Consider the following 121,896-nt stretch of genomic DNA (forward strand, 5'->3'; position numbering starts at 1 on the left):
TGCAGATGCTGGAACTTGGAGCAGCAAACACTCTGCTTGTGGAACATAGTGGGTCGAGCAGCACTGTGGAGGGGGAAATAACTATTTGTGCTTTGTGGCAAAACCTTTGCTTCTATTTTGGCATAAATGTCCACTCTCAGGAAAATTCACCAACCAACCCACACATCAGAGTACATAGAACATAGACAGGAACAGGCCCTTCAGTCTACTATGTCTGTGCCAACGATGATACCAAATTAAACTAAACCTATTCAAACTCCCTCTTTGGAATGTGGGAGAAAGCCAGAAGTGGAGAGCATGTGTACCCATATCATATGAACAACATATTACTTGATTAAAGATTCCTTCTCCTTTACAGATTCCACCTTGTGAAAACTAAATAAATGATGGGAGAACAATATGGTACAGGTAAAAAGAAAACTCATTATTTTAAATGGTTTTGATTCATATGAAAGACATATTGTGCTTTATCTCATCTTGATCAAGGTCAATAAGGCAAACCAGAAAATTAAACTGTAATAAGAAAAACATTTGACATATTAAACTCTCTGCTGGAGGAACATCATGGGTCAAGCAGCATCTGCGGGAGGAACAAACTTTTTAATGCTTTGAGTCAAAACCCGCATCAAGCATCCTGATGATGACCCTTAATGTCAACAACTTCTTTCATCCCACAGATACTGCTTGACCTGCTAAGTTCCTCTAACATATTTCTGATTGCTCTAGGTTCCAGCATTTGGAGTCTCTTATAACTCTAACCATTTAGACAGATACAAGGGACCTTGACTGATGTATGCTTGAGGAATAAATGGAATTTTAGTATAAAAGACTTACAAGAATTAGCAATTTTCACAACACAGAATGAGCACAAGATAATAGGTAGAAAGCCAATATGCTTTAAAAAAACACTCAATGAAATGTAATATTTATAATACTGCAACTAAAAAAAATTTATTCAGTGTTGACAAATCACAGAAAAGGAGACATTGTTTAAAGAATTATGGCCATAGCTACCGTGGATTCATCTCTTCATAAAGTGGAATATGTAGTAAAGGAGGAGGGCTGTTATACTTGTGTTCAAATGATTTAATCCTGGTAACAGTTAATTGATTGTTAAGAATACAGTCATTTGCAGGTCACCATGATGTGCCAGTTTAGTTAGATCATCATGATTTCAATAAGCTTTGCAAGAATGAGGAATGATCATATTTGTATATGCAAATGTTATTGTAAATTACTTACCACTGCAATAGAATAGGCCACAGCATTCTGTAAATAAGGTAAAACTCCAGCATCCAAAGCACAACAGGGTTATATCAGGCTTCAATCCCATCTTTCCTATTCCAACAGCATTTCCAATAAATGGTGAGCTATACAAAATCAGAGAAGATCGATGTTAAACAAGACTCCAACACTTCTCAAACTTTTTTAAAATAATCTTTTCACTCTATTGATAAGGATCACAAAGCTCTTCCCATGGGTGTGCAGCTAATCTTTAGAACTAAAGGGAAATTGTTCAATATAAAACAACTGTAGCCCAGAACCAAATTCACCTGAGCTTTCTATGGTACAGGGAAGACACTGTGCTTGCTTGGAGGCAAGCCACAAGCAATTGTCAACACTTCCACTGATGCATACAAGAGAAAGAGCCTTACATATGGTCACAACACCAAGCCTCTCTAGTGACCTGTTCCCACTTCACCATATTACTTACTAACAATAAAGGCTATCCGGAAGACGCTGGAAAAAACAGTTTCCGGGGTACTTAGAGGGACATGACAATATAGACCATAGTCAGGGTGGTTTCCTTAAGGGGAAATCTTGTCTGACAAATCTGTTAGAATTCTTTGAGTAAATATCAGGCAGGATAGACAAAGGAGAGTCAGTGGATGTTGCTTATTTGGATTTTCAGAAGACCTTTGACAAAGTGCTGCACATGAGGCTGCTTAACAAGATAAAAGCCCATAGTGTGATCAGAAAGATAGTAACATAGATAGAATATTGGCTGACTGGAAGGAGGCAAAGGATGGGAATAATGGGGCCATTATTTGCCATTATTAACCATTATCTGGTTGTTTGCCGGTGATTAGCGATGTTCCACGGGGGTTGGTATTGGGTCCACTTCTTTTCACCTTATACAGTATGTCAATGACGTGGATGGAGGAATTAATTATGCTGTAGCCAAGTTTGCAGAAGATACGAAGAAAGGTGGAGGGGTAGATAGTGTTGAGGAAGCAGGGTATCGGCAGAAGATCTTAGCCAGAATGGCAGAATGGGTGAAGTGATAGATGGAATATAAAGTAGGGAGGTGCATGGTCATGCACTTTGGTAGAAAGAATAATGTCACTGTCTATTTTCTAAATGGGGAGAAAATTCAAAAATAAAAGGTGCAAAGGAACTTGGGAATCCTCATGCAGGAATCCCTAAAGGTTGGTTTCAGGTTGAGTCGGTGGTGAGGAAGGCAAATGCAATAGATAGATAGATAGATACTTTATTCATCCCCATGGGGAAATTCAACTTTTTTCCAATGTCCCATACACTTGTAGCAAAACTAATTACATACAATACTTAACTCAGTAAAAAATATGATATGCATCTAAATCACTATCTCAAAAAGCATTAATAATAGCTTTTAAAAAGTTCTTAAGTCCTGGCGGTAGAATTGTAAAGCCTAATGGCATTGGGGAGTATTGACCTCTTCATCCTGTCTGAGGAGCATTGCATCGATAGTAACCTGTCGCTGAAACTGCTTCTCTGTCTCTGGATGGTGCTATGTAGAGGATGTTCAGAGTTATCCATAATTGACCATAGCCTACTCAGCGCCCTTCGCTCAGCTACCGATGTTAAACTCTCCAGTACTTTGCCCACGACAGAGCCCGCCTTCCTTACCAGCTTATTAAGACGTGAGGCGTCCCTCACGAAAATATTAGCATTCTTTTCGAGAGGACTAGAATACAAAAGAAAGTTGTTATGCTGAAGCTTTATAAGGCATTGGTTAGACCGTACTTGGAATAACATGAGCTGTTTTGGACCCTTATCAAAGAAAAGATGTGCTGGTATTGAAGAGAGTCCGGAGGAGGTTAATGAGCATTATCCCAGGAAAGAAAGGGTTAACATATGAGGAGCATTTGATGGGTCTGGGTCTGAACTCGCTGGAATTTATATGAATGAGGGGGGACCTCATAGAAACCTATCAAATATTGGAAGGCCTAGGGACAGTGGACATGGAGAGGCTGACGCCTATAGTGAGGGACACACACAAAATGCTGGTGGAACACAGCAGGCCAGGCAGCATCTATAGGGAGAAGCACTGTCGACGTTTTGGGCTGAGACCCTTCATCAGGACTAACTGAAAGGAAAGATAGTAAGAGATTTGAAAGTAGGAGTGGGAGGGGGAAATGCGAAATGATAGGAGAAGACCGGAGGGGGTGGGGTGAAGCTGAGAGCTGGAAACGTGATTGGCAAAAGGGGTACAGAGCTGGAGAAGGGAAAGGATCATGGGACGGGAGGCCTAGGGAGAAAGAAAGGGGGAGGGGAGCACCAGAGGGAGATGAAGAACAGGCAGAGTGATGGGCAGAGAGTGAGAAAAAAAGAGGAGGGGGGAAAAAACTAAATATATCAGGGATGGGGTAAGAAGGGGAGGAGGGGCATTAATGGAAGTTAGAAAAGTCAATGTACATGCCATCAGGTTGGAGGCTACCCAGCCGGTATATAAAGAATACCCTTATATTCCTTATATAACTCTGCGGAAAGCAGAAAGGGGGGATTCGCTCGCTAGGCAACTCCCTTGTCCATTTGTTCCCCCCCCCCCCCCCCCCCCCCCCGCATCCCTTCCCACCAATCTCCCTCCTGGCACTTATCCTCGTAAGTGGAACAAGTGCTAAACCTGCCCTTACACTTCCTCCCTCACCACCATTCAGGGCCCCAGACGGTCCTTCCAGGTGAGGCGACACTTCACCTGTGAGTCGGCTGGTGTGGTATACTGCGTCCGGTGCTCCCGGTGTGGCCTTTTATATATTGGTGAGACCCAATGCAGACTGGGAGACCGTTTCACTGAACACCTATGCTCTGTCCACCAGAGAAAGCAGGATCTCCCAGTGGGCACACATTTTAATTTCACGTCCTATTCCCATTCTGATATGTCTATCCACGGTCTCCTCTACTGTCAACATGAAGCCACACTGAGGTTGGAGGAGCAACACCTTATATACTGGCTGGGTAGCCTCCAACCTGATGGCATGAACATTGACTTCTCTAACTTCCGTTAATGCCCCTCCTCCCCTTCTTACCCCATCCCTCATATATTTAGTTCTTTTCTCCCTCCTCTTTTCTTCTCTCTCTCTCTCTGCCCATCCCTGCCTGTTCTCAATCTCCCTCTGGTGCTCCCCTCCCTCTTTCTTTCTCCCAAGACCTCCCGTCCCATGATCCTTTCCCTTCTCCAGCTCTGTATCCCCTTTGCCAATCACCTTTCCGGCTCTCAGCTTCACCCCACTCCCTCCGGTCTTCTCCTATCATTTTGCATTTCCCCCTCCCCCTCCTACTTTTCAATCTCTTACTATCTTTCCTTTCAGTTAGTTCTGACAAAGGGTCATGGCCCGAAACGTTGACAGTGCTTCTCCCTATAGATGCTGCCTGCCCTGCTGTGTTCCACCAGCATTTTGTGTGCGTTGTTCGAATTTCCAGCATCTGCAGATTTCTTCATGTTTGCCTATAGTGAGGGAGTCTAGTATCAGAGGGCTTGGTCTCAGAATAGAAGGACATCCATTTAGAACAGAGATAAGGAAAAATTTCTTTAGCCAGAAGTTGGTGAATTTGTGGAATTTTTTGCCACAGACAACTGTGCAGGCCAATCATTGGGAATATTTATGGTGAAGGTTGTTAGGTTCTTGATTATTCAGAGCATCAAACGTTACGAGGAGAAGGTAGGGGAATGGGATTGAGAAGGAGAGTAAATCAGTCATGATGGAATTGCGGAGCAGATTTAATGGGCCAAATTGCCTAATTCTGCTCCTATGTCTTGTCTCTTAAAATTATTTTATTTCATCAGGATAAGAAAATCAATGAAAAAGTTCTCTCTTAAGCTGAGCTTCCTTACATTGAAGCTTGAGATATACTACCCTAGTTATGTTGGCTAGGCCTGACTCCACTATCAGAACTACTTCTCCATTCCAAGCTTTGTAATGAAAGGCATTACAAAGGGACCAAAGAACAGATTATAAAATGTGCTCAAAGGCTCCATGATTAATGGAACATCCTTAGATTCCTGAGAATTTCTGCACCTAGACCACTTAGGTTTTGTATGCTCTTTCACTACTAAGGTCCATGCATTAACAATGCTCAGAAACCCTGTGTAAGTGATGGAAGGAGAACATCACCTCACAAACTACCCACCCACCAGTCTGATCTGTGAAAGAGTCCTTGGCTTTCATATTGGCCTCATCAGCTGTCCAAGAGCCAACAAAATTAAAGTTATAGCAAGTCCCACTCTATGCCAAGAGACTACCTTAGAAGAAAATCCTCTTAATTTATCTCTGCATGAACTCACTTAGTATTTACTTTACAGGCGCAACTCTTTGTTGATCCTTGTGTGAACACATATAGCATTCACAAAGAATGATTACACCACACGATAAACACACTACAATACTTTGGCAGAACATTTTTACATTGTTAATTAAGATTTACAGTGTTACTCATCTGACTACAGGTTGCCAATATCTAATATTTCTTGATTATGCAATATTAAAATTGATTACAGGAACATATGTTGGGGAACTTCCGAGTTTTATTTAGAATAAGGATCTAAAGCCCATCATATGGCACAAGGTTTACTTTCCCAATATTTCTGCCATTGTAGAGTAGGTAATGCTTTAAAAAAGTGACCTATGATTCTGAGCCAGTTGCTGAAGTTAACCAAATTGCACAGGGTGACATAGTAGCATAGCAGGTAGTACCAACTCCTTATGACTCCAGACACCAAGGTTCATTCAGACTCCAGTGCTATCCCTGTGAGCATGTGAATTGCTAAAAGGTTTCCAATTGATTGATAGAACATAGAACAGCACAGAACAGTACGAGCCCATAATGCTGTGCCAACCTGTATAATTCTAATCCATGATCAATCTAACTGCCCATAACCCTCCATTGTTTGTCATCCAAGTGCCTACTTAAGAGTCTCCCAAATCCCCCCCCCCCCCCCCCCTATTGTACCATCCTATGGTACCAACCCTGGCAGTGCATTTCAGGCACCTACCACTCTCTGACATCTCCTCTAAACTTTCCTTCACTCACCTTAAAATGGATATCCTCTGTTATTGACCATTGCTTCCCTGGGGGAGAAAGTGCTGGCTATCCACTCTATCTATGTCTCTCATAATCTTATATACCTATCAAGTCACCTTTCATTGTCCTTCGCCCCAAAGGGAAAAGCTCTAGCTCACTCAACCTTAACGCAATCCTGGCAGCATCCTAGTAGATCTTCTTTGCACTCTCTCTAAAGCTTCCACATCCTTCATTTAATGACTTAACCAGAAATGAACACAATTGTCCAAGTGTGGACTAGCCAGAGTTTTATAGAACTGCAACATTACCTTGTGGCTCTTGAACTCAGTCCCTTCTGTAATGAAGGCAACACACCATAGGCTTTCTTAACCATTCTATCAACTTGTTTGGCAACTTTGAGGGATCCATGGACTTGGACACCAAGATTCCTCTGTTCCTCTATGCTCCTGCCATTAACTTTGTTCTCCACCTTTAAGTTTGATATTCCAAGGTGTATCACATTACACTTTTACAGATTGAACTCAATTTGCCATTTCTCCACTCAGCTCTGCATCCTGTCTAGATCCCATTGTAACCTACAACAACTTTCTACACTATCCACAATATCAACTTTCATGTCATCTGCAAATTTAGTGACCCGCTGTTCCAATTCCTCATTCAAGTCATTTATAAAAGACACAAAAAGCAGGGGGCCCTGTGGAACATCATTAGTCACAGACCTCCAGGTGGAACATGCTTATCTACTATCAGCCTCTGCCTTCTGTAGGGAAGCCAATTCTGAACGCAAACAGCCAAGTTTCCCCGGATCCCATGCCTGACTTTCTGACTGAGCCTGCCATAGGAAACCTTGTCAAGCACCTTATTAAAATCTACATACACCACATCCACCACTCCACCTTCATCAATTTGCTTTTGCACCTCCTCGATAAACTCAATCAGGCTCATGAAGTATGACCTGCCACTTACAAAGCCATGCCAACTATCCCTAATAAGACTATGCCTCTGTAAATGCTCATAAATCCTGTATCTAAAAAATCTCTCCATGTGTTTACTCACCACCGATTTAAGACTCCCTGGTCTATCATTCCCAGGATTGTTCCTGTTATCTTTTTTTGAACAATGAAACAATATTTGCCATCCTTCAGTCCTCTGGTACTTCTCTTCTGGCCAGGTAGGATGCAAAGATCAATGGCAACACACCAACCATCTGTTCTTTTGCTTCCCATAAGTTTCCTGTGTTATATCTCATTCAGCTCCGGGTCTTATCTAGTCAAGTCAAGTCGCTTTTATTGTCATTTCAACCATAACTGCTGGTACAGTACACAGTAAAAATGAGACGACGTTTTTTCAGGACCATGGTGTTACATGACACAGTACAAAAACTAGACTGAACTACGTAAAAAACAACACAGAAAAAAACTACACTAGACCACAGACCTACCCAGGACTGCATAAAATGCACAAAACAGTGCAGGTATTACAATAAATAATAAACAAGACAATAGGGCAGGAAAGTGTCAGTCCAGGCTCTGGGTATTGAGGAGTCTGGTAACTTGGGGGTAGAAACTGTTACATAGTCTGGTCGTGAGAGCCCGAATGCTTTGGCGCCTTTTCCCAGATGGCAGGAAAGAGAAGAGTTTGTACGAGGGGTGCGAGGGGTCCTTCATAATGCTGTTTGCTTTGCGGATGCAGCGTGCAGTGTAAATGTCTGTAATGGCGGGAAGACAGACCACGATGATCCTCTCAGCTGACCTCACTATCCGCTGCAGGGTCATGCGATCCGAGATGGTGCAATTTCCGAATCAGGCAGTGATGCAGCTGCTCAGGATGCTCTCAATACAACCCCTGTAGAATGTGATGAGGATGGGTGGGGGGGGGGGGGGAGATGGACTTTGCTCAGCCTTCACAGAAAGTAGAGACACTGCTGAGCTTTCTTTGCTATGGAGCTGGTGTTCAGGTACCAGGTAAGATTCTCCACCAGGTGAACACCAAGAAATTTGGCACTCTTAACGATCTCTACCGAGGAGCCGTCGATGTTCAGTGGGGAGTGGTCGCTCTGTGCCCTCCTGAAGTCAACATCCATCTCTTTTGTTTTGTTCACATTCAGAAACAGGTTGTTGGCTTTGCACCAGTCCGTTAGCCGCTGCACCTCCTCTCTGTAAGCCGAGCCATCATTCTTGCTGATGAGACCCACCACGGTTGTGTCATCGGCGAACTTGATGTGGTTCGAGCTGTGTGTTGCAGCAGTCATGTGTCAACAGAGTGAACAGCAGTGGACTGAGCACACAGCCCTGGGGTGCTCCCGTGCTCATTGTGATGGTGTTGGAGATGCTGCTCCCAATCCGGACTGACTGAGGTCTCCTAGTCAGGAAGTCTAGGATCCAGTTGCAGAAGGAGGTGTTCAGGCCCTTTAGTCTATCCTAATAGATAGATAGTAGTTATCTATACTAATGTTTATCAAAAGCTCCAACACTATTTTTCTTAATCTCGATATGCTCCGCCACATCAACCTGTTCTAAGTAGGCCTCATATTTGTCAAAATCCCATTATCTGGTGAATATTGAAGCAATGTATTCATTAAGAACCTCCCTGACATCTTTTTCCTCCAGACACATTTCCCCCTTTCCTTTGAACAGTCCAACCCTCACTCTACTCATCCCATGTTCCTCACGTATGCCTTGGGGTTTTCCTTAATACTTACAAAGGCCTTCTTATTGTCTCTTTCTAGTTCTCCTAATTCCCTTCTTAAGCTCCTTCCTAGCTACCTTATTACTCTCAAGAGACCTGTCTGATTTTTGCTTCCTAAACCTTAATTATGTTTGGTTCTTCTTCATGACTAAATGTTCCACCTCTCCTGTCAATCATGGTTTATTCATCCTACAATCATTTCCATGTCTCAATGAGACAAACCTATCCAGAATCCATACTTCTGTTGTGCATTTCTGTGAGAGCATCTGTTCCCAATTTACGCTCCCAAGTTTTAGCACAAGTAGCCGTCTCCAATTAAATACTTTCCTATAATGTCTGTTCATACCCATGTCCATGGTTATGCTAAAGGTCAGGGAGTTGTGGTCACTATCTCCAAATCTCTTCTATGTCTCATTACCTAGTACTTGATTCAATATGGCCTCTCCTCTAATTGGCCTGTCCACATACTGTGACAGAAATTCTTCCTAGACACCTCAAACAAATTCTACCCACTTAAACCTTTTGCTCTAGTGGAAGTGCCAATCAATATTAGGGAAGCTGAAGTCACCCATGACAACAACACTGTTATCTTTGCACTTTCCCCAAATATACTTACTTACCTGCTCCTCTGTGTCCCTGTTGCTATTGACTGTTTGCTCCTTCCTGTTTCTGCTTTCCCCCACACTGACTCAGTTGATGAACCCACCATAATGTTCTCCATTTTTGCAACTATGATACTATCCTTGATTAGCAATGCTATCTCATTATTTGTATTTTGCAATGATTTACTTTTGTAGTTCTTATAATAATTTTTATATCTTACACAGTACTGCTTCTGCAAAACAAATTTCTTAACATATGTCAGTGATAATAAGTATGACTGTGATTCAGAGTACTTTGCTGCTGTTTCATATGAGAAAAAGTCCAAAATTTTTATTAAAGTTTTGATTTATTATCAAAGTACATGTGTCACCATATATAACCCCGAGATTCATTTTCTTGCAGGCATATTCAATAAATCCAACAATGATAATAGCATCAATGAAAGGCCACACCAATAGAGTAGACAACCAGTGTGGAAAAGATATATGTAAGAAATAAATGAAAAAAAAAACTATTCAGAATGAAAATACTACATGAATATTATTCAAATGCCTTCCTCCACATTCTCCGTTCCCCACACTGGTGGCCAATCATGGAGGGAAAATCTACCTAATAAACTGTCATAAGGTAATATATCCTCTGATGTTGCTTTGCATCATTTCAGATATTATGTCCGCTCACTGGGCAGCCAGAGTTTCAGAACTGAACCTTCAGCCAATTAAATCTACACTTAAATTATCATATGTTTAAATACTCCATTGTGTTGTAATAACGAGAACATGAGATAATGAGCTAAAGTGTCTTTGAAAGTGAGATCATTGGTTGTGGGAACATTTCAAAGATGGGGCAAGTGAAGTTGAGTGTAGTTATCCCCTTTTTATTCAAGAGCCTTGTGGTTAAGGGGTAGTAACTGTTCTTGAACCTCTGAGTTCGAGTACTGAGGCTCTTGTGCCTTCTACCTGATGGCAGCAGCGAGAAGAGAGTATGACCTGGATGGTGGAGGTCTCTGATGGTGGATGCTATTTTCATACAACAGCATTTCATGTAGGTGTGGTCAATGGTTGGAAGGGGTTTACTCATAATATACTAGGCTGAATCCACTAATTTTTGTAGGATTTTCCAGTCAAGGGCATTGGTGTTTCCATACCAGACTGTGATACAGCCAATCAATATACTCTCCACCACACATCTATAGAGGTTTGTCAAAATTTTAGATCTTATACTGAATCCCTGCAAACTCCTAAGGAAGTAGAGGTGCTGCTGTGCTTTCTTCACAATTGCACTTGCGTGCTGGGCCCAGGACAGGTCCTCTGACATAGTAACACCCAGGATTTTAAAGTTATTAACACTGTCCACCTCTTATCCTCCAATGAGGACTGTCTCATGGACCCCTGGTTTCCCTCTCCTAAACTCTATAATCACTTCCTTGGTCTTGCGCACATTGACTGAGAGGTTGTTGTTAGGACACCACTCAGCCACATTTTCAGTCTTCCTCCTATATGCTGATTCATCACCAACTTTGTCTTGGCCAATGACAGTGATGTTGTTAGCAAACTTGAATATGGCATTGGAGCTGTGCTTAGCCACACGGTTATAAGCTTAAAGTGAGTAGCAGAGGGGGCTAAGCAAACGGCCTCGTGGTGCACCTGTGCTAATGGAGATAGTGGAAAAGGTGCTGTTGCCAATCTGAACTGACTGGGGTCTACAAGTGAGGAAATCCAGGATCCAAATGCACAAGGAGCCAATGAGGCCAAGGTCCTGAGCACTTATTGAAACATCAAAACATAGAGTGAAATGTGTCATTTGCGTCAATGACCAACATTGTCTGAGGATGTGCTGGGGGAAGACCACTAGTGCTGCCATAATTCTGGCATCAACATAGCATGAGCCATTTTGTGTGTGTTGCTTGAATTTCCAGCACCTGCAGATTTCCTCTTGTTTGTGTTTTTTATAATCCTAACTCATATATTTTTGGAATGCAGAAGGAAACTGGAGCACCCAGAGGAAACCCATACAGTCACAGGGAGTACATACAAACTCCTTCCAGACAACGGCAGGAATTGAACCCAGATCACTGGCTCTGTAAAGAATTACACTCATGCAGTCACTATATTTATAACAGCCTATAGATCTGTTAGGCTAAATGGTATCATCTTGCCTTGCATTTGCTAAGAGGCCAAATAGTCTCACATTCCTGCTCTTCCCCTATGTACTGCATATTCCCTTTCGGTAATTATCTCCTTTAAAAATTATCATTGACTGCCACCATCCATTTTTACAGTGCATTCCAGATAATATCTCACTTTAGTTTCTTTTGTAAATCATCAGCAATGTAAATTTGTAACCTGAATACTGAAAGATTCACTATATTTATGTATTTTCATAATCTCTATTAATTCCCTGATTATGTTTCTTCACTCCAAGAACAACCTTACTTTCTATTCTCTCTCCATTACTCAAAACTGGCATAATTTTTGTAGATCTCTTCTGCATTCTAAGGTCTTTCACACAACTTGGATGCATTAGTAAAGGTTAATAATATTTACCCTACTGTTATTTACTGTGCCTTTATTTTTAATGCTATGAATCTTATATGATTTGAAACCACAATATTAAATTGTCCTCCATGTTCAAAACTTTGTTCATATGAATGCCCTTGTCCCCATATTTCTGCTTCAAAATTGTAAACCTCAAAGTATTTTTGTTTTACCTTTTTTTCTACCGCATTTTATTCAGTTCATTTGTTCTGTTAGAGTTGAACCCACATACTAATTAGCATACTTGTGGCTTCACCTACATCTTTAAAGAAGCTTTTGTAGTATTTCTCTGTAGTTCAGTGTGCAGTAATTTTTAATGGCCTTGGCAAGCATTGAATGTTTAATCGTAGGCCAGTATTCTGCTGCGCAACAGAAGAATTTAATACATTAGATTCATTGATTTTGATTAGACTTGTCAACAGAAGTACCATTGTTCAACACATCTATTTCCATTGAGTTACTAATCTTGTTTTACTATACATGACTTAATTCCATCTTTTGCAGAATTTTGAATATTTGTACACTACATTATTCTTCATGCTCCTCTAACTGACTGTCATCATTCATTGATCACCAGCCTTAGTCTAGAATTAGCAAATAAACATATACTTTTTGTTACAAATATTCTTAATTGGCATGTTTGGTATTAGATGCTAGATCTCTGTAATTATTTAAGGTAGCAATTATTTTGCATGGTTTCCTAATTTTGAATACCTCCAATGTCTGTATAGAGTAAATCTGGATCATTAATTCCCACAAAATAAGACAAGATATAAATGAAAGTTAATAAAAAAGAAAAATATTAATAAACATACTTCCATTTTGAGTGAAGTTTGAAATGATGTATGAAGATTTTACTCCTTCATTTCACTTTCCTCTCTTGAATAAAATAGAAATTGCTGGAAATAATTTGTAGGCCAGGCAGCATCTCTGGAAAAAAATATAATTTCAATCTGATTACCTTTCATCAGAATTATTTAAACATTGAGATAAATTGGTTTTAAGAAGCAAGAAACAGAGAAAGAAAGCAGAAAACAACAACAACAAAAAAATCTGTAATTCTATGGAAAGTGGGAGAAAGTGACAAAAAGAATGCAAATTATGTCAAAGCAGTGATTATGGGACAGGAAAAACGAAATAATTGGATCTAGAGAACAGAATTACATAGAAGAGAAACAGAATCACCATTTGAAAATTTGATAGAAAAACGGAGAGTACTGGAAAACAAAATATTATAAATGCTCTCCATTTAAAATCGTTGAACACAACATTGAGACTGGAAGCTGTATGGTTGCAACATAACAAGTCAGCTGATAAGGTGTGTTTCTTTAAGCAGCATAATACTAAGTGGCAGTGACCTGAATGATCAAAATATAAACTGCAAAACAAGGAGATGCTTGGGATCATACATATTGTTGGTGCAAGGATCCTATATTGGAGTTGAGGGTCAATGTCAAGTAAATATCCTCTCCATTTGCTGAAATGTCATGACCTTCCCTTACTTTCTGCACAGATGACTTTTGAGGTCAGGGGTAGTTTACATTATTTTTGTTTTAAATCATTTATTCATTTCTGCTTGGTCTTCATTGCAAATTATGTTGCCTATATTGAGAAAAGCATAGAAATTTTGAAGGACATCAATCGTTATTCAAAATGGTTTGCTTTGTAATTCCTACAATTATTCTTATAATTTTCTAATATATTTATAATATTCTAAGACAACTGTGCTGCTTCAAAGAGAGCTATATGAGTTCATTCTCACCCTCAGCCATAAGGCTCTATAATGAGTCAACCTATAGCCAGGGAAGTGATGACCTCCTCCTGTTAAGACTGTTTAAGGTAACTTATATTTTAATTATTATTCTTATTTTTCTTCTAATATTGTATATCTGTGCACGTAATTCTACTGTGACACTGTAATTTCCTTTGGGATCAATAAAGTATCTACATATCTATCTTATGGTTATTGGTTTCAAGTCACATCCAGAGTTTTCACATAAGAAACAGAAGAGACTGTTAAGTGTCAGGCATCTTCTCTGATCCCTTGACCCCTCTAGTTTTTCAAAGCACTTCTCTCACTCCTTTGCTTTCCACCCACCAGATTCATCAGCTCTGGCTCAGACTTGCCTAAGTTCTACACCTTTGCTAAAGTAGGGAAAAAAGGGGTGCCGAGATGTGTGGACTGAGGACGGTTATGGGAAAGAGGTGTGGAGAGGATGAACAAGGGTTTGTGAAAGGGAACTGAAGGGGAGAAATAAACATTGAAGAATAATTGGGAAAAGAGGGAGGAAATGTAAAAGTGCAGCAGGTGGATAGGAGAATACTCTCTGACCCATCTCCCCAGACAACCCAAAGCATAACTCTTCCCTCCACTCCCTATTTTTAGCTTCATTCCCACTCTCTCTGCTCCAACTCCTCACTCCATCATTCCTTCACCAGTCTTCATTCTTCTCTCCTTCCTCACACCCAGATAACTTCCCCTCCATCCCCAGACTTAAATTCTCACCTTTCTTCCAAATCCCTACTAACTGCCTCTGACCTACCCCTCACTCTCCCAGCCAATTTCCATCCCTTCCTCTGCCTTAATCCGTCCTTCCATCCCTGCCACAACTCCCTCCAGCCATTAACTATCTCTATCCCTCTGCTCCAATCTTCAGTCCATCCCGTCTGCCCAGTCTCCAGTTCCTCCCCTCTGCCCCATTACCCAGTCCTTCTCCTCCCCTCCGTCCTCTGTCCTATTCTTCAGCTCCACCCTCCACCTCCAACTCCTACGCAATTTCAACCCGTACTCCCATTCCCTCCGTCCGTGTTATTTTCCGGGGGGGAAAAGGTTTGCGGGAGGTTAACGTAGCCGCACCGCCTCCAGGGTGGGCTTTCTCCACTGAGGACGTTGACCAAGTTTGAAACTGACGCGAGCAGCGACCGTGAGCGCGCGCAGGGGAGGGGAACCGTCGGCGGGTTCGAGAAAGAAATCGCTCTCGTGCACACGCGGAGGGTGACCGTCACCGAGCGAGCACGCGCCCGAAGGGTAACCGTCACTGGGCTGGTGGCGAAAGGAACGCGCTGCCGCTATGGACTTGAGCGGCGGCGGCCGTCGCTGAGGGAGTGGGCTGGCAGGCCGATGCGGGCTCTTGCCTTGTTGGGCGTAGAGTGTGTCCTTGCCCAGCCATGATTTCCAATCAGCAAAGCGGTGGGAGCCGGCCGCGGGCCACGAATGTCGGCTCAATTCTCCTTACGCAGCAGGAGAACGAGTGCCTCTTCAACTGCCTGGGCAGGAAGTGTCTGGTGAGTGTGCAATCCGTGCACCGACCTAGGGGGGCAGAAAGGGAGGGGAGCTCGACTTGGGCCGCATTCAGAGTTTGGCGTGGGCCTGGTGATACCTGAAGAAAGCCCAAGCCGGGCCCTTGTTAGGCCTGAGTAAAGCCCGCAGGAGAGTAGGATGCAATCCAGCCTTCGGTGGCTGGTGTTTGGGGTGGGAGAGTGGCTGCGGCTTTGCAAATGCGCTTCTTAGTGTTTTCAGCCGGGCTTCTCCCTGTGATGTCTTCGTGTGCAGTTATCTAGCCGAACCCCTGCATAAGTCTCCCCGGCAGATTTCAACAGAAACTTCCTACCCTTGTTATTTTACTGCGCAATAAAAGGCTTCACTAAAGTAACACCTTTACAACCTAGTTCGTTCATCTTTTATCAGCTGCAGAATTAACTTTGTTGTGAGTTGTTTTGCTTAAAAAAAACAATTACCCTCTCATGAAATTCCCTTTACGGGTTGTGTTTTCTTGAATTCCAAAGATATAAAGTTGCCATCTTCCTGTTGACTTGTGTTGATTGATTATCAAACTTATGAAATGAAATCTTGGATTTTGTTTGAAAACGAAACAAAGTATCTGTCGAGGTTTACTTGTGTACAGTATTGTCTTTTTTTGGAGGATTAACTTTTAATTTGCCTTTGACATACTCCGTGTTTCCATCGACAGGACTAGCCCATTGATTATCTTTCATAAAATGTTGCAAAGCAGGAAGGGAAATTTTTTTCTGTTCCGTATATATGTTTTACATTCGTAGCTAAAAGTAGTCACGGAATCCAGCTCCTTGAATTCTGGAATAAGGTCCTAAATATGTTTTATTTCCTGTATTTTTGCTGAAGATCCTTTGGACCATTGAGTTCTCAAGAGACTCCTATTATCTTACTTCTGTATAACCTTTTATCTGTCAGTTGCTCTGCAGCAATCTCCTGATACTCCTACCACTCACCTCTACAACATTCATCTTCCAGTAGTTAACATATCTTTGGGAAGTGGAAAGAAACTCCTGTGGTCATGGGGAGAAAGAGTAAACATTAAACAACATCTGTACCTCTTAGTTTTCTCATCCTTCTTATCAAGGATCTGGTTAAAGGGGTGTTTTATCTCCTGTTTTTCCACTTATGAGCCTATTTTGATCGGTTTATGTTTCAAGTTTCATTTATGTTTCATGTTTGTGGCTCTAAAATTCAAGAGAGGAGACAAGTGGAGAGATGTTGTTGACAGTTACATTTGAGGGAAAATTGCAGTATGTTCTGGAAATGGAAAACAAAAGGTGAAGAAGAGGCTTTGTCAATTGATGTATATCAATAAGTTTAGCTAGAAGGATGTAAAAAAGATTAGTTTTGAAGGGAAGCATATAGATGTGAAATAATTTTGGGGGGTGGGAGAGCTGCTAAACATGAGCCTCATGTCAGGGAGTTGCTAAGAATGACAGAAACAGATGCTGCCTTCAAATGCTAAAAAATGTTAAAAGTTGAGTAAGGTGAGGTTGTGGAAGAGATTCAAAGTAGAAATGAATTTGCAGTTTATTTGACACTCCAAAGTCAATAAAACAAAATAAAAATCCCTAGCAAAATATCTTTTATGGAGAGTAAATGCAGTGTTAATTAATATGGATATGGCTGCAATCATTATGTATCCTGGTTGTTTGGAAAATGAGAAGGTGGATAGCCCTCTGAAAGCTTGTGGTGATGGTACTGCAGTGTTAATGTTTGGCATATTACAGAATTCATATCCACATTCGAGTGTGGAAAATATACTAACTCGAGTAGAACTTCATGAAGATTTGTGGTTCCACAGTGGAGTCTGAATCATTTAATATCACCATCATAAGTTGTGACATTTGTTGTCTTTGCAGCAGCAGTACAATGTAATACATATTATAAAGAAAAAGTGAATTATAGTAAATTAAGTTAGATTAAATTAGTGCAAAAATAGAAATAAAAAAGTAGTGAGAGAGTGTTACTAAGTTCAATGTTCTTTCAGAAATCGGATGGCCAGAGGAAGAAGCTTCCTGAATCATTGGGTGTGTGCCTTCAGGCTTCTGTACCTCTTTCCCATTTTCACTCTTTGTCACCTTCAGAAAAAAATGTGGGAAATGTTATCAAAGCAACCTCTGATGTTATACAATGTCAAATGCATTGACTTTTTAAAAATTTGAATGTTGTGTAAGTATCACCACAGCTGTCCAGCTGGTGGTGTATGTTTCAACAGACAGGTAACTGCCATGTTTGTGGGAAGGGCAGGGGACTAGTGGGAAAGGTGGTTTACTTCCTAGAAAACACTCTTTCACATTACAAAGTCATGTCAAGAAACACAAGATGGGAAAAAAAACAAACACGAGGAAATCTGCAGATGCTGGAAATTCAAACAACACACAAAAAATGCTGGTGGAACACAGCAGGCCAGGCAGTATCTATAGGGAGAAGCGCTGTCGACGTTTCGGGCCGAGACCCATCGTCAGGACGACAGAATGGTCTCGGCCCGAAACGTCGACTGTGCTTCATCCTATAGATGCTGCCTGGCCTGCTGTGTTCCACCAGCATTTTGTGTGTGTTGTATGGGGAAAAAAAGTTATGTTTTCTGACATTGGTAATTGGTTTATTATTGCCACATGTATTGAGGTACAGTGTGAAACTGTTTTGCATGCCATCTATACAGATCATTTTACTGAATCAAGGTGGTATAGGCAAAAGCAAATACAGGTTTCTCCTGCTATCCCAAAGTAGAGCGTTCCTAGGAAACCATTTGTAAGCCAAAATGTCATAAAGCGAAGAAGCAACTACCATTAATTTATATGGGAAAAATTTTTGAGCGTTCCCAGCCCCAAAAAATAACCTACCAAATCAAACCAAATAACACATAAAACCTAAAATAACACGAACATATAGTAAAAGCAAGAATGATATGATAAATATACAGCCTATATAATTCCTTGACTTCTCTAGTGCCTTTAACACCATCCAGCCCAAGATCTTAAGGCACAAACTAACGGAGATGGGAGTAGACTCTCACATGGTGGATTGGATAGTGGACTACTTGACAGATAGACCTCAGTATGTGCGGTTGGGAGACTGTAGGTCTGACACGGTGGTCAGCAGCACAGGAGCGCCACAGGGAACCGTACTCTCTCCGGTCCTGTTTACCCTGTACACATCAGACTTCCAATATAACTCGGAGTCCTGCCATGTGCAGAAGTTCGCTGATGACACGGCCATAGTGGGGTGTGTCAGGAATGGACAGGAGGAGGAGTATAGGAAACTGATACAGGACTTTGTGATATGGTGCAACTCAAACTACCTGCGTCTCAATATCACCAAGACCAAGGAGATGGTGGTGGACTTTAGGAGATCTAGGCCTCATATGGAGCCAGTGATCATTAATGGAGAATGTGTGGAGCAGGTTAAGACCTACAAGTATCTGGGAGTACAGTTAGACGAGAAGCTAGACTGGACTGCCAACACAGATGCCTTGTGCAGGAAGGCACAGAGTCGACTGTACTTCCTTAGAAGGTTGGCGTCATTCAATGTCTGTAGTGAGATGCTGAAGATGTTCTATAGGTCAGTTGTGGAGAGCGCCCTCTTCTTTGTGGTGGCGTGTTGGGGAGGAAGCATTAAGAAGAGGGACACCTCACGTCTTAATAAGCTGGTAAGGAAGGCGGGCTCTGTCGTGGGCAAAGTACTGGAGAGTTTAACATCGGTAGCTGAGCGAAGGGCGCTGAGTAGGCTACGGTCAATTATGGATAACTCTGAACATCCTCTACATAGCACCATCCAGAGACAGAGAAGCAGTTTCAGCGACAGGTTACTATCGATGCAATGCTCCTCAGACAGGATGAAGAGGTCAATACTTCCCAATGCCATTAGGCTTTACAATTCTACCGCCAGGACTTAAGAACTTTTTAAAAGCTATTATTAATGCTTTTTGAGATAGTGATTTAGATGCATATCATATTTTTTACTGAGTTAAGTATTGTATGTAATTAGTTTTGCTACAGCAAGTGTATGGGACATTGGAAAAAAAAAAGTTGAATTTCCCCATGGGGATGAATAAAGTATCTATCTATCTATCTATCTATCTAGAAATATTGTATGTACAGTGTAGTTTCACTTATCAAAATCAGGAAGACAGCGAGCCAAAATCAATGTGAAGAAAAAAATCGGCATGTACATGCATACGTATATACACGCATGTGTGCACAACTGCCAGCACAAGGCTTCATGGTCATGGAAGTCTTTCTCGGGGTAAACACACGTATAAAGCAGGCGTCTTTTTCATAAAAGTGAAAATCCTCTTTGGTTAGTGAAAACAGGTACTAATGTAGGTCTTCCGTAACAGCGAGCTGTCGTAAAGTGAGCGTTCAAAAAATGGGGGTCACCTGTAATAGCACAGAATATACAGTTGCAAGAAAAAGTTTGTAACCTTTTGCAATTACCTGGATTTCTGATTAATTACTCATAAAATGTAGTCTGATCATCTAAATCACAGTAATAGACACATACAATCTGCCTAAACAAATAACACACAGACCATTGTACTTTTCATGTCTTTATTGACCATTGTTCGATCGTTCACAGTCCAGGCGGGAAAAAGTATGTGAATCCTTGTATTTAATAACTGGTAGAACCTCCTTTAGCAGCAATAACATCCCCTAAACGTTTCCTGTAGCTGGTGATCAGACTTGCACAGTAGTGAGGAGCAACTTTAGACCATGCCTCTATACAAAACAATTTCAATTCATCAATATTTCTGGGATACCTTGTGTGAACAGCCCTCTTCAGGTCATGCCGCAGCATCTCAATTTGATTAAGGTCTGGACTCAGACTTGGCCATTCGAAACTGCAATTTTTCTTTTTAAACCATTCTGAAGTCCATTTACTTTTGTATTTCGGATCATTGTCTTGTTGCATCATCCAACTTCTATTAAGCTTCAGGTGAATACCCTGATAATCTCCTGTAAAATGTCTGGATACAATATTGAATTAATTGTTCCCTCAATGACTGCAAGCTGTCCAGGCCTGGAAGAAACAAAGCAGACCGAAACCATGATGTTCCTTCCACCATGGTTCACAGTTGGGATGAGGTTTAGGTGTTGGTGTGAATTCCCCTATTTCCTCTAAAGAGTTCTGCCAAAAAGTTCAACTTTGTCTCAACTGGCCACAGAAGATTGTACGAGAAACGTTGTTGGAACATCCAGGTGTTTTTTGTTTGCAAAATTGAGGTATGCAGCAGCTTTTTTTTTGGAGAACATTGGTTTCCTCCATGGTGTCCTTCCATGAATATATTCTTGTTCAGTGTTTTCCTTATAATGGACTCATGAAAAGATACTTTATCAAGTTCTAGAGATCTTTGCAGGTCATTTGCTGTTACCCTTGGTTTCTTTCTCGCCTCCTCCGGCATTGCACATCATGCTGTTTGTGTTATCTTTGCAGGACGTCCACTTTAGAGAGAGTAGCAATTGTACTGCATTTCCTTGTAGACATTTGTAGACAATTTCTCTTAGTGTGGACTGATGAACACTCAGTTCTTTAGAAATGCTTTTGTAGCCTTTTCAACTTAATGCATCTGTACCATTCTTCTAAGGTCCTCTGAAAGTTGTTTTGATCAAGGCCTGATGCACATAAATAGAACTTTCTTGAGAAGAGCAGGCTCTGACAGTAATCTGATTTTGTGTGTCTTTTTTGTTTATATAGAGCAGGACATCTCTACAACCCACACTTCCAATCTCATCTCACTGTTTGGAGCACCTGACTCCAAATGGGTTTTGTAGAAGGCAGTACCCTAGAGGTTTGCATACTTTTTTGAACCTTGACTGATTGTTTAAATGGTATACTCAGTATCAACAAGAAGAACAATTGTTTGTATGTTATTAGTTTAGGCAGATTGTGTTCGTCTATTATTGTGACTTAGATGAAGATCAGACCACATTTTGAGTAATCAATGCAGAAAAACAGATAACTGCAAAGTGTTCGCAACTTTTTGTCACAACTGTAGTGTTACAGAGACTGCGGTACAGGCAGACAATACGATGAAAGGCCACAGTAAGGTAGATTGTGAATTCAGTTGTTCATCCTATCATAAAATAGATCCACTCACTAGTCTTATAACAATGGGGTAGAAGTTAATATTGAATCTAGTAGTATTTTCAGGCTTTTGTATCTTCTGCCTAATGGGAAGGAGGAGAAGAGAGAATGTCTGTGGTAGAAGGAGTCTTTAATGTTGGCTGCTTTTCCAAAGTAATGAGAACTTTAGACAGAGTCCATGGAGGGGAGGCTGGTTTTCATGCTATACTGAACTACGTCGTCAACTCTGCACCTTCTATTGATCTTGGCCAGAGCATTTGCCATACTAAGCTGTGATGCTTCTGTGTAGGATGTTTTCTATAGAGCTTTTACTGTATAAGAATTGGTAAGAGTGAAATTATTCCATAACTCAAAACTTTTGGATAGTAACGTGAATTCTGTGAGGGTGAATATCCAATAACTCTGTGGATTATTGAGTACTGAGGATTAGAGCTTGTGGATAAGACAAGTGGTAAAATGCTGCAACAAGATCTCTGATCAATTGTTTGAGAAGGTTGCTTGATGACAGAAAAAAAGTCATACTATTGACCTGAGTTTAGAAGGTTGTTTTTGCTGTGGTTTGGCACGAACCAGTTCAATGGAATTGCTGAGAAAGTTTTGTGATTGGTTTAGCAGGATTAGTTTCCAGTCAAGAATCTGCGAAGCTGCAATGTCCTTCCAGGTCGTGGCTCAGATTTAGTTTTTTTTTTAAGGTTCATAGGGATGGTTTTTGGGGATAGCAGGGTAAGTTGGGGGTCAGATTACAATTTAGGAACAGGGATGAGGAGAGTTACAGGTTGGTGTTCAAAATGGTAACTCAAAAATGTGGCATCCATCTTGAAGGACCCCCACCACCTAGGACATGTCATTTTCTCATTACTACCATCAGAGAGAAGGTACAGGAGACTAAAGACAGACTCAACATTTTAGGAACAGCTTCTTCCCCTCCACCATGAGGTCTCTGAACGGACAATGAACCAACCCATGAACACCACTTCACTAATTTTGCCCTTTCTGCATTATTTATTTTATTTAATTTGATTTTATATATTGTAATTTTTAATGTATTGCACTGTACTGCCACAAAACAAATTTCATAACATATGTCAGTGATATTAAGCTTGTTTCTGTTACTGCATATTTCAGTGTGCATGTGATAATTAATCTGAATGCAATCTAACAATGTCATCAAAGCAGTTCAGTATGGGTAGGCTGAGGATATCTTGTTCAGGAATTAATTCCCTAAACAATGCAAGATGCTGGATGAATTCAGAGGGACAGGTAGTGTCCTTGGAGAAAAATCCTACTGCTTGTTATGCAACTGGTGTTAAGGGCAGCAGAGAAGGTCCTCCATCTCTGGCAGTGTTCAAGTGAATGTGGGCAAACGGGATTAGGGTAGAAGGGCAGAAAGGTCAGGATGAGTGTGTTGAGCCTATGGGCCCATTTTTATGCTGTACAACTCTGACTCCATAACTCCTGTTGGATTCTTTTCATCCATCCTTTAGGATAGACAAAGGAGAATCAGTGGATGTTGTGTACTTGGATTTTTTGAAGGCCTTTGGAAAGGTGCCAGGCACGAGGCTGCTTAGCAAGAGAAGAGCCCATGATATTACAGGAAAGATACTAGCATGGATAGAGCATTGGCTGATTGGCAGGAGTCAAAGAATGGGAAGAAAAGGAGCCTTTTCTGTTTAGCTGCCAATGACTAGTGGTGTTCCACAGGGGCCTGTGTTGGGACCAATTCTTTTTATGTTATTTGTCAATGATTTGGATGATAAGAATTGATGCCTTTGTGGCCAAGTTTGCAGACAATACAAAGACGGGTACAAGGACAAGTAGTTTTGAGGAAGTAGACAGGCTACAGAAAGATTTGGACATGTTAGAAGAATGGGCAAATAAGTGGCCAATGGAATACAGTATCAGGAAGTGTATGGTCATGCACTTTGGTAGAAGAAATAAAAGCATCGACTGTTTTCTAAATGGAGAGAAAATTCAAAAATCTGCCGTGCAAAGGGACTTGGGAGTCTTCTTGCAGGATTCCATAAAGGTTACTTTTTGGGTTAATTTGGTGGTGAGAGGAATAAAAAATACTGTAAAAGCAAGGATGTAATTTTGAGACTAAAGCCCTGATGAGACCCCACTTGGTGGTTTTAGGCCCCTTACCTAAGAAGGGATGTGCTGACATTGGAGAGGGTTCAAAGAAAGTTCATGAAAATGATTCCAGGATTGAAAAGGCTTGTCATATGAGGAACGCTTAATGGCGCTGGGCCTCTACTCACTGGAATTCAGAAGAATGAAGGGTAACCTCACTGAAACCTGTCAGATGTTGAAAGGCTTTGATAAAGTGGATAGTTTTGGGAGGTGGAGAAAGTTTAAGACCAGAGGACATAGCTTCAGAATAGAGGAGTGTACTTTTATAACAGAGATGAAGTATCCCTTTAGCCAGAGAGCGGTGAATCCGGAATTCATTTAGACGGGTGGCTGTGGAGGCTGTCATTGGGTATGTTTAATGCAGAGGTTGATAGATTCTTTGGCTGGTCAGGGCATGAAGGGATACAGGGACAAGGCAGGAGATTGAGGCTTAAAGGGGAAATGGATCAGCAATGATGAAATGGAGCAGACTCGATGTGCCAAATGGCCTTATTCTTCTCCTGTATCTTATGGTCTAATGATCTTTCGATTTCTCCACCTAATGTTGCTCATTCCACACTCCCATCCACTGTTAAGAAGCTTGGAATGTTATAATAAATTTTAGTATTAAATGTTGTTTTTGCCAGCCAGGCGAGTTTACGCAGAATCTCTTATGATTACAATGAGGGGTTTTATTATTTATTAGAGCTATTGTTTTGCGCTGTCCTCAAACTATTAGTTTCTGATGTACTGATGTACTGTTTACGATATTTTAAAAATACCAAATTTATTGTGATACCAAGACCAAGTGGAATAATACTAGAATTGGTGGAATAACTACATTTGCAGAAATGTGGCAAAGGTGATGAGACGGTCTGATTATGGCTCCTTTGATTCTTCTCTGAATTTTTACCAAATGGGCACAGTGAATATCCTTATCCTTGTCTAGCGTTTGATTTCTATCTAATTTTTTTGAGGTGGAGATGGCCTTCTCCAACTATATCCAAAATTTCCACTGATTCAAGGTCTGGTCAATCAGTTTAGACTTTCTGGAATTTAGATTTGTTCAGGTGTTCATATCTTAAAAGTAGAAATGTTTTGAAATGATACAGATTCTTGAAGGTCAGAATTACAATTTGGAATGTTGGAGAGGAAATTGAGCTTCCAGCAAAGAGAAAGAAATTCATCTTTGCCGTGTCAGGATGTTTGCTGTGTTCAGTCAGCGAGCAGTCACAGTAAAATCTCTTATTAGCTTCTAGTTAATGTAATGTTTAAAAATGGATTGACAATTTCATCTCTACTTAGAGGTGTGACTTTTGTTGCTAATACATGCTGACAGTATTTTACCACACACCAATGATAGAAATCTCATCTTGCTATCATTTTAAACTCACTTTTAGTGCCTTCATTTCTAGCTTCTAAACTGCTTTTTCATTATCTCTTTTGTCAACAGTTAGTTGGCATTTTCTGCAGTATTTTGTTCTAATGCAATGTTTCTATGTGTCTTTTTCAGCTCTATTTCTGGTGACCTATTGTACTAATTCCACTGCCCACACTTGTGTTTTGCTGCTTTCTAGGCCATCATGAATACTGCAGCAGTACTTCTGTTTTGCCTACGTTCAACATGAAAGTTATTTTACCAAAGTCTGCTGCATCTTTCTCAGATGTTATGTCAATACAATGGCTGCATCAGCTGCGAGGAACTTACTTGATGCAGCACGTTGTGATGTTTATTTAGCAGTGCAGCACAGAGTAGGCCCTTCCAGTTCTTTGAGTCACACTGCCCCCACAACCCCCAACAGCCCTGATTAACCTTAACCTAATCACTGGACAATTTGCTGTGACCATTTAATCCACCCAATACATCTTTGGGCTGTGGGAAGAAACTGGGGTCGCCTGGAAAAAACCCACCCTTTTCATGAGGAACACATACAGACTCCTTACAGATGGTACCGGAATTGAACTCCAACCTCTGCCATAAGCTGTAATAGCATTGCGCTAATTGCTGTGCTACCGTTGTGCCAGTCATCTTGTCGGTATGATTTTTAAAAAACTCTGGCTGCCAGAATTAATTGAACATGATTTTGATACTGCAATGTAGAATGTTATTAATATATTTTTGTTTGGAATTATTTTACTGGCATTAGCAAATCATTTACGTAGTTATACCACTTTACGTCTCTGCTGCACTTTTAAGAAAGCACAAGAATATTATTTGTTGCATTTTTCAGCATGCAGTCTATGCTAGCAAATTTAGTATCCATTGTTTATCATCAATTTCCCCTGAGAAAATGATAGAGAACCAGCTTCTTAAGTGCCTGCTGAAGAAGTATCCCCCAAGTACTGTTGGGTTGGGAGTTTCAGGATTTGATAATATTGAACAAATGACCAGCAATGGGTTTTCAATTCAGAATGTGGCAGGTACTGCTGTTCCCTTACTACCCGTAGCAATAGAGATTGTGGATTTGGGAGCTACTGTTTTAAGTAACTTGTATGAATAAGAGTGGAGCACTTTTAGATGATTCGTATTACAGCCACATGCACTGGTTTTGTCTGGATAAGGCTTTTGGATTGTGACTTATCTATTTGGATTGCCAATAAGGCAAGGTGTTTTGATGGGAATGTGATAGGTAATATGAAAGCTCCAGTAGCTCTGGAGAGGGTTGCAGAAGTGAAGTTTATATTAAAAGGGTATTCTCAAAAAGCTAGAGAGGATAAAATCATTGGGAACGGTGCAAGATTTGCTCAGAAACTAGAAATAGCTGCAGCTGGAGACTGAACAGAACAATAGGATATTCCAGTTGAATCTGAAGTTGAATTAGAAGTAGCCAACACTAGAATAACACTTCAGTAATATACTCTTTACAGGAGCTTTATGATTCAACTTAATGGCTTTTAGACCATAAGATATAGGAGTAGAAGTAGGCTATTCGGCCTATCAAGTCTGCTCCGCCATTCAATCTGGGTTGATCCAATGCTTCCAGTCATCCCCACTCCCCTGCCTTCTCCCCATACCCTCTGATGCCCTTGCTAATCAAGAACCTATCTCTGCCTTAAATGCACCCGTTAATTTGGTCTCCACAGCAGCTTGTGACAACAAATTCCACAGATTTACCACCCTCTGACTAAAGTAATTTCTCCGCATCTCTGTTCTAAATGGATGTCCTTCAATCCTGAAGTTGTGCCCTCTTGTCCTAGACTCCCCTACCAATGGAAATAACTTTGCCATATATAATCTGTTCAGGCCTTTTAACATTTAGAATGTTTCTATGAGATCCCCCCCCCCCCCCCGCATTCTCCTGAACTTCAGGGAATACAGCCCAAGAGCTGCCAGACGATCCTCATACAGTAACCCTTTCATTCCTGAAATGATTCTCATGAATCTTCTCTGAACCCTCTCCAATGTCAGTATATCCTTTCTAAAATAAGGAGCCCAAAACTGCACACAATACTCCATGTGGTCTCACGAATGCCTTATAGAGCCTCAACATCACATCCCTGCTCTTATATTCTATACCTCTAGAAATGAATGCCAACATTGCTTCTTCACCACCAATTCAACTTAACTGTTAGGGTATCCTGCACAAGGACTCCCAAGTCCTTTTGACACAATGCATCTCTGCACTTTGAATTCTCTCCCCATCTAAATAATAGTCTGCCCATGTATTTCTTCCACCAAAGTGCATGACCATACACTTTCCAATGTTGTATTTCATTTCCACTTCTTTGCCCATTCCCTTAAGCTATCATAAGTTTATCTATAGGCTCTGTTTCCTCAATACTACCCGCTTCTTAACCTATCTTTGTATCATCGGCAAATTTAGCCACAAATCCATTAATCCCATAGTCCAAATCATTGACATACATCATAAAAAGCAGCGGCCCAACACCGACCCCCGTGGAACTCCACTGGTAACCGGCAGCCAGCCAGAATAGGATCCCTTTATTCCCACTCTGATTTTTGCTGATCAGCCAGTGCTCCACCCATGCTAGTAACGTCCCTGTAATTCCATGGGCTGTTAACTTGCTAAGCAGCCTCATGTACGGCATCTTGTCAAAGGCCTTCTGAAAATCCAAGTACACCACATCTACTGCATCTCCTTTGTCTACCCTGTTTGTAGTTTCCTCAAAAAAATTTCAGTAGGTTAGTCAGGCAGGATTTTCCGTTCAGGAAATCATACTGGCTTTGGCCTATCTTGTCATGTGCCTCCGGGTATTCCATAATCTCATCCCTAACAATTGATTTCAACAACTTCCTAACCACTGATGTCAGGCTAACAGGTATATAGTTTCCTTTCTGCTGCTTCCCACCCTTCTTAAATAGTGGAGTAACACTTGTAATTTTCCAGTCATCCAGTACAATGCCAGAATCTATCAATTCTTGAAAGATCATTGTTAATGCCTCTCTTAATCTCTCCAGCTACTTCCTTCAGAACCGAAGGTGCATTCCATCAGGTCCAGGAAATTTATCCACCCTCAGACCATTAAGCTTCCTGAGCACCTTCTCAGTTGTAATTTTCACTTCACATACTTCACTTCCCTCACACTCTTGAATGTCCAGTATACTGCAGACGTCTTCCACTGTGAAGAATAATGCAAAATAGGCATTCAGTTCCTCTGCCACCTCTGCATCTCTCATTATAATATCTCCAGCGTCATTTTCTATTGGTCCTATATCTACCCTCAACTCTCTTTTACCCTTTATATACTTTCAAAAAAACTTTTTGTATCTTTGATATTGGTCACCAGCTTCCTTTCATAATTCATTTTTTTTCCTTCCTAATGACCTTCTTAGTTTCCTTCTGCAAGTTTTTAAAAGCTTCCCAATCCTCTATCTTCCCATTAGCTTTAGCTTCCTTGTATGTCCTGTCTTTTTCTTTTGCTTTTACTTTGGCGCTGACTTCACTGGTCAGCCACGGTAGTGTCTTTCCATTTGAAAATTTCTTCTTATTTGGAATATATCTGTCTTGCACTTCCCTCATTTTTCACAGAAGCTCCACCCATTGTTGCTCTGCTGTCCTTCCTGCTGGTGTCCCTTTCCAGTCAACCTTGGCCAGTTCCCCCCTCATGCCATTGTAATTTCCTTTATTCCACTGAAATACTGACACATTGGAATTTAGTTTCTCCCTCTCAAATTTCAAAGTGAACTCAATCATATTGTGATCACTGTTCCCTAAGAGTTCCTTAACCTTAAGCTCTCTTATCACCTCCGGATCATTGCACAAAACCCAGTCCAGCACAGCCAATCCCCTAGTGGGCTCAACAACAAGCTGTTCTAAAAAGCCATCCCTTAGACATTTTACAAATTCTCTTGAGGAACAGTACTAGCCTGGTTTTCCCAATCCACTTTCATGTTAAAATCCTCAACGATTACCATGACATTGCCCTTCTGACACGCCTTTTCTATCTCCTGCTGTAATTTGTAATCCATATCCTGGCTGCTGTTTGGAGGCCTGTATACAACTGCCATTAGGGTCCTTTTACCCTTGCCATTTCTTAACTCAACCCGTAGAGACTCTGTCATTCCTTTTTAATTATCTGACATTATTTCTTACACACAGGGCCACACCACCCCCTCTGACTACTAACCTATCTTTCTGATACACCATATATCCTTGGACCTTCAACTCCCAATGGCAGCCATCCTTTAGCCAAGTTTCAGAGATGGCCACAACCTCATTCTTGCCAATCTGTAGCTAAATTTCAATATTGTCCATTCTAGTTCTTACATTGCGTGCATTCAAATGCAACACTTTCGGTGCAATATTTGTACATTCTAATTTCAATGCACAAGTTCAGAAATAGTAAATTCTTGGAACTAAGTTTTGTCTTAGGGTGTTATGATAGCGCTATTATGAGCTCTAATGTAGACTCTTAATGAAACACTGATAGTGAGCCACTTTTAGCTCTGTGGTCTCCACAATGAAGGTAATCCCACAGTACAGTTGAGTTATGTGTTCCAAGATGCCGAGAGGGTGCTTGGTTTAGCATGCTGCTTGGCCTGCAGCTCCCTGCACCCAAATGTCTCCCACCACCACCAATCTAGCATCTGCAGATGTCCCATAAAGGAGAGTTGTCCAAGAGCTGTGAGTATGCCTTATGCATGGTGGGGGTTTGAGAACTTATTACTTGCGTAATAGAAAATAAAAAAACTGTTATAATGAAAAAAATCTTACCCACACTAAACCTTTTAATCGCATACAGGAGTCTTATTCAGCTTGTTGGAATTACACTTTTATATGTCAGCCATGATTGCTTAAAAAAAAAACTGAGGAGCTCCTCAGCTCAATGCATTCGCTATCCCCTTGGAAAGTCCAACTTTAGTGTGAGTTCAGATCTCTCCTTCCCTTCTGGAAGGTTCAGTTGTGCACATGAGCTTATCCATAGCTGAGATTCCCAGCAGCACCACCAGCACAAGCACATTGCAGAGCAGTATTTTGGAGCAGTGATATATATTTTCAGATTAAGATTATTTGGGACTTACTGGTGTTTCTACAGATATTCATGGTTCAAAATTGCTGATGTGGAAGATACTGTCAAAGAAGCTTTATTGATTGCTGCTGTGGATTTTCTAGATGGTTCATAGCACAGCTACAATTTATTGGTGATAGGAGGGACTAAATGTTTAGGGTAAAATATTAGAGGCAATTCAAAGCTAATGTGTCATTCTTTTTGAGGTATTGGAACTGAACTGACAAGGCCAGTGCACAGTACTTCAACATGTCCTGAGTTGTGAATTGCAGGAAGGCGCTTGATAGTCAGCTGTGTTGCTTGCCCCTTCAAATCTAATCTTTGCACTTTCCAGTTTTGACTGCATTACTCAGTGATCATTCTTCATTCAATTAAAGGGATCCTCTGCTTGCATTGTGTACACTGGCTTCAGATCTTTTAAGAAGTCAATAGTCAAAATAGCATCCAATCCAAAACTGAAAAGGATTTGTAGATATAATCAAAGCTAACATTTTTCACTGTTAGTTGCAAATTCCAGTGGATTGTTTTTAGAGAATGTAGTATCATGGATGATGTTTTAAAAAAAAAGTGGTGTTCAGTGCTGTAGGTTGGAGGGAAAAAAGGACAATTTACTGTATAGATCAGAGAAACAGAAAACAAAGGGTACCAATAAAACTTGATTGACCTTGTTATTGCAACCTGTAATAATTGTGTGGAAGTTGGACTGTTATGGTTGTTACTAATTAAATTCAGTAAGAATTTTCAATAATAAATGCATATCTCATTTAGTGTTAAGAATGCTCAGGCTGCATATGTTTCCTTGAATTAAATGTTAAGACAAGTTTCAAAACTTTATATAATTCACTGGATTTGATTTGGTTTTTTGAGGTTGCATCTTGGGCACATTGTTCCTGTTTCCTCTCTTCTACCCCAGTGCTAAATTTGGAAACATCTGCCCTTCAGAAGTATATCACTTGTTTATCTTCAAAACTTAATTTAGGTTTAGTTTGTTATACACATTGTCCATTGGTTTTTGTTTTTAAAGTTAAAATTTGAATTGCTTATTTATTGTGGGCATGGTGGTAGGACGAGAGTCTAGTTTTTTTTTTCTTTCAACTAAGTTAGTTCTTTCTTGAAAGCATTGACTTTTCCTGGCATGCAATGCTGTAACCTTTCCCAGCCCTGAACAAGGATTTTTTTTTTGAATGAGATTTTGCATAAAATGCAACTTGACAATCAAGGACACTATTTTACAATGAAAGATTTTAGAACATAGAATAGTACAGCCCATTACAGGCCCTTCGGCCCACAATGTTGTGCTGACCCTCAAACCCTGCCTCCCATATAACCTCCCACCTTAAATTCCTCCATATACCTGTCTAGTAGTCTCTTAAACTTCACTACTGTATCTGCCTCCACCACTGACTCAGGCAATGCATTCCACATACCAACCACTCTCTGAGAGAAAAACCTTCCTCTAATATCCCCCTTGAACTTCTCTCCCCTTACCTTAAAGCCATGTCTTCTTGTACTGAGCAGTGGTGCCCTGGGGAAGAGGTACTGGCTGTCTACTCTGTCTATTCCTCTTAATATCTTCTACACCTCTATCATGTCTCCTCTCATCTTCCTTCTCTCCAAAGAGTAAAGCCCTAGCTCCCTTAATCTCTGATCATAATCCATACTCTCTAAACCAGGCAGCATCCTGGTAAATCTCCTCTGTACTCTTTCCGATGCTTCCACATCCTTCCTATAGTGAGGCGACCAGAACTGGACACAGTACTCCAAGTGTGGCCTAACTAGAGTTTTATACAGCTGTATCATTACATTGCGTCTCTTAAACTCTATCCCTCGACTTATGAAAGCTAACACCCCATAAGCTTTCTTAACTACCCTATCTACCTGTGAGGCAACTTTCAGGGATCTGTGGACATATACCCCCAGATCCCTCTGCTCCTCCACACTCCCAAGTATCCTGCCATTTACTTTGTACTCTGCCTTCGAGTTTGTCCTTCAAAGGGTACCACCTCATACTTCTCTGGGTTGAACTCCATCTGCCACTTCTCAGCCCACCTGCATCCTTTCAATGTCTCTGCAATTTTCAACAATCTTCTACACTATGTACAACACCACCAATCTTTGTGTCGTCTGCAAACTTGCCAACCCACCATTCTACTCCCACATCCAGGTCATCAATAAAAATCGCAAAAAGTAGAGGTCCCAGAACAGATCCTTGTGGGACACCACTAGTCACAACCCTCCAATCTGAATGTACTCCCTCCACCACGATCCTCTGCCTTCTGCAGGCAAGCCAATTCTGAATCCACCTGGCCAAACTTCCCTGGATCCCATGCCTTCTGACTTACTGAATAAGCCTACCATGTGGAACCTTGTCTAATGCCTTACTAAAATCCATGTAGATCACATCCACTGCACTACCCTCATCTATATGCCTGGTCAAATACCGAAGAGAAGTATTCATTGAGGACCTCGCTCACTTCCACAGCCTCCAGGAACATCTTCCCACTTTTATCTCTATTCGGTCCTACCTTCACTCCTGTCATCCTTTTATTCTTCACATAATTGAAGAATGCCTTGAGGTTTTCCTTTACCCTACTCGTCAAGGCCTTCTCATGCCCCCTTCTTGCTCTTCTCAGCCCCTTCTTAAGCTCCTTTCTTGCTACCCTATATTCCTCAATAGACCCATCTGATCCTTGCTTCCTAAACCTCATATATGCTGCCGCCTTCCACCTGACTAGATTTTCCACCTCACTTGTCACCCATGCTTCCTTCACCCTACCATTCTTTATCTTCCTCACCAGGACAAATTTATCCCTAACATCCTGCAAGATCGACCACATGTTCGTAGTACATTTCCCTGCAAAAACAGCATCTCAATTCACACCCGCAAGTTCTAGTCTTATAGCCTCATAATTTGCCCTTCCCCTATTTAAAAATTTTCCTGTCCACTCTGACTCTATCCTTTTCCAGGATAATGCTAAAGGCCAGGGAGCGGTGATCACTGTCCCCCAGATGCTCACCCATTGACAGATCTGTGACCTGACCCGGTTTGTTACCTAATACTAGATCTAGTATGGCATTCCCCCTAGTCAGCCTGTCAACATACTGTGACAGGAATCCATCCTGGACACACTTAACAAACTCTGCCCCATCTGAACCCTTGGAACTTTCAAGTGCCAATCAATATTAGGTAAGTTAAAGTCCCCCATGATAACAACCCTGTTATTTTTGCACCTTTACAAAATCTGCCTCCCAGTGCAGTTTACTCTTATTGGTTTAAAGGCTTTCTTTAGGAAAATATTTTGAGACAGTCTTGGGAGGAACTGCAGGATATTTGTTCTTCAATTTGAAATAATTTTGTTGAAGCAATTGTATATACAAAATGAATCATTCGTAAGTCAGTTTGATTTTCTAATACTAGATGCATCCGTACGTAAGAATGAATTAACATCAATGTTATAAACTGTATACATTTTAGAAATATCAGGATAGATAGGCAGTTGAATCACCAGGCATTCAAGACTAAGGGATAAATGAGGGTTAATGAGCTAATATGGATAAAGACAGTGACCAGCATGGACATGATTTGCTGAAGAGTCAGTTTTTTTTTTGTATTTTCTCTCGATAAGAATCATACAGTAACAGAAAGCTCAGAAAACAGAGGCGCAAAGGGACTTCGGAGTACTTGTTCAGGGTCCATTAATGTTTCAATTAAACATTAATTTGCAGGTTGAGTCTGTGGTGAGGAAGGCATATGCAATGTTAGCATTAATTTCAAGAGGACTAGAATATAAAAGCAAGGATGTAATGTTAAGAATTTATAAAGCACTGGTGAGTCCTCATTTGGAGTATTGTGAGTAGTTTTGTGCCCCTTCAGAAAGGATGTGCTGAAACTGGAGAGGATTCAAAGAAGCTTCATGAAAATGATTCCAGGATTAAATGGCTTGTCATATGAAGAGCATTTGATGGCTCTGGGCCTGTATTCAGTGGAATTTAGAAGAATGAGGGTGAATTAATTGAAACCTATCGAATGGTGAAAGGACGATAGAGTGGATGCGGAGAGGATGTTTTCTATAATGCGAGTGTCTTAAGACTAGAGGGCACAGCCTCAAAATTGAAGGGTGCCCTTTTAGAATGGAGATGGGGAATTTCTTTAGCCAGAGGGTGGTGAATCTGTGGAGTTCTTTGCCACAGGCAGCTGTGGAGGCCAAGTCTTTATGTATATTCAAGGCAAAGGTTGATAGATTTAATTGGTCAGGACATGAAGAAACAGGGAGAAGGCAAGAGATTGGGATCACTCATGACGAAATTGTGGAGCAGACTCGATGGGCCAAATGGCCTAATTTTTCTATATCTTATGATCTTGTAAGTCTAATTCACACCTTGTCTAGTTAAAAGATTTCACTTATATGTGGCTGCTAATTGATTTATTGTGTGTTTCAGTTCCTGCTTTTCTGACCACAGATACATAACCCTGAAACCATTTAATGTTCTGCTTATTGCTTTCATCTTATAGAAGAGTATAATGCAACCCAGAACATCTAAACATATTGTACTTTGTGGTTATGAAAAAGGAAGTTAATGATTTATCTCGTGACTGTCATTGCAATACAAAAGCTCATTTCTAGTGTGTTTTAAATTGTAAGATTATAATTGAAAACTATCTCCCTTTTATTTCAGTACCACACCTCAATTCAGAAATAACCTAGGAAAGCCTAATGGCAGAAATAAAACTCTAGGTGTGATATTCTGATGAGGCTGCCATCCCTGTCTGAAGCAGACATTGTGTTTGGATTAGTCATTCTGCTTTGTGAGATTGGCCTATTATTTTACGTGGCTGCAAAACTACTTATTGCAGCAATTTAGAAAAGTAATGACAAAAAAAATCTTAATTTATGGAATGCGAACACTTTGTTCTGCATGCCTAAGATATTATTTATAAGAGTTTTACTATAGATTTTGAATGAGCAGTTTAGTAACAACAAGATTTGAACTGAGTTAATATTGTACTAACAATAATGAAAATGGATAACCTTCAAATGCCTTTGATTTTTTTCATAAATACAATTCTTGTAAATTTCAAAGTAATTCGCACAGAGTTTTACATTCCCTTCTGAGTTCATTTACCTCGCCTCACTAATTGAAATGTCGTCAAAACTTAACAGGTTTGCGACATACGATCTGACAGTTGTGCAAAAAGATCGTTGAATTTTCTCCTTATTTGACATTATTACAAGGCATTTGTATGATGTGAATGTTATTTTATACTTCTCTACCTGAACCTGGATGTTATTCAGATTTGGTACAGGCTTGTATGTGTTTCTGCTGTTTAGTGTTTACTATGTTACAGAAGAAAAGTTAACTGAATAGTGCCGAGATGATCAGTCTAATAATTTTTTTTGAGAAACACTTTTGGATTTGTACTGGGGTTGAGGTGTTTGGCTTCTCAAAATGAAAACCAACTCTTTCTGTCATGGTGGATCCATGAAAGCTTGCATATTAGCTCCAAAGGTCAAAAAAGCCCTTCCAAGGAAGTAACCATAGAACAAACAGTACTTGCATATCACAAACCAGAGTACAGTCTTTAAGAAACGAGTAATGAATATAGAGGCCGTAGTGAATCTCAGAAAACAAAGGGAAATGGACCTTTTTTTTTCAGGGGGAAAAATCTGTAATTGTCTGGATTGAACAGTCTACTGAAAGAAAGTGAATTCAAGTAGGGAGAGTGCTGTTGTAAATATTTAGATGACTGGTCTATAGATAAAAGGATAACAAGGGACAAAAATGGTCCTCTTGAAGATCAGCGTGGCCATCTATGCATGGAGCCAATAGAGATGGGCTTGTTTTGCATCTGTATGTACTTGGGAGACAGTTTATAGAAGTGGGGCAAAATAGCTGTGAGGTCACGGGCTGTATATGGATTAGAGAGGAGGTGTTTGCTGTCTTGAGGCAAATTAAGGTGGATAACTCTCCAGGACCTGTCAAGATGGTCCTATGGACCTTGTGGGAGGCTAGTGCAGAAATTATAGGGGCACAAGCAGAGATATTTAAAAGGTCCTGCAGCAGTTAAGGTGCAGGAGGATTGAAGGATAGCTAAAGTTGTTCCGCTGCTTAAGAAAGGCCCTAAAAATAAGCCAGGAACTTACAGACCTATGATCCTGATATTAGTAGTGGGTAATTTATTGAAAGGTGAAGGGAGCAGATATATAAGCATTTGGATAGACAGGGACTGATCAGGGATAGTCAGCATAGATTTGTGCGTAGTAGATCATGTCTAATCAATCTTGTACAGCATTTTGACAAAGTTACCAGGAAAGTTGATGAGGTTAAGGCTGTGGATGTTGCCTGTATGGACTTCAGCAAGGCATTTGACAAGGTCCCACATGGGAGGTTGCCAAGAAGGTTCAGTCCCTTAGCATTCAGGATAAGGTGGTCAATTGGATTGGACATTGGCTTTGTGGGATAAGCCAAAGGTGCTAGTAGATGGTTGCCTCTCTGACTGGAGGGCTGTAACTAGTGGTATGCTGCTGGATCAATTGTTGTTTGTCATCTATATCAGCAATCTGAATGATAAACTGATCAGCAAGGGTAAAATTTTTGTTCCATTTTTTGCCTTGTGGTGCATCAGGAATAACCTTGCTGTTTCTTTAGCCTTTGTTTTTTATGAGGCCAATCTGATACCTCAATGCTCAACCCAGAAGGGATAGAAAACGTGCAAGGAACCAGCCAAATTTGAACCCAGGGACCACTCATCTTGAAGTCCTGCCTGGATACCACAATGCCACTGGCTGGCTATGGAAAGGGTAAAAACAAGCAGGGTTTTTCCATTGAGGTTGGGTGTGTCCAAAACTAGAAGTCATGGGTTAAGCTTGAAAGTTAAAATGTTTAAGGGGAACTAGAATGGAAAGTTCTTCATTCAGGAAGTGGTGAGAATGCGGAATGAGCTATCAGCACAAGTGGAGGTTGCGGGTTCAGTTTCAACATTAAACAGAATTTTGAACTGGTACATGGGTGGGTGGGGCATTGAAGGCTATAATCTGGATGCAGGTCAATGTGACTAGGCAGGTTTGGCACAGAATAGATGGGCTGAAGGGTCTGTTTCTGTACTGTAGTGTTATACGATTCTAAGATTTTGAAATATAATCCAACAGGGCAAGACCATTAGAGTTTGCAGGACTGTGAGAAATAAAATTTGCCTTGAGTTCCAGTATGAAGAGCATCAGATAGGTGATGTATTCTGCACATAAGTTGTGTGTATGAGTGCTACGTATGCATCAGAAGTCTAAATTAATTGCATTATCCTCTCCCATAGGTTATAACCATAAAGTGTTACATTAAAACTTGCGTGACTGCAAACCAGCCATGGTTTATTTTACTTGGAGTGAATAAATGAATAGTTTTCCAGTATTGAAAGTTGGCAGTGAGGAAATCATCTGTCGATGTTCATTTGATTGAGTTTGCAGTGCTCTCTGGAATGAACTGGCTAAACTATTAAAGGTAGCAAGAATCTTGATGTGGATTAGAGAAAAATCAAACAAAACTTTCTATATTATACAAACAGCAAAAGTTAAGGAAACAGAATCTAAACCAGGATTGAATCAAAGTGAAGTGCAATAGCTCTTCTGCTTGGCACTTGTCTTGCTTCTAAATAAAGTACTGTATGCTTTTTCAGGTAATGGAAGGATGACATTGAAACAAAGTTCACAATTACTAATTGAATCTTGCAGCATTGAATCATAAATTGGTCACTCACAAGATCAATTATAGGTGCTGTCTGATCTAAATATTTCTAGTATTTTCTGTTTTTATTTGTAAAGAAAAGCAGTAGTCTAGAGAAGGAAGAATCTACTTTTGGTAAATCATTGTTGTGCATATTGCACATGTCACTTATAACCAGAGGACCTATTAAAACTCTCAGAACCAGCTGACTTCTACATTCCTTTTGTCATAGTTAAGAATATGATTTTAATTTATAAACAACTCAATTACAGAAATATCTTCAGTCTGTTTATCTGAAAATTTGAGAGGCTTTCAAATTTGTCATCCCAGGACATTTTTTGGTATTGACTATTTGCTGGTGCTCCAGATGACTTTTCATATTGTCTCAGAGGAACATATAGGCCAAATTGTGGACTATTACCCTTGAGCACTTGGTTGATTAATTCAAAGTCCTCCATATCTCTGGCAGTAAGTGCTTTGGAAGATTATGTTGAGTTAATAACATAATCTAGTACACGTTAAATCAAAATTCACTTTTAGATATGTCTGTTAATAGAAACTATTTTGCAAGGTTTTCTTCCTTCTGTTATTTCTGTGGGAGCTATTCTAGTCAAGCATAGTAGGCTTTCTGAATTGAAATACAGATTTCAAATTGGTATAGTTCCTTGAATTTCCTGGATTTGAATAAATATCAAGCATGTTTCTTATGACTGAAAATTAAAAAAAAGACTGCAGATGCTAGAAAAAAGAAATATGACAGTTATATTCTCATAATATATTCTCACATAAAATACAGTTATATTCTCACATAAAATATATGTGTTATATTCTCAGCATGTCATGTAGTAACTGTGGTGAGAGAGAAACAAAAATGAATCAGTCAGGTTAATGCTCATTGTTCATTGATGTGAATTGCTAATTCACTCTACAGAATGCTCCCTGACTTGAATATTTTCAAGAATTATTCAGATTGTTTATTGTCATTTAGAAACCACAAATGGAATACAGTTTAAAAAATGAGACAATGTTCCTCCAGAATATCACAAAAGCACATGACAAAACAGACTACACCGGAAAATCCACATAACGCTTGGCAATCCCCAATCCAGAGTCCGGAGAGGCTGCTGCGTATTAATATCGTGCTATCATCTTAGCGCGTTCCCCAGAAAGGAGCTCCAATCCCACCAGACAAAACAAGACCAAGAACTAAAGCTACAAGACTTGCACAAAACCACATAATTACAACATATAGTTACAACAGTGCAAACAATACCATAATTGATTAAAAAAAAACAGACCATGGGCACAGTAAAAATAGTCCAAAGATGTTAAAAGACTGTAAGTTCAAAAGAAACCACCACACAGTTTCCACAGGTCCTCAGCGTCCCGACAGACTCGTCATCCCACGCAGGTGGCAGAAGGGAATACCCCTGCTATGGACTTCCAAGGCGCCGCCCGACTCAGCCTCGCAGACGCTGCACACAATGAAAGCTCCGTCGAACCCAGCCTCGCAGACACAGCACACACTGAAAGCACTCCGACCGTAGCGGGCTCCAAGTCCGTCAAGCCTCCGACCATCCCCTGCGGCACAGCTTCTCCGAGTACCATCCTCTGCCAAGGGTCAACACGACCCTGAGGACTGGGGGCCTGTTCTTCCCAGCAGAGACCCAGACCTCACAGCAGCAGCAATGAAGAAGGTCTTCCTGAAGATTTTCAGATGTTCCTCCGTGCTCCCACGTCCATTTTTCATCCGATTATGATTGCACACGGCGCCCTGCTTCACAAGTAACAGATAATCAGCTCCAGAGTGGCCACTGTAAGCTCTGTCGCGCCACCATCTTGAATTCAGTGAATTGTTGTTTGAAATATTAGTCATTTATAATTGAATATCAATTACAGGTTTCCCCCGCTATCCAAAGGTAGAGCGTTCCTGTGAAATGGTTCGTAAACCAGAATATCGTAAAGTGAAGAAGCAATTACCATTTATTTATATGGGGAAAATTTGTGAGTTCGCAGACCCAATAAATAACCTACCAGATCATGCCAAATAACACACAAAACCTAAAATAATAGTAATATATAATAAAAGCAGGAGTGATATGATAAATACACAGCCTATATAAAGTAGGAATACTTTTCTGCAATCATTGCAGCACTTTCCACCGTAGCGAAAATCTCACACAAGCGCCCTCAGCAAAAGCACTCTCTCCAGTAACCTTCAAGCTATGAAGCAGCCAAATCATACCAAATAATACATAAAAATACACAGCCTATATAAAGTAGAAATAATGTATGTACAGTGTAGTTTCTCTTACCGGAATCAGGAAGATAGTGAGCACACTGATGATGATGCTGTGTTAGGCTGAGTCGTCAGAGGTTGGGATGGTGGGAGACTGGGGTGCCACCTCATCGTCGTCTGTATCCATCAGGGCAGGCAGGTCACCTTCTTTTATGTCTGCCTGCCTCGATGTCGAAGGTCGATGTTCGTCGTCTGCTGTGGCTGGTGTGGAAGGCTTGAAAAACGACAGTATGCTTGACTGCTTAGCCTTGTGCATTTTTCTATCATTCAATTCTTTGTAAGCACTCAAACCATCCTGCAAATATGCCCTAAACCTACGTACCCTTCCAAAATTAAAGTCATTCTTTTCTGCAATCATTGCAGCGTCGTCAGTCGCAGCGAAAATCTCACGCAATTGTTTCACGTTCAGTTCCTGGACGACTTAACTTTAAGGCCGTTCGCTACTGCATTCAATTTTGATTGTTATCCTTTCCTCTTGCAGTTGCATCGCCTCTTCATCTGTCAGTTCTTGGTTATGGGATTCCAAAACTTCTTCAACGTCATCTTGGTCAACTTCCACAAACCCAGCCTCCTTAGCCAAACTCACTATGTCCTTACTTCGTTCACCATGATCAAAACGCTTAATTATGTTTAGTTTTACGCTAAGTGTAACACCCTTACAAGCTCTTTTTGGCTTTTCTGATACCTTAGAACTCATCTTGCTAATAAATGCCCAAAATAAATCGACATAAAGCATAGATGCTCACAGGCACGTGTTTAAGGAATGCTGGCTAGAATGCAGTTCTGGGGGAGGAGCATGGCTGCTCGGCACACGTGCTGCCTTTTTTTGTAACAGTAAAAGCACCTTCTGTTAGCGAAAACAGGTAACTAATGTCATACAGAGAGGAAATTAAGAACCTGGTGGCATGGTGCAAAGACAATAACCTATCCCTGAACGTCAACAAGACAAAGGAATTGGTTGTTGACTTCAGAAGGAGTAGAGAACTGCATGACCCCATCTACATCGGTGGTGCACAGGTGGAACAGGTCAAAAGCTTTAAGTTCTTCGGGGTGAATATCACAAATGACCTGACTTGGCCTAACCAAGCAGAGTCCACTGCCAAGAAGGCCCACCAGCGCCTTTACTTCCTAAGAAAGCATGAAGAAATTTAGCCTGTCCCCTAAAATCCTCACTAATTTTTATAGGTGCACCGTGGAAAGCATTCTTCTAGGGTGCATCACAACCTGGTGTGGAAGGTGTCCTGTCTAAGACTGGAAGAAGCTGCAGAAGATCGTGAACATAGCCCAGCACATCACACAAACCAATCTTCCATCCTTGGACTCACTTTACACCACACGCTGTCGGAGCAGTGCTGCCAGGATAATCAAGGATGTGACCACCCAGCCAACACACTTTTTGTTCCACTTCCCTCCGGGAGAAGGTTCAGGAGCATGAAGATTCGTACGGCGAGATTTGGGAACAGCTTCTTTCCAACTGTGATAAGACTGCTGAACAGATCCTGACCTGGATCTGGGCTGTACCTTCCAAATATCTGGACCTGACTTGCACTACTGTACTTTCCCTTTTCTATTTTCTAATTATGATTTATAATTTAAATTTTTATTATATTTACTTCGATTCATACTTCAGGGAGCGCAAAGCGCAGAAACAAATATCACTGTGATGATTGTATGCTCTAGTATCAGTTGTTTGGTGACAATAAAGTTAAGTAAGTAAGGTCTTTCGTAACAGCGAGGTTTGTAAAGTGAACGTTTGAAAAACGGGGGACACCTGTACTCAAAAGGAACTTTCCTCTTCACAACTTGAACAATGGTGAAGTATTAAATTTCAGTTTAAGGCGGTGCAGGTGAAACACAGTGATGCCTTACTGGCAGCAAACTAAACTACTAACTACAGTATTAATCCTACTTTTTCTGGGCAATGATCACTGCAATCCATCACTCCAAACTTCCCTTTTGGAATTGAGCTTTGAACTAATGGGCATTTTTGCTGTTTGAACTGAAATCTTGAAGGTCCAAGAAGGTTGTGGCGTGGTATGTTCAGGCTGAATTGATGCAATGGGGCCCGGCCCCAAGAGTGAGGAACGAGGCAATGTTTGGCTATTTTTGGAGTGAACTTGAAGCCAATCAAAGTGGCAGATCCAAGATGAGGCAAAGTCGAAGGGTCAGGGACTGGGCCAGAATGTGAGGGTCAATTTGTGTTTGACCAATTTAAGCACCAGGCCAGATTGACCTACAGCCATTGATCTAGATTTGGCAGCACACAGGCACTGAAAACATTGCCTGCCAGGCAACTCCCCCTTCCCTGGTGCTTAATCCAAGAAAAAGGTATAACCATGAAATGCACAAAATTGTGTAATTGAAGGGAAAGTATTTACTCTAGCTAAGGTGATTAGATCTGATCGATTTACTATCTTTCCATCTTTCCATGCCATAAGGTGTGGTCTGTGTTATAGTGAAATGAGAAATTTCTTCATTTAGTTAGTGGTGAACTTTTGGGATTGTGGATTATTATGTCTTGATTCCACTGAAAGCACATTGAATGATTTTCAGGTATTAAAGGAATCATGGGACATGGGAATAGGCAAAGAGAGGTAATTTGAAGTAGAAAAGTAGCCATGGTTTGTTTGAATGGTACATCAGATTCATGGCATGACTTTTTTGTGCTTCTGCTTCATATCTTTTAATTTTCTTTTTTTTATTAAGTGCAATTGTGAACAATAGCCAGATCAGAAATGCTGATCCCAAAGAGAACTTTGATAGGCCAATCAGATGGTTCACTGCTGCTCAGCGATAGAACATAAAAAATCATATGTACAATTAAGAAACATTAAAACATAGTAGAAATACTGGAATCATGATGAAGTCTGCTAGAGAGAGAGACATTTATACATACGCTTCCTCCATAATTCAGACAGATTGAAGGATAAGGTTACAGGGTAACAAAACGTGACAGGAACACTTGGAACTAAAAACTAATCCCTACTGGGAGAAAACAGCACCTGTTCTTTCTGCACTGTTCTCCAACAGTTTAAGGACTAAGTCCAGCTGGAACATAACTCACAAGTGCTCCTGAAAGTCAGGTATTAACCCTACCTGTCAACAACCAAGCGTTGTGATCCTGGTCCCCTTCATGATAGCTTATAAAGAAGCATGTGACTTCCCTCCCAGAGATGATAGGTGTCTGTGCTCTGGACTCTTGAAGGCTTGGACCCCATCGTCACAGATGTTTCCAACCACAGGATCTGGAAGGCTGTTCCAAATTCTGATAGCACAGTGAAGGAAGCTTCTATCCAATGTGTAGGTTCTTGCATCAGGCATAGAAACAGCATGAGCAGGCATATATAAACTTGATCGTGTGGTGCAAGGCAGCATGGCACAAAGGTCTATAGGGCTGTGGCCTGTGAACTGTATAAAAGAGTGGGTCATCTTTTTATCTCATCTACATAGCATGTGAAATTAAAACTCCACTACATTCCTTAAAGAATTCAGAATACAGGTCCCCCCACCCCCAAATCCGAAGGTAGAGCGTTCCTATGAAACTGTTTGTAAACCAAAATGTCGTAAAGCGAAGAAGCAATTACCATTAATTTACATGGGAAAAATTTTTGAGCATTCCTAGACCCAAAAAAATAACCTACCAAATCAAACCAAATAACACATAAAACCTAAAATAACACTAGCATATAGTAAAAGCAGGAATTATATGATAAATATGCACCCTATATAAAGTAGAAATGTTGTGTGCACGGTGTAGTTTCACTTATCAAAATTGGGAAGACAGCGAGCCAAGATCGATTTGGAGGAAAAAAAGGCACGTATACACATGTGCACGTACACGCCTATGCACATACATGCATACATATGCACATGCGCACGTACACGCATGCGCAAACAACTGCCCGCTCAAGGTTTCACGGTCATTGTAGTCTTTCTTGGGGTAAACACATGTATAAAGCGGGCGTCCTTTTTTTGTAAAAGTGAAAATGCTCTTTGGTTAGCGAAAACAGGTACTAATGTAGGTCTTTCATAACAGTGAGTTGTCGTAAAGTGAACTTTCAAAAAACGGGGGACACGTGTACAGAAGTTTCTTTACATGATAGTTGTGAATTTGACTGCATTGTAAAATTAAAAATGCTTGCGCCCTTGCCTGTGCAGATCAAGATATTGACTAGATTTCATAACATATTTTTGAGACCTTTGATCACTAATCTTTCAATCAGTGTGAGCTACAATCAATTAGTATTGTCTATACTTAACAGCCAAACTTTCAAAAAAACCAGTTTGCAGCCTAAATCTGATATCATGAGACTACATTTGAAGTTTTATTGAAGCAAGAGCCATGTTGTACATACCAGTATTAAATAGCTTAGTGGTAGTGGACAAGCTATCCTTATTCACTTCATTCATCATAATTATTACGTGTCCTGTCTTGTGACATGGGTGGTCATGGTCTTATGGCCATGATTGTTCTTGGCAAATTTTTCTATAGAAATGATTTGCCATTGCCGCCTTCTGATCAGAGTCTTTACGAGACGGGTGACCCCGGACATTATCAATACGCTTCAGAGATTGTCTGCCTTGGCATCAGTGGTTCCATAACCAGGACTTGTGATATGCAGCAGCTGCTCATATGACCATCCATCCTTGCTCCCATGACTTCATGTGACCACAATTGGGTGATGGGGGGGAGGAGTTGCCAAGCAGGTGCTGCACCTTGCCCAACGGTGACCTAAAGGCTGGTGGAGAGAAGAGCACCTTGCACCTCCTTTGGTAGAGACACATCTCCACCCTGCCACCATATTCAATTCATTACTAAAATTAAATGTCTGCACTTGACCTCATATAACAGAGAATACTTTTTCCTCATAGGCCATTCCTTGAAGCCTTTCAGTTTTAATAATTGCAATGTTTTTCAAGGTGGACCCAGATCCAGTGTTACAATGCTTAAAAAAAACTTTATGCTGATGCAAGCTTCATTTTATCCACTGGTCTTTGCAAAAAGTAAGAGATTATATTTTTGTTTTTATTTCATGTGCTGCTTCTCTGCGGGAATTTCTTCCCATTTTCATGTTAGAAAAGGAGTGCCATAACACTTCTAGAGTGGCTGCTCTGTAGAAAAAAAATGCCTGTGCAGAATAAGTAGTGAATTAGGTTTGATTAAACCCATAGTTTACTAAAAATTGTCCAATGTCAGGAATTTGATTTTTGTACTATTTCAGGATCTTGTACTGTCTGTGACATTGTGGTCTTTTCTAATGAAATGTTGGCAGTGTTATTTTCCTGCTTTAATAGAAACAGATATACCGTAGATTTCGCACTACAGAGCGCACCTGATTAAAAGCCGCTGGCTCTAATTTTAGAAAGAAAATCAATTTTGTACTTGTACAAGCCGCACCGGATTTTAGACCGCAGGTGCCCCACGTTGTAATATGAGATATTTACACAGAAAGATATTACACGTGAGGATTTTTTAACTTTTAATTAAATCCATATGGTAACATAAACAAATACATATTGCAAATGCTTTTTTTCGAACCGTGCCTGTAACGCGGCTACTTTTAAATATACATACGTATCGGTAACGCACAAATTACGTTGCGTATACTTTTTTACTGAACAACATTCCAATATCTCCTAACGACTGGTAAAAAATATATATACTGCAGCCTACCAGGAAAAGTTATTGATCGCCTTTAACTTAAAAGCAGCGTTCGCTCGGGTCTAATGCCGCTCGCCCCCCACCTTCCCGTTTATCGCAAACTGGTATTTCCCACAAGACACGGCGAAACCGGATGTGACGTCATAGCATCCCGGGATGTAGTACAGAAAACAAATATACCGGGTACTTAAAACACTTCTAACTTTAACTAGAAAATACTAACAAATGACTTACTAAGCGAAAATATTATAAACTAAATAACTGCCATAAAGGCAGCACAATGCTTTTCTTCGAGTGTTTTCCATGTTGATGAGGGTGAGTACAAATGACTGATTTACAATAATTTAATTGTGAAAGTGCGCTTGATTTATCGTACAATTTCATTGGACCTCTGTGAACTACTCATCAATTTTATTGGTCTACTGTTACGAGGCAAAATGTTTTTGGCGGCATGAAAAAAAACCATGCATTAGCCGCACCGTAGTAAAGGCCGCAGTGTTCAAAGCTGTTCAAAATGTGGGAAAAAAGTAGCGGCTTATAATCCGATATCTACGGTAATACCTTTTTTTTGCAGTTTCTTAAAGCTAATGTAGGACATCTTGACTGCCATTCCTTAGTACTAGCACTACTGTAAGTTTATTTTGTCAGATTTTTCTGTACACAAATTGGACATATCACTTTTGTTTTTCATGGGAAATGCTAAATTTCTATGGTATTTTTCATTTATGAAGTACTTCAGCATGCAAGATCAAATTCTTGAAATTGGATTGAAGTTTCAAAAAAATTAATAATTCCTTTTATCTTAAATGCTTCCTGGCAGTAAGATTGTATCAGTAAAAGACCTTTGGAGTTTCTTTAATATCATATTTTCAGCTGTCCAAACTTTGTTTATTCAGGAATTGTATATCAACGCCATCTATGTTGTACTGATAGAAATTGTTGAAAGATTTTGCTCATTTATATTAATACTTAAATTCCAAGAGAGTGTTTGACATCATTTTACTTAAAAAGCATGATTACTTTCAGAAAGAATTTTCACTCACTAAAAGCCATTAAGCCATTAGTCTGTAGTTAATAGTATCAACTTCACAAGATTTCAACAAGGATGTTATTGCATTTTTTTACTGTATGTCTCAGTTACCTTGGGGTTCTTCAAAGTTCTTCCCACAGCACTTTGCAAAAGTTTTTATAGATGCAGTGACTTTCCTGTGGTGATTTGGGTACAAATAACAGGATAAAAGTATTTGGCATTCATTCTTTCTCAGCAATATTAGTTGAATCTGGGCATCAGGCCAGTGCACACAAGACAGACTTCAGTAATGTGCATTCCCATTACTTCACTGATCAGCAGTCTTGTATGCAGGAAGTGCTGAGGGTTGGGTTTTTCTTTAAACAGAAATCAGTACTCTTGCTGGATGCAAAAATAAATTTATTAAGGATGTAACAGTTATATTTATATGATTTTAGAAACCTATTGATTCCATACATTCTTCTAGCTTCAGGTTCAATTTCCAGCGAATGTCAAAAAAAATGGCAACCCTTCTGAGTTTCTTCACAAGAGACAGGTAGAACATTAATATTTTGGGGGAAAATATCTCTACTTTTGGGAATGATTATTGGAGTTCAAAAATGGCATAACTTTTAAAATTAGTGGATAAAAATAATTTTGTCAACCATCCTGTACAATGGTTACATCTCTTCCATGTTCTGGGAAAGATGCTAAGCCTGTTACTATAGCAGATATTGTGTAAAGGGTTTGGCTTCTAAGCTGAAAATACACTATATTGTGCAAATCGTGGAGTATCCTTTATGTAGTTCACTATATTTTGTGAACCCTGTTTTAATTGTGCAAACTTGTAAAGGAAGTACAGAAAAGCACAGATAATCTGACTTGTGATTGTTTAGAAATCCGAATTATCTGGCTCACTCTGGTGTGTGAGCTGAGGTCTGGAGGGCAAGTGGGGTGTGCAGCCAGAGCAAAGGATCAAGACTGCAGCTGGGGTCAGAGTTTAGAATGTGGGCTGAAGGTGGGTGTGAGGTCTGGAACACCAGAAATCAGCAACTCAGGCAGGTTTGTGACTGGAAAAAGTGTCTGGGGTACTTGTGTATTTCCTGCTCTTTTTAACTTCACTGTGTTCACTGGAAATTTTAGACTGGTGCCAAATGTGGTTTTTTTTAATGAAGTACTTATGTATTTGGGTGTAAGCAAGAACAACATGGTAACTTGCTTCATTAACTATCATCCAGTAGCATTATATCCACTGTGATAAAGTGCTTTGAGAGGTTGGGGATGAAGTATATCATTTCCTGCCTGAGAAGCGACTTCGATCCGTTCCAACTGGATCCGCTACTGGTAGGAACTTCCAGTCAAGATTGTGCCTGTGTACAACGCTCCTTCAGTCGACATCTTTTGGATAGATCATGAAACCATATATTTCACTTCTTTTACGTCTTTTACAATTGCTTTTCGTCTGAGATGTGCTTCTGGAACTGTTGGAGTCTTTGATTTGCTGTTTGGAGATCATTTGGGTATTCCAGTGCTCAGCAGTCTTTGAGAGGTTTCTGGGAGGCAGAGACAGTATGTGCAAGCCTCATGGCGGGAAGGCTGTGGGACGACAACAGGGTGCAAGTTGATGTTCAACTCTATTTCACCAATTAAAGCTTACATTGTGCTGTCATTTGATCACTGGGGAATTGTGGTAAACTATGTATACCTGTCTGGACACGCCCCTCTGCTGACTGCTCCTGTGGCTTCTCCCACAGACCCCTGTAGAAAGGCGATTGAAGGCACTGCTCCTCCCTCAGTCTCCAGGATGTAGTGGTCTCGTTTGCTGCTAATAAAAGTCTGTCGTTTGCCTCCTGTCTCCGAGAGTTATTGATGGTACATCAATTTTATTAGCAGCAATTTTAAAACATGGAGAGCATTTTACGACCCGACAGATTGGATATTGACCCTCAATCTCCGGAAGCCAGCATCGCTTTTGAACTCTGGCTTGCATGCTTCCAATCGTACCTGGAAGAGATTCGTGTGACCGAGCCTGCAACGATGCACCAAATTCTCCTCTCCAGGGTCAGTCCACGGGTCTACTCCCTGATCAGGGACCTGCCGACCTACCAAGGGGCACTGTATACCCTCAAAAGACAATACCTGTGGCCGGTGAACACCGTCTACGCAAGACATCACTTAGCGACACGGCAGCAGTGGGCCAGAGAGTCAAGCGCTGAGTTTGTCCGGGCCCTACAGACACTCGTGCGGGCTTGCGACTGCAGGGGACTGATGGCGGAACAGCATGTGGAGCTCCTGGTATGAGACGCCTTTGTTACGGGGTTCAGGTCAGTGAACGTGTGCCAGCGGCTGCTGGAACACGCCGATCTTACCTTACATTCGGCGATCGAGCTGGCCGACACGCTGGAGGCCGCTCTGCACAACGCTGATGCTGTCCAGTCGTGCGATCTCCCGCCAGCCCCATAGACGCTGCAGACCCCACAACCCGCTGGCAAATTGACCTCGGCTGCTGCCAGTCGCAAGTCCGTGCAGTGTTACTTCTGCGGACTCGAAAAGCACCCCCGAAAACGCTGCCCGGCCCGAGAAGCAACCTGCTCCAGCTGCGGGAAGAAGGGCCACTTCGCCAAGGCTTGTAAGTCTAAACTACAAGCGAGGTCGAGCAGTGCCACGTGCGAGGCATGGGGGTGGCCATCTTTGTCAACGCCACCTCACCCCACCCCCGACCCACGGGTGCTAACCGGGCACCTAGACTGCGATTCAACTCTGGCCTCCATAACCCTCAACCAAAGCGCTCCACACCAGCTCGCAAGTTCAATGATGGACATCCTGGTGAAGGGGCACAGGGCTAGCTGCCTGTTTGACACGGGCAGCACTGAGAGTTTTATTCACCCGGACACAGTGCAACGCTGCGGACTCGTGACACAGCCGGTAAGCCAGAAGGTCACCGTGGTTTCCGGATCGCATTCCACAGACATCCGGGGGAGTTGTGTAGCAACATTGGTGCTGCAGGGCACAGAATATCGGAACTTTGTGTTACTGGTCATGCCTCAACTGTGTGCCCCTGTGCTATTGGGGCTGGACTTCCAGAGCCACCTGAAAAGTGTGACAATGGAGTATGACGGGCCCCTCCCACCAATCACTGTCAGAAATCCTCAGTTTTGTGGGACTTCATCATATACCCACACACACACACCGACCCGTACATCCCACCCAACACTATGCCAACGGCTGTGCTACTGACACCACTTGCAGCCTCTCCACCCTCAAGATCCCTCCCCCACCGCTGTTCGCCAACCTGACCCCCGATTGTAAACCTGTGGCAACTAAAAGCAGGAGGTACAGTGCGGGGGACAGGGCCTTCATTAAGTCGGAGGTGCAGCGGCTGCTCAGGGAGGGGATCATTGAGCCAAGCACAAGTCCTTGGAGGGCCCAGGTGGTCGTTGTTCGTACCGGGCAGAAAAATAGGATGGTCGTGGACTATAGCCAGACCATCAATAGGTTCACGCAGCTTGACGCGTACCCCCTACCCCACATCGCGGATATGGTCAATCAGATAGCTCAGTACAAGGTGTACTCGACCATAGACCTGAAATCCGCTTACCATCAGTTCCCCATCCGCCCGGAGGACCGCCCCTACACCGCCTTCGAGGTGGGCGGCAGGCTCTATCACTTCCTGCACGTCCCCTTTGGTGTCACAAATGGTGTCTCTGTCTTCCAGAGGGAAATAGACCGGATGGTGGACCAGTGCCAACTGAAGGCCACGTTCCCATATCTGGATAACATCACCATCTGCGGTCACAACTGGCAGGATCACGACACCAACCTCCAACGATTTTTCCAAGCGGCCAAAGCTCTTAACCTCACCTATAACAGGGACAAGTGTGTGTTCGGAACTACCCGACTTGCTATCCTTGGGTATGTCGTAGAGAACGGAGTCATTGGCCCTGACCCCGACTGTATGCGCCCCCTGTTGGAACTCCCTCTTCCCACCACCCTCAGAGCCCTCAAACAGTGCCTGGGCTTCTTTTCCTATTACTCCCAATGGGTCCCTCACTATGCAGACAAGGCCCGACCCCTGGTCGTCCACCGCATTTCCCCTCTCCACCGAGGCCCGCGTGGCCCTCAGCCACATTAAAGGGGACATTGCCAAAGCAACGATGCATGCGGTGGACGAGACCATTCCCTTCCAAGTAGAGAGTGATGCTTCCGACTTCGCGCAGGCTGCTACCCTCAATCAGGCAGGAAGGCCGGTAACATTCTTCTGTCGTACCCTTCAGGGCCCTGAAATTCGGCACTCCGCGGTGGAGAAAGAAGCCCAGGCCATAGTGGAAGCTATTAGGCACTGGAGGCACTATCTCGCCGGCAAAAGGTTCACCTTGCTGACCGACCAGCGCTCAGTTGCGTTCATGTTCAGCAACTGACAGCAGGGCAAAATCAAAAATGATAAAATTTTGAGGTGGAGAATAGAACTCTCCACCTACAACTATGACATCCTGTACCAGCCTGGAAGGCTCAATGAGCCCCCTGATGCCCTATCACGTGGAGCGTGTGCCAGCACGCAGCTCGACCGGCTATACGCCCTCCATGCAGATCTTTGCCACCCGGGGGTCACCCGACTTTACCATTTCGTGAAAGCCCAGAACCTGCCTTACTCAGTTGAGGACATCAGGACGATGACCAGGGACTGTCAAGTCTGCGCTGAGTGCAAACCGCACTTCTACCGTCCTGAACAGGCACAACTTATCAAGGCCACCCACCCCTTTGAGCAACTGAGTGTCAACTTTAAGGGCCCCCTTCCCTCCACCAACCACAATGTCTACTTTCTCAACATAATTGACGAGTACTCGCGGTTCCCTTTTGCCATCCCCTGCCCCGATACCACTGCCACGTCCGTCGTAAAAGTCCTGCGCCAACTCTTCACTCTGTTCAGATATCCCTGCTATATCCACAGTGATAGAGGGTCCTTGTTTATGAGTGACGAGCTGCGCCAGTACCTGCTGGCTAGGGGTATTGCTACTAGTAGGACCACGAGCTATAATCCCCGGGGAATGGACAGGTGGAGAGGGAGAATGCCACTGTGTGGAAGGCCACACTCTTAGCCCTTAGGTCAAAGGGATTGCCGGTCTCTCGCTGGTAGGAGGTCCTCCCCGAGGCACTCCACTCCATCCACCCTCCGTTATGCACGTCCACCAATGCCACCCCTCATGAGCGACTCTTTTCTTTTCCCAGGAAGTCTGCCACTGGGACCACCCTATCGGTTTGGCTGACGTCCGAAGGGCCAGTGCTGCTCCGGAAACATGCGAGGAACAATAACTACTCCCTAATGGTCGAGAGGGTTCACCTACTTCATGCGAACCCCCAGTATGCCTACGTGGTCTTACCTGATGGGTGGGAGGACATGGTCTCTGTCCGTGGCCTGGCACCCGCAGGAGCACCAGACCCCCTACCCCGTGCACTCCACGGTGACTAAGAACCCTGTACCCACTGTTGTATATACCCACGAGACACCGCGCACACCAAGCCCTACACCGACTCCTCACGACACTCCCATACCGGGCGCCACGCACACGCATGAGGGATTACTGACGCCTAACAGGCTGGCACCTCAAGTCAGGCCGGAGCCAGCACAACCACCGTCACCGGTGCAATCACCACCGGTGCTACGTAGATCGCAGCGACGGACTCGACCGCCTGATAGACTTAACCTGTAAATATACTTGTAAGAAACTTCGCCCCGTGGGGGCTCTCTTTTAAAACATTGGGGGGGGGGGTGAATGTGGTAAACTATGTATACCTGTCTGGACATGCCCCTCTGCTGACTGCTCCTGTGGCTCCTCCCACAGACCCCTGTATAAAGGCGATTGGAGGCACTGCTCCTCCCTCAGTCTCCAGGATGTAGTGGTTTTGTTTGCTGCTAATAAAAGCCTATCATTCGTCTCCTGTCATCGAGAGTTATTGATGGTGCATCAGGAATTGCTCTACAATTGCGGGGGATAGGGATTTGCGGGTTGATGTACCTGATCTGTCTTTCTTCGGGTTGTTTTATGCAGGGAGGAGGGATTTGGAGTTTGATGACTGTGCTGCCTACTTGTCTTTTCTTGGTTTCCTAGCTACCTGGAGAAGAACAATTTCAAAGTTGTATACTTTGATAATAAATGAACCTTTGAACCAATGTGCCTGCTGCCACACAGATCCACAGCAGATGCCATGGCATTGGCTCATCACTCAACCCTGGAACACCTGGACAGCAAAGGTGTATGCAGTTGTAAGAAAAAGTTTGTGACCCCTTTGCAATTACCTGGTTTTCTGCATTAATTACTCATAAAATGTGGTTTGATCTTCATCTAAGTCATAATAATAGACAAACACAATCTGTCTAAACTAATAACATACAATTGTACTACTTCTCATCAATACTGAGTATACCATTTTTTTTAAAAAATGCGGTCTAGATTCGAAAAAAGTAAGTGAGCCTCTGGGAATGCCTTCTACAAAAGCTATTTGGAGTCAGATGTTCAAGTCAGATGTTCAAGTGATGAGATTGGAGGTGTGGGTTGTAGAGGTGCCCTGCCCTGTATATTTAAAAAAAAGAGACAAAGTCAGATTACTGACCGGACCTGCTCTTTTCAGGAAAGATCTGTTTATGTTCACCATGCCTCATTCAAAACAACTTTAAGGCTACATCCACACTAAACCGGATAAATCTGTAACCGAAGCTTTTTCTCTTTGTTTTGACCCTCCGTCCACACTAAAACAGTGTTTTCCTCCCCCAAAAATGGAACTTTTCTAAAATGCCCTCCAGAGTGTGCAATTTTGAAAACGCCGGATTGGCTGGAACAGTGTGGATGGGGTAACCAGAGAAATTTTAAAATGCTGTAATGACATGCCGGAGCAGATGGTGATGGCAGCACGCCATTTCATTGTTTTCTTGAATGCAACCTAACAATTTCAGAACAGATGACGAGACTGAAGCCAGAAAAGTTAGAAATGTACTCACCATATACTTTGACCCATAACTTACTGAATAAATAAGTATACTCACTTTGCCCTGTTTTCTGTCCTTGCTCGTTTGAAGGTGGTTTTACCTATTTATGCAAGTACTTCTCTGACAATAGATGTGTAACAGCTTAATGCAACATTGTATGGAAATACAAGATAACACTGATGCAGACATGTTTTATACATTTAACAAGGTGCTTTATTAATGCAACAGAGTTGGTCAGTTTTTCAATGTTCTTCGTCAGCCGGGTCATACTGTCCGTGAACTCCCTGTCGGTTGCCTCCATACACTCCAGTATTTGTTTTTTTTTTAATTTTAAGTCCTCCTGCGCGAGAGCCAACAGCTGTCCGTTGTTTAAGTTTTTCTAGACTGTAACTGGATAAACGCACACCAAGTCTTTCATGGTGAGATTCGACACCAAACACATCGCTTGTTTTCAGTAGATGTGTCCTGCGCATGCATAGTAGGAGGAGATTTGACAAAATATCCGTTTTAATGTGGACAGGGGTATTTTCAAAAACGCTTAGTGTGGATGCCTATCGTTTTTACACGAAACCGGCTTTTTCAAAATTATCCAGTCTAGTGTGGACGTAGCCTAAGAGAACCTGAGAAGAAGAATTGTAGAGATGCACGAAGCTGGAAAAGGTGACCAATGCATTTCTAATGACCTGAGTTCAACAGTCCACACTAAGAGAAATTGTCTATAAATGGAGGAAATTCAGTATTGTTTCTACTCTCCCTAGGAGTGGGCGTTCTGCAAAGATCACACCAAGAGCACAATGTGCAATGCTACAGTGGGTGGAAAAGAACACAAAGTTAACAGAAAAAGACCTACAGAAATCTCTAGAACTCGCTAAAGTCTCTGTTCATATGTCCACTAGAAGAAAATCTGAACAAGAATGGAAAGACATGACAGAGGGAACTATTGTTCTCCAAAATAAAATATAGTTCCACATCTCAAGTTTGCAAAATACCACCTGGATGTTCCAAAATGCTTCTGGGCCATTGTTCTGTGGGCAGATGAAGATAAATTTTGATAGAAATGCACAGTCTACGTTTGGAGGAAAAGAAGCACTGCACACCAGCACCGTTTAATTTCTTCCAGCAAAGTGCAAGACCATACACTTCCTGACACTGTATTGATTCTATCATTTCTTTACCTGATCTCCTACTCTGTATAAATCCAATTTAAGTTTCTCTTAAAACTACTTTCCCCATCACCTATCTTCATAGAGTCTGCAATCTTTGCAACAAATCCATTAATTTCATCATCCAGATTAATATTTAATGTAAAAAGAATCAGTCCCAACACAGATCTCTGTTGAACACCACTAGTCACCAGCAGCCAGCCAGAAAAGGCCCACTTTATTCCCACTTTTTGCCTCCTGCCAGTCAGCCACTGCTTTATCCATGCTAGAATCCCTGTAATACCATGGGCTCATAGCTTGTTATGCAGCATCATCTTTGGCACCTTGTCAAAGGCTTTCTGAAAATCCAAATACACAATATCAACCAATTCTCCTCTGACTATTCTGCTTTTTACTACTTCAAAGAATTCCAACAAATTTGGCAGGCAAGATTTTCCCTTGAGGAAGCCATGCTGGCTTCGGCCTATTTTTATCATATACCCTGAAACCACATTGTTAACAATTGACTCCCAAATCTTCCCAACCACTGAGGTCAGACTAACTTGGCCATAGTTTCTTCTGCCCCTCTCGTTTTTTGAAGAGTGGATTGTCATTTGTGATTTTCTATTCTTTTAGAACCATTCCAGAATCTCATGATTCTTGAAAGATCATTAGTAATGCCTCCACTATCTCTTCAGCTACCTCTTTCAGAACTCTGGGATGTAGATCATCTGGTATAGGTGACTTACCTACCTTCAGAACTTTCAGTTTCCCAAGAATCTTCTCCCAAGTAATGGCAACTTCTTACACTTCATCTCCCATGACATCTGGAACTTCCACCATACTGCTAGCGTCTTCCACACTGAAGACTGGTGTAAAATACTTAATTCAGTTTGTCTGCTATTTCCTTGTCCTTCATTACTGCCTCTCTAGCATTATTATCCAGTGTTCCAATATCCATTCTCGCCTCTCTTTTACACTTTATATATCTCAAGAAACTTTTGGTATCCTCTTTAATATTATTAGCTAGCTTACTTCTGTATTTCATCTTTACCTTAATTACTTGTTTAGTTGTTCTTTGTTAGTATTTGAAAGCTTCCCAATCCTCAAACTTCCCACGAATCTTTGCACTATTATATGCCCTCACTTGCTTTTATTTTGGTTTTGATTTCTCTTGTTAGCCATGGTTGTGTCATCTTTTGGGATGTATACATCCGTGTCTTTGAATTGCTTCCAGAAATTCCGACCATTGCTGCTCTGCCATCATCTCTGCCAGTGTTCTTTTCCAATCAATTCTGGCCAACTCACCTCTCATGCCTCTAATTCCCTTTACTCCACTGTAATACTGATACATCTGACTTTAGCTTCTCCTTCTCAAAATTTAAGGTGAATTCGATCATGTTATGATCACTTGTCCCGAAGAGTCTGTTTACCTTAAGCTCTCTAATCAATTCTGGTTCATTGCACAATACCCAATCCAGAATAGCTGATCCCCTAGTGGACTCAGCCATGAACTGCTCTAAAAAGCCATCTCGTAGGCATTCTAGAAACTCCCCCTCTTGGAATCCAGCACCAAGCTGATTTTTTCCAATCTACCTGCATATTGAAATTCTGCATGGCTATGTCAGGGTACCACCACTAATCTCAAGGTTAGTGGTCTGTCACCTGAAGCTTAATAGAAGCTGGATGATGCAACAAGACAGTGATCTGAAACACAAGAGTAAATTAACAACAGAATGGTTTAAAAAGACAATTAATGTTTTGGAAAGGTCAAGTCTCCAGACTTTAACCCAATTGAGTTGCTGTGTCATGACCTGAAGTGGGCTGTTCATACACGGTATTCCTGAATAATTGATAAACTGAAACAGTTTTGCATGGAGGAGTGGTCTAAAATTCCTCCTCATCGTTGTGCAAGTCTGATCAGCAGCTACGTTTGGAGGTTATTGCTACTCAAGGAGGTTTTACCGGGTTGTTAAATACAGGAGTTCACATACATTTTCCAGCCTGGACTGTGAATGATTAAACAATGTGTTCAATAAAGACACAAAAAGTACAATGGTTTGTTGTGTGCCTGTGTTTGTGTATTGAGTTGGATGAAGATCAGACCACATTTTGAGTAATTAATGCAGAAAACTAGGTAATTGCAAAGGGTTACAAACTTTTTTTTCTTGCAACAGGATTCTCTTTATAGACTACAGTTTGGCATTCAGCACTACCATTCTCGTAGAACTTATCAATAAGCTCAAGACCTTGCCTCAATACCTCCTCATGCAATTAGAACCTCTATTTCCTCAACTGCAAACCACAGTCAGTTCCGATTAGCAACATCATCTCCTCCACAATCTCCTTTAGCTCAGGTGTACCATGAGGCTGTGTGCTTAAACCCTGTTCTATTCACTTTGTACTTATGCCTGGAGGCTAAGCACAGCTCCAATGCTATATTTAAGTTTGATGACTAGCTGATGACCACTGTTGTTGACTGAATTATTAGTGGTGGCAAATCAGCATATAGGAGGAAGATTGAAAATCTGGCTGAATGGTGCCATGACAGCAACCTCTCGCTCAACTACACAGAGCAGTGTTGCAGGAAAGCAGCATCCTTCATCAAAGACCCCCACCACTCAGGACATGCTCCCTTCTTCCTGCTGCCATCAGGAAGAAGGTACTCAAGCCTCAGCTTCTACATCACCAGGTTCAGGAACAGTTATATCCCCTCAGCCATCAGGCTCTTGAACGAGTGGGGATAGCTTCACTCAACTTCGCCCCATCATTGAGCTGTTCCCACATCCTACTGACTCCCTTTCAAGGACCCTTAATATCATGTTCTCTATTGTGTATTTATTTATTTTCATTATCTTTTTTCTTTTTGTATTTGCAGAGTTTGTTGTCATTTGCATGCTGGTTAATTGTCCATCCTGTTGGGTGTGACATTTCATTGTTTCTATTATGTTTCTTGAATTTACTGAATATGCCCATAAGAAAATTAATCTTGGGTAGTATATATGTATTTTGATAATAAATTTACTTTGAATTTTGAACTTAAATAGGAACTAATTCCAATCATTGAAAATCTGATGGCATGACATTTTCCAAGTCATGAAGTGTGATTATTGGAGTATTTCTGTATTATTTATAATAACTTTTTAAAAAGCTGATCAGAGAAGTAGAATTTAAGAGATGCATCCGGTGTGTATATAAGAGTGTGTATGTGTGATTAGTGTATTGTTTTTGTTTTGTACAATTTTAGAGTGTAAAAAAGGAAAGGAGCACCATGCAAAAGTTTGGGCACCCCAAGAGATTTGAGCTCTCAGATAACTTTTACCAAGGTCTCAGACCTTCATTAGCTTGTCAGGGCTATGGCTTGTTCACAGTCATTGTTAAGAAAGGCCGGGTGATCCAAATTTCAAAATTTTATAAATACCCTGACTCCTGAAACCTTGTCCCAACAATCAGCAGCATGAGCTCCTCTAAGCAGCTGCCTCGCACTCTGAAAATTAAAATAAATGATGCCCACAAAGCAGGCTATAAGAAGATAGCAGAGTGTTTTCAAGTAGCCGTTTCCTCAGTTTGTAATGTAATTAGGAAATAGCAGTTAATGGGAATGGTGGAGGTCATATTGATGTCCGGAGGACCAAGAAAACTTTCTGAGAGAACTGCTCATAGGATTGCGAGAAAGGCAAATCAAAACCCCCTTTTGACTGCAAAAGACCTTCAGGAAGATTTAGCCAACTCTGGAGTGGTGGTGCACTGTTCTACTGTGCAGCAACACCTGCACAAATATGAGCTTCATGGAAGAGTCATCAGAAGAAAACCTTTCCTGCATCCTCACCACAAAATTCAGCATCAGAAGTTGGCAAAGGAACATCTAAACAAGGCTGATGCATTTTGGAAACAAGTCCTGTGGACTGATGAAGTTAAAATAGAACTTTTTGGCCGCAATGAGCAAAGGTATGTTTGGAGAAAAAAGGGTGCAGAATTTCATGAAAAGAACACCTCTCCAACTGTTAAGCACGGGGTGGATTAATCATGCTTTGGGCTTGTGTTGCAGCCAGTGACACAGGGAACATTTCACTGGTAAAGGGAAGAATGAATTCAATTAAATACCTACAAATTCTGGAAGCAAAAGAGGATGAAGATGAAAAGAGGATAGCTTCTGGATAATGATAGGATAATGATCCTAACCACACCTCAAAATCCATAATGGACTACCTCAAGAGGCGCAAGCTGAAGGTTTCGCCATGGCCCTCACAGTCCCCCAACCTAAACATCATTGAAAATCTGTGGATAGACCTCAAAAGAGCAGTGCATGCAAAACAGCCCAAGAATCTCACAGAACTGGAAGCTTTTTGCAAGGAAGAATGGATGAAAATACCCCAAACAAGAATTGAAAGACTCTTAGCTGGCTGCAGAAAGCGTTTACAAGCTGTGATACTGGCCAAAGGGGATACATACCTGGGAGAGTTCATTCTTAAGACTGGCTCAATCTTGATGCCATTATAAACTGTAGCTGCCTGCACATGGTCTTTGTCCCTCCATTCCCTGCCTCTTCATGTGTCTTATGTAGTATTTGATATTCTCACCATGGGGGGAAAAGACTCCACTATCTGCCGTATATATGCCTCTCATAATTTTATATATTTCTATCAAGTACTTCTACCTCTTCAACTTCTGATATTCCAGAGGAAGTGATCTGAAAGTCCAACTTCTCAAAGCTAAAACTGTCTATAATTTATAGGAGATACATTTTCATGATTTTGAAGTTGACTCCAGAGTATTTCAGTACTTAACACAAAACAATTTTTAATCTTACTATTAAAAAAGTGAAGTCCCAAACTTATTAAATAATTTTGAGTTCACAACTCAGTATCCTTCAATTAGGTCAGGGTTCCATTTATCAGGCAGTCATAACTGGAAATGCTGTATCCATATAAAGTCACATGAAATCAAACTGAAGTTTGTCTAACTCATAACACTTTGTTAACTTTATTAAGCTGCAATATTATTCAAATATTTCAAAATGTTCTAGCCTTACAAGGCATTGGTTTTATTTTGTTTTTCCAGACTCTCTCATCAGCTGTTGTTCAAGTATTTGCAGCAGAGCGGAGTTCTCACTGGGCAAAAAAATGTTGTGGAGTTGCCTGCCTTATCAAAGACAACCCACAAAGGTCTTACTTTATTCGAATATACGATATAAAGGTAAGATTCAAATCCCAGTCTTTTTCTGATGATTTTTCATTTCATCTAGTGATATAATAGGATGTACTTTTGACTTCAGCTTTGAGTTGGAAGACCTTGATCCTGACCTCTCTGATACTATTTCCACACACTAGAGAGATCAATTTGTATCTCATCTTTCCTGACTCTCAAGTTAAATGATACTGTTAGCAATGTTTTATTCACTGGTCATAACAACATTAGCCTTTTCACATTAGGTAACTTTTTTCAATCATGATCCTTAAACTATATCAATCATGTCTTTCCTTTCAAAGCTACTGTTGCCCTTCACCTTCATCCTGCCTGTAGCCTTTCATTCTATCTTCTCATCCTCCTTGGGAATATAACTTTGTATGGGTAATAGGAAAAAAAATTAGAAAGAAAGAAAAGTTTCTTATTTCCTTCATAAATGGGATCTGCTCTGACTCCTCTGATGTATTGCTTTGTCTTTACTCTTCTGTCAAAGCAGTAAACTGTGCCTTGTTAACTGTGCTTTCTTCCGTCATCCTTTACTAGCAAGCTTCCTCCCCATAAGTTTTTCGCAACAAGTCTTCCCTTGTGTTGAGTTACGGAATGATACACATTACATGAGCGTCTTCTTTTGTATCAGATTTCTCTTCATATGGGCTACCAATGTGAAATAATACAGGAAAGGGGGAAGGGAAGAAAGGAAATAGCCATATAGTGATGGGCATTAACTCACAATGTTGGCAAGTGTCAGTCAGCAGGATAGATTTGCAACAACAGTGGTGGGAAAACCTATTAACCTTCTTTGTTAACTTTGCTTCTTTCTTCACAAGTGCTGCCTGATCTATAGCATCCACTGTGTTTTATGTGGTTAACATTTACAACATGACCAGTATTTTTATTTTTATTACAATTGAAATTGGAGCCTCAAATTTGCATATTTTATCTGATCGTGTGATATTTCTTTACTCTGATTTTTTTTATTTTATAACTTTTGTTTTTGTTGTAGGATGGGAGACAAATTTGGGAACAAGAAATTTACAACAATTTTGTTTACAATCAGCCTCGACTATATTTCCATACGTTTATTGGTGATGTAAGTACTTTTATTATTTTTCAGTTTAATTTTGTGTTTCTGTCGAGTATCATCAATAAATAAGTAGTTGTAGGTTTTGAACTAACAAATTGACTTAAGTTAGGAATGTTACTAGTATGCAGAGGTTGACATTTCTTGTTGATCACTCAAAAGTTTCCTCACTACCAATGAAATTTGTCTCTTCCTGTGCTGGTTTAATAACCATTCACTGTAACTATTTTCATCTTCCAGTATTTTTCTGTATTCCATTCTTTTTTTTTGCTTTGTTTTAACTTAGTGTTTCCCTGAGCTGACATTATGTAAGAACTAGAATTTGCCGTCAGATGTGGAACCATTTGCTGTAATGATTTTAAACAATTATCTATAATATCTGCGAGCCCTTGGGCTTTTCTGATTCATTGTTTCAGCATACCTTCCAAGTGCAACCCTGGTATGCAGTTGCCAATATCACTGAACTGACTATACAGCCAATCAGCGTTGAAGTAACACAAGGATAAACTGATTAAACTGATCAGAGACATGGACCATGGTACTTAGGGAATTATGTGGAATAAATAAATACAGGTAGTCCCCGAGTTACGAACATCTGACTTAAGGATAACTCGTACTTACAAACCGAGGAAGGCGAACACAGTCCGCCATTTTAAGTCGTTGCTGTTGACACTGTGTTGAGTGTTTAACTTTGTATTTGGCTTAAAATTTTCTTAGTAAGATTCACCCTGACCCTGCTGACCACCCCCACCCCCCGTTCCGGTCGGTTGGTGGCACAGTGAGATCAGCGCTGGGCTGGAGAACGGAGTTTCCCGAGTTCGATCCAGTGATAGACCGTTCCCATGCCGGGTTGATGTCAATCCAGTGACTCCGTATCATCCGTGCTGGGTTGATGTCGAGCTTGCAACTCGACCTCGTAATAGAAAAAACACTGCCACCTCCAGTTTAAATTCCCACGCGGAATATCGTGGATGATCAAATACCCAAATCCAGCACAGCCCCCACTTGTCCCATTTGGCCTGTTTCAATGCGGTGGTCCTTAGGACCCTGCGGACCTCGGGAGCCGCCGCCCGCAGTGTTTCTGTTCTATTGATAGGAAGCAATTGCGATTGAAAATAAAGTGGAAATAATAAAGTGTTTGGAAAGAGGTGAAACACCATCGGTCATTGGAGAAGCGTTAGGCTACAGTCAGTCAACGATCGGAGCAGTTTTAAAGGATAACGGATAAAGTGAGAATAATGAAGCATTTGAAAGGTGCTGCCCTGATGAAAGCTACAATTATTACTAACACAGTGGTTTAATTATTGGAATACATAAGTTTCTTGAGTGTTTTATATGCATAGAAAGGTAAAATATGTACTATATATTAAGACAAACGTTTGACTAACGTTGACTAACTGACGCTAAGTAATACCGGATGTACTTGTTCCGACTTCCGTACAAATCCGACTTAAAGACGGACTCAGGAACGGAACTGGTACGTAACCCGGGCACTGCCTGTAGTTATGATTAGTAATGGTGATCATGAAATTACATGATAGTTTTAAAAATCCATCTGATTCATAAAAATAATTGTCCTTTGTCCTTCAGAAAAATAAGGCAGCTCATGTTTAGCTCCAAATCTAGCAATATGACACTTAACTGCTATCTCAATCCAATAAACCACTCACTTTAAAAAAAAATTTAAAGCAAGCTGCACTCCAAAAATCATGTCAAATACATTGTGAAAAGTCCAACACAATGCAGCATTCTCTTACTCAGTCATAAAGGGCTAATCACAAGAATAATTCCTAGTATTCTTGACATGGTACAATAAAGGAGATCCAGATTGTTCTGATGCTTCTGATCTCAACCAAAAGACTAGAACGAGAAACTTTCATGAGATTACTTGGAGTTATAGAAATGGTTCTGTCATTTTTTTAAAACTTAAGACAAGGGTTAAATATACAAACTAAGAGCAGGATAGGCTTCTCAAGATCATTGTTCCATTTAGTATGATCATGGCTGATATAATTCTAACAAAGTCACATTCCGTAACCTTATACTTTCATTACTTATCAAGTCTCTGTTTGCCTCTCTCCTTGAGAAATATTCTAAGACTGTTTCCACCAGCCTTCGAGCAAGAATTCCAAAAGCACATTCTTCTGACCCTCTCAAATGGCCACTCTCTTGTATTTAAACAATGACCCCTAGGTATCCTCTCCATATCTGTACTGTCAAGACCCTTTAGGGACTTGTATCTTTCAGTTTATTTCCTTTCTCATTTTTAACTTCAGTTAGTAGATTGTTCATTCTTACCTCATTGGATAATCTACACATTCTAATTATTGGTATGTTTCCTTTAAGTAAGGAGATCAATATTGTATTCAATAATCCAGATGTGGTCTTACCAGTGACCCATACATAAAGCATTAATTTACGATTGTACTCTATTCCTATAACAGTGGTATTTATTAGTTTTCCTAATTACTTGCTTTAGCCTACGTATTAGCCTTTATTGAATATTCACCAGGGTGCTCAGAGCTCCCAATTTTTCACCATTTAGATGAGATTTATTTTTCTTCACAAAATGAACAATTTCATATTTCTCACATTATACTCTGCCAGATCTTTGGCCATTCACTTGACCTATATCTATCTTTTGGAGTTGTTCTGATATCTTCACAATTCAATCCCCTATTTGGTCTTACTGTAAACTTTAACAACACCTTTATCCAAGTCCTTTCAAGAAATTGTAAAAAAAAATTAAGCCTGAGAAGCATCCTCTGTGGCTTATCATTCAATACATCTTTGCAACCAGAAAAAAAAAAGATCTATTTGTTCCTAGTTTTTTACCTGTTAGTCAGTCAATCTTCTGTCCACACCTAAAACTAGGTTACTGCTGCAGTTCCCTGTCCTTCGTCATTCATTGCACAGAGACCTAGAAAATATCATCGTTACTTATGTTCTTAACATCATTATTTATGTTTTGTAACCTCTTTTCAGACAAGTCAAATTGGACTTAATTTTGCAAATGAAGAAGAGGCAAGAAGATTTAGATATGCAGTAAATGACATAATTGGAAGACGACAAAGGAGAACTGGTATGCTAATTGAATTTTAAATGTATTTTTTTAAATGGCCCGTTGTATTTCTAATTCAGAGCTTCAACAGAGTGGGCTGTTTAAATACCTTTTAACATGTAATTTCACTACATGTTTTTCATTAGAATTGATGACTATTTAACATCTTTAGCCACTATATTGCTATATTTGTGTTATCCTGAGAAATTAATAAGTTAAATTTGTGTTTTAATGAGATAACCAAATAATGCTATATTGACTTAATGTACTTAGTATTTAATTTAAAAATGGGTTCAAATTTCAATTTTTTTTCTTGATTTCATTATACCTTCAATTTGTTTGTTTCAACAGAGAAAAGACGAGATCCACCACCTTTAAATGGTATGTATTTGACCTTGATGTTAATTAGATTAATTTCAGCTAAAGCAAAATGTTGCAAATGTTGGAAATTGAACTAAAAGTAGAAAATAATTGAAGAGAGAACCAAAACAGGCATGATAGATTTCTGATGTCGTCTCAGAACTGAAAGACATTGTAGCAGAAAATGCAAAAGTGATGGATCTAGGAAAGAGTGCAACTTAAAACCTTAAAACTGATTAAATGATTAAGTAAAGCTGTCAGACAAAATGATCTATCATTATAGTTTTCAGTTAACACTTGGATTTACCAACCTAATAATTGTCATAATCACTGTCGCTATATTTTTCCAGGCAATAAAATATGTCGGTAAATTATGTTTCCATTTCATATAACCATGTAACAATCACAGCACGGAAACAGGCCATCTCGGCCCTCCTAGTCCGTGCCGAACTCTTAATCTCACCTAGTCCCACCTACCCGCACTCAGCCCATAACCCTCCACTCCTTTCCTGTCCATATACCTATCCAATTTTACCTTAAATGACACAACTGAACTGGCCTCTACTACTTCTACAGGAAGCTCATTCCACACAGCTATCACTCTCTGAGTAAAGAAATACCCCCTAGTGTTTCGCTTAAACTTTTGCCCCCTAACTCTCAAATCATGTCCTCTCGTTTGAATCTCCCCTACTCTCAATGGAAACAGCCTATTCACGTCAACTCTATCTATCCCTCTCAACATTTTAAATACCTTGATCAAATCCCCCCCCCCAACCTTCTACGCTCCAATGAATAGAGACCTAACTTGTTCGACCTTTCTCTGTAACTTAAGTGCTGAAACCCAGGTAACATCCTAGTAAATCGTCTCTGCACTCTAATTTATTGATATCTTTCCTATTATTCGGTGACCAGAACTGTACACAATATTCCAGATTTGGCCTTACCAGTGCCTTGTACAATTTTAACATTACATCCCAACTTCTGTACTCAATGCTCTGATTTATAAAGGCCAGCGTTCCAAAAGCCTTCTTCACCACCCTATCTACATGAGACTCCACCTTCAGGGAACTATGCACCGTTATTCCTAGATCTCTCTGTTCCACTGCATTTCTCAATGCCCTACCATTTACCCTGTATGTTCTATTTGGATTATTCCTGCCAAAATGTAGAACCTCACACTTCTCAGCATTAAACTCCATCTGCCAACGTTCAGCCCATTCTTCTAACCGGCATAAATCTCCCTGCAAGCTTTGAAAACCCACCTCATTATCCACAACACCTCCTACCTTAGTATCATCGGCATACATACTAATCCAATTTACCACCCCATCATCCAGATCATTTATGTATATTACAAACAACATTGGGCCCAAAACAGATCCCTGAGGCACCCCGCTAGTCACCGGCCTCCATCCCGATAATCAATTATCCACCACTACTCTCTGGCATCTCCCATCTAGCCACTGTTGAATCCATTTTATTACTCCAGCATTAATACCTAACAACTGAACCTTCTTAACTAACCTTCCATGTGGAACTTTGTCAAAGGCCTTGCTGAAGTCCATATAGACTACATCCACTGCCTTACCCTCGTCAGCATTCCTCGTAACTTCTTCAAAAAATTCAATAAGGTTTGTCAAACATGACCTTCCACGCACAAATCCATGCTGGCTACTCCTAATCAGATCCTGTCTATCCAGATAATTATAAATACTATCTCTAAGAATTCTTTCCATTAATTTACCCACCACTGATGTCAAACTGACAGGTCTATAATTGCCAGGCTTTCTTCTAGAACCCTTTTTAAACAATGGAACCACGTGAGCAATACGCCAATCCTCCGGCACAATCCCCGTTTCTAATGACATCTGAAAGATCTCTGTCAGAGCTCCTGCTATCTCTACACAAACTTCCCTTAAGGTCCTGGGGAATATCCTGTCAGGATCCGGAGATTGATCCACTTTTAAATTTCTTAAAAGCACCAGTACGTCCACCTCTTTAATTGTCATAGGTTCCATAACTTCCTTACTTGTTTCCCACACCTTACACATTTCAATATCCTTCTCCTTAGTGAATACCGAAGAGAAGAAATCGTTCAAAATCTCTCCCATCTCCCTCGGCTCCACACATAGCTGACCACCCTGATTCTCTAAGGGACCAATTTTATCCCTCACTATCCTCTTGCTTTTAATATAACTGTAGAAACCTTTCGGATTTACTTCCACCTTATTTGCCAAACCAAACTCGTATCTTCTTTTAGCTTTTCTAATCTCTTTCTTAAGATTCCTTTTACATTCTTTATATTCCTCGAGCAATTCCTTTACTTCATGCTGCCTATATCTATTGTAGACATCCGTCTTTTTCCGAACCAATTTTCTAATATCCCTTGAAAACCATGGCGCTTTCAAACCTTTAACCTTTCCTTTCAACCTAACAGGAACGTAAAGATTCTGTACCCTCATAATTTCACCCTTAAATGACCTCCATTTCTCTATTACATCCTTCCCATAAAACAACTTGACCCAATCCACTCTCTCTAAATCCCTTCGCATCTTCTCAAAGTTAGCCTTTCTCCAATCAAAAATCTCAACTCTAGGTCCAGTCCTGTCCTCCATAATTATATTGAAGCTAATGCTATTGTGATCACTGGACCCGAAGTGCTCCCCAACACATACATCTGTCAGCTGACCTATCGCATTCCCTAACAGGAGATCCAACACTGCCCCATCTCTAGTCGGTACTTCTATGTATTGTTGGAAAAAACTATCCTGCACACATTTCACAAACTCTAAACCATCCAGCTCTTTTACAGAATGAGCTTCCCAATCTATGTGTGGAAAATTAAAATCTCCCACAATCACCACCTTGTGTTTACTACAAATATCTGCTATCTCCTTACACATTTGCTCTTCCAACTCACACTCCCCATTAGGTGGCCTATAATACACTCCTATCAGTGTTACTACACCTTTCCCATTCCTCAATTCCACCCAAATAGCCTCCCTAGAGGAGCTCTGTAATCTATCCTTCCAAAGCACCACCATAAGATTTTCTCGGACAAGCAATGCAACACCTCCTCCTCTGGCCCCTCCTACTCTATCACACCTGAAGCAACTAAATCCAGGAATATTTAGTTGCCAATCACACCCTTCCTGCAACCATGTTTCACTAATAGCTACAACATCATAATTCCAGGTATCAATCCACGCTTTAAGTTCATCCACCTTTCTTACAATGCTCCTAGCATTAAAATAGATACGTTTAAGATTCTCTCCACCTCCTCCTCTCTTTTCATCCCTAACAATGCATTCAAATTTATTATCCTTTCTTCTCCCCTACATCTTCGGGCTGAGCGCATCCCTTCTCCATCACCTGCCTTTCCTCCCTCACACACTGTCTACTTACTTGCTCTACTGGTGAACTAACCTCCTCTCCCATAGTTTCCTCAAATTGATTCCCGCCCCCCCATCTTACTAGTTTAAAGTCTGCCCTGTAGCCCTAGCAAACCTCCCCGCTAGGATATTGGTCCCCCCAGGATTCAAGTGTAACCCGTCCTTCTTGAACAGGTCACGCCTGCCCCAGAAGAGGTCCCAATGATCCAGAAACTTGAATCCCTGCCCCCTGCTCCAATCCTTCAGCCACGCATTCATCCTCCACCTAATTCCATTCCTACTCTCACTGTTGCATGGCACAGGCAGTAATCCCGAGATTACTACCTTTGTGGTCCTTCTTCTTAACTGCCTTCCTAACTCCCTATACTCTCGTTTCAGGACCTCTTCCCCTTTCCTACCTATGTCATTGGTACCTACATGTACCACGACCTCTGGCTCCTCACCCTCCCACTTCCGGATATCTTGGACGCGATCAGAAACGTCCCGAACCCTGGCACCAGGGAGGCAAACTACCATCCAGGACTCCCGATCAGCTCCTCTGAACCCCTGACTATCAAGTCCCCTATTACTATGGTCCTCTTTCTTCTATCCCTACCCTTCTGAGCTACAGGGCCGTCCTCTGTGCTGGAGGCCCGGCCACTGTCACTTCCTCCAGGTAGGCTGTCCCCCCCAACAGTACTCAAACATGAGTACTTATTGTCAAGGGGTACAGCCACTGGGGTACTCTCTAGTACCTGCCTCTTCCCCTTCCTGTCCGTGACCCACCTATCTGCCTCCCGTGGCCCTGGAGTGACCACCTGCCTGTAACTCCTGTCTATCACCTCCTCACTCTCCCTGACCAGGCGAAGGTCATCGAGCTGCAGCTCCAGTTCCCTAACTCGGTCCCTCAGGAGCTGCAGTTCGGCGCACCTGGCACAGATGTGGACGTCCGGGAGGCTTGGAGACTCCAGGATCTCCCACATCCGACACCGAGAACAACAAGCTGCCCTCACACTCATACTTCCCGAATAACTGAAAATAACAAGGAGAAATAAAAGATAAGCCTACTGTGCCCTCTTCTGCCTAAGCCCTCTGAGCCCAAGCCCTACACTCTGCTCCTGGCTCACTCCGCTGCCTGCAAACGAAGCTGCCCGCTGCTTAAGGCTGCGTTCTTTTTATATCTTCCCTCCTTCCCAGGCCTCCTTCACGCGCCTGCGCAGTCCGGCCTCTCAGAACTCCAATCTGAGAAGCAATTTGAAAATGGCCGCCGCCGCACTTCCTCTCAAAGCCTCGCTGTCTTCTTCCAAAAGAGAAGACATAGATTTCTCCAAATCTATTTGTTTTTGTCTCATTGCTATTACTTTGTGCCTTGCATTATTGTTTCCCTACTGCCCTGCCACTTTATCACTGACTTCTTACAGTTCTGATGAAAGTTTGTCGATCTGAAATGTAATGTTGCCTTACTTATTACTCATTCTGCCTTACTTGACTATTTCAAACATCAGCTGTGTTTTGCCTTCGGAGACAAAAAGACAGATGGTGTTCACAGCAAGTGGAAATGAAAGATGCATTGTATTTTTGATGCAAAATATTCTGCACCAATTTGATCAGGCCTGTTTCAACTGCACCTCCCAATTGACCACAAGAAGACAAGAGTACCATGGGAACATCTCCAACTGAAGGATCTCCTTCGAGGTCACTCACCAACGTGGTTTTAAAGTATATTGCTTGTCCTTCATCGTCTAGTCCCTGGAATACCTTACCTGCAGTATTGTGGGAGCATCCTGACTGGAAATTAGTTAGACTGTCACACCACTTTCTGAAGCACAGTTAAAGACACCTGGGTCCTGGACAATGAATGAATGAATAAATAAATAAATAAAAACTGCTATGACCTGGAAGAAGGCCATTTGTCCCACCATCTGTAACTGGCAATATCTAAGAGCAGTCTCACAACCCTGTCCTGTCTCCCAAATCTCGAATTTTTTCTTTTGCCTTTCAGGTACTTGGCTAAATCAGTGTTGATCTTTACAATAGATTCTTCTCTACCCCTGCCTATGTATTACAGACCTTATCCACTTACGACATTAGATTTCCTTCATGTGACTTCTGGCTCTTTTGCTTGTCTCCCTCATGTATCCTGGTTCTTGACCTTTTTTTCACCACTGAAGTTACATTTTCCTCTATCTCCTTTCCTAATTTTAATTGCCTTTCATCAGATCCCTCAGTAAATGATTCTTCATGATTTCCTTGAATCTTGTGTTTCTATTTATAAAGCTCAAGGTCCTATGTTTCTCAGTTTTTCTAATCCTTTTAGAACAGTGCTCTTCAGTTTACACCATCTCCTTTTGTTATTCCTACAAAAGTGTAACACCACATTTCTCAACATTGAATTTTTCTTGCTCCTTCTCTGCCCATCCAGCCTGTCTGTTATCTCCTTGAAGTCATTCACTACTCCCCTCACTATTCTGATGGAAACCAGAGCACCAAAGTAGATGGTAAGAAACGGTATTAAGCCCACACGGTACAAAGACAGGAATCAAAAGAATGAGCATGTTGGGAATAATGTTTTGAGCTGTATTTATTTCAGTGCAAAAAGTATTGTATGAGATTAGAGCATGGATTGGCATGGGAAATTATGACTTTGTAGCCATTAGTGAGAATTGGTTACAAGTGTGGCAGGACTAGTAGCTCAATGTTCTGAGGTTCTACTGTTTTAGATACAATAGAGAGGAATTAAAGTGGGAGAAGCGGTATTACTAGACAGGGAAAACGTCACAGCAGTACTCAGACAGGACAGACTTGGAGAACTTATCTACTGAGGCTAGATGGGTGAAACAAGAATAAGAAAGGGATGACCACGTTAATCAGATTATATGATAGATCACCCAATAGTCAGGAACAAATTTGTAGAAAGATCAGACTGTTGCATGAAGACCATAAGACAAAGGAGCAGAAGTCGGCCATTCGGCCCATTGAGTGTGCTCCGCCATTTCATCATGAGCTGATCCAATCTCCCCTTTAGACCCATTCCCCTGCCTTCTCACCATAACCTTTGATGCCCTGACTACTCAGATACTTATCAATCTCTGCCTTAAATACACCCAATGACTTGGTCTCCACTGCCGCCCGTGGCAACAAATTCCATAGATTCACCACTCTCTGGCTAAAAGCATTTTTTCACATCTCTGTTCTGAATGGGTGCCCCGCAGTCCTCATTTTTTTGGTATACAGTGAAATTTCTAATGCCAATGCACAAGATCATGAAACTGGCTTTGTATTGGATTTGGAATCCAATATATAGAATCACAAATGTATCTCATCAAGTCCACGTTAACCTTAGACACAAAAATAACTTGGAATGTATTATGCCATAGAAATAGCCTTCAGTATTGAAGATCCTAACATTTCAGTTTGGGATCTTGTCAAACAGTGACCAATACTTCATGATTTTGCTGTTATTTTCAATATTCAGATTTTCATGCAAAGACGCAAGCTATACGTACAAATAAATTTCTAATCTATTTCCAGCATTATAAAAGCTTACCCGTTAACTGAAGAGTATCTGGAACAGGCCAGTCTTCTGAAAGCATAAGGTTGTGATAGTATGTGATTTTTAACTTCCCACATTGTAAAAGGGTTGATGGATAGAGTTTGCCAAATATGTTCAGGAAAGTTTCCTTAATGTATAGAGGTCCCAACTAGAGAGAATGTGATACTGGATCCCCTATCAGGGAATGAAACAGGACACATGACAGGTTATGTGTAGGTGAAAACCTTGGAACTGGTGATCATAATGCCTTTAGTTTCAAGGTAATTATGGGGAAGAATAGGTGTGGTCCTCTGGTTGAAATTCTGATCTGAAGAAAGGCCAATTTTGATGTTTTCAGAAAGGATCTGGCAAGTGTGGATTGGGGTAGGTTGTTTTCTGGTGGGAGGCTAAAGAGAAATATTGAGAGTACAGTGTTTGTATGTTCCTGTCAGAATAAAAAACAAGGCTAACAAAATTAGGGAACCTTGGTGTTCAGGAGATATTGAGGCCTTGGTCAAGAAGAAAAAGGTGCATAGCAGGCATAGCCAGTAAGGAACAAATGGGGTACTTAAGCATAAAACTGCAAGAGAACTCTAAGAATCAGGATCAGGTTTATTATCACTGGCATATGACGTGAAATTTGTTGACTTAGCAGCAGCAGTTTAATGCAATACTTAATCTAGCAGAGAGAGAAAAAATAAATAATAAATAAAATAAAGCAATAATAAATAAGTAAATCAATTATGTATATTGAATAGATTATTAGAAAATGTGCAAAAACAGAAATACTGTATATTAAAGAAGTGAGGTAGTGACCAAAGCTTCAAAGTCCATTTAGGAATCGGATGGCAGAGGGGAAGAAGCTGTTTCTAAATCGCTGAGTGTGTGCCTTCAGGCTTCTGTATCTCCCTGGTGGTAAAAGTGAGAAAAGTGCATGCCCTGAGTGCTGGAGGTCTTTAATAATGGACACTGCCTTTTTGAGACACACCGCTTCCTAAAGATGTCCTGGGTACTTTGTAGGCTAGTGCCCAAGTTGGAGCTGACTATATTTACAACCTTCTGCAGCTTCTTTCAGTCCTGTGCAGTATCCCCTCCATACCAGACAGTGATGCAGCCTGTCGGAATGCTTTCCACGGTACAACTATAGAAGTTTCTGAACATATTTGTTGACATGTCATCAAGGGAGCTAAAAGAAGACATGAGGCTGCACTAGCAAGCAAGGTGAAGGAGAATCCCAAGGGCTTCTACACATATATTAAAAGCAAAAGATAGCTATGAAGAAAAAGGTGCATAGCAGGTACAGCCAGTAAGGAACAAATGAAGCACTTAAGCATAAAACTGCAAGAGTACACTTAAAAAAGAAATCAGCAGGATTAAAAGAAGAAATGGCTTTCTAGCAAACAGGTGAAGGAGAATTCCAAGGGCTTGTACAGATTTATTAAGAGGCAAAAGGAGAGAAAGGGATAAAATCAGTCTTCTTGAAGATCAGATTGGTCATTTGTACTTGGAGCTGAAAGAAGTCGGGGAGATCTTGAATTGATTTTTTGCATCTGTATTTTTTCAGACACAGTGCCCATAGAAGTGTGGTAAAACAGCTGTGAGGTCATAGACTGTATATGGATCACAGAGGAGCAGGTGTTTGCTGTATTGAGGCAAATTAGGGTGGATAAATCCCCAGGTCTTGACAAACTGTTCCTTCAGACCTTGTAGGGAAATTATAGGTCAGTGAACTTGCTATCAGTAGTGGGTAAGTTCTTGGAAGATATTAGACCATAAGGCATAGGAGCAGAATCAGGCCATCTGGCCCATCGAATCTGGTCTGCCATTCAATCATGGCTGATCCTTTTTTCAATCTCCTCCTCAACCCCAGTTCACGACCTTCTCCCTGTAACCTTTGATGCCATGTCCAATCAAGAACCTATCAATTACTGCCTTAAATACGCCAAACGACCTGGCATCCACAGCAGCATTGTGGCAAAAAATTCACCACCCTTTCTCTGCATCTCTGTTTTGAAAGGATGCCCTTTTATCCTGAGGATGTGCCCTCTTGTCCTAGACTCTCCCACCATGGGAAACTAAATAGGCCTTTCAACATTCGAAAAGTTTCAATGAGATCCCCCCTCATCCTTCTGAATTCCAGCGAGTACAGACCCAGAGCCATCAAATGTTCCGCATATGATAACCCTTTGATTCCTGTAAGCTCCTGGATATTCTAAGTCATTGGGTATCTATAGGTGTTGGGTGCTTTGTGTATGTTAGGTTAGAGTTTTTTTGAGGAAATTAAAGTTAATAAAGGAAGGATAATGGGTGTTGTTTACATGGACTTTAGCAAGGCCTTTGACAAGGTCTAGCATGGGAGGTTGGTCAAGAAGGTTCAGAGAAATTTGTGGTTGACACCGACATTCCGGCATAATGTTCCACTCGTGACTGTGTCTGCATTCTTGACTCATTGTAGGGAATTGTCTCAGAGAGAATGGCTTATCACACTCTGAACAGCTTTGACAATCAGTTTTTTTTAAACTTGTAAAGCACTGGATGATAGTCACACACTATTTAAAAAGCTCAAAATAAATGAATTGAAAAATTACTTCCCAGCAAGCAATTTCTCCTATTCAGTGAATCAAGACTGTTCTGCTTATATCAGTTCCAGAGAATATTTGTCAGGTAATCTTCCTGGTTCTGAAACTTGGAAGCCTTTATAAGTTTATGCTGTTACATAGGACTTCATGAACAACATAATTGATGGTGTGGCACAACATACCATTACCCATGCTAGATACTGGGACTTCCTTGGGGGAAACACAGATAAGTTCATTTCTTGGCACTGGCAGCAGGGTGACAGCTCTCCTTCATTAAATGCAGCACCATCAAGGGACAAGTAGTTCAATTAAACTAGAAGCAAATGGGGTTCTATTTTGTGGTTTGGATCAATCAAAAAATAGATAAGCTAGTATGTATCAGATATGGCGAAATTTTACACCTTTCTCGTGGAGGTGTAAATGCAAGTCATAATGGGGAAATTATCAGGGTGTAAAAAAGTGTAATCATAAAAGCACATGTTCATAGACTACAGAACAGTCCAAAATTTCCTGAGAAAAGTAATTAGAAGATCCAAACACCCCCTAATGTCACTACACGTTATTATTTACTAATGAAGGTATTACTTTTTTTAGGTAATGATCTAGCTAGGTTGCGGTCAGCTGAAGCTCCATAAGCATGTGATGAGGAACTGCTGGGTACTTATTCTTGCAGAATTGTGGCTCCAGGTCAATATCCTATGCACGGTCAATATTTAGGCCATGCCACTCGGGCTGTGTATGTGTAACGGTTGGTACTGTGTTTTGTACCTTGGTCCTGGAGGAATGCTGTTTTGTTTGGCAGTATCATGTGTATGTTTGACAATTCAACTTGAACTTGAAAGTGCATTGCTTTTTATTTTAAGGTTAGCTTTGTGGAATCACTGAATCCAATCAGCAAACCTCAAGTTTGTCAGTACAAATTTGTAAATATTATGTGATTACACAGTCTGTGGCCATTTTATTAGATACACCTGCTCATTAATGCAAATACCTATCAGCCTATCATGTGGCAGCAACTCACTGCATAAAAGCATGGTCAAGTGGTTCAGTTGTTCAGCCCAAACATCAGAATAGGGAAGAATTGTGATCTCAGTGACCTTGACCATGGAATGATTGTTGGTGCCCGATGGAGTGATTAAGTATTTCAGAAACTGCTAATCTCCTGGGATTTACACACACACAACAATCTCTGGACTTCACAGAGAATGGTGTGTAAAGCAAAATAATATCTCGTGAATGGTAGTTCTGTGGGCTAGAAAGCCTTGTTAATGAGAGAGATCAGAGGAGAATGGCCAGACTGCTTCAAGCTTATAGGAAGGCGACCATAATTCAAATTTCCCAATGTTACAACAGTGGTTTGCAGAAGAGAATCCCTGAACGCAAAATTTCGAACCTTGAAGTGGATGGGTTATAGCAGCAGAAGAGCATAACTATGCTCTTGCACTTCTTTGCACTTCTTCACTTTATTTGGTATAAAAGATACTTAATAAAGTGGTCACTGAATGTAGATTTATTTTTTTAATGATAGCTAAACAATGATACTTGAATTGCTCAAATGCTTAAATGTGATTTGTCAGAATATTTTGAGCATGGTGGTTGCAAACCCAACATTTCTGGATTTCACAGTCGATATTTTTCATAAATGTTTGATAGGTGTTGAGCCTTCTTGCCCCTAGTGCTTCAGAAATTACTTTTGGAGTTATTTTGTTAATTGAGATCCCATCTTTTAATTGATTGCACTCCCAAGGTCACATTGGAACATTTTGTAATTTAAGTGACATGGACCAGAAAAGCTGCTTTCAGAGTAGAATAATCTGATAAGTTTAAAATAGTATTTTGTAAAGTAATGTGGGCCATGTACTATAATGGCATTTCTTTGGTTCAGATGCCAACAAAATAGTCTGTTTTTTTCCAACAAAGGCATATTTTAATTTTGGTGTTACTAAGTGTTTCACATTTTCTTTTTCCAAATTATAACCTATCACAACCTTGTCTGAACGCTCTGATTTTTTTTTTCATTTTATTTACTGAATAAAGGCATTGGTTAATGATAGGGGAAAATTCATTACTTAAGTTTCTATTGCTTTGTTTGAGGCAAATAGTGAATTAAAATATGACATCTATCTCACATATGCAGAAGAACAGATCTAAGTTGAAAGGTATGTTTTAAATCCATTGTTTTCAGTGCAATTATACATTTTTATCTCTTCACCAATTGTGAAGAAATTTCAAGTGCAGTTTGTTTGTATTGGAAAACATTTTTGTATGATCTGTACTGAATTTGAATCGTCACTGTTGTATTACTAACCAAAAGTTGTAGCACATAAATGCTTGGCCTCTTTAAGAGGAAAAATGAATAGTTCTGATTTAAAAGAAAAAGTCTATAGAGTTAAAATTGTTATATGTAGAGAAGTTAGTTACTGATAAACTTCCCTTTTGGCACCTTCCCTTGCAAGCAACCGCTATCCCTTTACTACCTCCCTTTCCTCTGTCACAGTCGTTAGAGATTGGCGATTAAAACAACAGTATAATATAGTGAACATTTGTTCACAATAGTCTTCCTTATATTAAGGAGATCATGCACAGATTACTGACTTCTATGCAGGTCATGCCAAGGCAATGTGGTTCAGATGGTAAGCCAAGACACTAAAATTGAAAAATAGATCACTCAAGAAAGATTAGAATCTGGAAAGAATGAATTTGATTATCAGTGGACTGTTAAGTCAACAAAGGAAGTATGGGCATGGAAACTAGGAATCAGTGAGCAAATGAATAATTTTTGTCTCATTTTTTTCTTAGGGCCTTCTCTTCCTATGGCTACAGTAGATATTAAGAATCCAGAAATTACCAATGTTCGATATAGTTCACAAATTAATAATTTTGTATATAACAAAGATAAGAAGAAAACAAAAGGTAAAAAGAAGAAATTGACTAAGGCGGACATTGGCACACCAAGTAACTTCCAGTAAGCGTTCTTGATAGTTCAGTACAAACAAATGACTTATTAAAAATTCCTTTGTGTGTTAATCTCATTTTTACCCAATTGTTCTCTGTGAACTAATGGCTTATCGATTAAAATCTTAAGTTTTCCAACTGAAAATTTCAGACTTGTAAAACTGGAAAGCGATTCTGTGATTCATACACTGAACAGTTTGTTTTGTATAATTCTCCATTCTTACCTCAAATTTTCTACTTGCAAAATACTTGCAGCACATTAAACGTGTGAACATCTTGTTGGTAGTTTCTTAAAAGAATGGTTGATTTATAAAAGTTGATTTATATAAAGTTTAAGTTAATATGCATGAATGTGAGAGAATTAACAGCATTGTTGTGGATGGCCTTTAATGGAATACCATGTCTAAAGTTTTAACTACTGTTGCAATTAAATGTACACAAAACAATTACTGTAGATTGTTTCAAATAAAAACGAATTCTTGATTTTTATCTTTGTCCCTTTCAACACTCAAAATTAGCTATGTTGTGTACATATTGATGGGTTGTATTTCTTTCTATTTTTGCTATTTATATGTACACCAGTTATATCACTAGATACTGGTACAAGGTATCTACTCCCTTAATGATAAGGTGACACTATGTTATTTTTAAAAGAGAAAATTTAAATTAATAATAGTGTAACAAATGATGTGTATAAATCTCTTGGGTCGTTTATAACTATGTTCTTTATGTAATTTTTGACTACGGCTTCTCTGGTTATTGGCTGGGGCCCACAAAAATTATGGCATCTCTAATACTTTAATTCTTTTCTTTATATTAAAAGCATAGTTATTTAATCAGCTGTGTGGAAATCTCAGTAAAAACAAACCCTTTTGCAACCTTTATAATTTGTTGTCTAATGAATCATTCATTCCATGGTTTTCTTCTATAATGAGACCCTAGGAAATCTATTAATAAAGTATTTGTAACTATTTTCTTTAGACATTTGAATAAGGTAAATGTAAAATTCTTGATACTTGCAAATATTTTAAATATTACAAAGAAACACAATCCTTGCACTTAACTTTGAAAATTCATTGCACTGAAATTAAGGAAAAGCAAGTTGTGAATTGGTGTTGTATCTAAATGCTTTGTTTGAAACCATAACAAAGTAATCCTGTAATTTTTTTTAACACTTTACTAAATTTTAAAAGCACCTTTTTTTAAAAATTAACTTTAGGATTTTTTTAATAGAAATTTGGATAAGATCTATATTTGTTTTATTTATAGGCATATAGGACATGTTGGCTGGGACCCAAACACGGGTTTTGATGTAAGTAAAAATAGTCTTATTTTGAGGTCATCGGTAGAATAATGAAGCTATTCGACTCTACTTTCAAATAGAAAAAGCACAGTTTTATAAATTTGGTGTGTGCTTCATTGCCAATGTGTGGACAAATATGCTGCAAAAGTGCTTAACCCTTCCCTCCATGAAATAGTTCACGTGGGAAGAATGTTTTGGAAAATGAGATCTGTTGTTGTCTGCCATCTGCCTCCATTGCAAGAATTGCAGAATCATCCTTTAGATCAAGGTTCCCCAACCTTTTTATGCCATGGACCCCCATCATTAACTGAGGGATCTGTGGACCCCAGGTTAAAAAATATTATTGTGCATATATATGAATGTCCTTAAGTTGGGCATTAGTAATCAGGGACAGCTTATACTGCTTTGCTTTATTAGTTTTAAATTTCAATTACGAATAAAGCACTACATTTTTATAAAGCTTCCTTTCCTATTTGTTTGGTTCTTATGGTCCTATCCATATTGCTAATTATATAGACAGTTATAGGGTGTGATATGTGCATTGAACACTAAATATTGTTTAGGAATACAAGCTCAGATTTGGGAAAGAATGAGGTTGAGGCCAAGTGACATTGGGATACTTCATATAAAAATTAGATTGGGATACTTCATATAAAAATCAATCATTGCAAAACCCATCTAAGAATTGGATGAAGAGTTGTAATCATAACTGAATGAATGCTTTTTGATGATGATCATGCAATGTAGTTGAGCAGAACTTTTTTTTAATCCACATAGCAAGTGTTCAGACACTGCCTTCATTGGGACTTGAAATGTATTTTCCTTTATATGCAGTTTCTATTGAATCAACTTTAACTGATGCTGAAGTGTTTATGTTGGTTTTGCTTACAGCTGAATAATCTGGATCCGGAATTAAAACATCTGTTTGACATGTGTGGCATTTCTGAGTCACAGCTCAAGGACAAAGAAACATCAAAAATTATATATGATTTTATAGAAAAAAAGGGAGGAGTTGAAGCTGTGAAAAATGAGCTGCGTAGACAGGGTAAGTTAATTTCCACATTTCTTATTCTTTGAGTAAACTTTTGGTTGATGTTGAAATTAGTGATGCTGAAATCCAAAAGGTTAGTTTATTCTTTGAGCTACTTTTAAATTATTCTTGTGACTTTTGCATTTTTGGGTGCAAAATGATCAAGCGATTTCTTCCAATTCATCTTCAACCTGGGGGGAGAAGTTCCCTTCTATTATTAAAGAGAGGAAATTGTTTTCCTACATTCATCATTTTTAACTATTTATTATATATATCGATTTAATATTTTGGAAATGATCCAAAGATTTCTGCTTCTAATAACTAGATTTCCATCCTTGATAAAATCCACCATGTATTCTTTAACACTTTAATTCTCTTTTTATAGGACACTGAAATCAAAACAGTAATTTGTGGCCAAACAATTGCTTTTTCAAAACTTATCATGATCTCTCTGCATCTGAATTGAGATTTTTATTATCTTTCCAAATTGTATGTAAATGCCTTTGCTTGGAATTCTAAACTCTTAATTCCTTGCTTTGTATCCAGAGTGTGACATCTGTTAGTATTAAGTCACGACTGCTACCATTTTGTTCAGTTCATCACTTTGTGTCATTCTTAGCCATCTTTACAATTTGTAAAATCCTATAAATTAATATTTCTTAAAACAAGGTCACTTTTGTTATGTTTTATGTAGCACTCATAATGTAGTCCTATAACCTATAGAGTTCCTAGAAAGACTATCCTTTGTTTCTGAGCCTCAAGTGGTATTAAGATGGGTAGCCAAGTTGGTGATAGTTTTTAGACTGTGTGTTAAACGAATGACAAAGTGACAGAATGGTAAAAACTCAGTTAACAGTTGATTAACCTTGAATGCACAAGAGGTCAGATTGGAATAGCACAGAGGAGTTACAGCAAAAGGCAAGAACAGACCCATGAAAGGATTTGAAGACCAGGATTAGAATTTTTAGAAATAAGACGTTGCCTTACTGTGAAGTAGACCTGATGAGAGACTACAGGGATAATACTTGAAGGGTCCTGCCACAAATTGAGTTTTGAAGTTTGAGGTAAGAAACTGTCCTAGAATTTTGGGGGTCTGGATAGTCAAGTGTCTTTTGTCAAGTCAAGTATTCTATTGCTTTTTAATGTACAGTACCTTCCTTTAATCTGCTGTTTGAATCAATTGTAGTTTCTGACAGGATATTCACCTTTTTTCTCTGTGAAATATACTTAATTTTGTCTATAAGTGAGGAAATGAATTGCTGTAACCTCAGTTCTTTAGAACTAAGTGTATCCATCTATTAACTGCTGATTAGCCATCCAGTAGAAGTATACATTTAATAATTTTGAATTGCATGTTGGCTGTTACAATGAAAAGGCTTTTTCTTATATTTAACATTAATAAATATTTGTTATAACTTTGCTATAGCTGTAATATTCTTATAACAATGACCAAATTTCATATCCTCAGTGATGAGTATCATGCATAGCTTATAGAATTGGTGTCATTCTGTCTTTCACCCACAGTCGGGGGAAGAGGGTTTCTTCTATTTGGAGCAATATGCTAAACAAAAGCGTGGTAACTTTTTAAGTTTGGTCCAGTTTTTATAAATCTCAATGTTTTATTATTTGCCTCCACATACTTGTTCCATTTTAAAGATCAATGTTTGTGCAACCTTGGAGTTTTTGACCACATCCTTCATTTCATTTTTCAAGATGGTCATGTGTCACTCTCTAGTCCTTGGAGTATAATTCTACATTTAGAGAAATGTAATGAAGAATAATATTATCTTTTCCTTGTCTGGAAAACATTTTTGATCCTACTTGCTTTTTAAAGCTTTCTTGAATGCTTACCTTTAGTTGCTCTTACCACAAAATAAGTTGTATCTTTTCCCTTTTAAAGGTTCACCACAGTGGTATGGTATGTAATTGAGCAAAGTATGCACTTGCAGGTTCCTTTCTGAAACATTGCTGTGTGAACGGAATGCACTAACCATTGAAGTTAATTTTGAAGATGCCTGTTTTCCATACCTACTATACGTAATTGTAAAACCTTGCAATTTTGCCAGAATTAAGTGTTCTTCCTTCTCCTCCCCCTCCTCCCCCCATTATGCAGAAATTATCTTTAACTCATGACTTATCAATGTCTTGTTGATGGAGTGTGCGTCTTTAATATGTTGTCCTTGATATACACTGATAAACAAAGTAAAATAGTTTCAAAATGGTCTCTATCCGCCAAAATTGATCTGGGTTTTGCAATTTTCAAAACTTTTTATGGATTCACTCGATTCTGGAAATTACAAATGTCACTCCACTCTTTAAGGAGGGAGGGAGGTCAAAGAAGGAAAATTATAAGCCATTTAGCCGGACCTCTGTAGTTGAAAAGTTGTTGGAGCCAGTTATTAAGGGTGTGGTTTCAGGTTACTTGGAGATGCGTGATAAAATAGGCCAAAGTCAGTATGGTTTCCTTAAGGGAAAATCTTGCCTGACAAATCTTTTGGAATTCTTTCAGGAAATAGGCAGAATTGACAAAGGAAAATCAATGATATTGTTGACTTGGATTTTCAGAAGGCCTTTGACAAGCTGCTGCACATGACATCGCTTAACAAAATAAAAGCCCGTGGTATTACAGAAAAGATAAGCTGGCTGGCAAAAGGCGAAGAGTGGAATTGATGAATTTGTGTCCAAGTTTGTGGGTGATACAAAGATAGGTGGAGGGGCATATTGTGTTGAGAAAACAGGGAATCTGCAGAAGGACTTGGACAGATTGGGAGAATGGGCAAAGAAATGGCAGATGGAATGTAGTCTCGGGAAGTGTATGGTCATGCACTTTGCTAGAAGGAATAAAGGCATAGATCATTTTGTAAGTGGGAAGAAAATTTTTAAAAATCAGAGGTGCAAAGAGACTTGGGAGTCATTGTGCAGGATTCCCTATAGGTTAACTTACAGGTAGAGTGGGTGTTAATGAAGGCAAATGCAATATTAGTATTCATTTCAGGAGGACTAGAATATAAGAGCAAGGATGTGATGCTGAGGCTTTATAATGCACTTGGAGTATTGTGAACAATTTTGGGCCCCTTATCTAAGCAAAGATAAAAGATTTTAAAAGTACATAAAAACTAAATTACAGTAAGAAATACTGTATGTGTATCACTCAAAAAGAGAAGAGAAAAAAAATACTAAGGTTGTGTTCATGGGTTAATTGTCCATTCAGAAATCTGATAGCAGAGAGGAAGAAGCTGTTTCTGAAGTGTTGAGTGTGTACCTTCAGGCTCCTGAACATCCTCATTGGCATCAATGAGATGAGGGCATGCTCTAGTTGATGGGGGTCCTTAATGATGGATGCCACCTTTTAGGGGCATCACCTTTTGAAGGTGTTCTGGATATTGGGGATGCTAGTGCCCTTGATGGAGCTAGCTAAGTTTTTATACCTTTCTGCAGCTTTTTTCATTCCTGTGCAGTGGCTACTCCATACCGGACAGTGATGCAACCAGTTCGAATGCACTCCACAGTATATATGTAGAAATTTCCTCATTAACATATGAGGAATGTTTGATGGCTCTGAGGAGGGATCTCATTGAAACCCATCGAATATTGAAAGATAAGATAGGGTGAATGTGGAGTGAATGTTTCTTATGGTAGCTGAGTCTAGGACCAGAGGGCACAGCCACAGAATAGAGGGACATCCACTTAGGACAGAGGAAGAATTTCTTTAGAAAGAGGGTTGTGAATCTGTGGAATTTATTGCCATGATACCTGTGGAGACCAAGTTATTGAGTATATTTAAAGCGGAGGTTGATACCTTCATGATTATTAAGGGTGTCAAAGGCTATGGGAGAAGGCAGAAGAATCGGGTTGAGAGGGATGATAAGTCAACCATGATGGAATGGCAGAACAGACTCAATTAGACAAATGCCCCAATTCTGCTCATATGTCTTACAGTCTTAATGGAATTTTTTTAATGTTCTTCCTGGTAACAGGAATCTGGAGTACCACCTGCTTACTTATTTAAATTAGTATTTCACCACCATTCAATAATCCACATCTTTGCAGCAATTCTGTGTAAAATACATTAGAGACGTGTAAGCAACTGAAACTGAGTAAATTTTTCCCTTTGGTGATCTGCTGATGTGGCTGATTTTATTACAACTTCATCTCTATGGGAACAACTTGTTCAAATGTGAAGATAAAGATTGCAGAAATTATTCTGGGTGTTGAATGACTTTTACATCTGTTTGGTCATGGATTAGGTATATTTCCTCCTGTTTCAAAATACAGCAGCAGGAAAAACATGGTGATATTTTAAACCCTGCTGTTGCCCTATCATGTCACCTTCAGGCTGAATTAAAGCATAAACTGTACATGGAACAAGACTTATTTGATTGCCTCTCTGGTGTAGCTAACAGTCTTGCTTCCTTCATTTTTTTCATTAGTGCTAGTTCAGTGATCCTGTTAGGGAGCTAAGACAATATTTAGTACTATGATCTACAGGGATTAAGACTTACAATTTGTTAGTGTCTAGATTTTCTTTTATATTTTGAGACTTGGTTTAAGAACAACTTCAGTTGTGCTGACTTCTATTGGTGATAATGCGTTTCGAATTGTTAACAGACTAGGCCTACAAAGTTCACTATATTTTGAGTTTTGCATGCTCAATTTCGTTCTCTTGCAGACAGCAGTTTAGTCAAAACCTTTGGTTCAGAAGGTTTAGGCATCTTTTTCATTTATTTTCCACAGCTTACAGTGATGTTATATCCAAATTGCCATACTTAGAATCTCTAATTTGTTGGTTCAAAGTGGAACATGGCCTTATTAATACCTTTTAGTTTCAACCTACATGACATCAAGATTGCTGACTTTAATTCCAGTGGTTCATTTGAGTCAGGAGATACAGCACCCTCTGCTCCAATTTCTGGCATTGTTGTACACTTCTCTCAAAGTTTTTGTTAGTTTGACCATCTTGGTAATATGAAGCATATCAAGGCAAATTAAATATTTTCCCTATTGTGTCATTTAATATGAATCAAGGTCCAGTTGAAGGCTATTTTCACATTTCTGTTTTTCCTTCGCTCCTTTTGTGAGGTTTTCTCCGATTAAAAATGTCTGTTGTGCAGTCAACATTGTCTACATTCTATCAACACTTTAAGCTATACACAGATCTGTTTTAACATTAAGAACAGAATATCCCACGTAGGATTTCTTTCGCACCAAAAGGATACTGTTGGAAGTGACTTGCTACAGACTTTATAAAAAAAAGATGCAATTGTAATTGGATTGAATCGATTAGTTAGTCATTTTCTTAAATAAATTTCTTTTAAAAAAAAAATACAGAAGTGGAGAACTAGGCTGTCATGTATTTCCTTAGCCTTTGTGCAGCAAAAACTGAAGGATGGCAAGAAACATTTTTGTCATCAAAGAACAACATTAAATTCTCTTGATGCATAAGATTTGCCAAACTTTCAAGCAGTATCACATTTGATTTGATAAAGCATGTTTCTTTTAATGTGAATTCCCTGGATGCTTCCGATTTGCATAATTGGTACAGATACAATTTGTATTTTAATCAATCTATAAACTTGTTATTAGGTATCATCAGATTTGAACTTTATCAATGCATCTTGATAAAAAATGTTCATGTGCCAAGTGTGGATATTATGGTCTTGTGCATGCTCTATCACCCTGTAATCCTTATCTACTATGAACAGTGCTGATGTTGTCTGCCACACACTGAACATTGGTGCTGAATCTTACAATTAAACATTCTATAGTTAATATGAATGTTAGCTTTTCAATATTTTGTAGAAATATCTCAAATTAGGGTTTTTACACTTCGTGGAGTTAATGGGGTTGTGAATTAACTTCAGTTGTAACTACTTGCAATAGTTGTAAATAAAACTGCATGGCATGTTCTTTGCCAATTAAATTTCATTTTGTCTTGAAGTTGGTAATAACCGCAGGAAATTCCAAAGTATGTTGACCTTTGCCAATCATGGTTCTTGGGGACAGAAGCTCCTTTTTTAATTTAGTGGGTTCACATTGATTTTAATTTTATAAGTAATCCTGGTATCCAAATGAAAAGATGAAAACAATAATTGCTGGGGCATCTCAATAGGTTAGGTGCCAAAATATTAACTGTGGCCTCTTGCCTCTTCTTACCTACTTATCACCTCCCCCTGGTGCCCCTCTTCTTCCTTTTCTCCCATGGTCCACTCTCCTCTCCTATCAGATTCTCTCGTCTTCAGCTCTTTACCTTTTCAGCCCACCTGGCTTCACCTATCACCTTCCAGCTATCCTCCGTCCTCTCCCCCACCCTTTTATTCTGATGTCTTCTTTCCTTGCCAGTCCTGAAGAAGTGTCTTGGCCTGAAATGTTGACTGTTTATTCATTACCATATATACTACCTGACCTGCTGAGTTTCTCCAGCATTTTGTGTGTGTGTGTGTGTTGCTTTGGATTTCCAGCATCTGCAGTTTCTTGTATTTCAAATGTTAACTATGTTTCAGTTCAGTGATCTCATTAGAATTTGAAACACTATGATAAAACAAGTTTTAAGATGACAGAAAGAAGGAAGGTAAGATGAAAAGCAGGAAGGTCTCTGATAAAATAAAAGGCTGGAGAAATATATGACAAAATGAGTGCTATTATTACAATAATTGACAATTTAAAAATAAAAGAGTGATAAATGGGGACACCAAAGACAAAATTGTTGAACTTGATAGTCTAAAGGCTCTACATCGTGTGCATGTCCAAACAATGTGGTGTCATTATTTCAAGAGAAATTGACAAATTGCCTGTTGGTAAGATTCGTGGCAGACAATCTGGTAAGGGGAAAAAAAGTGTGTGGCATTATAATTGATTTTCTCAAAATGCACTAAATAATCAACTTGAAGTTAAGGAAAGATTGTCAGTGTTTAACTCTGAGGTGGAAGACCAGTAAGGTAGAGATTTCGATGTGGTCTGCCTGAATTTTAGCGAAGTGTTGTCACATACCCATATACCCAAGTGTTTACAAATATAAAAGCTCATCATATACAAAGCAGAACTGCAAGTTTTATCCAGAACTATCACAGTGGTACCAAGTGCTAACTTCATGTAAACCTTTTAATTTTAGTTATCATATGATTTAGAGTTTTCTGCAACCAGTTTTATGAGTGTGCTCCTCAAGTTACTGAGGTTAATTTGAGTAAACTCACCTTTTGCACAGAATAGAGTTTTGCATTTTCAGAGCAAAAGAAAGCCAATGCTAGTTCCAATGTAAATGCTATGTGGTAACTACCTGAATAGAGATTTAATTTGGGTATTCCATGGTTCCGAGCACAACTCAATCATTTTCTGTACAGTTGCACCTCAACCTGAATAATTAAATCCACATTGATAACACAAAATGCACACAATAGAAAGTAAAGCATTCAGATGAAAAGAGTATACATTTCAATTTGGCTAAAAAGTACTAAGTGCTAACTTGATGTAAACTTTTTAATTTTACTTACCTTATGATTTAGAGTTCTCTGCAACCAGTTTTATGTGGGTGCTCCTAAAGTGACGGAAGTTACTTTCAGTAATATCACCATTTGCACAGAATAGAGCTTTAGTGTGTTCAGAGCAAAAGAAAGCCAATGCTAGTTCCAATGTTAAAAGCAAAAGTTAATAAGCCTGTCTGCTGTGCTTAGTGGTGGCTACCTTTTTACCTTTCAATGACTAAGATGTTTACAGCTGATACTAAAAGAAAAACTGGTCACCTGGAGAGATATCAAAGTAATTGCTGAATGACAATTATAATGTGGGATAGCAAACAAAACAAGAGAACACATAATACATGATTAGAACACATAAAGAAACAGACCAGAATATAAATCTCTGAAGTTTCTGAAGGTAGCAGAATGTTTATGATAACGTGGTTACGGTAGTTTTGGATAAAGCATAAATATAAGAAATCTGAGGCTGTACAAAACATTAATTAGAATGCACCTATGGTCACTATTGTACAAAAAGGACATAATCGTCCTAAAAAGTGTCTGGAGGATACTTAGAAGAATGTTGCCAGGACTGGAGAAGTTTAATCATTATGCTCAGTTGGCTTCGCTATTTCCTTTTGAACAATGGAGGCTGAGGAAGATTGAATACACATAAATCACCATAATAGGCCTTAATAGTGAATGGGTAAGAACACCTGATTTGTATGAGTAGTTACAGTTGTGTGAAATCAGGTTAGTGGGTTCAGTGAGTGGGGACAGAAGAGACTCACTACTGGTAAGTAGGTTTACAATTTATTTATAGGACAAGACAGACACTAAACATTGAGTAAATCCTATGCATTATACTCGTTACAGATACTTATCTAAATCAAGCGCCTGAAATGGCAGGACAGAACTGACACCAAATATACACACAGTGGCTAATATTTTTCTAAAGTGTGCACTTAGGTTCTCTTTACTGCAGTACAGTCCCACTGTTTACTGTATTCGTGGCACCTTCAACTACCTGGTCCGTGACAACCCAGAGACCAAAAATTGGGTTCCTCGAGGTTGTCTACTGGCCTGGGTGGGGATAAGTTCCCACTACCTATTAAATTCTCCCAAAGGCGTGCATCTCAACTAGCCTTTGACAACCAAGTCCAGCTCTTGGCCTTCACATGTGGCTTAGCTGCTGATGCCAGCAGAATCATTTCTACTAACAAGAGAGGGAGCAAAGGCAGGTTAGTGGTGCCTTTAAGCTAGTCGCTTGAGGCAGATGGGGCTCAGTTGCCACAGTTGGCAGCTGATCTAAGAGAAGGAGAATTTGATTTCAAACCTCTGCTGTCTTGCAACTATACCCACTCATGGGGAAGGATTCAGGAGTAAACCACGAGGAAAAATCCAGAGCTTGAGTCTTTAAGACCACCCTGTGCTGGGTTCAACACTGATAACTCCTGTGATGCCGCTGTTGGTCTTTGCAGTTCCTTTGGATTCATCAGCTGTATGGAGAGGAGTCTGGGGCAACAGCTTGCCTGTATTTCCCTGGCTTGCAGTACTGGTGGTGCTGCAACAACCATGTAGATAGCTAGAATGCAATATATATGGCCAACCACAACCAACTGAAGGCCTCTGGAGTACGAATTAAGACATACAGAATTCAGATTATGAAGGATTAGAGGGGTTGTGAAGAAACTTTAACATTATATCCTGAAAGTGAAGTGAGAGCAGAGAAGTAAGTGGTCTAAATCTGAATGGCACACTTTTATCTATTGTGGACCTGTTGAGATGTACAGGCTTTTTGTACGGTAAATTTTCATAAAGACAAGGGAGAGTTGGTGGTGATTGAGGAGTGAACTATGATATCACACGTGTGGCCTACGCTCCCAGAAAAGAAAAGTGGGAAGATGTTTCTGGTAGAGGTGTTGGGAATTATAAGGAACATGGTGAAGAAGATGAAGGTACTTTTACACACAAAATGTATATTTAAAAAATTCAAGACATAAATTAGTTTTAAAATTGTTAATACTGAGATGTCTTTGGGGTTCTTTGTTTTCTTGTTGACAACTATGTTCCATTGTAATTCAATGAATACTTACAACTGTCTTGGTTTGTTTCAGCTCCGCCACCACCTCCACCTTCCAGAGGAGGCCCACCACCACCACCACCTCCACATAGTTCAGGACCCCCTCCTCCACCACCAGTTCGTGGCAGAGGTGCACCTCCTCCTCCACCCCCTTCAAGAGCCCCATCAGTAGCTCCATCTGCGGCTCCCCCACCTCCACCACCTTTAAGACCAGGGGTAGGAGCACCACCACCACCACCACCTCCCAGTAGATTATATCCGCCCCCTCCACCAATACCATCAGGTCCCCCACCACCACCACCACCTCCACATCCTGCATCTGGAGGTGCAGGAGTTCCTGGTCCTCCACCACCACCGCCACCACCTCCACCTCCACCACCTGGCCCTCCACCCCTCCCTACAACACTCGAGAGTGATGCTGTCCCTTCATCTACTGGAAACAAATCTGCTCTTCTGGATCAAATCAGAGAAGGCACTCAATTAAAAAAAGTTGAGCAAAGCAATCGACCAGTTTCTTGCTCAGGCAGGGATGCACTGTTAGACCAAATACGACAGGGTATACAACTCAAGACTGTAAGTAAATATTCTGTGTGCTCAATTGTAATTGTAACTCCATTATTATTTTGATAAGTACACGTACAAAATATAAAATATTTGTAAAGCTTTGTAAATAGAACTTAAAAACGACTTAAGTGTTTTGCTAATTGATGTTAAATGACTGAATCGGGATTGAGGGGCTGTTTCACAACACCTGTATTCTTGACAGAAGTTGTGTTCATTTGACTCTTAAAGCCTAACATCTTTCTGTTTCAAAATCACCTGGTGTGGTTTGTAAATGTTAGAAACATAGAAAACATACAGCACAACACAGGCCCTTAGGCCCACAAAGCTGTGCCGAACGTGTCCCTACCTTAGAACTACCTAAGCTTTACCCATAGCCCTCTTTTTAAGCTCCATGTAACCATCCAAGAGTCTCTTAAAAGGCCCTATTGTTTCCACCGCCACCGGCAGCCCATTCCACGCACTCATCACTCTCTGCATAAAAAAAAAAACATCTTACCCCTGACATCTCCTCTGTACCTACTTCCAAGCACCTTAAAACTATGCCCTCTCATGCTAGCCTTTTCAGCCCTGGAGAAAAGCTTCTGACTATCCACACGATCAATGCCTCTCATTATCTTGTATATCTCTATCAGGTCACCACTCATCTTCTTTCGCTCCAAGGAGAAAAGGCTGAGTTCACTCAACCTATTCTCATAAGGCATGCTCCCCAATCCAGGCAACATCCTTGTAAATCTCCTCTGCACCCTTTCTATGGATTTTACATCCTTCCTATAGTGAGGTGACCAGAAGTGAGCACAGTACTCCAAGTGGGGTATGACCAAGGTTCTATATAGCTGCAACATTACCTCTCAGGTCTTAAACTCAATCTCATGATTGATGAAGGCCAATGCACCGTATGCCTTCTTAACCACAGAGTCAACCTGCGAGGCAGCTTTGCATGTCCTATGGACTCGGACCCCAAGATCCCTCTGATCCTCCACACTGCCAAGAGTCTTACCATTAATGCTATATTCTGCTATCATATTTGACCTACCAAAATGAACCACACTTATCTGGGTTGAACTCCATCTGCCACTTCTCAGCCCAGTTCTGCATCGTATCAAAGTCCCGTTGTAACCTCTGGCAGCTCTCCACACTATCCACAACACCTCCAACCTTTGTGTCAGTGACTTTACTAACCCATCCCTCCACTTCCTCATCCAGGTCATTTATAAAAATCACAAAGAGTAGGGGTCTCACAACAAATACCTGAGGCACACCACTGTTCACCACCCTCCATGTAGAATATGCCCCATCTAAAACCACTCTCTGCTTTCTGTGTGCAAGCCAGTTCTGGATTCACAAAGCAATGTCCCCTTGGATCCCATTCCTCCTTACTTTATCAATAAGCCTTGCATGGGGTACCTTATCAAATGCCTTGCTGAAATCCATATATGCTGCATTTTCTGCTCTTCCTTCATCAATGTGTTTAGTCACATCCTCAAAAATTTCAATCAGGCTTGTGAGGCACGACTTGCCTTTGACAAAGCCATGCTGACTATTCCTAATCATATTATACCTCTCCAAATGTTCATAAATCCTGCCTCTCAGGATCTTCTCCATCAACTTACCAACCACTGAACTAAGACTCACTGGCCTATAATTTCTTGGCTATCTCTACTCCCTTTCTTGAATAAGGGAACAACATCCGCAACCCTCCAATCCTCCGGAACCTCTCCTGTCCTGTTGATGATGCAAAGATCATTGCCAGAGGCTCAGCAGTCTCCTCCCTCACTTCCCACAGTAGCCTGGGGTACATTCCATCCGGTCCTGGTGACTTATCCAACTTGATGCTTTCCAAAAGCTCCAGCACATCCTCTTTCTTAATATCTACATGCTCAAGCTTTTCAGTCTGCTGCAAGTCATCATTACAATCACCAAAATCCTTTTCCATAGTGGATACTGAAGTAAAATATTCATTAAGTACCTCTGCTATTTCCTCCGGTTCCATACACACTTTTCCACTGTCACACTTGATTGGTCCTATTCTCTCTCATCTTATCCTCTTGCTCTTCACATACTTGTAGAATGCTTTGGGCTTTTCCTTAATCCTGTCAGCCAAGGCTTTCTTATTGCCCCTTCTGGCTCTCCTAATTTCATTCTTAAGCTCCTTCTTGCTTGCCTTATAATCTTCTAGATTCATATCATTACCTAGTTTTTTTGAACCTTTTGTAAGCTCTTCCTTTCTTCTTGACTGGATTTATAACATCTTTTGTACACCACGGATCTTGTACCCCACCATCCTTTCCATGTCTCATTGGAACGTACCTGCTTAGAACCCCACACAAATATCCCCTGAACACTTGCCACATTTCTTCCGTACGTTTCCCTGAGAATATCTGTTTCCAGTTTATGCTTCCAAGTTCCTGCCTGATAGCCTCATATTTCCCCTCATTCCAATTAAACGTTTCCCTAACTTGTCTGCTCCTATCCCTCTCCAATGCTATGGTAAAGGAGATAGAATTGTGATCACTATCTCCAAAATGCTCTCCCACTGAGTGACCTGGGACCTGACCAGGTTCATTTCCCAATACCAGATCAAGTACAACCTCTCCTCTTGTAGGCTTATCTACATATTGTGTCAAGAAACCTTCCTGAACACACCTAACAAACTCCACCCCATCTAAACCCCTCACTCTAGGGAGATGCTAATCAATATTTGGGAAATCTCCCACCACAACAACCCTGTTATTATTACTCCTTTCCAGAATCTGTCTCCCTATCTGCTCCTCGATGTCCCTGTTACTATTGGGTGGTCTATGAAAAACACCCAGTAGAGTTATTGACCCCTTCCTACTCCTAACTTCCACCCAGAGAGACTCTGTAGACAACCCCTCCATGACTTCCTCCTTTTCTGCAGCCACTATCTCTGATCAACAGTGCCGCGCCCCCACCTCTTTTGCCTCCCTCCCCATCCTTTATGAAAAACCTAAAGCCTGGCACTTGAAGTAGCCATTCCTGCCCCTGCACCATCCAAGTGTCTGTAATGGCTACAACATCATAGCTCCAAGTGCTGATCCATGCTCTGAGCTCATCCACTTTATTCATGATACTCCTCGCATTAAGACACATCTCAAACCATAGGACTGAGCACGTCCCTTCTCTATCACCTACCTGTCCTCCCTTTCGCACTGTCTCCAAGCATTCTCTATTTGTGAGCCAACCTCCCTTTCCTCCGTCACTTCAGTTCAGTTCCCAACCCCCAGCAATTCTAGTTTAAACTCTCCCCAATAGCCTTAGCAAACCTTCCTGCCAGGATATTGATCTCCCTCAGATTCAAGTGCAACCCGTCCTTTTTGTACAGGTCACGCCTGCTCCAGAAGAGGTCCCAATGATCCAGAAATCTGAATCCCTGCCCCCTGCTCCAATCCCTCAGCCACGCATTTATCTTCCATCTCATTCTATTCCTATACTCACTGTCCACGTGGAACAGGCAGTAATCCCGAGATTACTACCTTTGAGTTCCTGCTTCTCAACTTCTTTCCTAACTCCCTGTAGTCTTTTTTCAGGACCTCCTCCCTTTTCCTACCTATGCCATTGGTACCAATGTGTACCACGACTTATGGCTGTTCTCCTTCCCACTTCAAGATATCAAGGACGCGATCAGAAACATCCCAGACCCTGGCACCTGGGAGGCAAACTACCATCCGCGTTTCTTTCCTGTGTCCACAGAATCGCCTGTCTGACCCCCTAACTATAGAGTCCCCTATCACTGCTGCCATCCTCTTCCTTTCCCTACCGATCTGAGCCACAGGGCCAAACTCTGTGCCAGAGGCACGACCACTGTTGCTTCTCCCAAGTAGACTGTCCCCCTCCTCCCCAACAGTAATCAAGCAGGAATGCTTATTGTCAAGGGGGCAGCCACTGGGATACTCTCTAGGACCTGCTTCTTGCTCTTCCCGCTCCTGACTGTTACCGCCTTCTCTGTCACCTGTGGTCCTGGAGTGACTACCTGCCTGTAGCTCCTCTCTATCACCTCCTCACTCTCCCTGACCAGACTAAGGTCATCGAGCTGCATCTCTAGTTCCCTAACGCGGCCCCTAAGGAGCTGCAGCTTGACACACCTAGTGCAGATATTGTCGGTCGGGAGGCTGGGAGTGTCCAGAACCTCCCACATCTGACACCGAGCACAGAGAACCAGTCTCACTCACATACTTTGTCTTTATTTTTAACAGATAACCTATCTGGCCTCGACCCATTATCGCCGAAGCCCCATTGAGCCAAAGCCTTCCTACTCTGTCTCCCACTGCTCCGTCGCCCGCTCCTCAGATGCCCGCTCTGTAAATCTGTCCTCCTTTTTAAACTCTTCCCACTATTCTCACTGGCTGACCTCTACACACTTGCGCAGTCATGCCCCGTTCAAACCGCTGAAGAAATTACCGTCACCTTTTCAACTCTGCTCGCTTTTAAACTCTTCCCACTGTTCTCACTGGCCGACCGCGAGTTTGCGCAGTTATGCCACGTTCAAACCACTGAGGAAATAAATTTAACGGTGGGCTTACTCAAATGAGCCTGATAAATAGGATAAAAATTGGAACTTATGAAGAAGTGCTTTTCTCCCATTAATTGCAAACATAATATTTAGGTCAAAGGTTTGCATGATTCACAAAAGTTGCTGCTGGAAACTCAACTGCAGTTCATCCCAGTTTGCAAGTAACTGTTTAAACAGAATTGCTAACGTGTTTCATATCCAGCATCTGTAGATGTTCTGTTGTTCATATTTTAGACTTCAGCAAATGTTGCACTCTTTCATTTTGTAGGTAAATGACCAGGATTCTTCTTCTCCTTCAACGCCTACAGCAGGGATTGTAGGAGCATTAATGGAGGTGATGCAGAAAAGGAGTAAAGCCATTCACTCTTCAGGTGGGATTTTTAAATTCAGGATGGTTGTCTTGATCCCAGTGATGAAGCCTAACTTCTGAATTCTAATTTTAAAAATAAGCATCCCCTGAACAGTAGCTAAAAGTAGTGTTTGTTGTTACTAGAGAGAAAAATGATACCTCACTACTGCAGACAAATCAACAAAATATTGTCTAGATTATCTGCCTAATATTTATTAATCTTATTTATGGCAGCAGTCTGAGGAACTCTGCCCAACCCGTAAACTAGGAATGAATACTGTTACTGCAGGTTTCAAGATTTGTGAGCATCTTTTTAAGAATGTACAACTGTTCAATGATTCTTGTATAAAGTACCCCTATGCACACCAAATACGGTAAAAACTAATTTTGACAATGGTTCAAGAGCCTAATGGTTGAGGGGATAATAACTGTTACTGAACCTAGTGGCGTGAGACCTGAGGCCCTTGTACATTCTTCCTGATGGCAGTAGTGAGAAGAGGGCATAAACTGGGTGGTGGGGATCCCTGATAATGGATGCTACTTTCCTGTGTCAATGTTTCATGTAGATGTGCTCATTGGTGGGGAGGGCTTTACCTGAGATAGACTGGGCTATATCCGTTGCTTTTTGTAGGATTTTACATTCAAGGCATTGGTGTTTCCTTACCAGGCTATGATGTAGCTAGTCAACATACTCTCCACTGCAGATCTATAGAAGTTTGCCGAAGTTTTAAATTTGATACCAAATCTTCACTAACTTCTAAGGAAGCAAAAGCATTACTGTGCTTTCTTTGTAATTGCACCTAGATGTTGGGCCCAGGACAGGTCTTCTGAAAAAATAACACTAAGGAAGTTAAAGCAGACTCTCCACCTCTGATCATCTGATAAGGACTGGCTCAGTGACTTTGGTTTCCTCCTCTTGAAGTATTAATCAGCTCCTTGGTCTTGCTGACATTGTTATTATTATGGCACCACTCAGCCAGATTTTCAGTATCTCTCTATGTGCAGATTCATCACCACCTTTGATTCAGCCTAAGGCAGTGGTGTCATCAGCAATCTTTAATATGGCATTGGAGCTCTGCTTAGGCACACAGTCTTGTGCACCTTTGCTGATGGAGACTGTGGCGGACATGTCGCTGCCAAGCCAAACTGACTGGGATCTGCAAGTGAGGAAATTGAGGATCCAATTCCACAAGGAGGTATTGAGTCCAAGGGGATGATGGTATTGAATGCTGAGCTGTGCCAATAAAGAGCATCCTGATGTATAAGTATTTGCTGTCCAGATGTTCCAAGGTTGAGAGAAGAGTCAATGAAATGGCATTTGCTGTGGATCCGTTGCTCAGTAGGCAAATTAGGATCTAAGTTGCTTCTCAGGCATGAGTTGATATAGTTCATCACCAGCCCCTCAAAGCACTTCATCACTGTGGATGTAAGTGCTACTGGATGGTAGTCATTGAGGCATGTCACCACATTCTTCTTAGGCACCGGTGTATTTGAAGCCTTCTTGCAGCCAGTGGGTACCCCAGACTGCTAAAGCAAGAGGTTAAAGGTATCAGTGAACATTCCAGCCAGTTGATCAGCACAGGTCTTTAGTACTTGGCCAGATACCCCATCTGGGCTGGAGGCTTTTCGTGGGTTTACCCTCCTGAAGACTGCTCGGATATTGGCCCCAGATCCTGAAATCACAGGATCATCGAGAAAGGTGGAAGTTTGTGATGGTCAAAGCAAGCAGAGAAGACATTATACTTGTCTGGAAGCAAAACCCTGCTGTTGCTTATGTTTGATTTAACTTTATAAGAGGTGATGGTATTCAAGCCTTGCCATAACTGTCAAGCATCCTTTGTTGATTCAAGGTTAGTCCAGATTGCCACTTCACTGTGAGATGGCTTTCCAGAGTTTGTACCAAGATCTCTTTTAACTTTCTTGGTCACCGAACTTGAATACCTCTGATCTGGCCCACAGCAGACTGCAAATTTCATGGTTCTATTAGGGCTTCTGATTGGGGAAGACTGAATGATTTTGTAAGGAAACGCTCGTTTACCATTGTTTTAATAAAGTCCATGACAGCCATGGTGTATTCATTTAACTCCACAGCTGTCCTTAAACACGAAGTTGAAGCAATTCCTTAGCTGCTCTGCTACCTCCCGCAGCCACCTCTTTGTTGTCCTAATCTCTGGAGCTTTGCTCTTCAACCTCTGCCTGTATGCAGGTAGGAGAAGGACAGCCAAGTGATGCGATTTACCAGAATACGGTCTGGGCATGGAATGGTAGGCATTCCTTATGTTAGTATATAACCGTGGTCTGGTATGTTGGGACCTCTGCTACAGGTTATTTGCTGATGGTAATTTGGCAGTGTTTTCTTCAAACAAGCCTGGTTGAAGTCCCCGACCATGATTTGAAATGTGTCGAGGTGGACTTTTTCTTGTTTGGAGACAGCATTGTGCAGTATCTCAAGCTCTTGATTATAGTCAGCTGCTGGTAGTATGTAAACTCTGCTCAGGATTGTGAAGGAGAACTCGCTTGGTACATAGAATGGATGGCATTTGATTGCTGAATCAGAGCGCACTATGAGTTTATCATGAAACACATACCTCCGCCTTTTGCCTTTTCCAAATCAGCAGTTCAGTCCATACTGTAAATCTGGTTTGATCACTGCATCAGCTTGCCTGGAGAAAGCCATGTCTCGCTTAGACATTGTCTCTCCGATACAGCAAGTCTACAGTTTTGTTCTCCAATGACTGCACATTTGCTAACAAGATGTTGAGTAAATGTGGCCTTATCCTCACTGCCTCACTTCCGGCCAAGGTAAAGAGCTTTCATCCATTTAAAGGTGCTGTACCTACTTGGTCAGACGAATTCTCCTGAAGATTGTGAAATCTGTAAATCATTAAGTTGATTTAAATCACCATCAAAGTGATTCTGTGTTCTCTTGTCCTAAAACATAGGATAATTTATATGATCATTCTCTCTACTATGCAATTTCACATGGCAGCTCTACTTCAAAGGTGTTAACTTTTGATCAGATTTTTATTTAGATTAATCAACTCTGCTTTCTTTGACATTAAACCTGAGAGCAAAGTAAAAACTTCATATTTTTCACAAACTTTTCCAAAAATCACCTGATTCTACTTCAGAGTTCAACCAGGATATTGTCAATTTTGGTTAAATTTGTTATGTCAATCTACTTCTGATCCCATATCCGCTGCAGCAGATAGCATTTCAACTGAAGTAATGCCAACTTCAACCCTTCTGCCGATTAAACTTATATGTGCATCTTGGTCAGCTCTAATCCCAATGGTGTTATCAGTTCCTTTCTATCTCTACCCTTCATGGACTTGTACTCATCTTAACCCTGTTTTGTCATATACTACTGTTCTTGTTTTTACAGAATCACTGTGAAAGATTGGAGGAAAAGCTTCAGGTTTTAAAATTTTTTATCCCATTATGTAACTATTTGAATTGAGCTCCTCCACTACCCTATTGCTTTCTGGAGTCTCCATATTTTTGACATTGACTTCCAGCTTTTTGCATTCACATCTTGGAAGGTTTGAGGTCTCCCTGCTTCTAAAAACTAGGTTTTTGGTCACTGACCAATTACTCCACCTTTGTCATAATAATAGTTCTTCCTTATTATGGATGGGAAGCACTTTGTTTTGCATCTGTTCAGGATGCTGCATAAATAAAAGTTTCAGAATCCTGAAGAAGGTTTTTGGCCCAAAATGTCAATTGTTTATTCATTTCCATAGAGGATGCCTAACCTGCTGAGTTCCTCAAGCTTTTTATGTGCATTGCTTTGGATTTCCAGCATCTGCACAGCTAAGAAAGTAAAAGGAAATATAGTGGGTTCCAGTTAATTGGGACACATCAAGACCAATACATTTTGGCCCAATTAAGTGGCTATCCCAATTAGCTGAAGTTCATGGAAATAGTTAAAAAAAGGTATTTTTAATAAAAGGCAAACTGCCATTTAACTGAGTACAAATCATGTATTTAAATAAAATACAAAACAGATTATAACAGTACCAAAGCTACTAAAGTACTATAAAAGTGTATTAGCTCCTAATAGTTATCAACAAAGGAATTAATTTTGTGTACACTGCTTTGTTCTTTTGGTTTACTGTAAATTAACAAACACCTAGTGGAGATGGTAGTCTGCTTTTGACAATAGCATCCTCCAAATCTTGTTTGGCAATCCAAATCGAGATGGTTGTCAATACCTTCACATTCTTTGTAGCTTATAACATGTTAAAGTAGTTAAATCATTTAATTTTCACTCCCAAAAGTTTCTGGCATCTCCAGACCAGAATGCTTGAAACCACATTGAGCAAAACAGTTCTGAATTGTCTGCCTACTGAACAGCTTATTACTCACCAGCTGTCAGTGAATAAAATCACTGCTGTTCAAACAGTAAACACACGCAAGTGTTGCTATTTAAGAACTGCTCAGCAACAATCTCCTGTCGTGGGTAAGCAGTATAATGTCCCAAATAAAGGGAATCCTGGCTATTTTCTCAATTTGTTTTTGTTCTTTAAGAGTGTACCAAATAAATGGCTGCCTTGATTAGACAATGGCCCAATTAACCAGAATCCACTATCTTAAAATGTTATTTACTGTTTAAACTAATTGCAACAATATATTTTCAGATGAAGATGAGGATGAAGATGAAGAGGAAGATTTTGACGATGATGATGAATGGGAAGATTAGTTTTTCCCTCACAAAACTATAATCCTTCCTGTCTTTCTGATTTTCTGTAAAATTGTCCTGTAAATGTTTTGCAGATTTTGCTGTATATTTTTGTTGCCTTTTACTCTTTTTCATAATCTGTGCAATACCTCATTTAATAATTCATTTGATAAAGTATTGTGGGTAAAGCTACACCCTATGCAAGATGATGTTGGGACATATAAGGAACTACATATTTATGTGTTCATTCCAGCAACAAAAGAAATTGGGTGATGGAATAGAATTGAATTGAACTTTAATTATGCTTGTTAAAAGCGAGAATAGTAACACTATTTTTTCAAAACCCTGCATTTTCTGTACCTAAGAAGAAGCAACACTTATTAAAACTGCATAGCACTATGAATTTTTTTAATATGGCTGTTCTGTTTGGATTCTTCAATGCTTTATTGTTGCTGAAGCTGGCAGAACTTTGCATCCTCCTAAAGTAATTCACTACAAGAATGCACAGCTTACTGGCAACTCATTTGTGTTCTACTATTCAGTAATACTTTATCTTGAAGGATTCAATACAAAGATGTAACCAACGTATCTGTGATGAATGTCTTATACTATTTTCAGCAATACAGTTTTGTCAACTATATTTTTCAGTTGAAATGCCCTTACTTGTCTTTACATTGGGTAAATGTTTGTACTTCCAACTGCTTCCATGTCTGGAATTAGGTTATATTTCAAATAGGAATCTAAGCTCTCATGTGAAAACACTAAATACATTTGTGGGAAGAAAGTTTATCCCTTAAAATGCGAAGTAAAAGCATTTCTTCTAATCTTTGCACAGTGCATATTTAGCAACTTAAGGGTTAATGGAAAATAGTCAAATGATCAGTTTTCTGAGGATGAAGGCTGTGATTAGGAATTTGTTTAATATTCATAAAGGGCTGTGCTTATTGCTTGTTAAACTGCAATTTTGGGAATATTTGGAAGTGGACTCTTATAATAATCAATGTTGACATCAACATCTTTATGTTATAGACCTTTTGAAGACCTTGCATCCGAATCAGAGTAAACTCAATACAAATTACAATTATGGAATGGAACTTTTAACTGAAAAGTATACCTAAAATAAAATATTTTAAATTACCAAAATCTACATATGTCTTTTAAAATTTATTACAGTGGTGATGGTATTGTTGATAACAGATGCTGTGTTGTTGCTGTCTTTTTAGTCTATTGATTTGGAGCTCATTATTTTCACCACTAATGGCTTTTTCCTTGTGGTGCATGCTGTGTCTCCTCCATTTGTTCTTGGATAGTGCATGCAGTAGATTTATGTGCAGTTTTAATTTCTAGAACTCTGGTAAACATTCATTTACAAATCTTCGTACATGGCTGAACACATTGTGGCTGATTTCTCTTCAGTTCTGGAAACGAAAACCAATCCCTTTGAAAAGTTTCTTTGTTCTGTCAATGTTTAATTCTTCCAAGAGCAGAACATCCCAAAACTAGAATCTTTGTTATTTTCCTTATTTTTATTTGTGCTTCATAGTCTTAGAAGTTAACTGTGATTGAGACGTTTATAAAGTTTTAAAATAACATCAGGGCTAACTGTTGCAACATAGTTAAAAATACTCTGTATTAAAAATATACAATATATCTCATTCTACGAGAGCAGGAGAAAGCAAAAACCTGTTGTTGACTGCTCCTATCTTTTTGTGGTGCAGAACATAGTACATAGAACCTAAGCTGTTGACAACAGCAATACAGTTTAACATTATCATTTTGGCCACAATTTATTCATACAAGCATATACCTAATTTTATTGTACATTATTTACAGGCATATAAAGAACATTCTTTTCATATTTCCATGCATGTTATTTGGGTGTTTCCGTTAGTATTGTTTTCGTAATTTTCACCAGACTAGTGTGATAACTTTAAGCTTAAAAATCTTGACAATGCTATAGCACTTTTAAGTATGAATACTGCAGTGTAATTAAAAATTAATATGATAGCAGTGTCTTACATGAAGGATAATGATATTTGGGCTTTCCTTACCTTATTATCTATTTTAAACTCCCCTCCTTTCAGCATTTGGACTTCATTTAGAAATGTTATTCTTCACAAACTTTTTTGTCATTTACCTCCCTCTAACAGGTAAGGTAGAAAAACGAGAGTCAGTGTTGTTTGCCAGAATTTTGGACAAGGACTGCACATGAGAATGCTAAACAAGATAAGAGCCCATGGTATTACAGGAAGGATACTAGCATGGATAGAAGATTAGCTGACCGGCAGGAGGTATAGAGTGGGAGTAAAGGTGGCCTATTCTGGTTGGCTATCGGTGACTAGTGGAGTGTTGCAAGGGTTGGTGTTGAGACAGCTTTTTTCCATGTTATATAATGGTTTGGATGATGGCTTTGTGGCCAAACTTGCAGACAAAACAAAGGAAGGTTGAGGGACAGGTAGTGTTGAAGCAGAGAGGTTGCAGAAGGACTTAGACAGATTGAGTAAATGGGCAAAGAAGTGGCAGATGGAAAATAGTGTATGGTGATGGATTTTGGTAGAAGTAATAAATGTATAGACTTATTTTCTAAATGGGATGAAATCTCAAATATCAGAATTGCAATGGGACCTGGGAGTCCTTGCAGAATTCCCTAAAGGTTATCTTGCAGGTTGAGTCGGTGGCATGGAAGTAAATGCAATGTTAGCATTCATTTCAAGAAAATTAGAATCTAAAAGTAATGCTTTATAAATCATTAGTCAGACCACGCATAGAGTGTTGTGAGCAGTTTTGGGCCCCTTATCTAAGAAAGGATGTGTTAGCTTCAGAGAGGGTGTAGAGCTTCATGAGAATGATTCCAGGAATGAAAGGGCTCATGTGTAAGGAGTGTTTGATGGCTTGGGGTTTGTACTCACTGGAGTTCAGAAGACTGAAGGGTGATCTCATTGAAACCTATCAGATATTGAAAGGCTGAGATAGAGTGGTTCTGGAGAGGATGTTTCCTGTAGAGGGAAAGTTTGGGACCAGAAGCCACAGCCTCAGCACAATAGTGTCCTTTTAGAACAGAAATGACAAGGAATTTCTGTAGCCAGAGGGTGATGGATCTAGAATTCGTTGTCAGAGATAGATGTGGAGACCAAGTCATTGGGCATATTTGAAGCAGAGGTTGATGGGCTCTTGATTAGTAAGGACACCAAAGGTTATGGGGAGAAGGCAGGAGAATGGGATTGAGAGGGGTAATAAGTTACCCATGATTGAATAGTGGAGCAGGCTCGATGGGCCAAATGGTCTAATCCTCCTATATCTTATGGCCTAATGTCAAGTATCTTTGGATATAAATATTGATAATGAAGCAAAAATAAAATTTAATACATTTTGCATATGTCTCGCCTCAGAAAAAGTCTCAATATTTACAGATAATTTGTGTGATGTCGCAACCTTCAAGGAAGGGGGAAAGAATATACACAGAAATAGAATGCCACATTTGTGTTCAGGTTAATTCAATTCAATTGAAGTGCAAAGCATTCAAAAATATATTCAAAGAATGGTCAAAAATACTGATATTTTGATTGTTTTGACTTTATTTTGATTCATTGTGCAGAAAGCAGAAATGAAAATAACTACAACAATATGATTCTGTGACCTTAAATGTAAATGTTCCTCATAGCTGCAGGAGATTGAAAGAAGCTCAGCTAACTAGATAGATTACGTGAGATCTGTTGATCTGAGTGACTTTTCTACCTGTGTTTTACACTATGGTGAGTAGTGTTCATATTTTGACCAATGTGTAAAGAGCAATCATCTGCAAAGAGATCTAAACCAGTAATTTGCAGGATGTAACTTGGTTTGATGCCTGTTTCCTTTGTAAAATAAATAGAGAGGGGGTGCTATTTGATTCACCTTGGGTTTCTTCATGTAGAAATTCCATTCCCTGTGGCATCCAGCTGGTTCTATAATTTCTTTTTGTCCTAAACACTCTACCTAGAGGACATGCAGGTGTTAGTCACTCCAACCCTTCCTTCCCCATCCCCTTAAGGTTTACTGATATGGGGTCCTACATTTACCTTGGAACATTTTTGTCCTGTTGTAGTTTACTTTGAAATAATGCTAATTCAATTGGTGGAATTCATCATTGTGCTCCACAACTTCTTTGTTTCCACTCACCGCCTCCAGAATAAAGATGTAGTTTTGGGAACTCCCATATATCCCAGTTATGCCTATCTTTTTGTTGGATATATAGAAAAGTGCTTGTTCCACGCCTATTTGGAAACACTTCTGTAAGTCATTCTCTCATACATTGATGACTGCATTGGTACTGCTTTGTTTATGTGGACTGTTTTGAACTTTCGCCTTCTGGATCTCTTTCTCTCTCTTTCAGGAGCTACATGAGAAAAAAACCCTACAAAAAATCTACAAACCCTCAGACTCCCACAGCTACCTTGACTGAGCCATCCTTTCATCTTAAGGATTCTCTTCCCTTTTCCCAGTTTATCGAACTCTTTTTAAGTGTTGGAAGTTGAGCTTGCATGCACCACTTGTGCTGACAGCTCATTCCACACTCACTCCCTAATGTTCCTCTTAAACTTCTCACCTTTCACCCTTAAGCCATGACCTCGAATTGTAGACCCACCAAACCTCAGTGGAGAAAGCCTGCTTTCATGTACCTTATCCATACCCCTCATAACTTTGCATACCTCTATCAAATCTCTTCCCAATCTTCTACATTCTAAAGAATACAGTCTTAACCTTTCCTTATATCTCAGATCCTCACCACCGCACCAGTCTTCACATTCGATACATTATTTTCTGTCAGCTCCAACATGATCCCACTACCAGTCACATCTTAAGTTCTTTTCAACTTTCTTATATGATGACTGCTCCCCTTGTGACTCCCTGGTCCACTCTTCCGTTCCTTTCCACCACCTCGCATAGAGTTTTATCTCACTGTATTTGTCCTGCTTTCACTGGTTTGTCTGCTTGTACTCTGTCTCAGTTTTTATTCTGCATCAATGAGTTATTTAAGAATTTCATCCATCCTAACACTATGGCCTCCATCAGGTTTATTACTAATATGTTCTCTTCACACTGGGCCAGGATTCCAAAGAACACCACATTAGATATAAAGCAAGTAATTTTCAAAGTTTACCATAGAGGATGTAAAACATTCTAAATATAGCAGGTAATTAAGGTTCTAATAAGTCAGGATCTTAAAATAGCTATATCGGTGAAAGAAAGAACTAGAGAAACTCATGAGTCAGAAAGATGAGATTATGAATTTTATGGTTAAGAGTTTTTAAAAACAGTGGCAAACCACAGATTCATGGCTTGTGATCGATCCAAATCCCCTACTCTTAAAATTAAAACTAATCCAGTAATGTCAAGAACAAAGAGAATGAAGGAATAGAAGGCTAGCTTGACAAAAAAAATTGTTGAAAAAATGCAGTTTTTCAAAGGAAGTAAAAGCAACAAATTTAGAAAAGAGCCCCATGATCATGCCAAGTCATCAATAGCATTTGACAGTTTATTTTTGTTTGAATTAGCGTGGTGATCAAAACAGAAGTGTTTCTTTTTCAGAGAACATTTCATCATTGTCAATGAGGTTTGGTTTAATGTATTGGCATAGAGAATTGTTAACAGATTGAACAAAAATAAATAGGCCATTTTCAGGTTTGGAAAGCTAACCAGTAGTGGGAAAGTAATCGATGTGAGATAGGAAAAGGATTCAGTCAAGTTATGGAATGGATCAGAAGGCAAAAAAATGTTTTTGATAAGAAACAAAAAAAAATTTTTTGAAGTCATTCTTGAATTTTCTTTAAATAGATTTAACAAGCATTGAGAAAGTAATTGCCATGTTGTCCTTTAAAGCAAAAAGGGGAAACAGAATAGAGTAAAATGACTTGTACAGCACACACAGACCCTTCGGCCCAACTCTTCATGCAGACCAAGTTGTCTACTTGAGCTAGTAGAAGCAATACACACAAAATACTGGAGGAACTCAGCAGGTTGAGCAGCAGCTGGGGGAAGAATAAATAGTTGGTGTTTAGGGCGGAGACCCTCATCAGGATTGTTTATTCCCCTTCACAGGTGCTACCTGGCCTCCAGCATTTTCTGTATGTTACTCTAGATTTTCAGCATCTGCAGAATCTCTCGGGTTTCTGAGCTAGTCCAATCTGCTTGTAATTGGCTCATATCTTTCTTACCCTTTCCTCCTCATGTAACTGTCTAAATGTATTTCAGAAGTTGTAATTGTACCAAGCACCACACCTTCCTCTGGTAGCTTGTTCCATATGGCCACATCCTCCGTAGAAAATGCTGTCCCTTAGGTCAAGTTTGTATCTTCCCCTCTCACCTTAAATCTACATTCATTAGTTTTCGACTCTCTTTCCCTGGGAAAAGAATTATGATCGTTCACCTTGTCTATGCTCCTGGTCATTTTGTAAACTGTCACCCTTCAGCTTCCCACTCTAGGGGCAGAGACGGCCCAGACTATTAAACCTCTCGTTACAATTCAAGCCCTTCAGTCCAGATAACAGCCTCGTGAATCTTTTCTGCACTCTTTCCAGCTTGATGAGAAAAGAACGAATTCTTGCTGCCATTGGATTTTTTTATTAGAACACCCCTGGCAGACTGCCCAATAGTTTGGGCTCCTTGTCTGGCTGGAGATACCGCATCTAGCCCATGTTTATACAGGATTTAAATGTTGAAGTGTGATCTCATCAGGACGAAGCGCAGAGTTCAGATTACTTGTAAAAGAAATCCTAAACGGAAATAACTTGCGAAGTTTTACAAATTTTAATACCATTAAAACTTCATCAGCCTAAACACTCTGCAGAGCGAAAAAGGACAGTAAAATCGAGCTTTAACAAGCGTCATGCATCAAATTCTTTGAAGCGGGTTTCCTGCACGGATTTGAGCCGTTTCCAGTTTTGCAATTGCTGCATGCCATAGCACTTCGCTCATTGTTCCACATTTCAGTATGTGAGGCGGTGTTTTATTTTTGGTGTCTCTTCAAGTCGTCGTATCAGTTGGAAAGAGTAATAACACAACGTGGACCCAAACACCTAAATCAGTGTCAAATGCAGCGTATCTAATCCATTGTAACGGCCGATATCACTTAATTGTTCTGCAACTCATCTCTGCCTCCAAGATCAGAGCTGATTTCTTTTTGCACCTTGCAAGAAATCAACCCTTGTTGCATTCAATACGCAGTTATTAACCGCTTTTCCTAATTTTCCAGGCGCAACCTGATTTAGGAGCCTTCGGTTTTGTTTGCTATTTTGTGCTTATTTCACAATTACCCAAGTGCGGGAGTTACTAAGGAGGGCGAGCGTTAATTGTAATCTCTGCGAGAGAACGGCAGATTTCTGGGCGTTAAGGAACCAAGTTAAGGAAACCAAAAAGGAAAACTGAGGGGGGAGTCAGCTTTAATCTTGTTGAATGAGAGAGCACGCTCTACAGGGTGAATGGTCCTCCCCTCCTAATTCTTAGTAAATGTACTGGGCGTTTCATTACATCTACTGTATTGTACTCATGGGCAAGGTTGTTAAACCTAGACATTCTGCTAAATATTAAAGTACAAAATCTAAAAACCGCATGAACGTCTGATACTGAGCAACTGAATGTGCGGGCTTTTATGCACGAGAGCTATAGCGTGGATTGCAATGTACAACATCTGCAACTAATGATACGTTTGAATGTCCCTATTGTCAGGTTCCTATTCTACAGGCTTGGTGCGTATTTTTTTTTATTCACGCCTCTCCCCACTTCAGCGCACAGTGTTCTCTGGAAAAAGGAAATTCTTTTTTTAACTTTTCATTCTTCTTTACATCTTGCAGTTCTAAATCTGGTGCAGCAGTTTTGTTTTCAAACATTTCACTACAACTTTCCTCAAACCTGTGGAATTTAATTCGAAAATAGAAGGTTTCTGTGGAGATGAGCCTCTTTTTGCTTTATAAGGACTGGAGTGAGGGCCAGCAGCGGGTGATAGGAAGCCCTGGAAATTGAATCTGGCCATGGGCTGGTGGGCAATGCGAATACTCCCGTACTGGCACCGTCAGTCTTCAAACTTGATGGTCCGAATACGATGTCGTGTCTGCTCTCTTGGCTGAAGCGTTTCGGCTGACGTGTGTTGCTCAAAACGGAACATGCTTTCATACATTGTTACAGAGGAGCGAGCACATGATGATCTCAACCCATGAGGGTGCTTTAAAAGTTACCTGCAGGAAAGGAGACGTCCATTCAGCCGCTTCGTGGGTATCTGAGCGCGATCGAAGTTGGTCAGTAAGAAACAAACTTCACCGGACATATTTTCACGATGTCGGAGTTCGGTTACAGAAAAGAACTGTCGAAGTACGAGGACATAGACGAGGATGAAATCCTTGCTTCCCTGACTTCCGATGAGCTGAAGGAACTGGAGAGAGAGTTGGACAATATCGACCCCAATGAATTTATTCCCATTGGGTTTCGGCAGAAAGACCAGACAGACAAAACACCTCAGGGAACATTCAGCAGAGAGGCATTAATGGCATTCTGGGAACACGAAACTCAGAAACTGCTGGAGAATGAGCGACTTTGTGCTGAACCAAACCAGGTAAACTCTAAATCCAAACATGACACATGGTCAGAATTACGACTGCCCAGTGTTTATAATCCTAGAAATGCAGAGGGAAGTTATTGGATCCATCCTGCCTGTACTAGCACTTTGTAAGACTTATCCTATTGGTTCCACTCTTCGGCTTTCCTCCCATAACCCCTACAGGTATTTCATTTATAATTTTTTTATCCATTTCCTTTCGTTACAGTTAATTTTTTAAACTGTGACAATTTAATTGATCCAATAGTTAGAAAGTAGCTCATTAATGGTCAGCTGGTCCTCCAGTGTAGTCTCAGTAGAACAAATGACGTCCATCACCAGGGTAATGTTCTGTGGTGGAATATGTTACTGCCATCTTTTCATGTAGTAAAATTACAGATTATTAAAAACTCCTTGCAAAAATACCTCTAGTTCTTAGAACACAGGTTTATAGCACAGTACAGGCCCTTTGGCCCATGATGTTGTGCCAACTTTTAACATAAACTAAGATCAATCTAACCCTTCCCTCCTACTTAACGTACATTTTTCTATCATCCATGTGCCCGTTTAAGAGTTTCTTTAATGTCCCTAATCTATTTGCCATTACCACCATCCCTGGCTGGGTGTCCATGCACCACCACTTTCTATGCAAAAAAAGTTACTTCTGACATCCCCCCCACCCATACTTTCCTCCAATCACCTTAAAATTCTGCTCCCTTATATTAGTCATTTCTGCCCCGGGGAAAAAAGTCTCTGGCTATCCAATCAATCTGTGCCTCTTCTCTTGTACACCTCAAGTCACCTCTCATTCTCCTTCAGTCCAAAGAGAGAAACCCCTAGGTCGCTTAACCTATCTCGTAAGACGTGCTCTCCAATCCAGGCAGCATCCTGGTGAATCCCTACACCTTCTCTAAAGCTTTCACATCCTTATGATAATATGCTGACCAGAACTAAACACAATATTCCAAGTGTGATCTAAGCTTAGGTAATAGTTATTGATCCCCACATTCTCATCTGTCAGTGAAAATAATCTCTCCTTATGCACTTCATCATAACTTGCAGTGCCATCTCATCACATGAGACAGAATCCCAATTAATTAATCATAAATAATATTGGGAAAATGTACAGCTTTTTCCTTAAATGTAAACAGAAAATATCCTTTCTAATTTAAATTATATCTGGCATGTAATAGTTAGAGAAAGGTTTTCCATGTGACTTATACTATTGTACAGTCATTCTGATATTGCCCATGTCTTTCTGCCCATGAAAATCACAGTGCACAGAATACTACGCAGTGTCCTCTGCTGTGTTTTCTTAGCACTGCTGCTTCTAGGAGATGGAGCATGATTTCTTTTGGGATCGAGGCATTGCGCACAAGTCCAGCGTTGATCGCCCATTTGTAGTTGATGTTGAGAAGGTGATTATATGCTACTACTTGAACCTTTTACAGCACTCCCATAATACATTTGGGTAGAGATTTTCAGTACTTAGACGCAACGATGGTGAAGAATCATCAATATTATCTCATACTCTGTAATCCATGTAAGAATCTTCTAAAAACTCAACTCATTTTACAACTTTAGGTTCTAGTCATAGTTTGTTTCATTATACCTTGCTTTTGCCACTATAGAGAGCCTTGTGCCATTCAGTGTATAAGTGAAGCTTTAGAAATGCATGTTTAGTTGTATTGATTCCATTAAATTCAATTGTCCCTGTGTAGAAAACGGTATATAAAAAAAAGTTAACTGACTTTTGAGGTCTTAACTAACAAAAGAAAAGTAGCAAACAAAAAACTGTAGATGTTGCTAGCCTGAAATAAAAACAAAAGTGCTTGAAGCAGACAGCAGCTTCTCTGTGGAATGAGAAACAAAGGTCCTCAAACTTGAAACATTAAATCTATTTCTCTTTCCATAGAAGATCTCTGACCTGCAGCATTTTCTGTTTTTACCTCCAAAAGTCAGCATTGGCTATTGCAGGAATGCACATTTGACAGTGTCAAAGTAACTGATACTTTGTACAAAGTACAAGTACTGAAGGATTGGTCAGACTAAAGCCCCCCTCTAGGAAATACTCCCTTGGAAATCGAGGATGGAGGGGTCTGTATTTAGCTAACTGCTTTAAGGTTATGAATTTGTCACTCACACAAGTTTGATAAACAATGTGAATTATGGGCAATCAGCTTACAAGATTTCATTGTATAAAGTTGAGGTTGCTTTTATCAAAGCATCAAAATGTTTCATTGAATAATAAATAGCTATGATAGCTTTTGATTCAATGTCTTCGTCTTAATGTCAGCTGTAGTTGCTGTTATTGATTGCTGTTATATGTGCATACTACTTTTTACAATGTGATAGAGATTAATCTAAATTTAAAAGTCATGCTATTGTCGTGGTTACTTGAAATGACCTGGAGACACAGACAATTCTTCAAGAAAATTAAACCTTTATTTGCAAACAAAGGCTGAGGCAATCAATGAACTTGTCACCGAAAGCCCACCGAGCTTCGGTGTACAGCATTCTTTATAGTAATTTCTTACCTCAGTTACATTTCAGTTTCATCAGCATACCCAATCAAGTTTTAATTGCATATCATCTATATATTAATTAATTAATCGCTCTTGCCTAGCCCTCGGTGCGCCACCATTATGTTTCACCCGTTCGCATTAGGGCCTTATTCGTGGCCAAGATTATGTTTTCCAGACAACCTCCCTCACATTACATTCCTGCTCGCAGCATCCTGTCCACCACCGTAATCTCGTACTAAACAAAGGCTGAGTGTAATACATTAGGTACATTTCAGCTAATAGTGCTGCTAACTAAACAGGTGTCCTGTAAGTGCCACAGTATGCAGCTAAGAGAGTACAAAGTATCTAGTGAAAACAACACATAGCAAAATGTGTCTAGTAAAATAATACATATTAATATTCAGTACCTAGAAGTGATTACATAGTATAGTAAATAGCTAATACATAGTGATTATATTTCAGGTATATATAATGATTACGTCAGGTATATTTCTCAATACTATTAATGACATCTACTTTATTTATATACAGAGTGACCAGCCCAATGGGTAATGCACACACGTCAACAAATCAAGAAAAAATATTACCATTAAGCCATAACTTTCATATGTCATGATTCCTATCTCCTATCCTGCTTTCCATAAATAAAGAAAACAGCCTGATTCAGAAGACAAAAACTGAGAAATTCTTTATTGAAACCAGATTTCCTTAACAAAATGCCAGGAAATTGCATTGACTGCAAAGCACAGTTCCATGTCCCATTCATCATGTATAACTTAGCCACTGTTGGCATCTTGTTAGTTCCCTAATAAATGCTTGCAGTCAATATTAATTAATAAACAAGCTGTAAATCCCATAGTTAGATGTCGGAAAATCACACTGAGGTTACTAATAACCCTTTTTCATATCCTTTATCGGATCTAAGTATCCAGTGAATTTTCCAAGAAATAGGCAAAGGACATAAAGAGTACAGCACCTCCTTCTTTTGAGTATTCTTAGGCTAATGATAAAAGATAAACAGCCTAATGTGTTAAGACCCAGAATTTGAGCCAAGGCTATATTTGTAAACATTTGGATGATATCAATTTTAACAGCTGAGCTGCAATATATTAATTGGTAGCCCAGTAATTGAAGACTGATGAAAATCAGAAACTATCTATTCTGGGTGTCCACCCAGAACCCTTCAAGGGCCTAATACAGAACAAGTTATTCTTTTGCCTAATTTTTTTTTTAAAAAAACCTTGCTATTATAACAAAATAGTTAAATACAATCACCTTCTCCAGAGACTTCTGGTTGCTGAGATAACAGCTTTCATGGCCTTTGGATGTGTCTGATTTTTGTCCCAGTTCTTAAGAGCTGTTCTATTTAGATCACTAACTTGTCCTTGGAAAATAATACATTCAACACTTTGACCTTATTTTACTATGTAACTTTCTTTAACTATAGTCACAGAGTGTTTCTTTTAAAAGATTTTCATGTTACTAATTTTTCAGCTTGGTGGGACTTAAATCAACTCATCCGCCAGTAGAATAAACATATTACCTACAATCCTTTACCATCTTCACAAATCTACCAGATTTCAAATCAGTGCCAGCATTAAATGTTTGGTTTATTTAATTATAATAATAAAGTCCAACCAAGGATGACATTTTTATCAGGTAACTTGCCTAAATTTTCTGACTGAGAACATTTATGGTACAAGTCACAAGTCAGCACTTGAAAATACTTCCTAGATTCTGGAGTAAAGTGGAGTGATGCTCACTCTGTGTTCATACCCAATTGCCACATGGCTTACACTTCACACAAATATTGCTCGAAATGTGCTATAAATTAGTTTTGTACAATTTATATTTTCAATTCCTTATCAACTTTAGAATTGCAACGTGTTCAAAGAGAATGCATGGAAACTTGTGCTTGCCCTTCCTCCAAATTGTATCCCTTCATTTGGTTCATAGAAACCATCATGATAGTATGAGACCCATTAAGCTAATGACTGAATAGAAAATTGATTAAAAATTGAAAGATGATTCAGACTGAAATTCCATCAAGTCATATAACATCAAAGCAGGACAGTAGGAGGCAAATATAATTTTTAAAAATGTATGTCTTGGAAATTATTGTATTAATTATAGCATGCTAAATAATTTGCATTTTTAATTTCATGTTTCATAGGCATATAGTGTAAAGGGATTTTGGAGAAATATAAATAACTCTTGGAATTATCCATGTTTAATAAACAGGGTTATCAGAGCCCTGAAGCTACCTCAGTCTCATTGCACTGCTTTTATTGAGGTCATCCTGGAATACCTTCTCACCACTGCATTGATGCTGTTTGTTCTCTCCCCACCAATTTAAGGGCAAGAATATTATCTGCTTCCTAATGTATCCATGAAACTTAAGACAATGAAGAAGGATGAATTCATTCAACCCCTGAACCGTCTCTGTCATTCAATATCACAATCAGTCCTCTACCTCAAGTTCACTAGGTTTCTGAATTCCTAAGCCTCTGACCTTCTTAGTCCAAGCATTCAAACTCATTAAAATATCTAAGTTTCTAATATCTAAGAAATGCAGAATATCTAAGTGTCCGCAGCTAACTTGGAAAGGGAATTCCATCATTAATGAAGTATCTCCTTATTTCAGTTCAATATGGCCAGACCTGAGACAATATCCATTGTTAAGGTGGAGGAAGCAACATCGTCAACCTGTTTCAGTATTTGATGTTTCAGTGATACATAATCTGTGGCAGGTTTCAAACTCCAGTGAGCATCATTGCCGCTCTTGGTACAACAATCCTAACTCCAGAAATCAATCTAGTGCATCTGTGCTGCATTACTTCCAATCAAGTATAAAATCCCAAACTGTTATTGCTTTCCAAATGGAGTGTTATCAAAGAATTTACAATCTTGAGTTTTTTTTCTGTGTTGTTGAATACCAAGTTTTTGCAATAAAAGCTTATGTAAAAATCATGTGACATGATTGCTGTATGCACAGCCATGTGGTACAACTATTTAAAAAAAAACACTATGCTGATTGTTAAAAGATTAAAGCAGTGGTTCTCACCTTTTTTCTCTTACGACTTTCTTTTACCTCTGTGGCTTCATTGTCCATTGTTTCCGAGAGTTGCTGAAGTGTTTTTTTGGTCTACTGTACTAATTATTTTAATATACAGTCAATACTTATGTCTGAACAGGTTAAATACAGTGCTACAGTTGGATGTGAAAAATAAAACAATTTCAAAGCTCTGAATAGAAACTCTGTCACAGAGAAATGGGATCTTCTGCGGAATACCTTCTAGAGCACAGACTTGGATGCCTTTGGGAAGAAGATCTTAAAAACAACTGACTGGTTTGAAGCCAAATCCAATGAGATGACCCCTGTTATTGAAACCACAGGTGCTGCCCTAGCCCAGTATAAATGTTCACCAACTAGGAGGAACTTACAGATCCTCAGAGCTACTAGAAGTAAAGTCCAGCAGACTGCCAGGTGCTGCGCCAACAACAAGTACTGATGTAGCTCAGTGAAGACATACAGATCTAACGCTGACAGGTGAAATCAGGAGTCTGTGATGGCATCAAGAAAGGTGTCGTGATGGCTGCCCTCAAATCCATCAATGGGGAAGTGATCTCAGACAGGGTCAAACAGAGTGAGCACTGTCACACCTCAGCCTTGGACAACACTAAGTGCCTGCCGCTAATGGAACAATTGGATAGCAAGCTGACCCTTGGAGTTCAGCAAGGCCATCGACAGCGTGGCCTTAGGGAAACAACCAGGCAATGGTAGGATTCCTCCAGACCTGATCAAGCACTGCATGACTACCCTGCTGCACCCACTGCCTGAAATCCTTTGTCAGTGCTGGCAGGAAAAAGCTGTACCATCTGATATGAAGAATGCCAAGATTGTTACCCGCTACAAAACAAAGGTGAGAGAATCAACTGTAACAACTACAGGGACATCTCCCTCTTGAATACTGTGGCACAGTTTTTGCCCCAGTCATCTTGTTGGCTGAACCTGTCTACCTAGAGTCACAAAATGGCTTCTGTGCTGGAAGGTCAACGGTGGACATGATTTTCTTTGTCCACCAACTCCAGGAGAAGTGCTGCAAACAACAGAGGCCTCTCTGTGTTGCATTGATTGATCTCACCAAGGCATTTGACTTGGTCAGCAGAGACGGGCTCTTTCAGATCCTCTCTAAGGTAGGCTCTCCACCGAGACTGCTGAACGTGATCAAACCCTTCCACAAAAGGGGTCTGTGCAGTACAATAACAGCTCTTCAGAGCCTTTTGACATAAGCAGCGGTGTTATGCAAGGTTGTGTTCTTGTCCCAATGTTCTTTGAGGTGTGTATTTGGCATTGCAACAGGAGGGATCTATCTCCACACCAGATCAGATGGCAGGCTTTTTATCCTCACCTGCCTAAGAGCCAAAAGCAAAGTACACAAGGCTATGATCAGAGACATAGAGTTTGTTGATGATGCAGCGGTTGCAACCACACTTGGCAGCACCTTCTGAGCTTGATGGATCACTTCTCCCAGGCCTGCAAGGAACTTGGTCTGAATATCAGCCTGAAAAAAACAAATGTTTTGGGACAAGACATGGAGGCACCACGGGTCATTACCATTGATAACTACAAACTGGATGTTATGCATCAGTTCACATACCTGGGGTCCATCATCAGTGACAACCCATCCTTGGATACAGAAATTGACAAGTACATCAGGAAGACTGCAACAACTCTTACCTGCCTCACCACATGAGAGTGGGAGAACCCTAAGCTCTCAGTCAAAACAAAAATGGCAGTGTTCAATGCTTGTGTCACCAGCACACTGCTAGACAGCAGTGAGACCTGTACAACATATGCTAAGCAGGAGGGAAGGCTCAAAACCTTCCACTTAAGGTGCCTTCATTGCACCTTGGGCATCTCCTGGAGAGACAGAGTACCCAATACTAAGGTTCTCCCTCATGCTGGCCTCCCTAGTGTGTACACCTTGCTCAGATGGTGTGGGCTGGGCTGGCTGGGCCATGACAGCTGCATTCATGATGGCCGCATCCCTAAAGATGTCCTCTATGGTGAGTGGCTTCAGGCACTGGCCACCCGCAACTGCACTACAAGGATGTCTGCAAGTGGGACATGAAGGACATCAACATTGAATCCTGTGAGGACCACACCAGCTGAAGAAGTATGCTGAAACAACATCTTATGTCCTGAGAGTGGCAGAATACAAATAGTCCTGTAGAAAGGAACACTGCATCCCCAGCTGAGCTGAGGCCATTTATAAATGTGACCTTTGCAACAAAGACTACCTGTCTCAAATAGGTCTCATCAGTCTCGCCGTTGCACCGACAACATAGATAACCAGGACATAACATCCATGGTTAACTTAAACCAACAGAGGTCCACACACTGTTAAAGGTGTACAGTACATGAAAAATAAAACTATTTCAAAGATCTGAATAGGACACTTTATTTGTAATATATATATAATATTCTTCCAACCAGCAATGAAAAGGTGCTTAATATTATTGCTTTGGGTATTCAGTGAGATGCAAACTAGCAAGTTTTTGAATATCTGGTTGCAGCTTGGATAAAAATAAATGAAGATCACCTCTTTTCACAACTTCAAGGCAGGTGAAGAGTTTGACTAAAATCACACTCAACTAGATAAGAGGTGGGAAATCAAATTAAAAACAATATGGCTTTCTTCCAGAGCTGTGGAAACTTATTTTGAATATCACTAGCTATCCAGAAACTTTGCTTGCTGCGTATGAATTTTGCTTGAGCTGTTATCTCACTCTGCAGCTCAATAAGATATTCTCGCAATGTGGTGTCAATATCATTCACATTCACCCCAAATGGATCCATCACCCAATCTGGAATATGCATCTCCAGCAGCTCTCTGGACCAGAATTCCACACCACTGTGTAGTTGTTTCAGGATATACAATCAGATCATCACTTTGCAATCCTATTTTAAGAGTAGCCAGTGAATAAATGGGCAAGATAATAGAATATTGCCAACACGTTTTCTGTGCCTTAGTAGCCATGGACAATCTGATATATAAAAAGAAGAAAAGAAAATTTAAAAAAATACTTATTTGTGTGTACATGTGTTGCTATGTATATAGTAACAATACAATTGTGTGAGTAGGCTCTAAAGAAAATTAGTAAATGTCAAAGAATTATAATAGGTATAGTCTCACGTGAAAAATGTCAGCATTGAACATACGTGTAAAATAAAATAGCTTTTTAAGGTGTTTTTTTATAAAATAATTTAATATTTTACACAATATATTTAAAATGCTGTTATATATGTGAATTCTTTGTGGCAATAAAGAGTTTACAATACTTACCAAGAAAAGTGAATTAAATTTCCTTTCAAGATATGGTAAGTATCTGGGATTTAATGGAAGTTGTAGTGGTAGTGAGTGATACAGAGATAGACTTATTGCATTCTTGCCTCTCTGTAGTTTAGCTGTTTCTAGCAGACGACCCCACTACAGTAACTGCAGCCTTCACCCCAAGTATTGTAACATGCACGGGTCAGTGGGAGACAAACAGAACCAGCCTCCTGTTGCATACTCACTTGACTGGCTTTGCTGCAGACAGCTCCACACAATCATCAGTTTGTGATTTGGGGGTGGACATGAAGTGGGGCTCAGCAGGTTGCCCTGCAGGGTGTGAACAGTGACTTGGTCAAGCAGGAGAAGTGATAACAAATGACATACTACACCCCCACCCCCCACACACACACACACAGCAGTTTTGCTGCCTTATTTACATCATCTAGCATATTTTCCCATTCATTTCATTCAGGGTTCCAATTAAGTTACATATATTCATCTATTTTTATTTATATATTTTTAGTAATCTTTCATTAAAACAGTAAACTTACCATGGCCCATTCAGAAACACCTGAGGCCCCCAGTTTCTTGTTTCTTATTAGTGACCCCAATGAAATCCAACATGACCATGACTCCCTGAGGGTCGATGTGACCCACACTGAGAACCTCTGGATTAAAGACATCCTTTGCATCAAGTCAAACCAATGAGGATTGTGCTGGGCAGCCCACAAGTGTCTCCATGCTTCCAGCATCTACATAGCATGCTCTCAACTAACTAACCCTAACAGTATGTCTTTGGAATGTGGGAGTAAACCAGAGCACCCAGAGGAAACCCACACAGTCACAGGGAGAACATACAAACACATCACAGACAGCGGCAAGTTAGCTGTAATAGTGTTACTTTAACTACTACGCCACCGTGCAGGATGAACCTGCAGCATGCGTCAGGAGTGAAGAAAATTATATCCTTGCAGATTTGGTCAATATACTGCTTTCAACCTAAAACAGCATTCCAGAAATAATAACTCATTTCATGTTCAGTTGTATCAATGCATAAGGTGAAAACTAATAGTCATGTTTATGAAAATAGGAATAGTTTTTCAAAGTACAGTGCCATTAATTCATAATTCAACAAAGATTAGATGCAAAAGAATAGAAAAAGGTTGAAATGGGATTAAATGTCTGTACCTTTGGGGAATTTGCCAATAAGTCAACCTTAAAATGTAATTGATGCTTTAATGGTTTTTGTATTTCAATGTTAATTTCAGACACAAGCCAGTGAAGCCAGCAAAGAAAATACTGAGAATGACAATGAAGTTGAAAGTGAAGATGATGATGTAGACATAGAAGAGTGTACTTCGGAAACAACAAGTGAAGAGGAGGAAATTGAAATGGAGGAGGAAGAAGAGGAGGAGGAGGAGGAGGAGGAGGAGGAAGGGAATGAGAGTACACAAAAAATTTTTGACAGAAGATTGATTAACAGTAATGGACAGCTTGGATCACAAAGATGTAATGGGCATATTGATAACCAGTCAACGATAAATGGCTTCAGCAAAGAAAAAGTCATAGAAGATGATCCAAATCTCAAAGTGGTTGCCAGCCGAAACACAACTGTTGTTGAAGATGCTCTTGAGAGTATCAAAAATAATGATGCTGAGAAAACAGAAATCAACCTGAATAATATTGAGAACATAAGCACTGCCACATTCAAACTCATTGCAGAAGCTCTGAAGCAGAATACAGTTGTTAAACATTTGAGCTTGGCAAATACCCATGCTGATGACCAAGCAGCTTGTGCATTAGCTGATATGTTGCAGGTTAACAGAACAATCACTAATTTAAATATTGACTCCAACTATGTTACAGGCAAAGGGATCTTAGCCATCATACGAGCCATACAGCACAATGGAATATTAACAGAGCTTAGATTTCACAATCAAAGACATATATGTGGAGGGCAGGTTGAAATGGAAATAGCCAACCTTTTGAAAGAGAACACAACTCTTATGAAACTGGGCTACCACTTTGATCTGCCTGGCCCACGTATGACAATGACAAGCATCCTAACCAGGAATCTGGACAAACAGAGGCAGAAACGCCTCCAAGAGCAGAAGGAGCAACAGGAAATGGACAAGCTTCTTGGTTTTGAGGGACCAACAAACCCACGAAAATCGGCTTTACAGAAGGATTCTCCAAGATCCTCCCCCCGTCCTTCTCCAAGGAATTCACCCTGGTCATCTCCCAAAGTAGTCAAGAAAATTCATTGCCAAAAATCTGCCATTCCTCCTCCACCACCCCCACCACCTCTCCCAGAGAAGCTTGTACTTCCTGTTCCACCACCTCCTCCTCCATTACCAGTACAGACCACCCCAAGCAGGAATATTGCTGAAGCCATTAAGCTTCAAGAGTTGAAATTAAAGAATAGCTGTCAAAATGATAAAGTCAAGAAAAGCAAAAGTATCAAGAAAAAGCAACACAAAGAAAATAACATGTTAAAAGAACTCAAAAATTCTCTCAAACCAATTTCAGACCAAAGATCAGAGGATGGATCAAGACCAGCAACTCCTCATATAACATTACATGATGAACTTATGTCAGCCATCCGGGCAAGCAATATAAAACAACTAAGACGAGTAAGTTAAAATGAAGAGGAAAATGGGATGTAATAATAAAATAAAGACAGTAAGAGGCAATGCCTTTTACAGATTTATGTAATTAAGATCTTGGGTGTTGTAATTGGATGTACTGCACTGTTCGCAGGAATCTGAAACTAATTGTTACATTATCAAATAATTTGAAATACAACCTAATTCATGTAATATAGTAAACAAAAGCTGCCAGTGGAATTGCTAAAACTACAGAAAGCATTTTGACAGATAAATGTTTTTCTTTTACTAGATACACATTTGTATGGCGTGGTTTGTCTGGATGGCACACAGGCAACAGCTTTTCACTGTATCTTGTAGTATGTGACAATAATTAGCCGCTACCAACACTTGGATGGGGAAGGAGTTGTAGGATATGAGCCTAAAACAGACTAATGGTGGTTAGCATGAGTAGTCATTAGGGTTGGCTTGGACGAGTTTAGTCTAAGGGCCTGTTTCTGTGCTGTGCAACTACATTAGTCCAACATAAGCAATTTTTAAAAAATTACAGTACCATGCCATTAATGTCCAAGTTAGAATCTATAACATATCTAAACATCATTTGATCAATTCCCCTGCATTTGTTTATTTATTCAAATTCTTTTCAAATGCCAAAGGAAATCATTTTTTTACATGGAAAATTAAGCATTTATGTCCGCTGTTCAAAACAAGGCTTGTGTGTACGTGACATGGTTGTCAGGTTTCTACTACAAGAAGAAGCCATGCATTACTAAATTGACATGTAAATATATTGCAGTTTGTTCTCAATAAATGTAATGCTAGTTTAGAAAAAAAAACAAAATTGAAATTGTCTTTTTTTAAGAATTTAAAAATTACACCTCTTATCCAGCAAGAGGCATGTGATTAATTAAAATTTTAAATGGATGCTGAAATCGTGCTTTGCCCAACTAGGAATAAACATGATGGATTGGTAGGATAGCATTAATTCCAATTATGTGTTTTAGTCCCAGCATCAGAAAATTATTACATACTACAGCAATGCAAACTTTCTGTTTTACATATCAGCAATACTATGGTTACTTCATTCAAGGCTCCCAGATTATTCAGAATGATATCAAAAGTTAAATTTATGTTGATCACACCATAATGAATACCCGTTGTCTAACTTATTCACACAAATGCATTCGTTGTGCATCTTTTTTTCAGGTTGAAGTTCCAGAATACCTTCGATGAATAAACAAGTTGCCTTTTCAGCAAGAGGGAATGATGCAAACCTATTCAAGAACAGCTCCTGAAAATGTGGGAACACCTGCAGTTATTGAGCAGGAAACAGTGGTAATGTCCTCAGAAGTTCAGTGGAGCATTGTGTCCACTTTCAGGGTCAGAACCCAACAGTGCTGAGTATTCTAATGTGTGAAGTGGCCCTTGAGGCTTTTTTTTTTAGCAGTAGTCAAAAGATGCAATACCTCTTAATGAGAAAATTAATATCAGAAAGTAATTTACATGTACTGTAAATATGTAAACAGATGGATTTTCTATTTAAGTAGAATAATTTGCATATATTGTAATGTGTTGATTTAAAACATATTTTTGGAAATGATGTAGAGGCAAATGATATGAACTGCATCAGTGACATTAAACTATTAAAACTTTCAATACTGTTAATGTAAGTATTTTTCTTCTACTCTCTGTAGGATAGTCTTTGATAAACATGGAATATGTGATTTAAAATCCATTTCCATGCCGCTTGTAAATAAGTAGAGAGAAATAAAGACACCTTGGAATGATATCTTGAAAGTGCTGCGACTTTCAGTGTTGTAGCTTTGCAAGTCCTATTTGGCATCAGTGACTCACATGTTTGCCATGTGTCATTCCAATGAGGGATGGCAATGTTTTGAACTTTGGGGTGGGGTGGAGTTCATAACCAAAGAGGATAGTGGCTTATTGTATCACAGAACAGAATCAGATTTATTATCACTGGGATATGTTGTGAAATTTGTTGTTTATGCAGCAGTACAGTGAAAGCCATAAAAATCTATAAGTTATAAAATAATTAAATATGAAAGAGGAATAGCAAGGAAGTGAGGGCCCCAAATAGTTCTTTCAGGTGAGGCAACACATCACCTGCGAATCTGTTGAGGTCATCTATTGTATCCGGTGCTCCTGATGTAGCCTGCTCTACATTGGTGCGACACGTCATAAATTGGAGGACCATTTCGTCGACTTCCATTCCATCCGCCCAAAGCATAATTTCCCAGTGGCCTACCGTTTGACTTCCTATTCCCATTGCCATTCCGAAATGTCAGTTCATAGCTACTCTTTTGTCATGATGAAGCAACTCTCAGGGTGGAGGAGCAACACCTCATATTCTGTTTAGCTATCCAATTAGATGGCATGAATATTGACTTCTCCTTCTGGTAAAAAAAATTTCCTTCCCTCTTCCCTCTTCCCTCTTCTATTCCCCACGCTGGTCTCTTACCTCTTCTCGCCTACCTATCACCTCCTGCTGGTGTCCCTCCTATCTTTTCTCCATGGTCCACTCTCCTGTCCTATCAGATTCCTTCCTCTCCAGCTCTTTACCTCCCCCACCCAGCTGGCTAAACCTATCACCTCCAAGCTATCTTCCTTCTCCTACCCCCACCTTTTTATTCTGGCGTCTTCTCAGCCCGAAATGTTGACTGTTCATTCATTTCCATAAATGCTGCCTGACCTGCTGTTCCTCAAGCCTTTTGTGTAAATAGCAAGGTAGCATTCATGGTTTTATCAAACTATTCTGTCCATGACACAAGCAACCTAGTTTCATCTAGTTGAGAGTAATCGGAGGGAAAGCTTTATTTATCAGCATTTCCTTATACAGT

At 40.2% G+C, this 121,896-nt stretch overlaps 2 protein-coding genes across 6 annotated transcripts; both read left to right on the forward strand.

Annotated features, from left to right (window-relative positions):
• The first annotated feature begins 15,032 nt into the window (after positions 1-15,032).
• Positions 15,033-100,147, forward strand: LOC140734722 (actin nucleation-promoting factor WASL-like). 5 transcript variants are annotated; one of them, XM_073059097.1, is made up of 13 exons: positions 15,033-15,395; positions 47,246-47,314; positions 59,944-60,078; positions 61,073-61,159; positions 64,136-64,232; positions 64,563-64,592; positions 76,853-77,018; positions 78,278-78,320; positions 79,203-79,356; positions 81,242-81,259; positions 88,910-89,448; positions 94,239-94,341; positions 98,960-100,147. In XM_073059097.1, exons 1-13 carry the CDS (start codon positions 15,279-15,281, stop codon positions 99,019-99,021), a joined length of 1,620 nt encoding a protein of 539 aa, XP_072915198.1. In that variant the 5' UTR covers positions 15,033-15,278; the 3' UTR covers positions 99,022-100,147. The 5 variants fall into 5 exon arrangements, with proteins under 5 accessions (XP_072915198.1, XP_072915199.1, XP_072915200.1 ...); XM_073059101.1 differs by lacking the exon at positions 15,033-15,395 and adding an exon at positions 21,152-21,196; XM_073059098.1 differs by lacking the exon at positions 81,242-81,259 and having other exon boundaries at positions 15,039-15,395.
• Positions 100,148-106,958: 6,811 nt separating this feature from the next.
• Positions 106,959-120,694, forward strand: LOC140734723 (leiomodin-2-like). Its single transcript, XM_073059102.1, has 3 exons — positions 106,959-107,584; positions 117,701-119,065; positions 120,245-120,694. The coding sequence occupies exons 1-3, from the start codon at positions 107,309-107,311 to the stop codon at positions 120,269-120,271; spliced, it is 1,668 nt and encodes a 555-aa protein (XP_072915203.1). The 5' UTR covers positions 106,959-107,308; the 3' UTR covers positions 120,272-120,694.
• The last annotated feature ends 1,202 nt before the right edge of the window (positions 120,695-121,896 follow it).

The sequence above is a fragment of the Hemitrygon akajei genome, chromosome 10 (assembly GCF_048418815.1).
Source record: "Hemitrygon akajei chromosome 10, sHemAka1.3, whole genome shotgun sequence".
NCBI lineage: Eukaryota > Metazoa > Chordata > Chondrichthyes > Myliobatiformes > Dasyatidae > Hemitrygon > Hemitrygon akajei.

Bases quoted from the DNA above. Each gene is read 5' to 3' on its own strand.
- LOC140734722 (XM_073059097.1), top strand. From the start codon at position 15,279: ATGATTTCCAATCAGCAAAGCGGTGGGAGCCGGCCGCGGGCCACGAAT. The intron at 60,079-61,072 runs GTAAGATTCAAA...TTTTTGTTGTAG, and splicing joins TTCGAATATACGATATAAAG to GATGGGAGACAAATTTGGGA. The intron at 78,321-79,202 runs GTAAGTAAAAAT...TTTTGCTTACAG, and splicing joins ACCCAAACACGGGTTTTGAT to CTGAATAATCTGGATCCGGA.
- LOC140734723 (XM_073059102.1), top strand. From the start codon at position 107,309: ATGTCGGAGTTCGGTTACAGAAAAGAACTGTCGAAGTACGAGGACATA. The intron at 107,585-117,700 runs GTAAACTCTAAA...TGTTAATTTCAG, and splicing joins TTTGTGCTGAACCAAACCAG to ACACAAGCCAGTGAAGCCAG. The intron at 119,066-120,244 runs GTAAGTTAAAAT...TCTTTTTTTCAG, and splicing joins ATATAAAACAACTAAGACGA to GTTGAAGTTCCAGAATACCT.